This window comes from Ochotona curzoniae, unplaced genomic scaffold (assembly GCF_017591425.1).
Source record: "Ochotona curzoniae isolate NIBS_2020 unplaced genomic scaffold, NIBS_Ocur_1.0 contig_1014, whole genome shotgun sequence".
Taxonomy (NCBI): domain Eukaryota; kingdom Metazoa; phylum Chordata; class Mammalia; order Lagomorpha; family Ochotonidae; genus Ochotona; species Ochotona curzoniae.
Genome location: NW_024464920.1, coordinates 40933114 through 41058222, shown reverse-complemented (window position 1 = coordinate 41058222; position 125109 = coordinate 40933114). Strand labels below are relative to the sequence as shown.

At 41.0% G+C, this 125109-nt stretch overlaps 1 protein-coding gene across 1 annotated transcript; it reads left to right on the top strand.

Moving 5' to 3' along the window:
• The first annotated feature begins 38542 nt into the window (after positions 1 to 38542).
• On the top strand, positions 38543 to 119636 carry SLC41A2 (solute carrier family 41 member 2). The gene is made up of 10 exons (XM_040984748.1): positions 38543 to 39210; positions 48234 to 48341; positions 60208 to 60279; positions 62862 to 63006; positions 66401 to 66547; positions 80272 to 80419; positions 83081 to 83160; positions 95078 to 95209; positions 97082 to 97230; positions 118741 to 119636. The coding sequence occupies exons 1-10, from the start codon at positions 38581 to 38583 to the stop codon at positions 118924 to 118926; spliced, it is 1797 nt and encodes a 598-aa protein (XP_040840682.1). The 5' UTR covers positions 38543 to 38580; the 3' UTR covers positions 118927 to 119636.
• The last annotated feature ends 5473 nt before the right edge of the window (positions 119637 to 125109 follow it).

Below are 125109 nucleotides of genomic sequence, written 5' to 3'. Positions count from 1 at the left end.
GGGTAGGGTGGGGAGTGACAGCTACCACTGTGACTATATTTATGCACTTCAGTTCATTACATTCACATCCTTGTGCGAGAGAGCTCCAAAACATCTTTTATGTTGAAGAACTGTAAGTCTACACGGATTGAAGGACTCTCTGTCTCTCCATCGTCCCTGGTAACCACCATTCTCCTTTGTGCTTCTAAGAATTAAACATTTTTTCCCCCATCTATTAGATACACGGGTTCCACCTGCTGACCCACTCTCTAGGTGCACGCTGTGTCCCTCAGCTGAATCAAGTGCTGAAGCCAGGAGCTACCCAGTTTCCTGTCAACGCCCCTGGAAGGCAACAGATAATGAATGGCTCATACTCGAGTCCCTGCCATTCATGAGGGAGACTTGGATGGAGTTTCAGGCTCCTGAGTTGGACCCGACCCAGCTCTGGCTTTTGGTGGCCACTTGGAAGTGAACCGCAGATGGAAGACCTCCCACTCTGTCTTTGAAGTAAGATAAAACGAGTTTTAAATGTTCAGTTAATTGTTTTTAAAGATCTTCAATCCATTGGTTCACTTCTCAAATGGTTGCAATGGCCAAGCTAAGCTGATCCAAAGCCAGGACCCAGGAGCTTCTTCCAGGTCTCCCACGTGGATGCAAAGTCCCAAGAGTTTGGGCCATTTTCTACTGCTTTTCCAGGGCACAAGCAGGGAGTTGGATGGGAAGTGGAGCAGTCAGGACTTGAACTGGTGCCCATATGGGATCCTGGTGCTTGCGGGGGGAGAATCAGCCAATTGAGCCATTGTGTCAGACCCACATTCATATATTTTATTAGAAAGGCAGTGTTATAGAGAAAGGGAAAGCCAGAGAAAGATACCTCCCATCTACTGACTCACTTTCTACGTGCCAAAGCCAGGAGCTTGAAACCATCTGGGTCTCCCACATGGGTACAGGAGCCCAGGTACTTGGGCCACCTTCTGATCCTTTCCAAGGTATGTTGGCATGAAGTCAGATAGGACGTGGAGCAGCAAGCTCTCACTGCTCATATGGGATGCTGGCAGTCCAGACATCAGTTTAACCTGTCATGTGCACAACCCTGGCTCTTAAATCAATATTTTTTTCTAAAAGCAATTGGAAATGAAAGAATTAAGAATGACATCTAAAAGTTGAAATGTAAAACTAATCTCAACTTAGGGGCCTGGCACAATAGCCTAGTGGTTAAACTCTTTGCCTTACATGTGCTGCCAGGATCCTATACGGACACTGGCTCATCTCCCGGCTGCTTCACTTTCCATTCAGCTCCTTGCTTGTGGCCTGGGAAGGCATTAGAGCATGGGCCAAAGCCTTGGGATCTGGCATCCCCGGGGGGACTCAGAAGAAGCTCCTGGCTCTTGATTTCAGATTGGCTCAATTCTGACCATTGCAGTCACTTGGGGATTGAATCAACAGACAGAACATCTTCGTCTTTGTATCTCCTTCTCTCTGTATATCTGACTTTCCAATTAAAATGCATGAATCTTAAAGAAAACCTGATCAACTTAGATCAAAGGTCTACCCTTGAACAAACTGAGATAAGGAGAATAAAATTATTCTAAATGGCTTAATACAATCAGGCCTTATTCCTGTAGCTGAAAGTGGTTGGAATTGACCTTTCCAGAAGATTGATATGGCTCGTTAGGAAGAGGATGCAGAGGATATGGCTGGTACCCACAAGCCCTATCACACTCAACAATACTTGACATTTATCATTCTGAGATTTTCCTGAAAGTTTTATTCTGTGTCTTCAGGGGGACTAAGCAAGGTGATAATTTATGTTGGTAAGTTTTCAACTTGCTATTACCTGCTTCCGGGTCCTTGGGAACAATTATCTACTTAATTTAATTACTTGATTTTTGCAAATCAAAACTATTTTAGCTCTAGAGACACACATAATTAATGATGAAAATTATAGTCTAATTATATCGCAAATGGCTTATTTTGGCTAACTCATGATTTATTTTCATTCTGTGGATTAAAAGTTGAACATTTGTATCAAAGAAATTCCTTGTTTGCCACAGAGGAGTTTGGCCCGAGATAGGGAAAGGGTTTTTATTTCTGGTAGACTCAGTGTCATCAAGACCAACTAATTAAAACCAGAGCTACCTTGATTCTCTGCCTTCTTTGATAGAATTTAAAATTACTGTTTTGGGGCCTGGCATGATGGCCTAGTGGGTAAATCTGTGGCTTGCATGCACCAGGATCTCATTTGGGTGCTAGTTCATGTCCCGGCTGTTCCACTTCCCATCCAGCTCCCTGCCTGTGGCTTGGGAAGGCAGTTGAGGATGGCCCAAAGCTTTGGTTCCCAGTACCTGCATGGGAGACCCAGAAGAGGTTCTAGGTTGCTGGCTCTTGTCTCTGAATCAGCTCAGCTTCAGCTGCTGTGACCAGCTAGCTGGGAAGTGAACCAGTGGATAGAAGAACTTTCTCTGTTTCTCTTTCTCTCTGTATATTTGCCTTTCCAATAAAAATAAATAAACAAATAAATAAATCCTTAAGAAAAGTAAAATTACTGTTTTTTTAAGTGTTGAATTTTGTACATAGTATAAACATCGTATCTTCTTCAATGTTACATGACAAAAATAAAATCTGGATTAAATTCTGCTAAATGACAGTGAATTAGATATGATGATTAACATTTTATGAAGGGTAAAAAAAATATGCATGGGAATGGCAGGTGTCTCACCCATTTGAGCAACTCTGACAAAATGCCTTCTCTGGGATCATTCATCTGCAACGTACATTTCTTGCCGGATTTTGAAGTCTGAATCCACAACCCAGGCCCTCGAGGATCTGGCCCATGGTAGCACCCCCTTTCTGCTGAGTACACCCCAACACTGAAGGTAGGATCCAAGTTGCTTGGGTCTCTTTGGAAGGGATGCTAACCGCCTTCTGGTTGGTTGAGCACTCATCATCTGCTTGCCTTCCCAAGGTCCTGCCCCTTCCTGCTCTCATTGTGGGCCCATGGGACACATGGGAATTCCCGGGACACATGGGAATTTTCAGGACAAAGAAACACCCAGATTGACCCGGTATGGGAAGGAGGGGAGAGCATTTTTTATTATATACTTCATTGATTTTTTTGATCAAAAGTATTTTTTCCATCTTAATCCAATTTACTTTTGTCATGCCCTTTAATTCTTCTCTTGGGTCAACTTTCCAGGCTATTATTCTACAAAAAAGGTTGTCTAAAGCTGGGCCATCAGTCCCTCCTCAAAAAATATTGAAAAGATATGCACCTAGTTAGGCCAATGTCTGTGCACTCTGATAATACCGTTTCCTACAGTGCATGGCATACAATCTGATACAGTCAGATGAGGGTCTTCATATCGGATTAAATCATAAGATAACTACAAACACTAGATTTCTTCTTCATTTTTTTTAAGTTAGCAAATGGTGTACAGTTTGTGTTGTTCCCTTCCCCCATCCCGCATGACTTATTTTTCTGTTTCATGTTAAGAATGTTTTGTATGTTTACTCTGATTACAACCTGTTGCAGGATCTCTCAGTTGCCCTCCAGAACAAAGAGAGCTCAATTGTGTTAAAATGAATCCATCCATGTGGTTACAATGGCTGTGTTCTCTTTAAAGCTGCCCCCAGATAGACCACCTACATATTGGCTACTGGTCTCTATTTCTTTTAGCCAAGAAAACAGGAGGTGGCGGAAGGAGGAGGCTACAGATGACCGCAGTACAAGGAGTACATCTTTGAATGTCCTTCCCTCTAGGTTGATAAGATTCTGCCCAAGTAGCTTGGGATGTACATTATTGCTCTATCCTGATTAGTTGTAACTTTTTATTTTGATATAATTTTAAATTTGCAGACAAGTTTTCAACTGTACAAGAGTACTACAAAAAGTTTGTGGAAAGCAGAATTAAAAGATAAGGTGAGGATTTAAAAAAAAATTTTAAATTTATGCATATGAGCCTGGCGCAGGGGCTCAACTGGGTAATCCTCCCCTTGCAAAATGTCAGGGTCCCATACAGGTGCCTGTTTGTGTCCCGGCTGCTCCACTTTCCATCCAGTTTCCTGCTTGTGGTATGGGTAAAGCAGAGGAGAATGGCTCAAAGCCTTGGGACTCTGCACCCATGTGGGAGACCTGGAAGCAGTCCCTGGCTCTTGGCTTCGGATCGACTCAGCTCTGGCTTTTGAGGACATTAGGGGAATGAACCAGTGGCTGGAAGATCTCTCTGTATTTCTTTCTCTCTGTAAATCTGTCTTTTAAATAAAAAAAAGAATAAATCGAAAGAAAGAAAGAAAGAAAGAAAGAAAGAAAGAAAGAAAGAAAGAAAGAAAGAAAGAAAGAAAGAAAGAGAAAAATGTATGTATGTGAGGAATTTTGAGATCTGCTGGTTCACTCTGCAAATGCCTGCAATAGCCAGAGCTGGGTCAGGCCAAAGCTGGGAGCCAGGAATTCAGTCTGAGCATCCCTGGTGTTTGCAAGGTCCCAAGCATTCAGGCCATCATCCACTGCTCCCAGAATGCACATTAACAGGAAGCTGGAATTGGAAGTCTTGCTGGGACCTACATCCAGACACTCCCATGCAGTGTCCTGAGTAGCATTTTTGCCACTACGCAAAATGCCTGTCCCTAATTTAAATTTTGACACATGAATTTTAATGTTATTGATTTTAATCCCTTACTATTATGACTTATTTTGACACTAAGTCAAAATAGGATCCCAATAACATTTAAAAAAAAGGGGGGGGGGTGCTGTTCTAATGAGTGCTCCTTCAGTCAGCAAATGTCCCCATCGTTTTCTGATCATTACTTCATTTCTGGCACAGCTGGTTACTTCAGGTGCATCTTGCACTGTTCCTGCCCCAGCCTTGGAACTGTTTTCTTCAAGGTGCACTGTTCCTTTTACCGGTGGAGAATGATGTTGAGAAAGTAAGATCTGGATGCTTGCTGTGCACCTGCTCCCACTGTGTCCCAACTCTCAGGTCCTCTCACAGGAGACAGTAAGGACACACACACACACTTTTGTCATTTCTCTGTATTTCAAAACTTCAATACTGAAAAACCTGAAGTAGCTTACCGGCTTAAACAGCTCACAAAACCAATGACTAAATATTTGTAATTTTGTGGGTTGGTTCTAGCTTGAAATCAACACTTGGCAAATATTATAAGCCTAGGCTTATTTTCTCCTCCAGAAACCTAGTTTAGCAGCGCACTGCTGGAAATATGCTTCCATTTTCCTTGATATAATTACTCAGAATACTCGGAAGCTATGATCAGGACTGCTCATATTCACGCCTAACATTGTGAAAAGAAAATACAGAGGTCAATATTCATTAACAATTTGTCTCTCTCTCTTTTTATTTGATAAGCAAAGACACAAGGGAGAGGGGATGAGGGAGACAGAACAACAAAAGAACTTAGAAAAGAGAGAGAGAAAAAATATATCTTCTAGTTACTGGTTTATTCCCCATATGTTGGCAACAGTTGGAGCTGGACCAGAATTGGGAACTCAATCCAGGTCTGCCATGTGGTTGAAAGGGCCTTGATTACTGAAAACGCCAGCACTGCGAGGGATAGTCTATGTTGGCATGAAGCTGTAGTCCGGAGCCAGAGTTAGGAATGTAAGCCATACAATCTGATATAAAGCAGGACGTCTGAATGATCAGGCTAAAGGCCCACTCCCTACAGTTTTCGTCGCTTCTGCAGATAAAATTTACATATAGTCAGTTACACGGACCTTCCACGTACAGTTGTTAAGAGTTTTACAGTTAAATCACATACCTACTAAGGTACAGACTATTTCCAACCCCAGAGTTCCCTCCACCTTCTTCCTAGTGATCTCCCTCCATCTAAAGGCACTCACTTATTCTTCCTTCCCCTCTTTCTCCTTCCTGTTTGTGTTTGTTCTTCCAGCTCCCGGCTTCTGAGCACCGCAGCTCTGGCCATTGCAGCCATTTGGAGAGTGAAGCAACAGATGAAAGATCTTTCTCTCTGTCTCTCATTCTCTCTGTAAATCTGATCTGCCTTTCTAATATAAATAAATAAATCTTTTTAAAAAGGAAAAGAAAGTGTAAGAAGGATCCACTAGCCAAGAACTATGGCAGCGTCTAGGAGCTGTGGCAGGGCTTGCCCCTGGTGCCACATTAAGTCCCAAAGACTCTAATAGAAAACTACAAAATAACAAATCCATGTGATGCTAAGCTACCAGATTTGTGGTAATTTGTCACAGAGGGCAGTATCTCCATTTTTTTTTCTTTCCTATCAGAGCTCAGCATAAGGCCAGTGACATTCACCATTTTATGGAGAATATCCACAAGTGGTTTCACTTTATTGCTGAGTAGTGTCTGTTTGATGAACCTACTCATGTCACATTTTGTTTTTCCCTATTAGGCTTGTGGAATCTTCCCAATTTTGGATAAAAACTATAGCAGTATGAACAATCTTACACTTAGCTTTTCTGTGGGTAAATGTGTATTCATTTAGAGGAAGTTATAAATTTGGGGTTGCTTGGAACTTAGGGCTTCACCTCTATCCACAGAAGAGCAATCGCTGCCCAGCTGACAGTTAAGGGTATCTCAGCCACGAGCATCCCAGTGTTGTAGGAAGCTGCTTCCCAGCAAAACCGGACCAAACCAACCAACAAAAGTCCAGCCAGTTAGGTTGAGGAATCCAGAATAATGTAGCATAGTTAAAAATTAAAAATAAATAATTCTGCTACGACTGCAATCAGAATGGAAAACAAAAACGGTATTAGGGTGCCTCCAGGAATCAGGGAAGGTACAGGTAAATGCATTCATGTATGTATTTCTGGGGGTCAATGATTGAGCATTCACTTCGGGCTAGAGCAACAATTGTCCTAGTCTGACATGCAAAGACGCAGCAGGTGGGCAGATAAGCAAACCTTTATGCCTAAGCACTTTGAAGTGCTGTGGTCATGTTACTCAATGACTCTCGGGAAAGCTAAGTGCAAAGACCTGGGAGTGCACCGTGTGGGTGTGGGTCCAGGAAGGATTCTGGGAGAATGCAGCATCCTTGTCACAGAGAACAGCAGGTTCAAAGGCTGGAGGCAGGAACTGGTGGGCATAGCTGGAGAACAACGGGGACACCGTGAGCAGGTTAGGACAGTGACAGCGGCTTTCTCAGAACAACATCCTAGGGACATTAGGGATAGAGAACCTTTGTAGCCAGACCACACAATTGCAGAGGAAAGCAATTCATGGTGGCTAGCCAACGCAGTGCTCAAGAGGTCACAAACATCACATTGAAATTCTCTTAATTAATGAACCTTTCAGTGTAAGTTATTTCCCCCCCTTGAATATGCTTTCCTTCCTTTTCAAACCGCCTTCCCAATAGACAATGTGGTGGTATAGAGTTTATTATTTCTACTTCACAAATGTGGAATCTTTGTCAAATAGGAATGCACTTGCCTTACAGAGCTGTTACGAAGACTGGATGAGTTCACACAGACAAAGCACTTAGAAAAGTAAGGCCTTGGGACTGGTACTGTGCACTCAGCATTAATTTGCCGCTATCTACAATGCCAGCAGCCAATATGGCTGCCAGATCATATCCTAGCTGCTGTACTTCCCATCCAGCTCTCTGCTAATGTGCCTGGGAAAGCACTGGAAGAAGGCCCAAGTGTTGGGCGTCTACCACTCACATGTGAGACCTGGATGAAGCTTCTGGCTCCAGCCTGGCCTAGCCCTCGTTATTGCAGTCATCTTGGGAGTGAACTAGTGGATGGAAAATCCCTCTATCTCTCCTTCTCTCTCTGTAACTTTTTCAAATAAACAGATACATCTTTTAAGAAGTGAGGCTTTACTAGGTGATCATATCTGCCTTGTGATTTATTTGCATAATCTTTTTCATGACAGTCATGGCAGCTCCATTTTTCCAACTGCTGGAGCAAAAAATCTTGGAGATTCCCTAAAATCCTCTCTCACATCCCACATTAACTCCATTAGCAAGCTCCTTCTTTCTGGACTCCTTTCAAATGTGTGACCCAGAGCCTAGCCCCTTCTCACTGCTTCCCCTCTGCCCCCTGGGAAGAGACTGCTGGGCTACCAGCCCTCTCAGTTGTATCATCCTGCTTCTGCCTTGCACCCCGGCAGCGATCTCACTGAAACCTATGTTGGACTGAACCACTTCTGCTCAGATAATTTCAATGGCTTCCATCTCAGGCAAAGCCAGAGCTCCTGCCATGGTCTGCTAGCCTCCCGCGTTGTGCCCAGCCGTCTCTGACCACATCAGCTACCATTCTGCCCTGGGATCCTTTGCAGCAGACATGCAGCAACTCTGTGCTGTGCCATGAGCATAACCATACGCTTCTGTTTTGGGCCCGTAGTGCTTACTGTGTGCATCCCCGGATGTCCTAGCTGCTCCAACCTGTTTCTGCTCAGCTCACCCAGGCCTCTCTGGATTTCTCTAGTGGACAGTCCCCTCCTTTTCTCCAAACCTTCCTTACCCTGTTCTGCAGCTCTCCATCCTAAATTCTGTCTTCTGAATAATGATCACCAGATGGCTGGCATGGGCTGTACTCTTCTGAATGACAGTTTTTCTCTAATCCTCGTTCTTTGTGGACATATATGGTTTGTGGGTCTATTTTTTAATAGTCTACATGGTTTTTAAAATAACATTTTATTTGAAAAGTGGCATTATAGAGGAGTGGACACACATACACACACACATACACAAACACCTTCCCTCTGTTGGTTGATCCTCAAATGGCTACAATAGCCAGAGCTGTATTAGGACTGAGCCAGGAGCCTAGAACTCCAGCTTGATCTCCTATGTGATGGGTCTCAAGCACTTGGGCCATCCTCTGCTGGTTTCCCAGGCACATTAGTAGGGAGCTGAACTGAAAATTGAGCAGCTGGGACAAGAACAAGCCCTATATGGAATGTCAGCATTAGCGGGGCAGCTTAATCCACTTTACCACAACATTAGCCCTTACACAGTGGTTCTTAAATATTGATCATCAGAGCTATCCAAGATTTTTCAAAAACAATTTTGTTTTCTTGTATTTTTGAGGGAGACAGAGAGAGACACATAGAAATGTCTCCTATTGCTAGTTCACTCTCTTTTTAAAAAAAAGATTTAGTTATTTATTATTGGAAAGTCAGATATACAGAGAGGAGGAGAGACAGAGAGGAAGATCTTTCATCCACTGATTCACTCCCCAAGTGGCCGCAATGGCCGGAGCTGAGCCTGTCCAAAGCCAGGAGCCAGGAGCTCTTCCAGGTTATATAAGGATATAAGGGATATAAGTGCAGTATCCCAAGGCCTTGTATCATCCTTGACTGCTTTTCCAGGTCACAAGCAGGGAGCTGGATGGGAAGCAGAGCTGCCGAGATTAGAACCCAGGCCCATTTGGGATCCTGGCGCGTGCAAAGCGAGGACTTCAGCCATTGGGCTACTTCATTGGGCCTGCTAGTTCACTCTTTAACACCTTCAATGGCTGAGCTGGAAGCCAAGAACCCAACCTGGACCTGCTACACGAGTAGCAGAAACCCAGCCACATGAGCTGTCGCCTTCTGCTGCCCAGACTCCAGACTGGGAAGGAGCTCGAATTGGGAACAGAATCAGGGCTTGAACCCAGATGATCTAATATCTGCCCTGACCATCTGAAGCCTCGTCCTAACCACTGTACCAGATGTCCAACACACTTCCTCGCAAAATTTAGTGTTACTTTTCCCTCAGTACAAATTTCTATTTTGAGTTCTAGGTTTCTTTTCCTAATAAATATGCTTCAGTTTCTCTTGGATGGCTCATCCAAGAAACATCAAGCTGAAAATGTATAACATCAAGAAACATCAAGCTCAAAATGTATAAAGCAACTCAAAACTGATCTCTTCCAGCCTCCCCTAACTTTTGCATGTCCAGGAACGGCATAAACTCAGTCTAGAAAGGTAGGAGTTGCTTGGGGTCCTGTCTTCTCTCTCTTTCCACAGGCAGTTGGCCAAATCCTATTTCTTGCAACACCATTAACTCCTTATGTTTGCAGCGTGCAAGCTGGGCTTAGCTTCCCTCTGATTCACTCTCCACACTCTAGTTAGACTAGTTACTAGTGTCTGGACGGGCTCTGTTCAACTCTTCAGTAGCTTTCTTTTGCCTTTAGGATTGAGTCCAAAGTTCTCAGTATGGTCTTCCAGGGTTGCAAGCCTCCCCCAACCCCCCTCCCCCCCGCTTTTTTTTAGAATGGCCATCTCATTTGAGCCATAGTGGAGGTCTTTCCTGTCCAAGGGCTTTTAAACCTGTGAATCTTACAGCCGTGTGCCCTCTCCACCCACTTCTGCTTGTTGCTTGACCTCCTCCTTGTTCTTGGAGGCTCAGATTAAATGTCACTTCCTCATGGGGATCTTTCCTATCCCCCTAGCCAACAAGTCCCTTTGTTCCAGACACTTTGATTAACTCCCAGGCTTTCCTTCCCTCTTTCTTTCTTTTCCTAGTGATTATTACAACAGTGTGTACTCCACAGCCTCAACTTTAAGCCACCTGTTCCCCATTAAGGTGCCAGCTGTCAGGTAGACAGTAACTCTGTAGTCACTGTTTCCTGTACACACCAGGACCTGACTTTTCAGAAAAGGATATTTCTTCACCCCATTCCAATTGGAGTTATTCTCAGTAACTTATATTTGAAGTGAAACATATCTCAAATGTACAGATTACAATGTGTAGCGGATGCAGGATGTAATGAGATTGCTTGCTACAAGCCAAATAATGAAACCAATGGACAGCCAAAACTATTCTGAAAAGAAGTGAGAGCAGAGTTGTTCACATTGGGAAAGATTGGATTCTCCGATACATGTCTGGTGTAAAATAAAAATTTACAATTCATCATTTGAAAGAGTTAGAGAAAGAGACAGATCTTCTGCCCACTGGCTCACACCCCAAACAAATGCAATGGCCAGTGCTGGACCAGGCCAAAGCCAGGAGCCAGGAGCCTCCTCCAGGTCTCTTACATAGAATGCAGGAGCTCATCTACTAGGGCCACCATCCACTACCACTGAACTGGATAGGAAGTTGAGCAGCCATGGCAGTATGGGATGCTGGTGGTGCAGGCAGTGGCTTTACCTGCTACACCTCAATGCTACTCTTGAAAGACTACCTGACCCAGGGGAGAAACATCTGTTACTTGGAACTTTTGGCAAACTTTCAAGAGAGGCGTAGTAATTTTCTGATGGTATAGTTCCAAAGCACAACAGGAACAAAAACCAGCTGGAACTGAGGTTAAAATAATGTTTTTTCATATAAGGACAAAAATGCCAAATTAATTATCTTAATTAGCTTTTTTTTTCTGGAATGAGGCAAGCATTTCCATAAAATAGAATGCGTATTCCAATGCTCCGAGAAGGGAAAGTGGTATTATAGATGGAAAAAGGCTGAAGGAAGCACAGATATGGGATTGGTGTGGTGGCTCAACCAGCTAATCCTCCACCTTCAAGTGCCAGCATCCCATATGGGCACCAGTTTGTGTCCTAGCTGCTCCACTTCCAATCCAGATTCTTGCTTAAGCACTGGGAGATGACCCAAGTGCTTGGGACCTAGCACCCACGTGGGAAACCCTGAAGAAGCTCTTGGCTCCCAGCTTCGGATCAGCTCAGCTTCAGCCAGTGTGACCATTTGGGGAGTGAATCAGCAGATAGAAGATCACTGTCTCTCCTTGATTCTGTACATTCGTCTTTCAAGTAAAAAGCAAAAAAAAAAAAAAAAAAAAAAAAGCAGAGGCAAAGAGCAAGAAGTGGGCTGCTCATTTCCAAGCTAGTTTTCTTGTGGGGTGGCATGATGCTCAACTGGCTGATCTTCCACTTCCAAGTGTGGCACCCCATAGGAGTCCTGGTTCTCGTCCCTGCTGCTCCACTTCCCATTTGATTCCCTGCTTATGGCCTGGGAAAGGAGAGAAGATAACCCAAAGCCTTGGGACCCTGCACCCACGTGGGAGACCTGGAAGAAGTTCCTGGCTTAGGTTTCTGAGTTCAGATCAGCTCAGCTCTGGCCACTGTGACCACTGGGGAGTGAACCAGTGAATGGACGATCTTTCTTTGTGTCTCCTGCTCCCTGTAATTCTATCTTTCCAATAAAAATAAACCCTTTCATTTGTTTACAGTTAGTTTTCCTGTAAGGCTGGGATAGGGAGGTCAAAAGGAACATAGTTGGTTATCCTTAGCTTACTCCAGGCCGCCTGTCTGAGTAAGGCTTACAGCACAAAGAACATTGTCATAATGCCAACAGAAGCTGGCCAGCCTAGGAAGTTTGGCTGTTCTCTCACCAATCCTGATTCCCCCAAAGGTCAGATAAACAGGTTAGTGTCAGCTGGTGATGGGAAACTTGAACATGACTGACTCCATGGATATCAAAAACAGGAGGGTAGGTATTTTAAAAAATTAACTGCAGGGATAGGCAGTTGGCCTAGCTAGCGGTAATGATGCTGGCTGGGATAGTCACATCCCATATTTGAATGAGTGGGCTCGGGTCCCGTCTCGGCTTCTGATCCAGCACCTGCTAATGTGTCCCCTGTAGGCAGCAGGAGATGGCTCAAGTGAGATGGTCTCTGTCAGTTTTGGGCTTCCGGTTTCAGCCTGAACTGATCCCGGATGTTCCTGGCATTTGCAGAGTGAGCCCGTGGATGGAAAGACCTCTGTCTCCCTGTCTCTCAAATAAATGAAAAAAATGCATAACTTAAAAAGTCATTATTGGCCAAGAGTAATACAGTCACCCTAAAGATGAAGGCTAAAGGTCCATGTTTTATTGCCAAGCAGAAGAAACAAAACTGGATTTCTGTCTGCTGGTGTCTGTAAAACTGCTGCTCGATCATGGTGGCGACTTACAATGTGTGATGCAAGTTTTGTGGAAAAGGATTTTCAATTACATCACATTTATTTCAATTGGAAAGTCAGATTTACAGAGAGAAGGAGATGCGGAAAGATCTTCCATCTGCTGGGTCACTCCACAAGTGGCCACAACAGGCAGAACTGAGCCCATCTGAAGCCAGAAGCCAGGAGCTTCTTCCAGGTCTGTCACGTGGTTGCAGGGTCCCAAGGTCTTGGGCCTCCTCAGGCCACAAGCAAGGAGCTGGAAGGGGAGTGAAGCAGCTGGGATGCGAACTGGTGCTCATATGGGATTCTGGTGTATGCAAGGTGAGGACTCCAGCTACTAAACTATTGTGCCAGGCCCACCTTCCTTTTGTTCGCTGGAGTACCTCCAAGGTGTGTCCCACTACGGAACCATTCAGAACAGGTGCTTACCAAACAGCTGTTATATAGAGGAGTTCTCAGGCTCGCTTTCAGCTAGATGTAAAAGTCAAGTAGGAGCGTATTTGAAGATCCTCGCGCTGCAGGTTGCTCCATCTGTCTCGATTGCTTCTTGCGAGGGGCAATGGGGCGGCCTTGAACTTCACAGTCCTCCTGGTCCATCATCCCCTACACTCTCAGCGCTGCTCGCCGGAAAACCCTGCCCAGAGTCTCAGATGCTTTAGTTTGGATCCCAGCAACCTGCGAGAAAAGGACGCAGCCAGAAGTGGCCTTGAGCCTGAGCACAGAAGCCGCGAGTCCGGCATTTGGGGCAGTCTGGACCTTGAAGGGTGTGTTTGGACTGTTCCGGGGGGTGCAGAGTGTGGTAAAGGCAGGCCACGGTCCTTCTCTCCCGGGCCGGCTTCCCTGAAAGCCACCCACTCACTCCCTGTCCTCAAGGCCAGCGAGACGTTTCTTGGGGCGAAGCCGAGGGGTCCGGGAAGGGCCGCCCGGGCGGTCACGGTCACCGCCGGGAGGGCCACATCAGCAGCGGCCGTTGGCTTTCCCCTCAGGCGGCGGCGGCGGCGCCTGCGCTGGGCGGCCGCACGGGGGCGGGGCGGCGGGGAAGGAGCCAGCCGGCGGGCGGCGGGCGGCGGGCGGCCGAGGCGAGCGCCGGGCTCGTCAGCTCAGGGCCGCGGCGGCGCGAGGAGGCGCTGGAGCAGGAAGGAGCCGCAGGCCGGCAGCCGCCGTCCCGAGACGAGGTGAGAGGGCCCCTCCCAGCCCCGCCTCGGGCGTCTCGCTTATGGTCCGAGGAGACGGCTCTCCTCACGCCGCCCGGCTCCGTGGCAGGTGATCTAGCCGAGGGCGGGGGAAGGTCTCGGGGGTTGCTTCTGGCGCATCCTGGTGAGGGAGGTGCGGCCGGGAACCTGGCTCGTGGGGGCTCCCCGGTAGGAAGGTGGCCGGCGGTGGGGGCCCGCCCGAGGCTCGCGGTCCTCGCCGGCGGGCAGCAGTCGAGCCCGGCAGGCGCCCCGAGCTTGTGCCTCGGGCAGGGCTTGGAGAGCGGAGTCGGCTCCCCCCCCCCCCCCCCGAGGACGGCTGGTCTCGGGCCCCCGAACCAGGCCGGAGTGCGGGCGGCGGCCGAGGGATGCGTGGGAAGGCGGGCTGGGATGGAGGGGCTGCGAGGAGCTCGGGCACCCCCCAGATGCCTGCCTGGGGCCGGCGATCCCCTCGTCCCCGCGTGCGTTGCTTCTTGCTCTGGGTGCCTATGCACCAACCCCCGGGTGCCGGAATCTAGACAGAGATGACACACAGACATGTGCAATCCGTAAGACTCGGCACAGAGACACGTAAGCGTGTGTATCGCATCTCTGTGTCTGCTGCATAGATGTGTCATCGCATTTTGCAAATGAACCCCCCTCTCTTCCTCTCTTTTGACTGGAATAACCCCAAACATATTACGAATCTCGTCCTTCTGAAGTGTGACTTTAAGGATAGTGCAAAGTTTCACGGCTGTCACCGCTATCCAGGACATTTTCAGGACTTTCCAGAGAAACCCTTTAACCACGCGCAGTAACTCTTGCTTCCCCCTGAGCCCCACCCCCTGGGAACCCCAGATCTGTTTTGTCTTGCCAAGTTGGGGAAGTTGCATCTGTGGGGAGTCGTGCACTGTGTGCCATTTTGTTTGGCCACTCTCACATCTCATAAGGTTTCCAAGGTGCGTTGGTGTCTGTTTTTTGCTGGCCCTGAGTTCGTGTACGTCACCTTTGTTCATCTCCTAATCCGCGAATGTTTTTTTTTTTTCCGCTTTGGTCATTGTATATAGTTTGCTTGTACGGATTTTGGTTATGAACCTTTGCTTGCAGTGTTTTTTTGGGGGTGGGGGTGGGTAAAGTCAAGGACTTCGAATCGTTCTCGCAAAATTGACATGATCGTTTGGTTCAGTGTTGCCTTGACCGCGCTGAGGCCCCTCTTGCCCCTAGAGCTGCTGTGTGCTTCACCTTCTCAGCACCTGCTCGGGAGTTTGCAGATCAGCTGCCCCAGTTCACCTTCCTGCAGGGCAGCCGCTTCCCGTCCTCTCCAACTGCTGGTTATCTTTAATTATAGCCAGGCTGGTGGGCGTGGGGTTTCTCTGTGGCTTTGATTTGCATTTCCCTACCCACTAGGAGTGTGGAGCAGCTTTTCCTGTGCCAACTGGCCATTTATATCATCTTTTCTAGAGAAGTGTTTGTTCAGCTCCTTTGCCACTATTTAAACTGAGTTATTTGACTTTTTGTTGTTGTTGTTGAACTGTTTGTTTATCTGTAGAAAAAAAAATCCAAGTTTTGGAGCCTGACATTGACTAGGACAAATCAACTGACTTAATACCGAAGAATTCAGTGTTTCTGTAGGTGCTTGATTTAGCGGCGCTTAACTCTTACAGCACACCCTGCCTGTTCATTCCTTGGCATCTTCCTACCTGTTAGCATTTCCCAGTAATTAAAAAAAAATTCTGTATTTATTTGAGAGGGAGGAATGAGAGAGAGAAACAGAGAAATCCCCCGTCTGTTGGTTCATTCCTCACATGTCCACAACAGCTGAAGCTGTGCTGGGACTGGGCTTGCCCGACGCTGGAAGCCAGGGACTGGGAGACAGGTGCCTTACATGAGTGATGGTGACCAACACCTGCTGCCCCCGCCCCTGCAAATTAGCAGGAACCTGGAACCAGGGAGCCCCAGGCTCGCCAGTTGTGGACACAGCTAAGCTGAATGCTTGCCCCCACTTTCTGGTGTCTGGAGAAGAGTCACAGAATGTGCTACTGACCAGGGCAGGCATTTTCATGTACTCTATGCTTCGTTTGAAAAGTTCCAATGATCATTTCAATTATAAATAATTTAGGTGGTGGTTAGCTAAGCAAACTAATGATAAATGACAGGCACAAATTACTGACTTAAGGTTTCATATGCTTCTTAGCAAGGTCAAATAAGCAAATCTTATTTTCTAAAGTTTGTATGGTTTGTATTATAATTGAGCCATATGTGGATAGTAAATATTTCATGGTGCTGTGCTGAAGAATCGCTTGCACCTGAATGAATACTGTTATGCTCTTTTCATGGTTAATTTTCAAGTGCACACACATTTGGTGTAAAATCTTTCATTATAAAGATCACTTAAAAAGACATAGCATGGGCCCTCCAGGAGGGCTCAATGATTAAATCCTCACGCTGGAATCCCATAAGGGTGCCAGCTCGTGTCCCAGATGCTCCACTTCTCATCCAGCTCCCTGCTTTGGGCCTGGGAAGGCAGTAAAGGACGGCCCAAAGCCTTGGGACCCTGCACTCACTTGGGAGACCCAGAAGAAGCTCTTGGCTCCTGGCTTGGGATCAGCTTAGCTCTGGCTGTTGCAGCCATTTGGGGAGTAAAGCAGATGGTGGAAGATCTTTCTCTCTGTCTTTCCATAAATCTGTTCTGCCTTTCCAATAAAAATTAATAAATCTTTTTCTAAAGAAGACATAGTGCTTCATTCCTGGAATCCAACCTCATTTGGCCACTGATCTAATTTTGACTCTTTTAGAGAAAAAATGGGATGGTGATCTATTTGTTATAGCCTTTACTCAGGACCCTCATAGCAGGTGGGGGGACCACAGCAATGGGATTTTGCTGTGAGAGAAGATTCAATTCAGAATAGGGCACTGAACAAGTGGAACGAATAGCCACTAGGTGAAAAGAACTGAGGAATAGCACAATTAAGGGGGTTCTGGTTAAACCAAGCTACCAGCATTTCTGTTGAAAGATGGACCGGAGTGTTGGTAGATATCACCCCGAATGTTGGTAGAGGATGAACCTGAATAGATAATGAGGGTGGACGATTCTAGCTAAACTGACCTAGCAGAGTTTCTTGCTAAGCGTGGATTTTGTAAAGAAATACGCAGATAAGCCTAGGAGAAGGTTCAAAACCCTGACTGAAGGTTGATCAAGCAAAGAATCTGTCACAGTTGAAGAGTATGCTGCTTGAGACTAGTGTGGTGACTCAACAGATTGTACTCTGCCTGGCAGTGCCGGCATCCCATATGGGCACTGGTTCTAGTCTTGCTGCTTTGCTTCCAATCCAGCTCCTTGTTTGTGGCCTAAGAGAGCAGTGAAGAACAGTGCAAGTCCTTGGGGGCAGGGGCGGGGGTCCCTGCACCAAGTGGAAGACCCAGAAGAAACTCCTTGCTCCTGGTTTTGGATCAGCTCAGCTCTGGCCATCTACAAAGTGAACCAGTAGATGGAAGATCCTTTTTCTCTCCTTCTCTGTGATTTTTTTTGTTTTTAAGTATACCACCAAACTGTATGTAGAACATACCGTTAAAGATTTCCAAACAGAAATAATGGATAATCAAATGTTGAAGTGCTTGATGTAGCTCCTAATGCAGATAAAGCATGATAGAACAGTGCAAACGTTATTGAACCCTTTTATGCCTCAAAGCACTGCCTTTATTACAACAATGAGGCTGATGATTTCAGTGTATAACCCAAATGTATGTTTTTGCAATTATGAAACCTATTGAAAATATAGTTTGTACAGCCTAATATTGATTGCCAAATGACTGTATGCAGGTACACATACCTTCTAGCTGTGTGTAACTTCTCAAGTTGTCTTTCTCCCTGAAATTCCTAGGGATATTGTTTGATAAAGACTGGAAGTAGCTGGCAGTCAAGGTTGACAACAGTTTTGGGAGCATGATCCCGGGGAGATGATGGGCCAGGCTGACTGGTTTCCTTTGTGGCAGGCTTCTGGCGACCTCTCATCTTATCTCTGCAGTTACTGTGGTTTGATTTATCTAGCTTAAAATGTACATGCAAGTAAATAATATGGAAATGTGTCGCTCCCACGTGTCTTACCGCCCAGCAATAAGACGCAGACGCGAGTAAAGCCTCCTGCGGTAAAATTTATTGTGCACACCAACATGAAGAGGAGGGACGCGCGGATCCCGGGAGGCTTTCTACTCTTATGTGCTGTCTGGCCCCGCCTCCGCCGATGATAGGTCGGCGTCATGATTACGCAGGGTTCTGGGCGACTGGATTCGTCAGTCCCAGTGTTTACGTGCCTGCCGCGCCGCAGCTCACTGCGCATGCGATAGGCGCCTGCGCAGTACAGTGAATGCTACGTGACTCTGCACCAAACACCAAGATGTGGCTTTTCTGGCCGGCGCCATTTTGGGTACGGCATGTAGCTAGTACATACAGATATGGCTGGCAACAGAAATGTATGGAAAGAATGAGTGCAATTGTCAATCATCATGAGTAGATTTAATCAAATTGTGTTTTCTTTGCTCAGCTACGTGAAGGCAATGGGAGTTTTGACTTGAGTGGTAGGATGAGTGCCTGTCTAGGAAAAGTGGAAGGATGCGTCTTCATTGAGTTCCTCCTCCGTTTTGTTCCAGTAACGTCCTGCCTCCTGACTCTTCTCCTGGGACCCAGAAATCTAACAACTGAAGCTTTTCAGTGTGTTCCTCAGGCTCCTCTTTTCAGATGTGTAGTCAAATTCAGATGAGATTCAAGAAGTCAGAGGATGATTAAAATGGTGATAAGGGTCCAACATTGTGCAGAGGGGTCAGCGCGCACTTGTGATGCTAGTGTCCTGTGTCAGAGGGCCAGTTCAAGTCCTGACGAGCCTGAGAAGGCACTGTAAGATGGCCCAAGTGCTTGACTTCCTGCCAGCTTCCCAGGTGCAATTCTAGATTCCTGGCTTTGGCCTGGCCCTGACCTATTGTGGTCATTTGGGGTCATGAGCCAGTGCACAGATCTCTTTTACAGCCATCCCCCTCCCATTGCCTGATGATTCTGCCTTTCAAATTAATATTTTAAAAAACTTTTTACTTATAAAAAGGAAACAACCTTCATGTATTTCATAAATACAATTCTAAGGGCACAATGATACGCCCTATCCTCATACCTACTCTCTCTCTTTTCTTCTTATTTTTTTAAAAAAATTGTTACCATGACATACTTTGAACTTTATCTTAACAAGCTTAACCCTCCACTAAATACACAAATTCACTGAATAGTAAGTAGAAAAACCACTGTTCCTCAAGAGGATATCAGCAATAACCAGATCTCTAAGTATTTATTCATTTACATTGCTTTTTTTTTTTTTTTTGTACTCTGTAAATTCGTTGTCACAAATCGGGGAAAATCTGATATTTTTCTTCTGGGGACCGGCTTATTTCACACCCCCCAAAATTTATTAAGGTAGTAGTTAGCATTTTATTTCTAGTAAAGCTAGATAGAGCAACTCAGTTTAGACTCCCGCTTCCTCTGTTCTTGCTTAATGCATCTGTGCGGATGAATAAGGCAAGAACGCACAGTCTCCTTGGCAGGAAGCAAAGGCCTGCCTTCAGGCGCTGGCCTGGAGCTAGGGTGATAAGGAAACTTTCTCTTCTGGAAGGCCAGCAAGTCCTCCAGCGATAGTGAGAGCTGGTGCGGGGAGAGGGAAGGTGGAAAAGAAGTGTCCCTTTAATCCTGATTTCTTGTGTTCAGAGGAGTGAAAGTCAGAAGAAAGCTGCCAGCCGCCCTCTGTTAAGTGTGTGTGGGTAACAGCATTTTATAGGCTAGGTTAGGAACGTCAGTCACCATTTATTAAAAAGAAAAATGACAGTGTATTTTCCTAGGAGACAACTTCTTGAGAAGTTTTCAAAGCGTGATCATTTTGTTGTGTGACTAAGAACTCAGATTATGTGAATCCATTTCCTGATTTCATTTTACTCCTCAAATATTTATCGAGTGTCTAATAAGTAACAAATACTGGGCTGCTAGCTGTGGGGATTCAGTGGCGACAAGACTGAGGCCTTGAGCTGATGGCATTTACAGCCCAGAAAGACAATGAGTGTCCGTGCAGTATCTGAAGTCTGTTAAGTATTGAAAGGTGTGGAGTGCTTTAGGGGAACGAATTGAAGAGGGCCAGGGAAGTCATGTCTACAGGCTGAGATCTTGTGTAGCGTAGGGAGAAGGAGGGGGAGAAAGAGCATTTGAACCAGAAGAATGTCTAGAAAGACCAAGAAGCGCAAGAGTGTCCACAAAAAATGGTGTTTTTCTAATTTCAGGGACCAACTAACAGTAAATTGTGAAATCAGTGTAGTCGGTTGTGACTAACAAGTTTTTAAAAAGAAAAAAATAATAATCTCATAAAAAGTCTATCATGTAAAACTTAGATTGTGTGGGCAAGTGGAGATACTTATGCAGATTTAATTAACATTAAGAACTTGTGTTTTTCTTAGAAGATATCACAAAAAAATTTTTTAAAGAAGATTTGTTTTTATTGGAAAGGCAGATTTACAGAGAGGAGAAGAGACAGAAAGATCTTCCATCTGCTGGTTCACTCCCCAAATGACTGCAACAGCTAGAGCCGAGTCGATCCGAAGCTGGGAGCTAGGAGCCTCTTCTGGGTCTCCTAGGTGGGTGCAAGGTCCCAAGGTTGTACACCTCCTCTGCTGCTTTCCCAGGCCATAAGCAGGGAGCTGGAGGGAAAAAAGAGCAGCTGGACACAAACTGGTATCCATATGGGATGGAAGATTAACCAATTGAGCCATCATGCTGGCCCCATTGAAAAGTTTTAATCAGAATATGCTTAGATTCGTATTTTCTAATCATCATTTTGGGAGCCAAACCTTAACTCAGACATAATGGGCCCAGCCCAGTATTGCTGGTATTTCAACACCTGCTTCCAGTCTTTCTTCTGACGAATCTGCTACTGTTTTATTATTAGCATCTCCCATTTAATAAAAAATTTTTTTTGCCCAAATGTCTTGTGCTTTAAGACCAAAAGGTCTGTGAGAACAGACTTACTGTTCTGTCTTTCCATATTGGATTTGTGGCGGTTGGCGTGTTATGCCTGGTACACAGTAAAGAGTAAGCATGTATAAGTATCTTTAATGTTATAAATGTGTCACAGTGGGACTTGGAGTCAGTGAGTGGCAGCAGCCCATCAATTTTTTAGTCATTGGAAAAAGTTGGCCTTTTCAGACTGTGTCTTTTGGGTTGCTTTTAGTGTGGAGTTTGGGGGGAGTTTAGGGTCTTTGTTCACAATAGCTGTATTGCCGCATAAATATGAGATCTTGAAATTTTCTCTGTGGTGATGCATCGGAGATGTATGAACTGTGTGTGTCATGGGAGCAGAAGGCTGTACCACCCACCCCGGGGTCAGCGGATTGGGCTGCCCAGCAGACGTTCGGTTTTGGAACCCGATCCCAGCCCTTGTTCCATAAAGGAATACTCTGGCCAGACCCACTGGGTTTCATTCTTACCAGTTTTGTCCTACTTAAGGTTGTTTTTTGCAAATGGACGCTAAAATTTAAAGATTACCTGCTTAGTCCCCTTAATGCTCCCGCCTCTCCCACCCCAGGGAACTTCATTTAACAGGCTACTTTGTTTTTCTGAGCGACTCTTGTTTCTTTGTATAAGAAGTGTGTTTAGTGATTTGCTGTTGTACTCAGTAAAATAGTGTACTCATCCAATAAAATTTATTTATGGGAAAAAATTACTAGTGAAAATGGCTTTGCTGTATTTAGGATTACTTGGCTTTGGTAAAGAAAAACAATTTATTAGAATGCTTACTCAGTTGAAATATGTTAGTGGTAGAACCATGTTCACATACTGAAAAGGTAATTCAACAGAAAGTTCAATATATAGTGAAATAGTACAAAGGTAAGAGAAAGAACATGCATTATTGGTGTTAGTGTTTCTTCTACCAAGAAATACTGGGCAATGACACAAGTTGTTCCCAATGAGAAATCCAGACATCACTTATAGTTGGCTTGAACCTGCTAATAAATAGGCATTCTCGGAGCACTCACCAAAGACAGCTTTGAAAAGATGGTGAAGGATAAAGAGAATAAATCAGATTAAGGTGTATCAATCATATGAGCTAATTGGAGAATCAACAGAAAATAGATCTTGCTTACAACAAGCAAACATAGACCATCCAAATACTCCAAAGAGCTCACAAATAAGAATTTGATGACTTCAGTTTGTTTCTGACGAATGATTATGCTGTCACGGTGGTATGACATCACAGAAGTAAATTGTGAAACCCAGCCATGAAGGAAAGATTCAGAGTGTGGTTCTGATCAGTGGCAAGCGAAGTTATGAAAGATTCACGAAAGGTAGAAATATTTCATTTCTGATTTAAATTCATCTTAGTAATTTTTTTTGAAAGATAAAACTTTGCTCATTCTGTAAGGTAGACTGCTACAAGTTTTGCTGTTACAGGATGATTTTTCAAACATATTTATTGAACTTTATGTTTTTGTGTTCTATAGTTCTATTTTAGGCAGTGGGTCATAAATTCAAACATGTGTACATTTATCGTAAGGAAATAATTGTGAATATGAGAAACTTCATGAAATTGTTCATTTTCTTTGCACTGTAACTCAAAGAAATGTCTTGCTGTGCGGAAGAGATTCATTAAAATATAACAGTCCATGTTGGAGGAATTTGGCCACTACATGTATTTTTAGACAAGTCTTTTTCTTCTAAATAGGGGAACTTTAACTTTTTAAGGTAGAGAATACTTAAAATAATATAAGAGAAAAACCTGCAGTATTTTAAAAATTGAGCATAGGATTCTTTAGGTAAACTCACTTCTTGTGAAGTAAATATGTTAGGTACTTTGGTATCAATTTTTCCAGATCTTTCCTTACCCACTGTATTTTAGACAGAGGAGAGGATTAATTATCTTCTCAAGTTGGGTAGGGTGGAGGCTGGATGGATGGGAACCAGGCTACTTCAACTGGTAGTGTTTTGCTTTTACAAAAATGTTCTGTGTTTCACATACAGCTTAGTTTGAACAGTGTCTCTCTGTATTTACAATACTTAGGCGGCAAGCATTTGACACAGCTGTTGAGATGTTACTTGGGATGCCTACATTCATTTTTACTGTGCCTGGGTTTGAGCCCTGGCTTCTCCCTCAATTCTAACTTCCTGCAATTCTGCACTCTGGGAAACAGCACGTGTGGCTCAAGCCATCCATGTGGGAGACCTGCATTGGACTTCTAGCTTCAGCCTGGCCCAGTTCTGGCTCTTACAGGTGTCTGATGAGTAAACCTGCAGATGGAAGCTGGCTTTCTCTTTGTCTCTCTGCCATGAAAATTAAACAAACAAGTGGCCTAATACAGAAAATCAAGTCAGAATTCCTTTAGTCAGGATATGGCTTCCCCTGATTATCATTTTGCAGCATGGTTGTGTAAATCTTATGACTATTTTCTTCTGTTTGTTGCCTGGTTGCCATTCACCTTTTCCAAATGTACTTCCCCTTCTCTGCTGTACTTAATCCCTGTTCTTAAGGGGGCTTAAGGTTCATTTGTTCATCATCATTTTATTCATTTTTTTTCTTGCAGCATTATTTTATGAATACTTTCATTTTATCTAAAATACCACATGGAGAATATGCAGAACCTTGAAACAGAAGTTCACAGGCTAGTTAAGGACAACTTTCATGTACATAAATTCAATAATATTTTACAAAATAAGATTATTATGGGAGCAGGCACTAAAATCATAAGTGATACTGTTGGCTATTTTATATGGCACATATAAACGAGACTGTGTGTGATATGGTTATATTTTCCAGTCTCCAGAAAATACTTGTGCAATTCTTAATTGAGTAAATAGAAAGCAAGATGCGGGGGAAGTTCACCTATGAGTCATTACATAGATGTATTTTTTTTAATTTGAAAAGCAAAATGACAGAAACTGAGAGGATCTCCCATCTATGAGTCATCTGTATTCACGATTTATTTCTCTGAGCTCAAGAGCTTAGTACTCAGAGTCTTGTGTTAATTGTATTAGGAGGGTGGAATTCTAATCTGCTTAAAGTGCTTCGAGGTGGGGTTTTTAGGAAGTGATTAGATTGGATCTTGGTGGGGTTCCGAGAGACCTCCCGGAAACAGACATGTGCCTCCCTGTCTCTTACATACCGTGGCCTATGCCTTCTCATGAAGCAAGAAGCCACTCACTAAAGCTCAGTCAGCGGGACCCACCTGCTCTTGGACTGGGAGCTTCAGAATGGTGAGCCAGATTACATCTCTTACAAAATGTATTTGAAAGGCAAAAGACAGGAAAACGCACACACCCCCACACACGCACGCACACTCACACACACACACACACACACACACACGTGAAGGAGGGAGGGAGAGAGCAAGGGAGATAGAGAAATGTTTTGTTTGCTGTTTGACTCCCTGAATACCAGAAGCAGCCAGTGTTTGGACTGGGGTAGAGCCCCGGATGCTGTTCAGATTTCCTTGTGGCTTCAGGAACCTTATTCCTTGAACGTCACCACTGGCTGTTAGGGCCTGCATTGGCAGGAGGCTGGAGGCAGGAACTGGCATCAGGACCTCAAGCCAGGTGCTCTGATTTGGAACTCAGACATCTTTTTTTTTTTCTTTTTTTTTTTTAATTTCTTTTGATGACACAGTTTCATAGGCTCTGGGAGTCCCCCAAGCCCTCCCCCATCATATTGAATTCCTCCATATTGTTACAGGTTATAACCAGTCATGGTTTCTTCATTGAGGGCATTGACCATGCTGAGAGTTTGGCATCTCTTTGTCCAGATAAATTTAACAGTTTCATTGGGAGACTGTCCTTGATCTAAAAGTAGAGCTGGTAGGATATCATCCCCTCCAATGAGATGCAACTACACAACTTCAACAACAGGAAGAAACATGGAAATTAACAACATCATGAAGTTAATTAACATGGTGTTGAATGACCAATATGTTAGAAAATGGAAGTTCTTAACCACATCCTGTGACTACTTCATTGACATTGCAGTTTTAGTTTATACATGACTGGTTGCTATAAACCTAAAAATGGTTATAGGTTATTACTCAGCTGTCCTATGTTTATTTTCACTTTTACATTTAGCAGCTTATAGAATTCAAGCATGATTTTTACTGAACTTTGTGAATTTTAGGATGGTCCAAACAGGACTGAGTTAGGTAAAGTATGGTTTGTTATAACTTTAACAAGCCATGTGTAAACAATTGAGGAGCAGAAGTTTTAGGAGGGGTATGCAGAGACATCTTCAATACCTTAGTGAGAAGTAACTGATCTTTGTGCCCTACTTAGTAAGGTATATGGTGGTCCAAGCTGACTTTTTCCTGTCCTAAGCTTTCCTTATTGCTCTTTGTCTATCTGATCTAATTTTGGGGGCTCCAGAGTGACCCTGATGGTCATTGCAAGAGAGGGTGGAGAGCCAAAGTTGGAACTAAGTAAGGACCAGAGAAAGCTCCTCTCCTGAGTCCCGAAGGAAGTTTACTGTTCTTCTGTTTTTGAGGACTACTCAGGACTCCCGGCTGTTGTTCCAAAGACATTAGATACTATGAAGAAGGGTCTGGGCTTCTCCCATCCCATGTGGGAGATCTGATAGGGAACAGTTGACCTGAGTTCTTGGCCTGCAAGGACACTCCAATTCCCTGTGATCTCCTTGGCAGTTGGGATATAGTCCTTGGTGCCCATACTGATAGTCCTTGGTGAGGATCTGGGAGTCTCCAAGGTTAGGATACAAGTCTCCTCCTCTCCTCCTGTTCCACTCTGGGGTCCCCGCCCCCCTGCTCTGTGCATATGACCTCCTGTTAAGAGGCTGGGACTCAGACATCTTAACTATTGGGATAAACCCTTGCTCCATAAACTTCTGCTCTTGGTTCTTCCTTTCTGCTGATGCACTTCCTGGGAGGCAGCACATGATGGATGACTCAGTCAGGTCCCTGTCATCCATATGAGAGACCCAGAGCAAGTTCCTGGCTCTTGGTTCTGACCTGGCCCATACCTGATTGTTGTAAATATGTGAGGAGTGAACTAATGGATCGAAGATTGTTGCTTCTTTCTGCTTGTCAAATACAAAGAAAAAATCAACATTAGTGAAAGAAGGGTAGTCAGGACATTTTTTTTTGAGTGAAGACCCCTATATAGCAGCTGAATTGTTCTTTGGATAGCTTTGAGTTGTGCTTGAGAGATATATGTGTGTGTGTGTGTGTGTGTGTGTGTGTGTGTGTGTGTTGATGCCTGAACAGAAAAAGTATTCAGCCTTGACCATTAGATCATTGTTTCCGTTTGATGCCAAGATAATTGAGTAACAGGAAGTGTAATTTACCTAACCAGTGTATGATCTGTTCTAGTGAATTTGTACACTTGACTGAGTTAGGTAAAGTATGGTTTGAGGAGGGTGGAAGATCTGGCTTCACTGGCCCGGTGGTGGTGTCACGGTGAAGCTGTCCCGGGGAGGGAGGCCGATGTTGGACCTCTGCCTCAGGGAGACCTCAGTGCAGGAGCTGCCATAGTGCCTCACCTGAGAGAAGGTCATGTCCTTCGCGGGGCCGGCTGCGAGGAGTCAAGGGATCACGTCACGGCTGAACTGCAAAGAGAAGGCTGCTTGATTCAAGTAGGAGTGTGCTAAGTAACACTTGGAATGGGAGATCGGTGAACATTTTGCAAATTTCTTGGTCTTAGAATACATAGTAAAAATGATAATCTTGCATGTGGCAACCTGCTTTTTGTTTTCATAAAAGTGAAAAGTTTTGTTTTTCTTTTAAACATAGGCACTTTAGCTCCTTTTTTTCTTCCTTAGATTTGTTTTCCTTGAAACTTCGACTCAGTGGCCTCTTCACATTAAAATCCTGGAAGCTTTTCTTTAAAACGTTCAGTTTAATTATACAGAAACTCAGGTGTATAAGTTGGTTTCAGAAATGGGCTTATATTTTTAGAATTGAGTTCTTAAGAGTCGAAGGATGTGTGAAGGGCCAAGTATGGAAGTGTGCTTTACTTTGAGTTCTGAATAGCAAAGTCCTGTCACTGAACCTGCTGGTGATGCAGTTACTTAGCATCTAACTATAACTGTTTCAAATCTATAACCACAAGAGGAAAAGGTAAGGAAACATACTATTTGTTTTATTCCCAAGTTCTGAGTCAGCTTCTAAAAGAACACTTAGAAGGACTGATATCAGAAAATAGTAAGTATAAAATTGGTACTAGAGAGAAACTGATTATAGCAGTATGTGAATAAATGGATTATAAGGTTTGATTTTTAATTGCAGCTATGTTTCTCTGCTATTGAAGTTAAAAGTTGACTCAGTTGTTGGAGAAGGAAACTAAAAGTATCAGGTTTTTTTTTTTTTTGTAGCAAGGCTTTTTAAACAAAGCAAAATAACAAGCATATTTCTAAACAAACTTTCTTGTGACTTTGTGTAGAGGAAGTTTTGCTAAGTTTTAAGAGGTGATGGTCTCAAGTTGTTTGCAAGAAATTAATTTTATTTTCAAGAGAGCATTTAACCGATAACTTTGAGGTACATACATAAAATATTTAAAAGTAAGGTAAAAACATGTTTTCTGTTATTTAAAAACTCATTTTTCAACTTCAGTTTTCTGACTTAGCTTCTTTTCTGTCCCCCCGAATGATTTATTTGTTCCAAACAGTGGCACCAGTGTTTGTGGCTCTTGTCTGCTTCCAAAATTTAGAAACTGCTGATGCATTGCTATCCATTCATTCAGAATTCCCCATTAAATTACTGTGTTATTTTCCACTTTTTAGTTGGTTGTTTCCAAAGGGGATAGATAAAATCTAACTGGCAGTATTCGGTCAAATAAAATGTGCTCTGTTTTGCAATCTGTTCTTTGAACACACACCATATTTATTCTGTCAACATTTTCTGGTAAGTAGAATTGGTTTAACAAGATTATGTTTTAGTTGGTCCATTGGCTTTTTATTGTTGAAAACGGTAAAATTTCATTCTTTTTTTTTCTAGCTGATTATTAATCCTTTGGGTGCATAAACCCCATTTTATTTTTGTGTTCATCTGTTGGTTACCTTAGTTGGTTTTACACTTTGGCTGTTGTGCACAGTGCTACTGTGAACACAGTCACCTCTGATGCAGCACGCTTCTGTTTCATGTATTTTTTTCAGTGGTGAAACTACTGGATCATTTGGCAAATCCACTTCTAGTTTTTGAAGACATCGCCACGCTGTTTTCCGTAGTAGCTGCCTAATTTCCATCCCCACAAGCAGTGTGTACATGTTCCCCTTCATCCACTTTCTCGCTAGCATTTGTTATTGTCTAGGCTTTGAATTTTAGCCATTCTGACGGGCGTGAAGTGATATTTCATTGTGGTTTTGATTTGCACTTCCCCAATGGTTAGTAATATTGAGCATTTTTTTGGTGTGTATTTGTTGAACATTTGTCCTTATTTTTAGAACAGTCTATTGAAGTCTTTTCCCCATTTCATAACTGGATTGGTTGTTTTTTGTGGTTGAGTTTTTTTTTTTTTTTAACATGTGTTTATTTATTTGAAAGAGTTGGGGGGAGACAGAGAGAGAAAGAGAGAGAAATTGAGAGAGAAATTAAGAGTTTGAGATTGATTTGCCATCCACTGGTTCACTCCCCAGTGGCTGCAACGGCCAGAGCTGAGTCAGGCTTAAGCCAGGAATCAGGAGCTTCTTCCGGGTTTCTCATGTGGGTGCAGGGGCCCAAGACCTTGGCCCATCCTCTGCTTCTTTCCCAGGCACATGAGCAGAGACTTGGATCAGAGGTAGAGCAGCTAGGACTAAAATTGCGTCCATATAGGATACTGGCATTGCAGGTTGTGGCTTAAATCACTATGCTGAAACTCCAACCTCACCGTTGTTGAGTTTTTAGTTACTGACATATTTAGGGTATTAATCCTTTGCCTCAAATTGTATTTTTAAAGCTTGTGCCAGATGGTTGCCCATCTGGCTTACTTTTGATGTATTCTTTGGAAGATTCTTTAAAAAAAAGTTCTCATTCATTATTTTGAGGGAAGGAGGTGATAGGTTGTGACTTTGAGTGTAAAATCAATTGCTCTGGATCTGGTTACATTTGAAGAATTATTTGACATGGATTGAGGATTTATTACACGGAGACTTTATTATCTCCACTCTTAGTTTTAAAGAAATTCTATTTAAAAGATTTTTTTTTTTATTGGAGAGGCATATTTATAAAGAGGAGAGGCAAAGATCTTCCATCTGCTGGTTAACTTCCTAAAAGGCTGCAACTTCCGGATCTGAGCTGACCCAAAGCCAGGAATCAGGACCTTCCTCCAGGTCTCCCACACAGGTGCAGGGGTCCCAAGGACTTGAGCCATCTTCTGCTGCTTTCCCAGGCCACAAGCAGGAATCTAGATGGGGAGTAGAGCGGCCGGGACATAAACTGGTACCCACGTGGAGGAATGCAGCACTTGGAGTTGGAACATTGGCCTGTTGAACCCACGCGCCATCCCCTAAAATATTCTTAACGTGTCCAGATGTGTTAGCAGAATGCATAAACGTTAGGATTGGGAAGCTGGGCGACTCTGCTCTTCAGTCAGTGGAAGCCTTGGCATTGAGTGTTCTGCCTAGCCAGTTCTGTTAATTGGTAGCTGAATCCCGTCCGTGTCGTTTCCAGCTCATGTTTGCACAGAGGATTTTACAGCAGTTTCTAGCAGTTTCTGACATGCAGCCACTTGCCCTCTCGCCCTTCTCACACTTTTTTTTTCTAACTTGTTCAAAAAATGTGACATCATTGCTTTTACCTAAATGAAACACCCATGAGTTCATGAATTCAGTTTAGGTCAGTGAGGGGTGATGCTTCTGAGGATTAACTACTTCAGCCAAAAGAAGAGGAATACTTTCATTCCATATTGGGAGTGAGTCCTTTGAGTCAAGGAGATCGGTGTTTGTGAAGTGATGTTAGGGTATTTCAAAAAGTTTTTTTTTTTTTTTGAAGAACTTGTGCATTTTCTGGGACCTTTTTGAAGTATCCTGGCTTTTCTGTTTCTTTTTTTCTTTGAATTCATTTATTTATTTGAAAGGTAGAGTGTGTGTGAGAGAGAGAGTTACAGAGGCAGATTCATCTTTCATTTGCTCTTCAGTCCCCATTGCTCAAAGGCGAGGCCGAAGCCAGGAGCCAGGAACTCTACCCAGTTTTCCCTTGTGGCAGGAACTCATGCTCTTGGGCTCTCCTCTGCTTCCTCCCAGGCACACTGGCAGGAAGCTGAATCAGAAGCCTGGAGTAGCAGAGTGTGGGAATCCCGAGCAGTGACATGGCCTGCTGTACCACAATGCCTGCTTTCCTTACTGCTTTAGTTTCCATATACTTTTAAATGAGGCGAACAGTAAGATCAGGGGATAATGTTTGTGCCAATCTGAGACTTAAACCATAGGGAGTTCATGGAGCAGTTGCTGACAGAGCTCACCCTTTGCAGCACCATGTGAGACAGCTCCTTTTCTTGCTATGCTCAAGGACTTTCCCCAAGTTTTACATTTTAAAAAGATATTTTATTTTAGGGAAAGGCAGAATTACAGATACAGGAGATACAGAGAGATCCTCTACCCACTGGTCCACTCCCCAAGTTGGGCTAATCTGAAGGCAGGAGCCAGTAGACCAGCCTGAACTCCTGGCTTTCAGATTCAGCCTCTTCCGGGTCTCCCACGTGAGTGCAGGGTCCCAAGGCTTTGGGCTGTCCTCTGCTGCTTTCTCAGGCCACAAGCAGGGAGCTGGATGGGAAGTGGAGCCGTCAGGGTAAAACTGCACCCATATGGCATGCTGGTGCGTGCAAGGCAAGGATTTAGTCACTAGGCTATGGTGCTGTGCCCAAGTTTTACATTCTTAATTGAATGATTCTCCAGTCACACAGTGACAGTACACATGTAATCCTGGAAATTTCTTTTACACTTCCAAATGGAATTATAACTATTTGGAACCAAATATGATAAATACTCAGAAAACATGATATCATGTATAATATGGCAATTGCTAGTGGGATCAAATGAATATTTTTAACATTAAAGAATTAGTTTTTTACAATGTTAAGTGGTAGGAAAGTTTCTGACTTTAGCCACTAGGCCACGCTGCCGGGCCCCCAGTAGGAAAGTTTCTGATTATGTTTGGGCATTTAATTTGACTGTTCTTTCCTCTTAGAATTCTTTAAAAAATTTTTAAATATAGTATGCCTGCTGTGGTAGCCTAGTGGCTAATGTCTTCATCTTGCAAGTGCCGGGATCCCATATGAGTGTTGGTTCTAATCCCAGTGGCCCCGCTTTCCATCCAGCTCCCTGCTTGTGGCCTGGGAAAGCAGTCGAGGACAGCCCAAAGCCTTGGGACCCTGCACCTGCTTGGGAGACCCGGAAGAGGCTCTTGGTTCCTGACTTCAGACCAGAGCAGCTCCAGTCATTGAGGCCGCTTGGGGAGTGAATCAATGAATGGAAAATCCTTCTCTCTGTATATCTAACTTTCCAATAAAAACAAACCTTCAAAAAAAAAAAAGGAGAGATTTATTTTTATTGGAAAGGCAGATTTATAGAGAGGAGAAACAGAGAAAGATCTTGCCTCTACTAATTGTGCCCAGATGAGCACAATGGCGGAGCTGAGCTGATTCAGAGCCAGGAGCTTCTTCCGGGTCTCCCGCATGAGTAGAGTTCTAAGGATTTGGGCCTTCCTATGCTGCTTTCCCAGACCGTAAGTAGTGAGCTGGATTGGAAGTGTAGCAACTGGCACATGAACTGGCACTATATGGAATGGGGTGCTGGCTCTTGCAGATGGAGGATTAGCCTGTTGAGCTCCCATGTCACCCTTCTCTCCCCCACCCATCGTCTTTTTTCTCTAGTCCTAATTTCAGTAATTTTGTGTAATTCCTTCTAAGTGGCATAATTTTATGATTAATTTTTGAATGAGATGAAAACTTGTTGAGTATTAGAAACAAAGTATGGAAGGGGAGAAAGGTGAATAAGATTGATTGGAATAATAGAAATTCTGGTTTGTTAATCTTAAGCGATGATACTGAATCCATGTGATTCAATGTGGAACCAAAATGAACAATATAGGGAGAGGTAAAATGAGAAATGATTTTAGCAATAGCTTGAGCATTAATTCAACTGGAGACAAGAGCTCTTCAATATGATTCAGTAATCAAAAACTGTGCTCTGCACGAACAAGACAGTGGTGTTCTCCAGTGATTTCTGTGGAAAAGTCGATTTGAGAGGCAGGGAGTTAGGCAGAGAACAGTCCGTCTGATAGTTCATCCCTCAGATACCCACAACAGCCAGAGCTGAGCCAGGAGTTCAGGCTGGGTCTACAGGTCTGCTGTGCAGGTGACACGAGCTTGAGCCATCAGCCCCCTCCCACCCGTTCATCCCTGTGTCTGCATCAGCAGGAAGTCAAGTTCAGGTGCTCTGAGATGGGACATGGACATCTCTATTTTAGGTTTACCTATTGTATTTTTGTTTATTTGAAAGCAAAGTGATGAGCGTTAGCTCCCATCTACTGGTCCACTCCCTGTACGCCTGCAGTGGCGGAGGCTGGACCAGGCTGAATCTAGACGCCAGGAACTCCACCCGCATCTCCCATGTGGGTGTCAGAGCCCCGAGAACTTAGGCCACTGTCTGCTGACTCACAACATGTGTGTTAGTAGGAAGCTGGAATTAGAAGCAGAGGCGAGATTTCATCCTGGGCTCTCTATGGAAGTTGAGCATCCCAAGTGATTTAACCTGTTGTGCCCTAGGATTTAGACTCATAATTGTCTTCATAGCTTAGGTAAGCATGTGTTCACTTCCTCCACGTTCTCATGAGCTGTTACCGGCAAAGGGTTTGGCAGTGAGTTGACAGTAGGATAGAAGGAATTGGTGTCAGAGTGAATACAAGAAAAGCAAACAATTGTTCAAGAAGCATGTGGGTTACGTGCTGAGAAAGATGATCTGGTGGTCAGTTTTTCAGGAAAAGGGATTTTTTTGCTAAGAAATGGAGAAACTAAGCAGTTCAGATAATAAAACTGTTACCTAACAGGCTACTTATTGAGGCATTTAAAAATGTTTTTCTTAAAATGGGAGAAGTAAGTAACTTAGGGAAATTGAAAGAGACTTTAAAATAGGGATGACAGTTGAATGGCTATAGAGAGACATTCTGCTATTGGGCACTACAAAAAACAAATAGGCATCATTGTTACACTTGTGCATCAGTTATAGAATGAAACAATTAAGTACTTGCTGAGTGAAAATATCAGCATTTTTAATAAAATAAAATAATTTGTATAGTATCAGTCAACTATGGCTAGGATCTCTGGGAATTAATGTAACTGACTACCTACTACATCATGTTTTGTCACTGCGTGTATTTTATTTATTCCTTTAAAGATACTTATCAAGTGGGGTCAGCATGGTGGCTCAACAGGCTAATTCATCTTGTAGTGCCGGCATTGTGTATGGACACCGGTTCTGGTACTGGCTGTTCTAGTTCCTGTTCAGTTCTGGGAAAGGAGTGGAGGAAGGCCCAAAGCCTTGGAATCCTACACTCGCATGGGAGACTCAGAGAAGGCTTCTGGCTCCTGTGTTTGGATCCAGCTCAGCTTTGGTCATTGTGGCCATTTGGAGAGCAAAGCAGTGGACAGAAGGTTGATGTCTTTCTCTGTCTCTCTGTGAATCTGCCTTCCAAAAATAACTAATAAATAAACAAACAAATAAATATTTTTAAAAGCCTATTTATTTTATGCAAAAAAACCCAGAGTGACACAGAGAGAGGGAGGGACAGCTCTTCCAATCTCCTGGATTATTCCCCAAGTGGCCACAACAACCAGGACTGGGCTGAGCTGCAATGAGGAGCCAGGAACTCCATCCAGGTCTGCAAGTGTGTTGCGTGGGTCCAAACAATTGAACCACCTGCTGTTGCCTTCCCAGGTGCATTGGCAGGGAGCTGGATTTCTGAAGTGGAGCAGCTGGGGCTCGAACTAGTGCTCCATTGTGAGATGTCAGCACGGCAGGCAATGCCCTAACCCACTGAACTACAGTGCAGGCCCCTCAATTACATACATTTTTTTTCCCTAAAAATTTATTTATTTATTGGAAAGGCATATATACAGAGAGAAGGGGAAACAGAGAAAAAGATCCTTCATGTACTGGTTTACCCCCCAAGTAGCCGCAATAGCCAGAGCTGAGCTGATCTGAATCTAGGAGCCAGGAGCTTCTTCTGGGTCTCCCAGATGGGTCCAGGGTCCCAAGGCTTTGGGTCATCCTCTACTATTTTCCAGCCACAAGCAGTGAGCTGGGTGGAAAGTGGAGCATCAGGGACATGAACCGGCACCCATATGGGATCTTGGCAGATATAAGGCAAGGATTTAGCCACTAGGCTATTGAGCTAGGCCCAACTATTTACATTTTAATAACAAACAATGACCAAGACATATACTTAAGGAGAATATGAAAGGAGCCGAATATATACTCGTGGAGTTGCAAAAGTAATTAAAAATGTAAAAAAAAATAATTAAAAATTTATAAAGCGATGAAATGTAATATATAATATTATAAGCTTTGATTTTTTTGGTTGTTTTGTGTGTATGTGCGTGATAGTACTGTGGTTTTTAGTGTGCCTATATAAATATAAACTACCTGCTGAACCAGTTTTAAGATTTATGACTAAATGTTATAATTACGTATGATAGATTACATAAAGCTTTTTATTGTTATGCAAAGATAACAAAGTGTTAAACTCCTAGTCAGTGTCTTTCTGAATAGCTAAGCATGATCTATGCTTGTTCACTTACAGTTCTGTTGGCTTTTCCAAGTATTATTCATTTTGTTTAAAAAGAGGTTTATCTACTTATTGATTTGAAAGGCAGAGTGATGAAGGGGGAGGGACAGACAGAGATGTTCCATTTGCTTAGTTCATCTTCCAAATGACCTCAACAGCCAGATCTGGGGCAGTCCTAAGCCAGAAGCCAAGAACTCCATCCTTGTCTCCCAGGTGGGTGGCAGGGACCTGCGTACTTGGGCTGGCCGTTGCTGCTTTCCTGTGTGTGTTACAGGATCTGGCTTGATAGTGTGGAGTAGCTGCCACTGGAAACGGCACTCTGAAGTGGGTTGTGGCAGTCTTGACTTTACCTTGCAATGGATTACTGTATTACCTTGCAGTGGAATAAAGTAACTCCTTCAATACTTGGAGCGGGTTTTCCACAAGATTTTTATTTAGCAAATGGACACACGCATACTTCTTTTTCTTGACATTTAAAAATAAGCATTTGTAAAAAAAGATTAATATTTTTGCTTGAAAGTTAGAGGTGCAGAGATCTGTTCATTGGTTCATTTCCCAAATGGCTGCAATGGCTGCAACAGCCCGAGTTTCTGAAGCCAGAAACCAAGAGCTTCTTCTGGGTTTCCTGTGTGGGTGCAGGGGCAGAAGAACTTGGGTCATCCTCCACTGCTTTCCCAGACCACCAGCAGGGAGCTGGATGGGAAATGGAGCATCCAGTACACAAACTGGGGTCCATATGGGATGCTGGTGATACAGGCAGAGGGTTAGTTTTTTATGCCACCATGTCAGTGCAAGAACAGGCATTTTTATCATTTTTTTGTAGCTAAAATTTAACTCATAAGGGATATCTAGTATTTTTTTTAAATCAATAATTTCCTAACATGACTGTTAAACTGTGCTGAACAAAGCTTTCACAGAGAATGTGAAGTGCTTCCATAAATGCAAATATGTTCAATGGAAAGATCTGTCCTTTTCTCTAAGCGCAACCTGATTTTTGTCCTTTCTACATTATTGGTATTTGAATGTTTAAATTTGGGGTGGATGGGCTCAGCATGGTGGCCTAGTGGTTAAGTCCTTGCTTTGCACGTGTTGGGATCTCATATGGGTGCCAGTTCATATCCCGGCTGCTCCACTTCCCACCCAGCTCCCTGCTTGTGGCCTGGGAAAGCAGTCGAGGACACTCCAAAATCTGTGTGAGAGACCTGGAAGCAGCTCCTGGCTCCTGGCTTCGGATAGGCTCAGCTCTGGCCATTGCAGCCATTTGGGGAATGAACCAGTGGGCAGAAGATCTTTCTTTCTGTATTTCTTCTTTGTAAATCTGCCTTTGCAATAAAAACAAGTAAATCTTTACAAAAGTAAAATTTGGGGGATAAATATTGTTTTTAACTTAGTAAAATTTGGGAGAAAAATTTACTGGTTGTTGAGATCCAAATATTTAGAAGCCACTGTTGACATTCTCTGAGGCTGGCTTAGCAGGTACAATGATTGTGTCCCATATTGGAGTGTCTGGGCTCAAGACCCGATTCCTCTCTTGATTCCAGTTTCCTGCTGAGACCCAGCTGGAAAGGTAGCAGATGATGACTAGAGTGTCCCTGCAACCCTTGTGGGAGACCTGGCTTGAGTGCCCAGGTGCTGGCCTCAGCCTGGCGCAGGCTGGAGTTTACAGGTATTTGGGCAGTGAACCAGGGAATGGAGCTCTTCTGTCTCTCTGCGCCTCTTCTGTAAACAGATAAAATGTAGAAAAGCCCAACTCCTTGACCACAGACTGGCAGCTTTCAGGGATGGGGAAACTTTTTTTTCTGGCAAGATTCTTTTGGGTATTTATCACATATTCACAGGCCATACAAAAGCATCAACTTAAAAAAAATATAACTGTCTATACATAGATTTACTGAATTTGCAGTCCTACCTTCAGTTGTCTTGGCAGGGTCAGACCACATGATTTTTTGGGCCGTTGTGTGGCTCATGAGCTGGGCCTTCTGTTCCCCTTCAAAGTGCTTAACGTGCCTGGGATACTCCCTTGAACTGAGATGGATAGGAATTTGTGGTTCAGGTTCCTTTTTCAAACATACACTTTTCGGTTAGCTTTTTTTAGATTATGTTGTGGTAATAAGCAGTTCCAAACTCTGAATGGCTTTTGGTGACAAAGCTTTCTTCCTCATGCTATGTGCTGCAGCCCATGAGCGGCTGTTGGCAAAACAGGAACAGACATGTAATTGCTCACTTCCAAGCTTAGAAAAATAAGCAGTACCTTCTCTGTGAATTCAACCACTCTCTTGAAATTAATATTTTCCTTATATATTGGACTACTCAGATATGCCACAATTTATACTTTCTCATGAATTAATTCTGTTTTTTTTTTGTTAGTGTGAACTATGCTATTAGGAACATTTCTTTTTTGTCATCTGGTGTGTTTTGATGCTTAAATTTGAAATTCATAGGTAGATTTCAAATTTTTATTTTTTTCTTATGCATATTTTAGAGTATGCATTTTCCATGAACTTCTTAGATTCCTTATGTGTGTGGACTTTTTTGCACCAGCTAGTTATATTTCCTGTGAATGTTTTCAAGTATCCTCATATGCACTTTATTTTTATCATTATCTTGACTTCAGTACCCATCATTATCTTCATTGGCTAAAGTATGTGTGTGTGTGTGTCTTAGTTAGAGGCTTTTAGAGTGAATCCAGTTACTGGCCAGGTAGTCATGGGCCTGCCCTGGGATTATGGCCCAGAGCAGATTTGAGAAGTGTAAATGGACAGAGTACAATGTTCAGTAGTGCGTTGCCAGCTTCCTTTTGCTTGGCTTGTATAATGCAGGACTACATACATATATGGAATCTCTTTGCCCTTTGGTTATTTCATAAATAACAGTAAGAGCTATAGTCATGAGTATATTATAGTGAATTTTTTGGTGTGTCAGAACTGCAAATGTATCACTTCAGTCTAATTTTGTCTCAGATAAATGCTCTGTACAGTATTAAGGACATCTGCAAGTTTTTCATTAAGCAGAAACAGCACAATTATCTCTTCATATCTTAATAGCAAGAGGTATCAAGTTGTAGATAAAGTGACAGGGTTTATTATTTAATATTTCAAGTAAGATGTTGTATGTTTTAACAGTTTTCTGTGTACTAACAGGGGTAAAGTGTCTTACTCTATAGGAATAGAAGCGACTACTTTTTGAAATAAATTTGTCCACAATAGAAGATTAGTTGCAGACCTTTTGGTATGTGGTAGTTATATAAAGTACGCAAAGATAAGCAATTTTTAAAATCCAAACTGAGTCCAAGAAGTAGCTTAGTCATCTGTGAACACAGAGCGATAGTATGGCACAAGGAAGTTTTGTTCTGAGCCATTGCAGTATAGTATCAATACCTTTGGGTACCGACTTTAAATGTCTTTTCTACATTTAAATCTTTTCTACATTCAAAGTTAATTTTTTTTGAGAAGCAGAGAGGAAGAAAGGGAAGTAGAGACAGAGTTCTCATCTGGTGATTGATTCCTCAGATTGGCTCAATAGCTAGGATTGGGCAAGCAGCTGAGAACTTCATCCAGATCTTCCAAACTCGTAACCGAAACTCGTGAGCCATCACCTGCTGCCTGCCATAGTTAGTACTGGTGGAACCTGGCATCGTAAACCAGAGCTTGCAATGAACCTAGGCACTTTCGTGTGGGACCTGATTGTTTTCATTGGTGTTCTAACCCTAGGACCAAATGCCTATTGCCGATAATTGGAGTTTTACATTTTATTTTTTCTTTCCAGATCCAGCCCCTCTGTGGAACCTCTGAACATCTTTTACTAACGAAAACTTGTTCTACACAATGAGGCCAACAACTTAATTTGCAGAAGTGTTTATGTGCTTCTGCTTCATCTGCTGCTGTTCACAGTACTTGGAATCTAAGCAGTACAGGGTCTTTTGCGATGACAATATGACTAATAGTAAAGGAAGATCTCTGACCAGTAAAACAAGTGATGGTTCAGCTAGTGGAGGAAGTTTTGTAGACTGGACTTTAAATTTAAATACAATTCAGTCTGACAAGTTTTTAAACTTACTGTTGAGTATGGTTCCAGTGATTTACCAGAAAAATCAAGAAGATAGACACAAAAAAGGGAATGGCCTCTGGCAAGATGGACTGTCAGCAGCAGCACAGACTTTGAGTAACAGAGCTGAGCAGCACATGGAGTATCACAGTTTCTCAGAGCAGTCTTTCCATGGCAGTAACGGGCACATACCATCAGGCTGTAGCCAAAAGTATGATGACTATGCCAACTACAACTACTGTGACGTGCGAGAGGCTTCAGAAACCACTGCCATGCTACAGGACGGAGACGCGTCCAGCGATGGCGATGAGGATGCCATTGTGGAAGCCAACCATAAGTTACCAAAGGAGTCCAGTGGCATCATGGCCCTGCAGATACTTGTGCCGTTTTTGCTAGCTGGCTTTGGGACAGTTTCAGCTGGCATGGTTTTGGATGTAGTACAGGTGAGTTTCCTCTTTTTTTGTTCCTGCATTTTGTTTAAAATGTACATGTATAAGTTACTAATCTCAAACATTTCTTTGGGTTTTATTCATTCCTTAGTAAAGTGAATGGATGCTGACTTTGGTAGAGATCCTTCTTTTTCTGCTTGGAGTTCAGCCCTCCACCCCCTTTGGAAGTTATGATCATTCTGATCACAAAATAGTGCTTTTGTATGTATCCAAAAATGTATCGGGAGTCTCTTGCAGTTGGAGAGTTAGCAAGTTGAGGCATCCTGCCAGCCCCAAGATTTATTTGAAAGTCAGACAGACAGACAGACACAGAGAGAATATTTTCCATCTGCTGATTCACTCCACAGTGGCCACAGTGGTAGGTGTTAGGCCAAGCCAAACTGTGATGCTGGGATTCTGCTGGAATTGGAGATGCCAGGACTCAAACCAGTACTCAGATGACATGATGGCATCACAGGTGGTGACTTAGTCCACTGAGCTACAGGGCTAGCCCCCTGGAAATGCTGATTCTTTCTGTATTTAGCCAAGTAATAAGAAAATGTTATCATGTTTTACTCAATACTTTTTTCATTATTATTATTTAAAAATTTTAAATAATATATATTTAATCCATATATATGTTTAAATCATATATTTAAATCACACCTATATTATATATATTTAAATATATTTTTCATTATTAAAAATTTAAATAATATGTATTTAAATCATATAGAGAGACAAATTAACTGTCCATCTGCTGGTTCACTCCCTGGAAGCTTGCAGCAGCCAGGGCTGGGCTAGGTGAGAGCCAGCAGCCCAGCTCAGATCTGAGTCTCCCATACGGGTGGCAAGGCCTCAGCCATGTGAGCCATATCCTGCTATCTCCTGGGTTATTCATTAATGTGGAGCTGTGTTCGGGAGCAGTGCTGGAGTTCAAACTCAAGGACTCGGATATGAGATGTAGGTGCCTCCAGCAGCATCTTCACCGTTGTGCAAACCTCAAATCCCACATGCTAGCACTTCACTTCTCCTTTGGATTAATTTTGGTATCTTTCATCCATCTAAACATGTATGTGCTACTTACTGATTTGAAAGAGTTCTTAATGTATTATAGTCAGAAAACTACCTACTATATCTTTTAAAAGTATTAAAAAAAAAGAGTAGTAAATTGCCCAAATGCAGCATTCTGTTATTGTCAGTTTTCGTTTTTTAATCAGAGAAAGTTGGCGTCAGATCCACCATTCTGTTAATGTGCCTTCGTCTTTCATTGTTTGTTTCCGAAGAGTCTCGGGTCATTGTGACTCTAAGACACTATTCAACAGATAGCATTTTTATCTAAGTGGAAAATATGAATTAATGGAGACATTTCTGACCATCAGTTGGAGAAATTATACAAAAGTTATGAGGAGTTTTAACATAGGTAATAATACCAATGGGGAATTAAATTATCTATCCATTTAAAATTTGTCATGGAGATAGCACAGCTGTACCGCAAATAAGTTGGTTTCTGTGTATTTCTCGTATAAAAATTTTATTTATGTATTTAATTTGAAAGCCACAGAGGTAAAAAAAAGAAAGGGGGGGGGGGGAGGAGAGAGAGAGAGCCAGCGAGCAAGTGAGCAAGCCAGCCGGCCAGAGCAAGAGAGAGCTCACATCTTTAAATGTCTGTAATAGGCAGGACTGGGCCAGGCCAAAGCCAGAAGCTATCTCCTTGTGTATCTCCTGTGAGTGACAGGTCCCCAACTGCTTGAGCAGGTCCTGCTGCCTCCTAGGGTGCATTCGGAAGAAGCTGGGAGTGGCAGTGGAGCCAGGACTTGAACCGAAGCACTGTGTTGTGAGCATCCTAAGAGGCATCTTGGCTGTTGCATCAAACACCTGACCGTTGCTTTTATATCTTGCTATACCAGTTATTCTGAGGAAACACTCACTGTTTAGCTATGGAATGATAGCATCTGTACAATGATGTACATATTGATAGGTTATTTACATAGCTCATTTTGTGTATTCTTGTGGTATGTTTAGTTTTGATGCTGTTGAGATAATGTCACACAGATAATTTGAGAAGGTTCCTTTTATAATTTTATCTAAGTCTAAGGTCTCTATAGTATTAAACTTTAGTTTTAAAAATAAAAAAAAGTGTGAATATTTTTAAAGATTTTATTTAAATACACTTTTAAATTGTGAATTTTAATAATCCAGAGCTTAAAAAGCAAAAACAGCTCAGTGAATTTCATGATAGAAACAATCATTTAACCATATACGTTGGGAGTATGTAATCTGTATTCTCTTGCATCTGACTTGTTGTTGTCACTGTTAATCAACATTGTATATGTTTTATGAAACTATAGTTTATTTCTTTTCATTGCTGCGTTGTGATCTATTCTATGAATATAATCCAATCTGCTCTTGATGGACGTTGGAAGGACTGCTGCTTAGTGTACATTGCATAGGTATCTGTTGGATACATAGGTGCAAATGGAATTTGCATGTCCTAGGATAGGCAGGTTCTCAAAGTTAGTAGATGCCAAGTTACTTTCTAAAGTATTGAGACATATGAGAGATTCTTCCTGCTTACATGTTTACTAAAAGTATATGGTTTAAAAAGATTTGAGTAAGACCAAACTATGGTATTTAGTGATGTTTGTTTAATAAGCAAGCCAGTGGTTTATGATAAAATCAGGTGAGTGAGTATCTTTCGTGATCAAAGGAGAAAAATGACAGCAACAAAAAGGAGGTGCAAGATTACTCATGAAATAGTGACAAAAGATACTTTTTTTTTAGTTTCTTGATAGTTAAATGATTGTTCCTATCATGAAATATTACTGAGATATCTTTATTTACTTGAATGGCAGAGAGAGGGGAGAGACACAGAGAGGTCTTCCATCTGCTGGTTCACTTCACAAATGGCTGCAGTGGCTAGAGCTGGGCCTGTCTGAAGCCAGGAGCATCTTCCAAATCTTCCACATGGTTGCAAAGTCCCAAGGGGCTGTTTTCCAGAGCTTCGCCAGATGCGTTAGCAGAGAGCTGGATTGCAAGTGGAATAGTCTGGCCTCAAACCGGTGTCCATATAGGATGCCAGTACTATAGGCGGCAGCTTTACCCACTGTCCCACACTGCCAGCCCCAGTCTAGTTTACTCTCATTGTTAACTTGGAGCTGTTTTCTCCCCCCACCAGAATTCCCTTTCTGTCTGGCTCCAAGTCCCTTTGTCAGGACCTGTATTCCCACTTTCACAGGCATCACAAGTAGTTGTTCCTTCAGTCTCGTGGTGCCTTTTTGGAATCGGCATGCCCAAAACAAAGGCTCACTTCTGGTTTTCTCTGTGATTTGTTTTCCCCCCTAGTTTTTGGTCTGGTATTTGTTTACTCTTTAGTTAGCTCTCCAGGGTCTCCAAGCAGGTATTGTTTCTGTCTGTCAACTAAAATGGACTGTTGGTGGTCTACTGTCAATCAACCATGAACCTTTTTGTACAATTGGTATTTCAGGCAGGATAGATCTGTGTTCAGGAGGTCAGTATTTCCTTTAGATTTATCTCTGTAATCATTGCAGCCATAGTCATCATTGATGGTAAATGGCAATTTTTAACGTATCACTTGTCAAAACAAAGAGCTGGCAACTCCCAAATCAGGAATGCTATTTGGAGATTTTGTTTGTTCATAAAGTATGGCATTCTGGGAGCCTGTGGCTTAGCATTCTAATTTTTCTGATTTTTGCCAACACTTGTTTGTAAGTATTTGGTGTTATTTTAAATTCTGAGTCTACTCAATTTATTTTTTTCTTGTTTTTTTTTTTTTTTCTTATTTTCAGAGGTGGAGAAAGCTAGGAAACCATTCTGATGTCAACAGTGAGCGTTGAGAGTCTTCTCACTAGCAGTGGGCTGCTACTCAGTAGCATTTTCATTCAAACCAGTGGCTATGGAGAGTCTTAGGCCTTTGAATCTTAATCGTTCAACTTAAGTCATTTGGGAGAACTTGCTTAATTATTTTTTTGGATTTGCTTTCTAATTTGTATACCAACCTTGCATACTTTTAAAAAATGTATTTCTTCTTATTTTCCATGCTACAGTTTTGCAGGTATAGGGATTCCTCCTTTTCTCCCCTCCCAACATTCTTCTCCCGCCCAATGCGTACTATTACAGCAGTATAGACCTCTAGCAACAGTTACAAGTTCAACAATGTTGTGTACCTACTGTAATTGTGTACGTGTGTGTTCTGTGCCTAACATATAACAGATACTTGATAAATACCTATGTGCTATTATTAAACATACTTTACTGTTTTACATCATTTTTCCAATTGTAAGAAGATTCTACACCCATGCCACCCTGACATTTGAGTATATTTTCCAACCTTATCAGACTTGGCCATATAACTTGCTTACGCCAAGTAAATGTGAGGAGATAACATATTTGAACATAATCTTTAATTATGGTTCTTTGGTTTGATTTGACCCTTGGATCCTGCCTTCGACCTTGAGACCATGATCACTTCTTTAGTCTGATATCCAGGAAGATACATGGAACACAGTCTACCGGAGAGCTGCAGATGACTCATAGCCTTTGGTTATGAGAAGTACATTATTGTTGCTGGCCATTAAGTATTATACAATATAGTGTAATGAAGTGTGCTTTCTGCTTGAACTCTGCTCCTTGAAATGACATGTTCTTTGAAGATTTTGTGCCTTATGACTACTCTTTCATTTCTGTTTATTGGTTTGCTTACCTTTTTCTTCTTAAGATTTTTTTTTTTTTTGGATGTTAAATTTAGAGAGAGCGTGCATACGTGAGTATGAGTGAGAGAGACTCTTTTATCCATTAGTTCACTCCCCAGATAATCACAACAGCCAGTACCGGGCCAGGCCAATGCAGCAGTAGCTTCTTGCAGGTCTTCCACATGGGTGGCAGGGGCCTAAACACTATCAGCAGTGAGCTGCATCAGAAGTGGAGCAGCTGGGCATGAACTGGCACCCGTGCGGGATGTCCAAACTGGTGGCCCTATAGGATGTAGACATTGGCAAGTGGTGGCTTAGCAGCTCTGCCACCACGCCACTCTCGACTTCCTTTTTGTGTTTCTAGAAGAGTGGACGTCTCCATGATTCTGCCCCCAGGCTTTACCATTTCTCTAGCTATCTTCTCCTTGTCAACAACATCCACTTATTTTCTTTGAGTTATATCATTAGTGCAGACTGCATACCTAGCACTGCCCTGGTTTTGAATTCTGGGTATGTATTTTCTAGTTTTGAATTCTTGGGTATTTTCTGAACACGCTTCAGATTCATCTTGCTTAAGATGGAATTTAAAATTTTTTCCTCATCTCTTAATTTAATGACTTCCTCTTTCTTTCTGCTTTTCTTCTTCAGTTATCTGCCAGCTTTAGGTGCTAATTAGTGTTTACTGAGGAAAATTGCCACAGATTTCCTGCTTTTAGTTGGAAATATAATGGAAAGATTGAATCACAAAAAAATCAGGATATTTCATAAAATTTATGGAAAATGAAATTAAAACCAAGTCTATTTTGGTGCAAATATATTTTGAATTTTTGTTTTGTTTAAAAACAATTGAGCAGTGAGAGAGCAAGAAAGTGAGAGAGCAGGAATGGGTGCTGGTTTACCCCTCTAGTGCCCGTGGAGTTGGGCTGGGGCCAAAGCCAGGAGCTAGGGGGACAGAGTGTCTCCCACACGGGGAGCAGGAGCCCCATCACTTGAGCTGTCATCACTGCCTACCAGGGTCGACGTTAGCAGGAAGCTGACGTTAGCAGGTGGAGCCAAGAACCAAACCTTGTTACTCCAACTTGGGACCTCAGTGTCTTAATCTACATTTTCACCAACTGCCTACCTGTGGTGCAAAAGAAGTTTCGAAAAGAGAAGCAAAACTTCTCCATGTGAAAAGTACGTCTTTAAAAAAGTGATAAAATCTTTTGCCAATTACTTAAAAAATAATTTCTGTTTTAAGCTAGAACTCTAATAACTGTGTTTTGCAAATGTTTCAAATTTTAAAAAAAATTTATGTTTGTCATTGTGGCCATCAGATTTTTGGGTTTGGATTTAGTCTGCGGTTTTGTTTGACTAGACTTGCTTCCCTCAACTGTTGCACTGTTGGCAGCAGTGTAAGATCAGGCACTGAGGGACTCCGGGACAGGATCATGGAAAGGTTGGTAGTTATAATCCTGGTCTTGGCCTCAGGGATTGTGTGTGTATCTTGCTCAGAACACTGTGTCAGTATGGCACTGTCCAAGCACAGTTTAAGAAAAGTAGCAGTTCTGTCTGTTTTGAATGGGGGCAATTAGAGGGTTTATTATTTTTTGCTCCAAAGAAATAGTCCAGAGTAGAGGAAGCCTTTGACCCTAATATGCTGATTGCAGAGCCCTTCCATTTAAATGTGAAACTGTACTACTTCTCACTCTTGCCAAATTTCCTAAACTATGTCAAGATAGTCCAGGGTTGCTGCGAGACACCATGTGGAGGCAAGTACCATGGCACTGCTTGACACTGTACTTACTAATACAGCATATATGCCGAAATAGTTCAGCATAACCTGAGATCCACTTCATTCTTTTTGTGATGGATCAGCAGAGCTGGGACAAAAAGCATGTGTCACATTGAAAGCAGTGAAAAGCAGGAAATGAAAGTGATAGTTGTTACTTTCTAGGTTTGAGAAACTGTATTGCTCAAGAACTGTACATATCTCATCAATAAGTAGATATAGCCATAAAAGAATGACACCGGGGGCAGGCATTGTGGTACAGCAGGTTGAGCTGCTATTTGCAGTGTTGACAGCCCATATGAACACTGGACCCAGTCTTGGCTGTTTTGTTTCTGATCTAACTCCCTGTTAATTCACTTGAGAAAACAGCCAAAGATCACCCAGTTCTTGGGCCTCTGCCAAGATGTGCCTGGAGTTCCTGGCTAGACCTGGGTCAGACTCAATTGTTGCAGGTTTGGGATATTTGGGGAGTGAACCAGAGGATGGAAGGTTTTTCTCTCTCCTCTATCTGGCTTTCAAACATATAAATCTTTTTTTAAAAATGAGACAGTTTTTTCCTTCATTATGCTTATTCATTTACATTGCTGATACATTATGAGGAAATATCTACAAAGTTTGTTTGAACCCAACTACTTAATCAGCAGGACTATCTGCACCTGTTGTTCTAGGGGTGCCATGAAATGTTTCTGAGATACTAAGAGTGCAGTGAGCTAAGAAAGTTTGGGAACTTCACATGCACAGACATGGAGAAAGGAATGTAGATTTTTTTTTGAATGAGACAAGAAATCAGTAGTTAATAGTTATTAGTATTACACTATGCTTAAGGTGCTAGGGATTTTGTAGTAATTCTCACATGAGCCTCTGATTCGAGGTGAAATTAGGAAGAATAGTCACATCCCAGCCATTGTCAAGTGTTAAAGGTTGTGACTGATGCATCTATGCATTATTATTCTGTGGCTCCCAGAATGAAATCATTAGTAGGTTCGTAAGTATCTTAAAGAGATACCTAGGTGAAATACTTTCCTGTCTGTTAAAAATAAAATCACAGACTTCCTGTGAAGATTGAGTGAGCCTCAAGAGTGGTGCCTGGAACAGGCCCAAGTGGTCAGTGAAGACAGCTTTTGGTACTGCTGGCTGCTGTGATCCACGCCGTTATCTCGTCCATCATGCCATCATCATCATCTCTGAGGATAGTTGAGTCACACCAGAACCTTGAAAATCACGAACCAGACAAGACTATGGCTTACTAATTTCTATGACTATGAACTTGGGGTGCTGCTGGACCCAGTGCTCTTTTAGGACCCTCTATAATTGGCATGTACTTTAAATGGATTTTTTTGAGTTCTTTAAGCCAATAATTTGAAGAAGATTGGTCATTTCCTAAACTCTATGTAATCCCCAGTTCTACAGCTTATATGGAATCATTTGGTTTGGCCCTACGAAGGCAACTACAGATGGGAGCTGAAATTCAATGAATCTGTAGCAGCAAAATTTTCAAGTTGACAATTTTGTATGACCTGTGAATGATGATATAAATGTCTAAAGTGGTTTCCCCACTCGTCATATTTATCTGATGGATTTATGCTTTACTTTTTTTTTGCCAGTCCTGGCATCAGTGACAAGATGTGTGCTGCTGATATATATATTTTTAAGATATGTTTTTATTATTTTTGTTTGAAAGTCAGATGTACAGAAAGGAGGAGAAACAGAAAGGAAGATCTTTAGTCTGTTGATTCAGTCTCCAAGTGGCCGCAACGGCTGAAGCTAAGCCAATCTGGAGCCTGGAGCCTCTTCTGGGTCTCCCACATGGATGCAGGGTCCCTAGGCTTTAGACTGTCCTCGACTGTTTTCCCAGGCCACAAACAGGGAGCTGGATAGGAAGATGGGCCACTTAGATTAAAACTGGCACCTATATGAGATCCTGGTGCATTCATTGCAAGGCCTTTAGCTGCTAGGCTACTGTGTCAGGCCCCTGTTGGTATTTTTTTTTTTTTACATAAAGTTAATGTGTGAAGTTCATGAAGTCTCTTGCTGGGGCACGAACCTCTTAATAGCGTTTGTAAAATCTCACTTTATGTTATTAAACATTTTATGAGATCTTTAAGATTTAGAAAGCACCTTAAGTGTTCTGCTTTTCCCTTTATGTTGTTCCTCCAAAGGCTAGACAGGATTGATGTGTTTTTCTTTTTTAGGGATGAAGAAATTGAAATCGCAAAGATATGGGACTCATCTAGGACCACACAGCTAGTTAATAATAAACCCAGGATTTGTTTTTAGAATCTTGTCTCTGCCTCTCATGCTACAATGGAACTGAATGAAGATTGTGTAGCAAGCTGGATGTAGAGTGAGGAGTATTAACTATCAGACTTCGTTGCCAATGCTGTCTGCTAAAGTTACTCAGAGCTTCACGGCTCCGGAGGATGAGGTTAAGCCCAGTGTTCACTGATAACCTATGCAGTCGTTCAAAAATGTAAATACAAACTTGAAAAAAATGGCTGAGGCTTTTAGTAATGTGTTTGTTCTAAAGTATCAAAATTTTATTTTATTTCTTACAGCATTGGGAGGTGTTCAAAAAAGTTACAGAAGTCTTCATTTTAGTTCCTGCACTCCTCGGTCTCAAAGGGAACTTGGAAATGACATTGGCATCCAGATTATCCACTGCAGTAAGTTTGTTTTTCTACCTCAGGGTGTGTATGCTGGCCATACTGTTCCTGTGTATTAAAGAGGACCTGTAGCGGGTTTCTTTGTCCAGTAGATTTCTAAACCTCAGGGTTATGCTTAGTGAGTTATGCCTAATATCATTTCCTGCAGTCTCGCTGATGTGTTATCTCCTCCGAGGCCAGGACGTTCCAGCCCTGACGTTCAGTTCCCACGACAGGAAGGAAGTCAGTACCGAGGTTCTTCATGGCTTAGTGGCTGGTTGATTGACGCTGCAATTTTTTATGGTCATAAAAATGATACACAGTTACTGTAAAACCATCAGCCCTTTGCTCTGGGCATGATCACTATTATTAATATTTTGGCATAGCTCTCTCTATTCCTGCGTATCTGTACTTGTACTTCATTGGGTGTTTCATAATGCACATACACGCTATGTGTCATAAAGAATTGAAATCTCATGTATTTTATAATTTGAGATTTAAAACCATCATGACTATCTTCATGTCAGTAAATGTTGATCAGTATCATTGTTTTTATAAACTGTGTGTTTTCTGCTGGATATCTTTCTCACAATATATTAAACTGTCACAGGGTTATTGAATGTATCAACTTTGTCTCATGTTCCACTACTATAAACAATGTTGTGATAAATATTTTTTGCATTCTTATTTTTTAGGAATAGTTTTAGCCTTATAGTTTTTGTTCAGAAAAAAAATCTATTTTGATGTCATTAACTTATGCAATATTAATTTGTCATCTAGAAAGATTAAAGATGTTTGAAAATACTGCCACTACTAGAGTCATGAATATTTTCAAAGCCCAGGAGAACATTATCTCTCACATTTTTTTAGAATTCACCATTGCAGAACTAAATGATTGTTAAAACCTCAGAGTTGGGTGTACACTTCAGTGAAGCCATCTGTTCACTGAATATTAGCCCAAAATGAACCAAGCCATCTAGATAGTATTGCTATTTGCAATGCCTTTAGAATATAAAGGGTTTTAAAAAAAATGTTTATTTAAAGAAGCTGATGCAAATGAGTTCATCTATGAAGCAGGTTAAAAAAAAAATCTTATTTATAAGAAGGCAACCAAGAAGAAGCAGCTGAGTAACTTCTGTTGATGAAAACACTGTCCGCCTCCCACTTCCCACTTCACCTCAGGTAGCTGTGAGCTCCCTGACGTTTTTAGGGTAACAGATGCGTGGAAAGGGAATACATTAAATCACATTTTACTAGGATTGTTAGTTTCCTAGCTGAAGGGAAGTGCTTCATGTGCCCTGTGGAATGTTCTAAGCCTCTTCCTCATATACAGTTCAGGCAGCCATGTCCTGCACAGGACAGTAATGAAACATCTATTTGTGAGTTCTCCTGACATGCTTTACAGGGGTATCTCACATAGCCCTTTGACATAAACACTGCTCTTGTCTCACAGAGAAGCAACTGAGACTTAGAAGTTGAACAGCTTCTCTTTGGTCATGGAGCTGGTATGCATTAGTGGAAGTCACATTAAAAATTTTTTTAAAGATACATTTATTTTTATTGGAAAGGCAGATTTACAGAGAGAAGGGGAGACAAAGAGAGAAAGGTCCTCTATGTACTTGTTCACTCCCTAAATGGTTGCAGGGGCGGGAGCTGAACCAATCTGAAGCCGGGAGCCAAGAACTTCTTCCTGGTCTCCTGCATGGGTGTGGGCCATCTTCAACTGCTTTCTCAGGTCACGAACAGGAAGCTGGATCAGAAGTGAAGTAGCTGGGGACCTGATGTGATGGCTTAGTGGCTAAATACTCACCTTGAATATACCAGAATTCCATATGGGCACTGGTTCCTGTTCTAGCTGCTCCACTTCCAATCCAGCTCCCTGCTTGTGGCCTGGGAAAGCAGTAGAGGATGACTCAAAGTGTTGGGACCCTGTGTGCACTTTAAGATCTGGACGACGCTCCTGGTTCCTGGCTTCAGATAGGCTCAGCTCTGGCCATTGAGGCCACTTGGGGAGTGAACCAGTGGACGGAAGATCTTCCTCTCCGTATCTGTAACTCTCTATAAATCTGCATTTCCAATAAAAATGAAATAAAATTTAAAAAGAAGAAAAAGAAGTAGAGCAGCTAGGATATGAATGGCACCCAAATGGGGTACCCATACCTACAGGTGGATGAGTAGCCAGTTGAGCCATCTCTCTGGCCCATATAAACCACATTCTAAAACATTCCTTCTTTACCTACAGAGAATAACTGTGTCAGAGCTTATTAAGTCAATGAATAAGTGATAACAAAACTCCATAGCCTCTTTATAAGAATAGCCTACTGATGTGTTAGACTGGCGCATTAATATGTAGTATTTTTTAGGACTTGAAACTTAAGAAATTTTAAATATGTTATTTTGAAACCACCACTTACAGATATAATCCAGTTGCTTTTCCCTGCATTTAGTTGGTGGACTAGAAGTGTGCCTGGGAGTATCAGCCATCTAGGTGGGGCTAAAACTCACAAGGTAGAATTATTGTGGCACATTTCTGTAGTGTAGTCTACAATCTAGAGTGTAATCATGGTAATTACTGAATACTAGACAGATTGGAGAATAATGAAAACTGTTTGCACTGCAGCCAAAAAGTATAATGTGAACCTAGGTTGTCTTCCATTGTGGAATGTAAAGAGATGCTAGCAAACATACAAACAGCAGAGAGCTGGGGATATGACAAAAGGATGCAGGGACAACCCAATGCATAAAACAAATAAAGACAGTTCCAGATTTGTGTATATATCATCTGGAGTAAAATAGAAATCTGTTTGTTTAAGAATAGATAACAAAGCAGGCAAAGTCTCTGTTTTGATGGAATTTAGAGAAAGAGTCAGTCTGATAATGCCAACTACTTACAAGTGTATTTCTAGACAGGTCCACTTTAAGAGCTTGAAATGGGAATACGAATGAAGACCAATATAACATTTATCTACACTTCTGATTCAGCTCTGCTGATGTGCCTGTGAAAGCGACCCAAGTGTTGGGGTCCCTGCACCCATGTGCTTTGGCCTTGCCCAGCCCTTGCTGTTGTGGTCATGTGGGGAGTGAACTAGTGGATGAAAGATCTCCCTCTCTGTCTCTTTGTAACTTTGCCTTATGCAGATCTGGTAGCTCCAAGATCAAATTGAGAATTCCTCGGACTTCCTTGGTTCTGTTTCGGAACCTGACTCCTGATGGAGAGCTTGCCCCTGACTGCTGTATGCAGTGCGCTCTGCGAGCCTGCTGCGAGTCTCGGGCTCTATGTCCAGGCTTCAGCTCTACCTCCCTCTGTAGACACACCTTGGGACCTTGTGTACCCAGTGCTTTATCATGAGGAATACTGACTTGAGAAAGAGACCCTGCCATTGGCACCATGCCATTTGGGTAGGGAACTTCATGGTCTCAGGTATCTGGAGAATGTACTAGGAGATTAGGTTGGGCTGGTGTTGTACTTTTGTGGGTAAAGCTGCCACCTGTACTGCCAGCATCCCAAATAGGTGCTGGTTCATATTCTGGCTGCTCCACTTACTAACCCTACCAACGGTCTGGGAAAAGCAGTGCAAGTTGGCCCAATTATTTGGACCCCCTGCAACCTGGTGTCATGAAGTTCCTGGTGTCATTGTACCCATTTTGGGAATGAACCAGCAGAGTATTAAGGTAGACTCAGGAGTGGGGATTCGACAGAAATCTAACCTATGGACACTGGTTTGGGAGATGGGTGTCCTAAACAGGGTGTTAATTGCTGGGCCAAAGGTCTACTCATGTCTTATTCATTATGTAAGGGAGGAGTTTAGAAGCTCAGTATATGGGAGGAGCTTATCAACCATGCACCCTGTTGTCTAACTGTAGTTATCTTTCTGTCGCAAGGGTGGATTTGCTGTCTTCCATAGGCCAAGACTTACATCACTGATAAGATTTATTAGTCATAAACCTGAGGAAATAAGAAAGTGAAGCCTTGAGGCGATTTGAGGTAGGAATGTCCCATGCAGTGCCAAGGGCCAAGGACAGGACTGTTGTGCTAGGACAACGTTCTCAAATTTTCTGATGAGCAACTTCTTAGAAATATGCATTCTCAGACTCTCTCCAGAGCTGCTGACTCAGAAACCCTGGGGATGTGACTCAGCTGTCTGTATTGTAGCAGATTCCGACTTGTGGCCATAAACTTGCTGTGTAGTTGTCCCGGGTCTGACCCTCAGCTAGTGGAGCCTTATTCCTGGCCGGAAGCTTTCCCTTCAGTGTCTGTAACTGTGGCTGTGTCCCTGCGTCACCTTGATTGCTCTAGGATGTTGTTGGCTTTATCATGTAAGAGGTGACCTCTTCCTTCTGCCATCACAGGGGCTCTTCATTGCTCTCTCTGTGTAAGTTCCAAGGCCTGCTGGTTGGTCACATCTACCTCAGAGTGTCCACAGGCCTAGGTGCTTTGTGTAGAACTTGATCTGAAGTGCTGTGGCTCTTGCTTTTCTTTCCACCATTTGCAGAAGTACTTGAGAGCCTCTGTTGGATTGGAGGAGCTGGCTGTCTTGTCTCTCGTGTGCAGCTGGGTGTGTTCTTTATCCTTGAATGGGAGTGAGCAATGGAGGTGGCCCAGGTGTGTAACATGGGCAGGTTTTGCAATGGTGGGACACATGTCCATGGGATGCTCCCGGAGATCAAGTGTCCTGTTCGTCTGGGGTACCATGTGATTCAGGGAACCCACCCCTGCCACAGCAGCCCTATCTGGTCTGTCCCTGTTCCCAGGTCCTGTGCGTCCAGGCTGCTGCTATAAGTTAGTCTGATGTTACAGGCCAGCCAGCCCAGTGTCCTGTATGTATTTGAGAGGCTGTCCATTTGTTGGGGGGGGGGGGGGTTGGCAGGGACCCTCCAGAACTCCTACCAGGCTGCCCCCCAGTGCCAGTTCCTACGAGTGCAGGGCGGGTGCAGTAGCCTGCCCTGGCATGCCTTAGCCCTTTCTTTCGCTTGACCAGTGGTTATGGCGGCCTGGCTTGGTGTGCCTCAGGCCTGGCTCTGACAAGCACCTGTGAGGGCACTAGCCTGTCAGGGAGATGGGTAATGCCTTCTCCATGGCAGAGTTCCCAAGCATCACCCTGTCTGTTGATTTCCCTCCACCTGAAATTTGCATAACCCTGGGCTGGGAGACTCTGCTCTCACTTTCCTACTCCTTTCGTCTTTTCTTCCTGTGCTACTTGTGGGCTCTTTCATTTGAGACTTTCTTGAGTCTTAGTGCCTTGCTCTCCATGCTGAATCTCAGTCATTTCGTGTATTCTTCTGCTGTATCCACATTGCAGACACTCAGTCTCTTTCTTGAACCTCCTAACTGAATTTATCAAGTAGGCATCACTCACTATGTTCAAAACAAAACTATTATTTTCTCTTATTCTGGCCACATTCTGTTTTTTTTTTTTCTCATCAGTTTATTTATATCAGCAAGCACTTGTCCCTTTCTATCCTGGATTCAGTTACTTTCCAGATATTTTCTTCTATGAAAGTATTCTTCTAGGGTCCAGTGCAGTAACCTAGCAGCTAAAGTCTTCACCTTACAAACGCACCAGGATCCCATATGGGCACCAGTTCTAATCCCGGCAGCCCCACTTCCCATCCAGCTCCCTGCTTGTGGCCTGGGAAAGCAGTTGAGGGTGGCCCAAAGCCTTGGGACCCTGCACCCATGTGGGAGACCCAGTAGAGGCTGCTGGTTCCTGGCGTCTGCTTGGTGCAGCACCAACCGTTGCAGCCACTGGGGAGTGAATCAATGGACGGAAGATCTTCCTCTCTGTCTCTCCTCCTCTCTGTATATCTGACTTTGTAATAAAAATAAATAAATCTTTAAAAAATTATTTACTCATTTATTTGAAAGGCAGAGTGGCAGAAGACAGAATACCCATCCACTTGTTTACTCCCCAATAGCCTTTAGTAGCTCCTAGGACAGGGTGCATATTAGCAGGAAGCTGGAGTTGGGAGCAGAGCACGGACTTAAAATACTTCAGGGATGGCTGTGGGCATCTTAACTACTACACCAATAGATTACTCCTTTTTAACTTAAAACACATGTTCTTTGAAAACTAACCTTTTCATTATGTGCCAGAAATATCTTTAAAAATTTTTATGATTTCCCTGTGTAGTATTTATTTTCAGTTGTAAAACCAGGAGTAAAATAGCTTCTAGCTATAGAAGACTGATCTGTGACTATATTAGCATTTTTGCTTTATTAAAGATTTTTTTCTCATTTTTATGATTACAGGAGAATTAAGATACATAAGATTTAAGGAAAGCCTTCAGAAAATAGAGAATGTTAAACATATGACATCAGATATAGCCTCTCGGTGTGTTTGTGTATACATGTGTGAATATGCATATACACCCATTTTATAGATCTGTTTTTGTTTGAAAGGCAGAATTAAACAGAGAGAAGGAGAGATACAGAGAGATCTGTCATCTGCCACTTTCCTCCTCAGCTGACTGCGGGGGCTGGGCTGTCTGCCGCCGGAAGCCAGGTGCTTCCTTTGGGGCCAGGTCTCCCTCACGAGTAGCAGGAGCTCAAGTCATCCTTTGCTCTTCTTCCCAGGCCATGGGCAGAGAGCTAGGTCACAGGTAGGACAGCTGAGCAGGAATCAGGGCCCATGTGGAATACCAGCATTGAGACTTTACAATGTGCTAAACATGCCCTGTGTGTTAGGAAGTCAGTACTAAACAGAAGGAGAGGGTGTTTGGCACACCCCATTTTGGAGTGCCTGGGTTTGAGTTCCGCTCTTGGTTCCCACCCAACTTCCTGGTAAGACACACTGGGAAGTGACAGGTGATGAGCCAGGTGACCTAAGTGGGAAAGCTGAATAGAGTTCCCAGCTCCCGATAGTGGCCTGGCCTGTTGTGGGCACGTGGGGAGTGAGCCAACAGGTCTCTCTCCTTTTCATTCTGTGTGTGTGTGTGTGTGTGTGTGTGTGTGTGTGTGTGTGTGTGTGTGTGTTACTTTGCTTTACAGAACAAAAATAAAAACAAAAAGTTCCTGCCTTTGTTGAACTTGGATTCTATTGGGGGAATATGAAGAGGCTGAAAAATGTTTTCCCCTAATAATTTAAATAAGACTTCCGATTAACATCGTGAATCTTCCAAAATAAAAAAATATTAAAACTCAGGTAAAAATATCTGTAGCTAATGCATAATTTTGACATAAACTCAGTATTTTTCCTAATCGTGGCCTAAGTTTCATGTTATTATTGTACAATCAAATTGTTAGATACAAATGGGATTACATATTCCTATTAGTTCTTTAAGTTTTTTTCCTTAAACAATAAGTTAATCTTTTTAAAAAACTATTAATCTTAGGTGTAGCTTTGTGAAATAAGACTATATTTAAAACTGTTCTAGTCAAGTAGATTTTTAGCTTCCTCTCTTTTTTGAAGTTTTTTTGGTTAAATTTTTATTTTGAATTTTTGAATTTTATGGTACAGTGCAGCTTTTCAGTTGTACAATAAACTGCATAAATTTGAAGTCTGTAATTCAGGGAGTTTCAATATTTCACATATATCTATGAATCTGTCACCAAAATCAAGGCAGTGAACATGAGTATTATGCCTTTATGTTGGAAAATATTAGTTTGCATTTGTTTTAGTGTGCAGTGTTTGATCAGGAAGTGTTTTGGTGACTTGGAAGTAAATGTTGGGGACCAGCATTGTGGCATAGCAGGTTAAGCCTCTGCCTTCAGTGGAAGAGTCCAGCGGGTGGATGATTCTCGTCTGTCTCTCTCCTGCCTTTCTCTAACTCTGCTTTTCAAATAAACAACAAAACAAAAACAAGTATCAGGATTTCTGATTTCAGTTAGTAGCAGAATGAATTATTTGGGGTGAATTTTCTCAAAGATGAATAATGATAGTATTCGGAGGAGCTATGTAAAGGTAGTGGAAACTGGTAAAAAGCAGGGAAACACTGCATTTGGCCCTCACTAGACTACAGCTACGACCGAGTTCTTAGTGAATTTGTCGGTGAAAGTTCCTTAAACTCTGGTCTCATGTGGCAGAAACTCCACAGGCTTGGCAGTTGGTGACAGAAAACATAGTTCAGGGCTGTCAAAGTAGCTCGAAACTTAAGGGGAAAAATTCTAGAAATGAAGGGGCAAGGCTTCAATCTGAGGATGAGATTTGCTCAAACCTCTTGGTAAGCACTAAAACACCTATGCATGGGATACTTAGTCCAGCCTAAATGCTTTTAAAATGCAGGCAGAATGTAATGTGAGCTGGGCCAAAATCTAAAATACCAATATACTAATACACTGGTTAAGTTTGTATCTTACTTTTTTTTGCTGAATGCCTTCAGTGACCTAAGCATAGCTGTGCTGGCAGAAAGTTCATGTTTTCCTGGCTTAAATAATCAAATAGCAAAGCTTATGGGTGACGAAGCAAGTGAAAATTCCTAGGGGTATCCTGGAGGTGGAGGATTGCAGAGCCAGCGAGGCCCCAGATGAGCAGGTGAACGCAGCCAGGGCCTTGACCGTTGAACTGCACAGATGCAGAAGAGATCTCCAAGCAGCTAGGCTCAATAGAGAACCCAGCAGAGATGAGCTGCTCCACACTGTGAGAGAGGAGAGGCAAGAATCAGCAGTTGGAGTCTAGGCAATCAGCTGCCCATTGGGAAGACCCACTAGCTGCAGAATAAGGTAACAGTATCCAGAGTCATTATTATTATCTGTGTTGTACAGCTTTTAGCCCAAAATTACTAGATATGAAAATAAATGAAAAAAAAATACTGATCCATCTTCAAGAAAAGTATAATTCGTGTTTAGTGAATGGAAAGTGAATCCATGTGGGTTCAGGTGTGCGACATAAGTCTTTCAAAGAAATTAGTATAAATATATTCAAAAGGAGTAAAGGAAAATGTGTTAGAAAAATCAATTGTACAACTAGCCGGTGCATGTGAAAAATTGGCCCCTTTTCTGATACTATAAGACAAATATAATTTAAATTTAAATAAATTTGGGTTGGGGCCAGTGTGATGGTTTAATTGGCTAATCCTCTGCTATATGGGGACTGGTTCATGTTCTGGCTGCTCCACTTCCCATCCAGCTCCCTGCCTGTGGCCTGGGAAGCAGCAGAGAATGGCCCAAAGTCTTGGGACCCCATACCTGCATGGGAAACCCAGAAGAAGCTCCCATCTCATGGCTCTGATTGGCTCAACTCTGACCATTGAGGCCTTTTGTAAAGTGAGCCAGGGGAGGGAAGAGCTTTCTTTTTGTCTCTCTTCTCTATAAATCTGCTTTTCCAATAAAAAGAAATAAATCTTTAAAACAATAAATTTGGGTTACACAATTTTTTTTTTTTCATTTGAAAGGCAGATTTTGCAGAGAGAATGAGAGCTATAGAAAGGTTCCCCATCTGCTGGCTCACTGCCCAAATGACCTCAAATCCAGAGCTGAATATATCCTTTTGCTTTATATCTTACATCATATATGATTTTAGGTTGTTATTTATTATTTTATCTGAGACCAAAATAATTGCAGATTCATAAACTTACAGATTTGAAGGGATGAAGAGTATGCTCTCCTTCGTTTTGTAGAACAGGAATTGGGCGAGGTCCTATCAGTCTGGGTTTGGTGAGAAGGAACAGAACCCTGGTGTGTGTTGTGACAGTGAGAATGTAACGGAGGACGCTGGGCTTATGAAGACACAGGGGAGGTTGGAGAAGAGCTCTGTGGTGGGAGAATCAGGAAATAACCCGTGACCCCAGAGCAGGAGGAGCCACCCGGGCTCTGCACCATCCGGAAATGACGTGCCTTCCAAATCTTAGCACATTTCACTCACTGGCAGATTGTGGCCCAAAGCTGCAGGGAAGAGGATTTTGAGAAACCTAGTTCCAGAATTTCGAAAGTACTACCAGTGATGGTACCAGGTGAATTTGTGCAGTTATGTTTGGGTAGTTTCACTTTTATTTATTTTTTTCTACACTATAATGTATGAATATCTAAATTGGCCATTAAGCAGCCCTGCAGTCTGATGTCTTATATTTTTTCATGGAATCATTTTAGATTACTCCCTTTTTCTGTATATACTGTTATTAAGGGTTATTTTTTTTTTATTTGAAAGATAGTTACGGAGAAAGGAGGAGAGATGGAGAGAGATTCCATCCGCTCGTTCATCCTAGTGATCTCAATGACCAGAGTTGGACCAGGCTGAAATCACGAGTCTGCAACTCTATCCAGGTCTCTCATGGAGGTGGCACAAGTACCTGGGTGGTTTCCTGCTACTTTCCCAGGCTCATTAGCAGGTAGCTGGATGAGAGGCAGTGAGGCCAGGTCTCCAGCCAGTGCTGCAGTGTGGTATGCCGGCATTGCAGGCTGTGGCTTAACATGCTGTGCTACACTGCTAGGCACAACAGCATTGCTCATAGCTACTGACTCACTTGAGGAAAGGCCTAGATTGTCAGAGCTGCAAACTGGAATTTCTAAAATAATTTAGATTCCAAGGCTTGGAGAGAAAATACAGAAATAAAGACTGCATTAAGAACTGCTCAGAGGCACTAAGAAAGTTCAATATTTGCCTTTTCTGAATACTTTTGAGACTGAAATCCAGAGTGGTGTTAGAGAACAGTCTGTTTTCTCCCCTGACAGAGGAAGGGTTGACAGAGCACTTACGTTGATGGGTTGAACTCTATGAGGGTTTTTTAGTTTGCGCATGGTTAAAATTACTGGTAATGAACAACTACTATGTATCTTTTTACCTGTTCACCTAGAATTTTCTTTTTGTATATATTTGAAACTCTTCCATGACTGACTGTAGGAATATTTGAAACCAAGTCAGTATTTTTTTTAACCTGTTATTGTTTATTGCTTCCCAAGTGAGTGTATTAGAAAAGCTTGGCAGATTTGCATATATATGTTCTGAATCCTGAGGTGTTGAGAAATATGATGTAGCATAGAGAAGAATTGAATATGTGAATAGTAATGTCATTTTGGAGGGTATTCTTCCATTTAGCAGAGGGACATTTGAATTTTGATGTTGAAATACATAATCAAATCTGTAAAATGAATATATTTTATTGATAAGTTTTAGTGATGATTCAAGAAAAAATTATGAGATTTGCTTGTATATTATTTTTAAAATAATAATTGTTCAAATTATGTTACTACTGCATGTGAGATTAAGTTTTAGAAGCTTAGAATGATATGGTTGTTTTTATTGCGACTCAATACACAAAATTTGGCATGTTAGGATGATACCTGATAATGTTAGTTATAAAGCAACATTAGTGAGTAGTTGATAATACTAACTGGTATCTTAATTCTTACATGATCCATCCCTTCCTATCCAGCTCCCTGCTTGTCTGCTTGTGGCCTGGGAAAGTAATAGAGGATGGCCTAAAGCCTTGGGACCCTGCACCCATGTGGGAGATCTGAAGGAGACTCCTGGCTTCAGCCTGGCTCAGCTCTGGCCATTGTTGCTTGGGGAGTAACCGTGGATGGCTGATCTTTCTTTTTGTATCTCCTTTTCTGCATAAATCTGATCGCATTTCCAATAAAGATAAATAAATCTTTTATTTTTAAAGATAACTAAAAAAATATTTTTCTAAGTTCTCAGGCAAGCCAAATGTTTGTTGTGTGACTATTAGTGCAGTCTGTGCTCTGCTGTGTGAAGACCCAGTGGGAAGGCAGCTGGCTGAAAGCCAGGGAGAGGTTCCTTAGTAGAACCTAGGCTCCATCTGAACTTAGTCTTGAATGCTTCAGCCTCTAAAACCATGAGAACATAAATTTGTTTTTTAAGCTACACACAAAGTACAATGTGAGGCCATCAGATTTATGAAAAGAATAACTTGACCTTTAAGACCTAATATGCTGTTTAAACGGGGCAGACAGCATTTATTCAGTAATATATGAAAATATCCACCCTAACAGGTAAATATTGGGAAGATGGATTCACCCATTGAAAAGTGGAATCTAATAATTGGCAACTTGGCTTTAAAGCAGGTAAGTGGTTTATATATGCATTTACAGATCCTGAGCTTAGGAATCTGGCTGTTGCCTGTAAGAATGATAGAAGTTGAATACAATGAAGTTTGCCATTATTTCAGTATCTTGAAAAAATGATGAAATAATAACTATGACCTCCTAAAGTTATTCTTTCTCAAGAAATTGAGTTTATCTAAATGTGAAAAATAGAAAACATATAGAAAAATCAAATGTTTTCTATCATAAATTACAATAGAGGCAGAATTTGCATTAGTGTCTAAATGTTTGACTCTTTGGGTGTTGGTTTTCCTCCTTTGAATTTTTGTAAATACACTTTTTGCTTAGTAACATTCAACCTCTTCCTCTATATTATGATTGGCCATTTGAAATTTTCTTAATTTTTTAATGTTGTTAGTCATAATGTAAGGAAATACATTCAATTACCAATTTTGTATGCAGCAAACCCATGGATTATGTATAATCTGTTTTTTTTTCTAATCTGAAGTCAATATCTGTCTTCATTTTTACCTACTCTTAATATCTTTAAGACAGACAACTGCAGTTATCCTAGTCTTTTCTAGTAATATGAGATTGAAGAATACACACTAATCTTAATGTTGGTCAGGATGGAAGCCAGAGATGACTGTAGCATTGCTTTGCCTTATTCCATCAAGGATGTTTGAAGAACAGGGAACCACAGCAGGCCCATCAGGACACAGCTATGCCAGCTAGTGAGGCAGCGTTGGTTAGAGCCCAGGTATCAGTTACCAATTACCAGTTGACAAAAGCAAGAGGGAAAGAAGGTGGCAAGGCATGACCAGGGTGGAGGGGAGAGCGTATTCTTTCCGAGTCTTCCCCTGCTGAAACTTGTGAGGTGGTAGAAGACTGTGGAAGGGGGAAAGGATTGGGCTGGCATAAGGCTTTTTCTGCCTGGAGACTGGCTGTGAGGTTGGAGGTAGGAGCGCACCAAGGACAGATCACACGCTCTCACTTGTTGGAGGGTGTGCTCTTCCATCTGTTATATGGGGTCCCGAGCTGGTGACCTGTCACGGATTCCTGCACGATTTTACAGAATAGCTGCTGGGGCCAGTGCATCATTTTTCAAGTAAAGCAAAGTGCCCAGTTCCATTTGAGGAACTGTGCTTCACCACGAGGGATAGCTCCTGCACCAGTGTCCCCTAGCAGCTCCCCAGCTACCGTGTGAAGCCAGATTTTGCTTTTTCTTGGGTACAGTTAGTTAGTGTTCAAGCAGTCATTCCCTTCCAGCTGAGATCTTCATCGCAGCTCTGGGCTTCTGTTGCCTTAGAAGCATAAACACTGGCATGTCTGCAACATGTCCCCAGCCCTGTGTGCCAGTGTCCAACTAGAAAAGACTTGGAATCATGATGTTAGAATTTACATTATTAAATAATTTTATTGCTGTAAAGTGTTAACTTTATGTTATTTTACAAGCCAATATGAAAATTCTGTACTACTTTAACAACCACTCCAGTTACACTGGTGGTTAAGTCTCAAATCTGTGTGTGACATCGACAAGAACTGTAATGTGTAGTTAAGAAATATGATTTAGCATAGGAAACAACTGCATGTGAGAATCCAGGTGATCTGGACTCTGTGGTTTGGTCTCTTGCTTTGCTATACCACATGGCAGGTCAGACTTCCTCAGGAGTTTTTCACTTGCAGCCCCTCGAATCTAGTTTGTGGGTTGGCTTCTGTGAGTCTGATTCTCCAGAAATTCTACTCAACCATTGAGTGCTTCTGCTTCTCTGGAGAACTAAATCTGTAGTTTTCACCAGGTTGATGAAGAGGTCCTCGTGGCAAACGGTTGAGTCAGCAGAACAGACTGTTCCCTCATGGATTCTGGTAGTGCTGACATTCTGTTAATCTGCTTCCAAGAGGTCACAGTCTGTTTCTGTTTTTTTGAGTGTTGCAGTGGGAAATGCTTGATATGTTTATTTAAGAATTTAAATCTCAAAGTTTGTTAATGCCACTGTCATCTTACACATAACACTGATCATAGTAATAATTGCTTGTGAGGTTATTTTTAAATATTTGTCTTTCCTGGTGACCAAGAACTTTGTGAGAGTTAACTAAGTCTGTTCCGAGTGCTGTTGTAGCCCAACACAACGCCTAGCGTGTTTTCTGTTAGAGTTAACATAAGCACTGGTTGAACGAATAGATTTAAGTAACTTTCCACGAGATTAAGTGGTAGAACTTGTGATTTGACTATAAAACCCAATCTCCTGTTCTATACATGTCTTTAGGTCAAATTTCAGACGTGTGGGTTGGGCACTTTTCAGGCTGAAGGTGGTGTTTTCTTAGGTGTGAATTACACCATCGAAATCACACAGGCTGCTTATTAAAAACAGACGCCTGGACTGCATCCTGTGCCTCTTGCCACCAGATCAAGGTAGTTTGAGGACCAACTGTCTTAGGAAATATTAAAACTAAAACATAGCAACTTCTTTCAAAGATATTGCAGCTCAGTTACCATGGCATTATATCTTCTGAGTTCTTGTACGTAATATTTATATAATCAAAAACCTTCCAAATATGTTTTTAAATTAATAATTCATTTGGATTTTATACCAAAAATTTAGGTGCAGGCCACCGTCGTTGGCTTTCTAGCAGCTGTGGCGGCAATTATACTGGGCTGGATTCCAGAGGGCAAGTATTACCTGGATCATTCCATCCTTCTGTGCTCCAGCAGTGTGGCAACTGCCTTCATCGCGTCTCTGCTACAGGGTGAGCTCGTTGGTTAATTTCTGCAGTCTTGTACTTCTAAGGGATTTGTCAGGATGATGACTTAAAAGAAAACTTGTTCATTATGAAAAGAATAGAAAACACCTACAAACATTAAGTGTAACTTAGTAATTTCAGATATTTCTAATACTCACAAACCTGAGTATAACAGGCTTTCTGATGAGTTCTGCTTGTCTGAGACTCACTCGTGTAGTTGCCAAATAAGATGTGGAAAGTAGTTTAGAGTTCATTTCTGTGAGTTAATTTAATGGAAAACTTCTTTTTGGAAATTACATGGGGAAATTCCTGATGTGTCACTTAACTATGAGTGTTCCAGGAATTCTGAGTTTCAAAAGCAGTGTCTCAGTTACATGCTAAGCTCAGATTTTGAAAATTTCTTTACTTTTCGTTGGCAAAACAAGTATTGTCGCTTTTTTTAATACTCTAAAAGAATTTTTTTGGCGATGTCTATCTATGCTGTTGATCAGGGTAGGAAGAATCGAGGTTTAGGGAAAAGTGGGTGTCTTCATTGTTTCCAAATCTTCTATTTTTTTTTCCTGTATCTGGGGGAAAAGGGGAGATAAGGGAAGAAGCCACATCTAGCCTCCCAACTGCCCCAGTTCCCAGGTATGGGAAACGGCCACCTGATATCAACACTGGGTCCCAAACGTAGCGCATCAGAGTGTGCTGCCCAAATGGTTTCAGTAGTTCTGAAATGATTTTGATCTCACCGATCCAAGGATGAGGAAGCTCTTGCAGTGTCCATTGGCTGACACAGTCGACCTTAGAGTCTCCATTCACCCAGATTTTTCTGTCATCTTTGGCTGGGGCACTTGTCCAATTTGTTCTGTTCTCCTTCCTCTGCTGTGATACTAAATGTTCTCTGTAGGCTCCTTCATGTACATCAGGGCCGGTTGTCCACTGATCTTTCCTTTCCACTGAGGACAAGTTTTCTCAGGTGGGCCCAAGGACTCAGGCTAGGAAGCCTGGGCCCCACCGGATCCCCTGTCCCCAGGGCTCATGCATCTGGCATCCTCTGCTCAGGCACAAATGACTGCAACAGCCAGAAATGGGCCAGGAGCTTCTTCCAGGTCTCTCTCTCTCAGATCTTCCATTCTCTGCTGTGCTCCTAAGCATAGTGGCTGGGAGCAGATAGAAAATAGAGCAACCTGGTCTTAAACCAGTACCTATATGTGGTTGGTGAGAGGCTTAGCTTGCTAAGCCACAATGCTGCCCTGCCCCCTTTAATTTTCTAATTGCTGTCTTTCACTCTTATATCACCAGCAAGGTTAAAAATGGCAAATTTTCATATCAGGTGATCATACAATGGATGGAACTTTTTTTTTAACCTAGGTTCTGGGAATTCAAAGAGATTTAATAAAATTAAGACTTGATTCCCAAAATATTTCCAAGCATTCATTTAAATACTTAAATATTATGAGGGATAGTTTTTTTTGTCTTTATATAAAATTACTAGAATTGAGTGGAATGACATTGCGTAAAATTAATATATTGGAAGATTGTATTTCTGGTTTAATTTTCTGTCCTTCCTTCCCTCACCTCTGCCCCAGTTGGGTCCTTTGGTATTTGTGTCCAGATTTTGTTTGACTTAGAAAATGTTATTTAATGTTTTGCATTTTAAGAACTATTTGAAATGGCTTGGATTTTTAAAACTCAGCAATTCAAAAAGCTTAGATTTAAAAACATTTATTCATTGCTTCTTGTTTTGGATAAAGTGTGTTCTAGTTTTATGAAAACTTGACATTACCATGCAAAGCAGATACTGTCAACCACATTTTGTAGATGAAAACAATACCTTAGATACTTAAAGTAACTTGTCCAGTTTCAACATTTTATCAACCATAGAATCAGAATTAAAACCCAGGTTTTGTGACTCCTCACGCTTTCTATTGCACCATAAAGTATGCAAAACATTAAAAAATATTTATTTATTTGAAAGACAAAATTACAAAGAGAGAGAAGAAAATTCTATAAAAGACTTCAACATCCAAGGCTAGGCTAGACCAAAGTCAGGAACTTGAAACTCCGCCTGGGTCTCAAACATGAGTTAATGGTCAAAGGACCTGGAATGAGACTTGCTGCCTTCCCAGGTGCATTAGTGCTGAACTGGATGGGAAGATACCCTGTTTTTTTTTTTTTCTGTTGAAAACACAGTGATGGCACTGTGTCATGAGAAAATTTCCCATGTGGATATTTAAAAGTTTTGATTTTTGGGAAAAGAATTCAATAAATCACAACCTGTTTGATTGCTGAATCATAAATTCTTAAAATTTTTCTGCTATTGCTTTTTTTCCTTTTTACATATTTAGTATGCAAAAGTACAATGGTGGAAAAGTTCTGCAGAATATTAGATACATGGCATAATTTAATGCAAAACAGAAATTCTGTTTTTTGAATTTTGGCTTCATGGGGGAAATGAGAATACTGGTTAGGGTCATATAAGCTTTGAATGTGGCAAACATTTAAACCCGACATCCTATGACCTTGCTTTTTATTATCCATAAAACAAGCATACAAGGATAAAAGTCATTTTTGCTCCAAAAAATCAGTGATATTCCATTTAAATTTTCTGTAGCCATATTTAAACTTCGCAAATAATTAAACATTTTGTTTTTCTGTACTGACCCTTTTAGGGTGTTTGCATAGCATAATCTATTGAATTGCATTGCTAATACAAATGCTATTTATAAGATTCAAGAAAATAAGTTGTTCAGCTACACAGTTACATTTTATTTCTACTTTTTGTCATTTTATAAATAGAAGCTTGTGTTAAAAGAATATCTTTAACAGACTGTTTCTTGTGTACTAGCCTCTAGTGTTCAAAATTTAATTACATCCTGCTTCTAAACATCTCAACACTTTTGAATAGTAAAACAAGGCAAGCTTTTCAATCTACCATATGTGAACAAATCTGTTTTTGTTGGTGTTCTTCCCAGTCGCTATGCATACAAATATGACTCACCTTTATTTGACATTTTCATTCTTCATTGAAGGCTTAAAGTTGAAATCTTTGGGCTTCACACACATAAATTTGATTATATTTGATTCATTTGATTACACACATAAATTTGAGACATCTATGCTACAGACAATTGTAATTTTAGCTGTAACAAATTTTTTGGGTAGTTTTCAGATCTATTATAAAAACAACATTAAAGTTCTCAGATGTCTTATGAGTACCACTGTAGTTTGAAAGGCATTTTGGCCAGGCATGGGTGAAATGTTGTGTTTGTTTTTGTCAACTTACCAAAACATTGTAGCTAGAACTGATATGCTGTTTGTCCTGTGTATTTAAGGAATTTTCTGTCCTTTAGTATTTAGGGAGTTGCTTCTTTAAATAACAGCACAAAAAGTAACATACATTCTTTTTTTCTAGGAATAATAATGGTTGGGGTCATTGTTGGTTCTAAGAAGACTGGCATCAATCCCGATAATGTTGCCACACCTATTGCTGCTAGCTTTGGTGACCTGATAACTCTGGCCATTTTAGCTTGGATAAGTCAGGGTTTGTACTCCTGTCTCGGTAAGTTGGCTTGAAACCAATTATAGTGTTTTACTGAGAGTATCTTTAAATATATATCGTTGTAGCAATGCTAAAAATCATGGTGACGTTCATCTGTATTAACACTGCTCCTAAGGCTGATGAGGAGAGTAACTTGTTATACACATACTCTGTTGTGGTTCTTACATGTTTCTCTTCTTACAGATTTTAAAACCATAAAATCTTTAATTCTAGTTGTTTGCTCTCCAAGATTACATAACTCATTTTAAAGAGTGGAACATAGATCAGTCATGTTCTAGGACTTCTGCCCTTGGTTCTAAGCATACAGCTAGCTCCTGTTGCATTGAACTACTGTCCCAAGACGCAGAGTCAGAGTGGTGCTTGATGTTTACCAGTATGATGATTGCCTGTATCAGAAATCCGTACCAACAGTTCTCCCCCGGCACTTAACAGAGAAGGAGGAAAAAAGAAGGTCACCAGGAAATTTCATCTAAACACTTTACGAACTATAAATATATTCCTAATTAATAAGACAGAGTAAAAAGAAAATTAAAAAAATCAGACAATGATAGATGAAGATGATTTGTGAGCATGTGTTAAGTAGTAAATATTGGTTGTGGCTTTTTGTTAAGGTGTCAGTTCAAGAAATGGAAAGAAAGCAAAGTGACATTATTATAAGAAAAAAAGTTTATAAGGCAAGCCAGAAGCAAACATTTATTCACACATTCTCGTATTTTTGCTTCTTCAAACTAATTGTACTCCTGTTTTATTTTAAAATACAAGTTCTTGAACAGAGGAAAGGATTCTAACTTACCAACAGTAATAATTTTCTATGATTTTTGGAGATGTGAAAGGGTGCTGCATTTAACTGATAAAATTAAAAACAATATTCAGCTAAGCTTAATGCGTATATTCAAGAAAGACTTTTCTCCTTTAAAAGACACCGTTGCATCCACTTGAAGTATTAAGAATGACAGTAAATGATCAATGGCCTACATGTGTGCTCTCGTTTACATCTGTTAGCTTTGCTGTGCAGTACGTGAGGAAGAATATATGTTCAAGTGTACTCAGGGTAACGTTGAAGTCTTTTCTCTTCCACCCAAAAGATGCACAGAAAATGTGATGATATTAAAGGGATGATATTATAGGGATGGTGGCAATCTAATTTATATTGTTGGGGTTACAAATCGGTCATACTTTTTTCTGAATTATAATGAATTAGATGCTGAAGTTGAGGGTTGAAACGCTAGTATCTCCTGTAAGAGAATGTGGCTTGATATTCTCCTCTTACTCTATGAAGATACTAAACTCACACACTCATAGAAAGGCAGCTGGCCACGTTGTCCCCAGAGGAATGACCTGAGTAAGAGAAAGGAGTCTGGTATCAGTAGGATTTTAGGATACTCAGAGAACGCTTACTTGAAGGGCCTGAGATAGGCATGTTTGTGCACCTACTGTAGACATGCCAGTTTGATAAATGTTTCCTACTTCACGAGGGAGGTAAGAGAGAACAGAGGAGTGGAAGAGGATGTACCGTTCCTTCTCAACACAAGAAAGACAGCAATCCCGTAGGACTGTCCAGCAGCATTGAGAGTGGGGTGGGAATAGGGGATTGGCAGTAGCTGTGGGATGAGTTCCCTAAGTGCCACACCTGAAAAATAAAAGTAGTGTTAACAGATTTTTATTACTTCTAAGTAATTACTAATCAGTAACATATTACTATTAAGTAGTTTATAATTTATTTTTCAGCTGGCTGCTAAGTATCAGGTGTCTCCTCTCTTGAAGACACCATGGTAGCAAAGATTCTTTGCTTGACCAAAATTTGGCTGCTGAACCTTCTCCTAGGCTCCTCTGTGCCCTTTCTTGTAAAATTCAGTTTTAATAAAACAGCTCTTCTGAGTGAGTTCAGCAGGAACAGCATTCTTGACCCCATACCCACCCGACTGTCTTTGATATTTAATCAGCTAACTTCTTAAATTCATTTTTTTCAATGATATAATTGATCAACTCTCCATATAAGAGATTTAACCATAATGCATTGCCATCTAAAGATGTATTTTTACTGTGATGTGGTGAATAATTTAACTGGATCAAGAAATGAAAAAAGCTGGCACTGTGGCACAATGGGTATGTTACAAACTGACCAATTTTATCCCCCAAATGAGTCAGAAGCAGACTCTTAGAAGCTTCAGAGTCTTTATTGACCAGCCGGTGGACTGTCCTGCACCACTCTTAGTGGAAGGGAGCAGCCCTGATAGGCTGCTGTTATGGGCTTTTAAGCTCACACTGGCCTGGAAAAGTATCCAATCTGCTAAACTGGGGTTGGTGCGATGTGATGAAGGGAGAACTGTCAGGAATGCTTGTCGTCTCAAGGCTGGGCGCTCTTTCCTATAAGGATTTTGAAAGACCTGTATTTTGGCCTGAGCTATAGGGGAAACTTGATGGTTGAGTGCTAATCTGAGGATAAGGGTAAGGTTGACCAACTGCCAAGCACCTTTAGGGGAAGCAATAACATTGTGAATTATGTTAGTGTGTCTCTGTCTAAACATTAACATCTCTTTGTCTGGCGTGATCTCTGATCAAGCTTGTGACGTTCCTTGGAGGTCAGTTAGTATAAGTGTCGTGTACTTTAAAACTGTCCATTGGGCAAGTGTTTATACAGACTAAGAGCTACATCCTGCTTGGCAGTGAGGAGCTGAAGCAAGCAAGCAAGCAAGCAAGCAAGCAAGCATGGTTTACAGAAGCCAGTTTTGCAGTTCACCAAGTTTAAGTAGACAGTAGATTTCTTTCTGATATTCTGGCTCCTTGTATGTGTCCCTAACTGAACACTTGTTTTCTACTCACCCTGAGACCCTGTAGACTGAGAGGGTCTGACAAAACTGACACCATTTTGAATTTTCAGGCTATCACAGGTAAAGTTGCCACCTGCAGTGCCAGCATTCCATATAGCTGTCAGTTCAAGATCTGTGTGCTCCACTTCCAATCCAGCTCCCTGATAATTGCCTGGGATAGCAGCAAAAGATGGCCCAAATCTTTGCGCCCCTGCACCCACATGGAAGACCTTGAGGAGGCTTCTGGCTTCAGATCAGTCCTACTCTAGGCCTTGTGGCCATTTGAAAGAGTGAACCAATGGCTGGAAGATTGATCTCTCTCTCTCTTTTTCCCTCCCTCTCTGTAACTCTATATTTCAAACAAATCTTTTTTAAGAAGACCTAGATAATTCTAAGCAATGTTCAATGATATTTTTCAAAATTTTGTTCAGTTAGGCAACATTTCGTCTTATTTTTAAATTTCCTTTAAAAATATTTATTTATTTGAAAGGCATAGTGACAGAAAGAGAGAGAGGGAGATAGTGAGAAAAAGACATCCTCCATTCACTGATTCATTGCCTCCACCTCCCGCCCAAATGGCTGTAATGGTTGGAGCTGTGTAGTTCTGAAGCCAGGAGCCAGGAACCAGGAGCTGCTTCTGCATTTCCCTGTGGCTGCAGGGGTTCCAAGACTGGGGCCATCTCTGCTACTCTCCCTGACATGTTATCAGGGAACTAGATCAGAAATGGAACAGCCAAGACTGAACCAGCACCCACATGGAATACTGGCGCTGTAGGCAGTAACTTTACCTGCTATGTCATACCATCAGCTCCATCTAGGTTTTACTTACCTTCTAAAAATTGGCTTAAAGTAACTAAAAATGACTTCTTAAAATAGTGTCTTATTTCTCATCTGTATTATTTTTCCTCTAAAGATATATCTAGTGTTTAAGGGACACCATTGCAGAGTGAGTCCATGGTGTAATAGTGGCAGGTGTTTCGGAAGGGTCCCAGTGTTTGGGTTGCAAAAGCATCTGCCTCGTGAGCACTAGGGGGCCACCTAAGACCGGCAGAGGGATGCCTCATAGCGATTCTGAATACAGACTAGGAGCAGGCACATTGGAATTTCACAGCCACATTCATCCTGCAGAGAAGCTTGGCTCTTAGAAACAAAGTGTAATTCCTGAACTATAGAAAGTATTTAACAAGCTTCAGAGATAAACAAGAAAAAAAGATTTCATGGCACCTGTAGGGGTTACAGAGGTCAAGGCTCTCAAAGAACTAGGCAGGAAGACAAATCTCAAAGGCCATTCATCAAGAGGATATTGTAAATATGTCTGTAGCCAAAATCAGTGCAGTCGAAGTAATTATTAATAGATCAGAAAGGAGAGATAGAACAATAGTAGAGGATTTCGGTGCACCACTTTGAAAAAACTGGTTTGTCATCTTAGAAAAGTCAATAAGAAAACATTGAACTCAGCCATACTTGAAACCAAATGGTAATAATAGACATTCATAAAACTTTGTAACCACAGAAGAACATACATTCTTCTCAAGATCACTTGGTGTATTCTCTAGGATAGCTCTTACAGTTAGTCACAAACCAAGCCTTAACAAATTAAGATTGAAAAAATATCAAGTATATTTTCTGACTGCAAAGATGAAATGATAATAACAGAAGCAAGACTGAAAGTTCACAAATCTCTGGTAATTTAAAAAACCAGTTCTGGGCTGGCAACATGGCTTTGTGGGCTAATCATTTGCCTGTGGTGTCGGCATCCCATATGGGCACCAGTTCATGTCTCTGCTCCAATTCCTATGAGGAGTGAACTTTGTGAAACTTTGCCTTTCAAGTAAAATAAATAAAATCTTTTAGAAAACTACAAATAGACCTATTCCTGAACAATCAACGAGTCAAAGAATGAATGAAAGGCAAACTAAACTTAAAGCTAGCAGAAGATTAGAGAATAGAAGAAGTACAAAGCTAAGAGGTTTTTCAATTTATTCTAAAAATAGACAAATGCTTAACTAGGAAAAAAATAAGCAATACTCCAAGAAAATTAGAAATGAAAGTGGCTTATAATGGATGCTTTAGTAATTAAAAACTTGTAAGGATCTATTATGAACAATTATATGCGATCAAATTTGATAACCTAAAGGAAATGGGTAAATTCCTAGAAATATATAACAAGATTGAATCAGGAAGAAGCAGAAAGCCTGGAGAGGCATAACAAATAGAGATTAAAATAATAATTAAAATGCCTGGGACCATATGGCCAAATCCTACCAGACATTTGGCAAATCAATACCAATCTTTCTTTTTAAAAAAATGTGAGGGAAGACTTCCAAACTCATTTTATGAAGCCAAAAATCATCCTGAGACCCTTGTTAAACAAAGACAATAAAAGGAAATAAATCTGGTGTTTCTGATGAATATAGCTAACAGCTCACGTTCAACAATGCAGTAAAAAGGTTAGACATGAAGACCAAATGAAGTCTGCCACTGGGATGTAAGGTTGGCTTAGCAAATGCAGATGTATTAGCGCATGACAACAGAATGAAAAAGATGAAAATTACATGATACATGTAGCAGAATTTAACATCATTTTAAAAAATAGTGCAAAACTTTTCATTTGTGTGTGTGTGTGTGTGTGTGTGTGTGTGTGTGTGTGTGTGTGTGTGTCTATGTGAGAGAGAGAGAGAAGTGACGAGATCTTCTGTTCTTTGGTTTATCTTCAAATACCTACAATGTCTGCAATGCCCGGATTGGACCTGTCAAAGCTAGCACTTGGGAACTTAATACAACTGTTGTTTTTTCCCACATGAGTGGCAGGAAAGCTGTCATCTCTGCTTTCCAAAATTCAAGTTAACAGTGATTTTGAGTCAGAAACTAGAAACTTAAGGGTCATAACTCGGTATTGAAACCAGGCACTTTGATCTAAAGTGGAGCTGTCTTAACCACTAGGTCTTTTTATTTTTTCTGAATTTTTTTTTTTTACATTGGAAAATCAGAATTACAGAGAGAAACAGAGACAGAGAGAAGGATCTTCCGTCAGCTGGTTCACCTCCCAAGTGGCTGGAGCTGAGATGAATGGAAGCCAGAAGCCAGGAGCTTCTTCAAGGTCTTCCATATGGGTGCAGGGTCCCAGGGTTGGGTCATCCTCAATTGCTTTCCCAGGCCACAAGCAGGGAGCTGGATGGGAGGTGGAGCAGCCAGGACATGAACCGGTGCCCATATGAAATCCTGGCGTGTGCAAGATGAGAACCAATAGGCTACCACACTGGGCCCCTTAACCACTAGGTCTTTAACCACTATGCCAAAGGCACACCCAACATTATTTGTCACTGCAAGCTCTCATCAGTTTAAGTATAAACAGACATATCTTCAAAATAATATAGGTCATTTAGTGGACATCTACAGCTAACATATTCAATGCAGAAATGCTGAAAACTTTTCTTCTAAGATCTGAAACAACTTAAGGACTCCTACCTTCACCATTTCCATCCAGCATACTACTGGAAGACTAACAAAAGCAGTCAGACAGAAAGTGGGATATCAATTTGTGAGATGATGAGTGGGCATTTGCTCAACTGTAGTATCCATTTCACTATGCGTGACTGTATCAAAGCTTGACTTTGTACACTTTCAAGATGTAACATGGAAGGAAAGGCTTACTGACTCCTGCCTCAGAATCTTGGATTTTCTGGAATGACTTTGAACCACACTGTGCTGTCCTGTGAATGTTCAAACATGCCCATCCACATCATCGTTCAATGTGCTACCTTTCTTTTGTTCCTGGTAAAGTTTGTTGATTTCTGGTAAATGAAATAAACACAAAATGTTATCTCTGCATGTCTTATAAACAGCAAAAAACAAAGCTTCATTTATTTCTCTCTCTCTCTCTCTCTCTCTCTCTCTCTCTCTCTCTGTGTGTGTGTGTGTAGTCTCCCTGTACAACTTTATTGCTTAGCGGACCAAATTTAAGTTTGTAGCTTGGTTTTTAGAGTTCCTGGAGAAATCGATCTTCTCACCTTGCTGTTTTTCCCTTTTTATGTCTTTTGCTCCAAGAAAACTCGCCTGTTTTAAGCACAGCGTGCACAGCTATGGGTTCTTCTCCTTGTTACGTCATTGTCTTCTATCCTCTCCTTTGCATCGAGGTCAGCCGGAGACCTTTTGCTTAAGCTGATTTCATAGATTTTTCTATTCTTACATGATGTTTTTCTCCTCCAAAATATTTTATTGCTACTCATGTCATTCTTTAATTTTGGCCAATCATTACATTTTTTTTTTTTTTTGTGAATGTAGTACCCGTGCAGCACTTTCTTGAGAACAGAACTGTACGTTTTCTTCCCCTTTATTTAAAAAAATTTCCGTATAGTAATCCAGTGCCATTTATACAGGTTGTGTTTAATAATTCACACTTTATCTAATGCTTTATTTCTTCTTAAAGTGAACTAATGAATATGATTAGGAGTTATTCAGGACATGTTATATGTGTGTACAGAAAACGGAAGGTTAGATAACCTTCTGACTGATTTTGGCATAAAGTTTTCCAGTGATAGATTATAGTGACAAAAAAAAGGCCTTTTGATAAGAATGTAGTATTGAGGGAAGAACTACCTCGAAAGTATCTAGAGATTAGTACTATTCTAGAAAAAATAAGAAATGGCAAAGTACACCTGCAAAAGATCTATTACAAATTGAAATAGAAGAGGAAATAGGAGGAGAATGACTAAAGACCTGGATTATGACATTATGATTTGCTTTTGTGTGGCTTTTAGAAAAAATACAAGGTTTTTATTCATCATACAGTGATCTTTAACCAGAATCTCCAAGCTATTATATTCCAGCATTGGGCCAGTAACTGAAATCTCTGAATACAATGTGTGTTGCCTTTTCTTTCTTGTTTGCATACATTTAAGAAAATTCTTATTTTAAAGACTTATTTATTTGAGAGGCAGTGTTAGAGAGGAGAAATAGTGATCTTCCAGCTGCTGGTTCACACTTCAGATGGCCTTAACAGCCAGTACTGAGCCAGGTTAAAGCAAGGAGCCAGGACCGTTTTCTGGGTCTCCTCCCTGTGTGGCAGGGGCTCAAACTCCTCCCTGAGTTTCATAGGCCATTAGAAGAGAACTGGGTAGGAAGTGGTGGCAGCTAGGATTCACAGGGTCCACGTGGGCTTCAGGCATTGTAGGTGGTAGCTTAAACCACAATGCCGGGACACCACCAGCCCCCAGGAGGATTTTAAAATACTCTTTTTGGGCTTGACGTGATAGCCTGGTGGCTAAATCCTCGCCTTGCATGAGCCAGGATCCCATAAGAGCACCAGTTCACATCCTGGATACTCCAAATTCCCATCCAGGTTCCTGCTTGTGGCCTGGGAAAGCAATTGAGGATAGCCAAATGCCTTGGAACCCTGCACCCGCATGGGAGACCTGAAAGAAGCTCCCGGCTTCGGATCGGCTTAGCTCTGGCCATTGTGGCCACTAGATGAGTGAACCAGTGGGTGGAAGATCTTTCTCTTTGTATCTCCTTCTCTCTATGAATGTCCCATTCCAATAAAAATAAATAAATCTTAAGAAAATACTCTTTTTCAAGTAACTACATGGCTATTTTCAAGTATTTATTTATTTATTACTGCATGGCTATCTGTGTGGTACTTACTGATTGGAAGCAGTTATCAGCAAAATTTGAGAAGTGAAATGGTGACTGATTTCTCGTTCTCTAAGGTTAACTGTAAAAGGGTGACTTAGGTGAAGCTCTCCGTAATCACAGTCAGTCAGGTTACTGCAAATCTACCGAGACTGACAGGAAGCCACCAGGTCATTCACAGGGCATTCTAGAATATCACTGTCTCAACATGGTTATGTGACTAGAATCTAAATTTATCTTAAATGTCACTCGAGAGATCCTCTTAGCCCTGGACCATCTTCGTTCAGAGTGATTTCTAGAATATTGGTATCCTGAGAAAATATTATTGCTTTTATGGGCATTTAGTGAAAAATGTTTGCAACTTACAATGTCCATCACTTTGTTTACACACAGAAATGATAGCATAAAAATGGTGACTCAGAACAGCTACATATTTCAGAAGAAATTTGAATGATAATAGGGCATGCTGTTAATGAAATGATGCAGTAGCAGTTGGAAAATGCCACAAAGAGCAACAAAAGGTGACGGCCGTGAGTCACCCAGGGGCGGTTATGTTTGTGAGTTCAGTGGAGTCAGAGCAATGTGAAACACTGTGTTCCTTTTTTCCTGCGATTTTTCAGTATCACAGAGTATGATACTAATCTACAGAGACATTTTTTTAAACTTAATGTTCCAAAAAGTGTTCTACATACTTTTATTGATTTTATATTCTTCTGTGCTGCTGTCATGAATTTCCACAAATGTTGTGTCTTAAAATGGTAAGAGTTTATTTCTTTATAGTTCTGGAGGCCAGAAAGCCAACATGAGTTAGGTATTACAAACATCGAAGTTCTGCCAAGGCTGATTCCTTCTGGCAGTTTCAAGGAGGAATCTGTCCTGCCTCTTCCCTGTTCCGTGGTTCCTGACTCCTCATGGCATTCCGGCATTCCTGCAGTCTCTGCATCCGTGACCCCACTGTCTTCTCCTTTTCTGCAGTGAAGGCCCTTTCACCTTGCTCGTGCTGTCATCCACATGGTCAAGGATAATAGTCACATCTCCATAACCTTGACTTAATCACACCTGGGAAGCACCTTCTGCCATGTAAGATGACAATTATACGTTCTAGCGTAGTCCTTCAAAAATAGTCATAAATCCATCATTCTGCTATAAGTGTATCCTGACATTGTAGACAGTGGCAGAGAGTCCAGCATCCTATCGTCAATAGTTTCATTGGGAGACCATTTTTGATTTGGAAGTAGAGATGCATACTTCATGTATCTTCATTTCTTGATATGAAGTCTGTTTCTCTGGATGACTATGTGTACACACATGTTTATCTATGTACCTACCGATGTTGAATTTTGTGTGAAGGTTGCCTTATATCAAAGAGAATACATGATATTTTGGGATTGGCTTATTTCACTGAGCATAATGGTCTGTAGTAGGGACCATTCTGTTGCGCATGGTAGAATTTCATGCTTTTTAATGGCTGTGTAGTATTCCATAGAGTATTTTCGTTATCCACTCCTCTTTTGACAGGCATCTGGGTTGTTTCCATGTCTTTGCTTGTAGATTGTGCTGCTGTAAGTATAGGATTACAGGTCACTTTCTCACATGCAGATTTCATTTTCTTTGGACATATTCCCAGAAATGGATAGGTAGGTCATATGGATCGATGATCCATATTGACTTCCTTAGTGATTGTACTAACCTGTACTCCCACCAAGAGTGTAGGAAGCATGTTGCAATTTCAAACCTATTTTCTGTCTCTTTGGATATGCCTATTCTGGACATCTCACAGAATTGGATTTGTATGGTATACGACAGCTTATGTTTGGCTTCTTTCACTGGGCATGCTGTCTTCACGATTCACCTACGTCACAGCATGAATCAGTACTGGGTTATATATGGGTTATATATATAGTGCTGAATAACAGTCTGTCATCTAGACATAGCACATTTGTTTATGTATTCACCATTTGATACATGTTAAGTTGCCCTCTCTCTTTTTTTTTGCTATTATAGACTATACTGTGATGATGATTCACTTAAAAATTTTACGTGAGCGTAGTTTTCTGCTTTTCTCAGGTGTTTTTTAGGCATAGAATTTCTGGTTCAAATTAAATTCTGTTTAACTTTTTTAGGAACTTCCAACTCACTATTTTTAGCTTCCTATGAATTTTTCCTCCTTCTGTGAAAACGTAGGGCACTGAGTCAGGGATTGGGGCAGTGGGTGCTGGTGTTCAGCTTCCGGTGTCTTTCCCAGAATTAATGTGAAGGATGTCTTCTTGAAAGCTCCTAACTTGGCATGAGAATGGAGGTGATCTAACCTGCAGAATACTTCATTTCAATTGTGTTTAGTAGATTTCAACGCTTTTCCTGTTTGGTCTTACAAAGAAATTGTGGAAAACTTTAGTTTTAGGAGACAGGAATAATTCCTCACTGGGATGTTATTTATATTTTGCTGTGCTAGTGGAACTATGAAGCTATTCAACAAACAAATACTTCCTTTACCGCTTAAAAAAAATCATAGAGAAATTGACACTAAATGTAGCACTAGTCATATATCCTTAAATAGAGGAAAGTATAAAAGTGATTTTTTTGCTAGCATAATTATTTTGAAAATGTGATGGCAAATGCAGACAAAGCTTCAGGAATGACATTTGCTTAGAAATTATAATTTTCTCTGTGAGAGTTGCTGACTCCTACCTGATGCAAACAAAAGAAAAGTTTGAATTTCTGTCTTATTGAAACATCTTCAGTCATATGTAAGAAGATCTTTTTAAAATGTATTTATTTGACAGACAGAGCAAAGGAGAGAGGGAGAAGGAGAGAGCAAGGGAGATCTTTCATCTGCTGGTTCACTCCCCAAATGCCCTAATGACTGAGGGCAGGCCAGGCCATTGCCAGAAGCCAGAAACTGCCCCAGCTCTCCAGGGTGCACATTGGGAGAAAGCTGTGTCCCAAACAGACGTGGCACGCGATCCCAGGCACTCCGATATGGGGTGCAGATGTTATCACACCTTAATATGCGGTCACAGTACCAGCTCCCTTTAGCTGAAATATTGATAATAAAACTCTAATTAGCTAAAATGATATCAGCAAAAATGGTTTAGCATGATATATCTGTCTCAAGTGATATACAATGTGTAATTATAGGGAGGTTTAGAATTAAAATATTTGAGAACTAAACTTGGGATTAATAGTTTTGGGGCTTAAGAATCAGTACATATTTATTTTATATACTCAGAATGTAGCCTGTTAAAATAATATATCAGTCTTATACTCTCATTTTTAAATTTGTAATTAACTTGTTATTGTGATTGTTAAATAGAAATCTTACCAAATTTGTGTATATTATGAATATTTATTCAAAATCTTTAGTTACCATATTCATACATTTAGCTTATATAATTTGTAAAGATTATTTTTAAGCACTTGAGAACTTTTGTGATATATGTGAACTGTCTAAAGTAAACAAATGTCTCAGGGTGTTAACTAAGTCTATAAATGGAGCCAAATACTCCAGACTCTTAAAAATAATTTTTGGTTGAATACTAGACATTATAAATATGATGTTAAGTGCTTGATTGTTTTTTCTTTACAGAATGCTGGATTTTGTTCTTGTAGGCAGTTGTGTGGGGGTTAGTTTGAGCTTTATAAATCTGCTTTAAAGTTTCATTGGGATAGATCTTAGTGCAGACATGACTCTAGGGCTAGCCCTGCTGCTACGATGTGACTCTTCTGGGGTCTCTACTGAATGCTCTCAGTGTTCCAAACGACTTCTCTGTAGAGGGTTGGATCTTGCTCCAATGACTTCCAGCCTTTTGTAAACCTGGGGAATTTTTCAGTTTATAAGTCCTTGATTATTCTTGGCCTAGACTTGTGGAACTTACCCTATGCTTACATAGGTTAGCATTCAGCTCTCAAACTCTTTCTCTGATGGATTCTTTTCCAATATTTTACCCTGTAAATTCCTGTTGCTTTAGCCTACGGACCTGCCAGTTTTCCATCCCTGAGCAAATGATCTCTGTGTGCCTTTTGTTACAAACCTGGGGCTGCTGTAAGGCTTATCTCATTTATTTTCCTTTTCCTAGGAATCATGGTCTTGCATTGTCAGTTTTCTAGTATCTGAAAATAGAGATACAAACACACTCATGTAAATCTTCTAGTCATTTCTGAAAGCACATTTAAAAATTTGCTATAATATTGTATACATCATTTGTATAAGCAAGACAAATGGCAGAGACCAAAATCAGTGAGGCATAGAAGTATATGAATGCTCTGTCTAGAGGACAGCATAATGAAAATAGGAAAGGAATATGGAATTATCAAAATAGACCATCTGCCACAGAGAAGTGCAACAGAGTCCTGACAGTCTGTTACCCAACTGGTTCCCAAATTGCAAGGTGTTATTAATACTAATAGCAATAATGATGATGAAGCCAGGGGTGGTGATAACTATGTTACCAGTGCACTATCTTAGCTGATCTACATGTTTGCATATTTAATTTACATAAAATTTGTACTGTTATGAATGCATTTCATGGATGGAGAAAGTGAAGATGAGCAAAGTAAAATGTCTTGTCCAAGATAAGTTGTAACACTCAGATAATAACACTAGGTATTGTAGCCAAATTATAGTTGGCACGCTGTTCTATGTTCCCTCTTAGTGCATTAAGGATTCAGAGTAGTAGTTATGTAGTGAAGAAATAAGTTTTTTTGAGCCTCGTTTTTCACCTTCTCTTTGGTGCTTGGGTAGTTATTATCAGTCCATAGGCCAGTGTTGTAGGAATGTCAGGACCGGAAGATCCCTGGGACTCGATTGCTGATGCCACGCAGTTCTGTTTGACTGTGGAGCTGAGCATTTCTGTCATCATCCAACTCTTCCTGCTTCTTCACTGTGTTCCAAAGCAAGCTTCAGTTTCTTCATAAAGTGGAAATGACGGTATTTGTTTTATGGATAATGAAGTGAGATGACAAATTCAAAGCATCCAGTCTGGTGCTTGATAAATAGGGGACGAATGTGAGCTTATGTTTACTGTTGTTGTTCTTGCTACTGCTATTCCAGTGAAAGTCACATATAGCAAATATTTGTTGAATTAACTTGCTGGTTTTTAATCAGAATATTTAATATTCTCTCCTTATTTACATTTCTCAACGTCTTTGAACTTTATAGAAAAAATGGAGCATGCCTCCATGTCTGATGGCATCATTTCATCTGATAACTGTTACTTGTGGTAATTTACATGTCCCACAAGGAATGATGAGCAATTAAAATGTTGTTTCTTCTTTTCATTTTAGAGAACTATTACTTCGTTTCTCCGTTAGTTGGTGTGTTTTTCTTAGCGCTCACTCCTATCTGGATTATAATAGCTGCCAAGCATCCAGCCACAAGGACAGTTCTCCATTCAGGCTGGGAGCCTGTCATCACGGCGATGGTTATCAGCAGGTTGGTATTGAAGTGTATGAGCATTCCATATATGTGCGTAGTTGTATTCCTTGGTTTAATCATTTTATGAGGCCATGTGCTGCTCACTGCAGTGGTAAGGAATGTGACAGCAGTTACTGAAATCAATGCAAGCAGAAATTCTTTGGAGATACCCAGTCTCAGAATTCTCTCCAACCAAAGCCTCACAACCCTGATGAATGAAATTCAGTTGTGTTGTGTGTATGTATAGTCTATGATAACATTCCATATTTTTAATAATCTGTTGTCCAGATAAGCATAAGCCTTTTATCTATTTTCATGTCAGTATTCTGACAGACTTTTTAAAAATACACATGTTAAAAAATTTCTGGGATGGAACTGAGAAGGTATTGGACAAAGGATATGGATTTTTAAAATCAATTTTCCATCACAATTTTATTAACAGTAAGCAATCAACCAGTCTCACAATTTTATTTAGAATGCAGGTGCAAATATCTGGCTGAGATTTTTTTTTTCGGTCCAAATAAAAATTTGTAAACCAGCCATGCTTCTAATAGGTTTTTGAATTGATGAGCTGATTTACTTGTGAGATAAGTCTCCGAAAATTTTCTTTCTTTTCCCCTCTGTACATTCATTTAAAAAATTTTTTATTTGAAATTTTGAATTTTATGGTACAAGGGTATGAAATTTCATCTAGACAAGAAAAATAAGTCCTGGAGGTATGTTGTACAATATAGTAGCTATAATTAATACCTTCTTGAAAATTACTGAGAAGGGCATAGCATGATGGCTCAATGGCTAAATCCTCACTTTGCAAGCACTGAGATCCCATATGGGTGCTGGTTCATGACCCAGCTGCTCCACTTCCCATCCAGCTCCTGCTTGTGGCCTGGGAAAGCAAAGCCTGGGGACCTGCAGCCATGTGAGAGACCTGGAAGAAGCTCCTGGCTCCTGCCTGTTGTGGCCATTTGGGGAGTGAATCAGAGGATGGGAGATCTTTCTCCATCTCTCCTTTGTTCTGTAAATATGATCTGCCTTTCCAATAAAAATAAATAAAATCTCTTAAAAAAAAGAAAGACGGGCCCAGTGCGATAGCATAGTGGTTAAAGTCCTCGCCTTCAATGCACCGAGATCCCATATGGGCGCTGGTTCTAATCCCAGCGGCCCCGCTTCCCATCCAGCTCCCTGCTTGTGGCCTGGGAAAGCAATGGAGGATGGCCTAAAGCCTTGTGACCCTGCACCCACGTGGGAGACCCAGTTGCTGCCGCTTGGGGAGTGAACCAATGGGTGGAAGATATTCCTCTCTGTTTCTCCTCCTCTCTGTATATCCACCTTTCCAATAAATAAATAAATATTTTTTTAAAAAAGAAAGAAAGAAAACTACTGAGAAGTATTCTCACCACAGTGGGAAAAATATCAAGTAATGTACATGCTAACTAGCTTAGTTAATCATTTCATTGTGTATTACATATACATATGCAATTTGCCAATTTAAATAAATGAATTATGTATAAGTAAAAGGATATCAAGCTTCATTGAGACATTGAGAATGTATGGTTTGCCACGGCATGAGTTAGTTGCCTTTTTATAGATACATGCATGTATGTATTTGAAAGGCAGAATTACAGAGAGAGGAGGGAAGATACACATACACACACACACGGGACACAGAGAGAGAGAGAGATACAGAGAGAGAGAGAGAGAGATTGATTTCATCTGTTGGCCTCCTTGCCAGGGCTCAGACAAAGCAGGAGTCAGAAGGTGGCAGGGAACTAAGCACTTGGGGTCTTCTCTTGCCTTTCCAGGGGTTTTAGCAGTGATACGGACTGGAAATGGAGGAGCCAGGACTCAAACCAGCGTCCAGATGGGATGGTAGTATTGCAGGTGTTGACAACCCATTGTGCCACAAGATCAGCTCCTTTTGTGACTATAGCTAATTATTTTAATTTGCCAGTGGCAAGACACACCCTAGTTGTATCTTGTTGTAGCACATCAGTCATCCTTCTAATGCTTTTACTTCAAATATGAAAAGATACTCTTTTAAAAATTATATTTAAAAGTATAAGAATACTGGATGACATAGTTCTAAAAATCCATAAATTCTGAATAATGTAAAATGACTTTCAAACCCCTGTATTTTCAAACTTACATGGTGAGTAATTTACTGTATGTTCTTCTGACCCTTATAAAGATTTATTTTTATTGGAAAAGCAGATTTAGAGAGAGAAGGAAAGACAGAGATCTTCTGTCCACTGGTTCACTCCCCAAATGGCCACAAGGACCAGAGCTGAGCTAGGCTGAAGTCAGGAGCCGGGAGCCTCCTCTGGGTCTCTCACATGGGTGCAGGATCCCAAGGCCTTGGACCATCGTCTACTGCTTTCACAACCCGCAAGGAGGGACCTGGACTCAAAGTGAAGCAACTGGAACTAGAACTGGCACCCATATGGAATGCTGGCACTGCAGGTGGAGGACTAACTTCTTTCCAGATATTTTAATGCGTTTAAAACATATTTTCTCTTACTTTTACAAAGATCATATCTTGGGGATTAAAGTCCTGGAATCTGGAGCTGTTGCTTAAGCCATGTGTTATTTTTCTGTAAAGTAAGGATATCTGTATGTCCAGAAGAACTCCAAGTGCATTCTCTTTCCTCTTTTGAAATGATCTCATTTTGTATCTTTCAGCATTGGGGGCCTTATTCTGGATACAACTGTATCTGATCCAAACTTGGTTGGAATTGTTGTTTACACACCTGTTATTAATGGTAAGAGTTAGATGCAGCTTTCATGATGATATCCAATGTGCCCAGTGCTTGTGACGATTTAAGGAGTAAATCAACAGATGGACAATCTATCTCTCTTTCTCCCCAGATGTGTGTGCATATATGTAAATGTATATATGCACACATGTACATATATGTATATACCTATGTAGATATCTATATAGACCTCTATATCTGTAGCTAACTAGCTACGTAGAGATAGATACAGTTACGTAAGAGTTCAAACTTTCAAATAAAAACATGTTAAAAAAAAGAGGTGGTGGTGGGGATTTTTGAGCCTGAATTAGAGGCCCTGATGTGGTACCCAGCAGTTGCTTCTGAAACAATTGTCGCTCAATATCTGAGGGGAATTGTATCCAGGACCCTCTGCATATTTAAAAAAAAATTGTGTACATGTTGAAGTACCTTGTTGAAACTGTGCTGTTTCTATTTAATGTGCCCATGTGCTCATGTACTTATCATCTGTAGATTATTTATGATGCCCCAGCTCATGTAAAGACAATGTAAAGTCTATATAGAAGTTATTACACTGTGTTGTTTAGGGAAAAAGGACAAGAACAAAAAATTCCATGTTCAGTACAGGAATAATTTTTTCTTTCCAAGTAGTTGTTTTTAAAAAGATTTATTCATGTATTTGAAAGGAAGAGTTACACATATAGAAGGATAAGCACACACACATGAAGACCAAAGCCAAGATCCTGGAACCCGAGTTTGATTCTCATGTGAGTGGCAATGACCTGAACACTAGAGGCATCTGCTTCTTTCCCAGGCACATTAGCAGGGAGCTCCATCAAAAGAGGAGTATCCAGGGCTTAAACCAGTGTTCACATGAATGCCAGTGTCACAGACAGTGGCTTAAGCTGTTGTGCCACCATGCTAGCCCTTTACCAAGTATTTTTGATCTGCAGAAAGCATGGGTAAGCAGGATTGAATATGCATACAACGTTTGAGAACCACTTCTTGCCATCTGGCTTCAGCTTTCTAACTCTCTAGACTTGACACATGCATTTCTTTCCTGATCCATACTTGGAATTGAATATTTGCATGTGAAAGACTACACTCCTGGGTGAACTCATTGTCTTCTCTTAAATGTCTTTCTCCTCCTGTGTCAGTTAATCGTATTATCTACCCAGGATCCCAAACAAGACATCCCAAAGCCACACACTCCCTCTCTCTTATAATCTCTACTCTGATTCTTGAAGTAACTTGTGAATTAGTCTCAACACTTTGTCACTCCTGGTTGTGTTTATCATCTCTCCTGATACAACTCCATAAATTTGCCTCCCTGCCCCATTTCTTACCCTTTACTTCTCTGTCCTGCATAAGGCCAACAGTTATTTTTTATCCTAACAAAGCAGATTCTACCCCCGGTTGCTTAAAAATCACAGTTAGCTTTTAATTTCCTAGTGGATAGGTATAAATTATTTACCATCATGTATTGAACCCAACCTGCTCTAAAGTCTGCTTCTTTTAGTCTCATTTCCCCAACACTCCATTAATTTCAAAGTTCTCATTTTGAATTTTTTATGATTTCTCAAATACATTGTGTTGTTCTGTGCCCCATGTCTTTGCACCTGCTGTTCTCTCTGCTGTCTTATTTCCCTTTTCTTGCTTACAAAATTCTGCTCATTTATCCAGACCCAATTAAAATGTCACCTCTTTTGCAAAGTAGATACTTAGGCAGAATACTTTGAGCAGTTTTATTATAATATGTATTGAGTTTGTATGATAATTTTCTTTCTCTTTTGACTCTGAATAGTGCCTGCCACATTTCAAGATGTCGTAATTGTCAGATGAATAAATGCATAACTTAAGCTACATACTTAGTATTACTGCAAACTAGGTGTCACAGAGTCTGAGAAATTGTCTTTAAATAACACTTCCTAGACTGTAAACAAAAATGTTCATATACTTCAGTGAGTACTGGTGAGGTTCATTTAAAAAGCAAAAATAGAAAATGGGTTTCTCCTGTTTGTATAAAAAAAATTGACTCTGGTGGCAACATTTACTACTTTTCTTAATGATTTATCCTTCTTGTAGCTAGAGATTGGAATTAATTTCTCATTATTTTCACCTCTGTGGCTGTATCCGCAAAGCCCATTTGCTAGGAGCAAGTATTTGCATGAGAGTTCTGATGTTAAAGGAGAGTTAGGAACAGCCCATGAGATGCCACTTGGAGCACCACGTTGCCTGTCCTGGTGCCTGGGTTCTTGTCCAGGCTCCACTCTGTTTCCAGCTTCCTGCCATTGCTCACCCTGAAAGCGGTGGAATCGCTCAAGGGCTTTGTCCCCAACACCAGGTGGGAGACTTGGATTGAGTTCAGGGTTCGGGCTTAACCTGGCCCTGTCCCAGCTGTTGACAGCAAATGCGGGATGATCAGAGAACGAAGGATTCATCTCCATTTTTCTCTTTCTCTCTGCCTTTCAGATAACTAAAAGTAAATAATGTTTATTTTAAGAGAATGATTGATATGGGTTCATTAAAGTAAAAATATGTTTATAAAAAAAACCAGAGAAGGTTAAAGAAAAGATCCATGAAGTAAATATTTTGTAGGCAAAAGGATAATTCAAGAGGGACCATTTACTCAGTAATTAGGAAATCATGTTATTGTTCAATTGAGCTGCAGGCTAAGTAAATAAGGATATAATGTTAGAATACTATGAACAATAAAACGAATGAATTATTTATCACACAGATGATAGCCAGGATGACTCTTAAGAAAGCAATATATGATAAAGTATTTCAATGGAGTACAAAAGCATGAAAGTTGCCATGATACTTAAGAATGCAAATGTGTGCTGTAGTAAGCCAGAGGAAAGTGAGGGAAATGAACACAGAGAAGGGGAAGCAGGTGGAAGGGTTTGGGGTTGAGGAGGAGCACATGGAGCACTTCAGATGTTAATGTGATATTCTTCTCCTTAAACGGAAGCAGGAATACACACGTTTATTCGCATGCAACAAAAATTGGAATTGGTGCATACAAGCATTGAAAATGTTTGTGAAAAGCAGGTAGTATGAAGAAACTGACGGCAGCTGATGTGGTGCGGAGAGCTAAGCTGTTGCTGGGTAGACTGACAGTCCACGTGGGAACATTGCTTCCAGTCCTGGCTACTCTGCTTCCAGCCCTGTGCTGATGGGTCTGGGAAGCAGCAGACAAGCATTCAATGCCTGAGTCCCGTCAAGTGGGAGCCCTGGGTGGAGTTCCTAGGTCCTCACTTCAGCCTAGTCCAGTCCCAACTTAAAGTCAGCCAGCAGATGAAAAAGCTCATTCTTTGTCTCTCCCTGTCTGTCTGTTTCTTTCTGTCACTGTGCTTTACAAATAAATAGGTACATATTTTAAATGTTTATTTATTTTTTTTAACTTTTATTTTTGAAATTTATCGTACAATTCTGTATAGTCTGGGATTCCCCTACCCCCAACTTCCACCCCCCGTTTGATTTTTCCCATAATGTCATAACTCTTCATAAGGAATTACAATTCCATCAGTCTGCTATTTAAATGTGCCCTGACATTGCTGGTACAGACAGTGTCAGTCCATCATCCCATTGTCTAGATATGTCCAACACTTTCATTAGGAGTCCATCTTTTGTTTGGAAACGGAGATTTGTGTTGCATTTGATATATCTTTTTTTTTTTAATGAAGAAATGTTTGAATTCATAGTATGCATTTTCCAATGAACTTTTTGAAAACATTTTATATACATAGATTCTAAATCTTTTTTGCACCAAAATGAACATACCTTTTTTTTTTAAATTAATTTTTTTTTTTATTGTTGCTTACATTGTATTATGTAGTACAGTTTTATAGGCGCTGGGGATTCCCCCCACCCCTCCCATACCCCTCCCCCCATGGTGGATTCCTCCACCTGAACATACCTTTTAATTCTACTTTTCCACAAACTTTTAGAAGTACCCTTATATTTTTCTATCTACTAAATACTTAGTATAACAACTAAAATCTTAAAGGAGCACTTTTAGAGTCCTTATGAAGTGACTGATAGTGAAGATAAATTAATGTTGGAAGTTCTGAGGCCAGAAGTGCAAATGAGAAACCTTTTCTAAGATGAGAGATGTGAATATGTATGCTGGCAAGGAGGCAAAGGAAGAACAGAGAGAAAGACTAAGGATGTGTAAAAGATGGGGAATTATGATGGAGCAAGGTCCTTGAAATGATGGGTTGCAAAATATCCTGGGGAAGAAAGGATCCACCTTACTTCAATGTGCCGAGGAATCCTGAAGAGCAAGAAGTATAAATACAGAGATCTGAGGATGGGGGGATGAGAACAAAATGAAGGGGCATGCAACTGACAGCTTCAGTCCTCTCAGAAAGGCAGATAGAGTCATAGCTCTAGGGCAGTGTTTCCCAACCTTCTTCAAGTTGGCAATAAATGACACAGTAGACAGAAGAAAGCAGCCACTTGTCACCAGAGGCAACCAGCTTCGAGTTGCAGTCATGCCAAGTTCTTAGATCACGGCCTCGACACCACAGTAACTCATCTGAAACTTTCTAGTTTTGAAGTTCTTGTCTAGGTCACTCACTTGCAACCTTTTTTCTTTCCATTATCACCTTCTCAAGGAGCCATTTTAAACAGTTTTCTCACTGCCCATGCCCATCCATGAAGCTTAATATCATGGATACACTATTTAACTCCACATACTGGGTAAATCTGTGTTTTATACATAAAACAATTGTGAGCCCCCTCAGCCCCCCAAAACCAGTTTTTGCCTCTATTAAGAATACATGATCAAGGGGAAGGGGAATTTGGAGGCTTGGAGTCGTTCACCGTCTTATCTGCCAGTGCAGAGGAAGGAAGAGGTGGAGCTGATGGGTAGGGCCTTGCTTAGACGAAAGAGTCTTGGTTAAAGGGGTTCTACGTATTGCTCTGAAAATATGGAAATACGGAAGACAGATCTCTTCCATCATTTTGTGTTTCTTGAGACTGAAAGAGTAATTACTGCGTGTGAGTTCTGAGGAAGGTGGGGTCTTGAAGGGAAAAACAGATGAAATACACAGCTTTGTGAAGAGGCTGCAATATGTAGCATTTATGGAAAGTGATGGATCTTTTGTGCTGTTGACTATAAGGATTTATGTTTCATGAAAATGAGCTTTTATTTTTATCTCCCTTGGGAATGTACAAAGGAATCTTAATAGAATTTGAAAGATACTCTATGATTTGACTGCTGATTATTTACTGGAAACATGTATTTCTAAATTTAACAAAACACTGATTTAAATTTTAAAGCAGTCCCTAGGTGAAGCCTCTGATAATTTCCTCTTATTACCAAACTTATCGGCTGAGTTTGTTCTAACTTAAGACACCTAAAATTAGGTCTTGTGGATACTGAGGAGTCTCTCTAATTATTTAGTATGTTGACAAGATCTTTTTTACTCATTTTCTTAATTTATGTAAGACTATCCTTAGATACTCTTCACTTGCTTTAATAATGCAATTACTCTCTGAAGAATTTGAATAATTTAAAAGAAATGCTAATAGACCAGCTCTTGGTAGAAACACAGTGCACATCGTGACAGCAAGAAAGTCTTTCTTGACATTGAAGAAAGCTCTTCTAAAGTAAGAATTGTGCTGCAGTTTAAAAATATAACTACAGATGATGATGAGACCATGAGAAGTTAAAACTGTCATTAGTCCCTTCATTAATTATATTGTTTATTTTTAAGTTGTATTCACCTTATCTGATATCTTTCTAAAGTCTAATTTCATTTTGTTTTTCATTTGGTGAAAGTGTAATATTGGTGTCTGTTTCCTGGACTGCAGCGTGGTGCCAGTGAGGATACAGAGAAAAAGATGATAAAGTGTTTCTAGCAGTTTATTTGACTTATTATCATATTTGTTTATCTGTTATGTGGTAATACAAGTAATGAAAGTAGTTGTATAAAGTTTTACCAACGAATGTTTTATGAAATTCTACCAACAAATTTGTGGGGTTTTTTTTTTAGAAGAGAACTACAGCAAATCAACTAGTTGTTCTAAAAAAAAAAAGGTTTTACTTTATTTTTAAGGCGGAGGTAGAGAGGGAGAGATCCTCTGTGTGCTGGTTTACTCCTCAAGTGGTCCCAGCTGCTGGAGTTGGGCTAGGCCAAGCTGAAGCCAGGAGTAGGAATTCCATCTAGTTCTCCCACATGGGTGGCAGGGGCCCAGATGCTTGTGCCACCTTCCACTGCTTTCCCAGGCACATCAGCAGAGTGTTGGATCTGAAGTGCATCAGCCAAGACTCACATGAGATATTGATGTCATAGGCAGCAGCTTAACCCACTGTGCCCTAATGCTGGTTCCCAGTTAGTCACTTGTTTTTTTTCTTCAACCTCAGTCAGTCCAGTGGAATCCATGGGGCATAAGTGAATACTCTCAAGCGTAGCAGTGAATGCTTTCTGCATTGAAGCATTCTGTAGTCTCTACTTATTTAGTATATTGACAAGATCTAGGCAGAATGTTAGAGAACCCCCAAAGTAAAAGAAGAAAAGCACCTCTAAATGCAAGCATTTTCTTTGTATGTATATTCAGTATAATTTAGATCCTCCTTTTAGAGTACAATGGACAAAGTCTGTGGTTGGCTACTAAGAGTTATTTTGTTTTTAACTAGCTTACTGGTTCACCCTCTTTGCAGAAGTTGTTGTATTGTGTAGTGTACCTGCTCTTGCCTCTTTATTTCTAAGGTTTATTGTTTACTTTCAGTTTGTGGTACAAGTTACTGGCCCTGTCAGATGAGCATCGGTCCCTGCCAATTATTCACTATTCTTTTTTATTTATAAAATTTATTTTAAAGGTGAGGAAATCACAGCCACACGTGGGCCATGTGCTAGGATGGAGTGGGTTGGGAGGGGAAAGATGAGAGAGAAATGTTTCTGCCTTCCATCCTGTGACCGTGGGAAGAGAGAGCACTGAGCCTGGATGATAGGACTCCTGGGTCCCCAGAGAGGGGAAAGTGCATCCTAGGGAAGAGATCATTGGACTGGCAGGCAGATAGTATTACATAGGGTAGAGGAAGTGTGGCTTCCAACTCGTGACCCTAAGGCAGCTGCATGCCTGTCCCATTGCATGTCCCTCCTCTCAGGGAGTTCTGACCTCCATCTTAAGGGCTGAAGGAGGATACAGATGTATCACATCTTCTGTAGTTTCATCATGCTGTTTAGGAGTGTAGGCCTTGAGTATGTTAGATTTGGAAACATCTATCTGTCTCAGCTAGTGGGTCCACCTCAAAGCCTGGAGAATGTCCATTTAGTGCTAATGGCCGTGTCTCTCCCTCCCCCGTTGTTGTCATTACTCTGAGAAGTTGTTGGCTTTTTGGACAGATTTGTCAGTCAGCATGAACAAAATTAAATAGAAAGCAATTGCTGGTAGAATGCTATTTAAAAAGGGAAGATTGTATTTTATCATTTCTCAAACACTGGGTGATGATTGTCCCTGTGTAGATCGTAAAGTCATCTAGCTTGGGTGTAAAGACGTTCGAATGTTGCTTTCAGAGAACACACTATTGTTAGAGTAGAGATGATAGATTCCATTAATCACCAAACAGGCTCCTCCTTGTTCTGTGAGTGTGGAATCTAGGGCCAGGAGGAGGTCCTTGACTGCCTCAGGCAGAGTGTCCACAGCCTTAGTACTTGCTGTAGAATTTGTTCTGAAGTGCATGTCAAATTCCCTGAAACAACAGTCTGGCTTTTAAAGTTCATGTGACAATCATAAATCTTCTAAGGAGTGCTATCAATAGCAGCTTCCAGAGAGAATCAAGAAGAGGCAGGAAAACACATGTCTGCCTAAGATACAATAGTCTCAATATGGCAGTAGCAATTTTTTACTTACTTTTTTGCCTTTTGAAGAGGTATTTGAGGTCTGAGTTTGGTCTACTGGAATAAGCAGTGTGTAGGTTCCTCTTCATTGTGCAGGAGTCAGGAGATTAGGTGGCCTAACGTGCAATGTGTATGTCAAAGCCAGGGCACGTACCCCAGGGCTTTGGTCCCTCAGATCAGAGATCCTGATGTGTCTGATGCTAAAAGGATGGGAAAGCATAGGCTGCTTGCCAACGCCAAAGGCCTTCAGGAGAACCCCCGCTCCTACTCCAGCTCAGACCCCTGGCCTACCTCTAGCTGGCACAGATACTGTGGGTACAGCTTAATACCTCAATACTCTTGTCTAAAACTTTAGTTCAGAAAAGGAGCTTAGACTGAGAAAATTCAAACTTCTTTTTAAAGATTCATGTTTTATTTGTATTTGGAAGGCAGAGTTACAGAGAGAAGGAGGGACAGATCTTCATCTGCTGGTTCATTCCCCAAATGGAGGCAACAGCTGGAGCGTGGCTGATTTGAAGCCAGGAGCCAGGAGCCTCCTCTGGGTCTCCTATGTGAATATAGGGGCCCAAGAACTTGAGCCATCCTTTGCTGCTTTTCCAGGTCATTAGCAGAGAGTTGGATCAAAAGTGGAACCGCCCCGACTTGAACCAGTAACCATATGGGATGCTGGCGTGCTGGCAGAGGTTTAAACAATCATCACTAAATTCTGGTAGAAAATTTATTAACAGAAGGCAAATTAAATGATGATTTAAAATATGGGTCCCAGATTATCTAGTCTTCTCTATTCTTTTTCTTGCCATTTATTTTTATTGGAAAGGCAGATTCTCTTTTCTTCCTTATTTGTTTTTTTTAAATAAGACAACATGAGAGGAAGAATAATACCGTTCCTAGACTTTGTCTTACCTACAGTTAAGATAACACCAAGTCAAAATTATAATATTTGTGTGAATGGTTTGTTATTAATAATAATAGTTGACATTTGTTGAGCCTTTTCTGTGTCCAGAAACTGTGCTAACTGTCCTTGTGTAGGCAATTTATTTAATTCCCCCAACATCCTTATGAAGTAAACGTTAGATGATCTTTTTTTTTTCAGAGTAGAAAAAGAGCTCCAGGAATTTAAATGCCACTGCAGGATTTGTAAGTGGTGAGTAGCTTTCAAATTCATGTGGCATGAGCCGGCATCAGATTTCCCAGAAAGCAGCGTGGCCTTCATGTGCCTTAATTATTCCACCTCGTCAACATGACTTAAATATATATTTTTAAAGAAATTTATTTTCGTCTAGAAAATTTTTTAAAACTCCCTGGGATATACTGCATTTATCATGAACTGCATTTTAAATTAACTTTAGCACTTGCTTTTAATAAATTTTTTACTTAGTAAATGAGATGTGATGAGAAAATCATGAAGTTACTTTTTGCTTAAAATCAAGTCATTATTATTTTTCAAAAGAGGTATTTATTCTTATTAGAGAGGCAGCTTTCCAGAGAGAAGGAGAGGCAAAGATCTTCCATCTGCTGGTTCACTCCCCAAGTGGCTGCAAGTGAGCCAATCCAAAGCTAGGAGCCGGGTGCTTCCTCTGGGTGTTCAACACAGGTGCAGGCTCCCAAGACTTTGGGCCGTCCTCTACTGCTTTCCCAGGCCACATGCAGGGAGCTAGAAGGGAAGTGGAGCAGCCAGGACACAAACCGGTGCCCCTATGGGATCCTGGCTCACGCAAGGCAAGGATCAAGCCACTGATCCTATGCGCTGGACCCGAGTCATTATTATTTGTTTTAAAATGTATCAAATTTGTTGGCTTTTGGTGTGTTGTCACAAAAATCTATCTGAAAATGTGTATGGGGGTAATAGCTTATACTTCCCTGTTTTCCTACTTATATTTCTTCCTGTGGTTAAAAAAATAGTAAAATTTTATTCCTGCAGTAGCAAATCAGGATTATTAGGATGAAATAAATATCATTACTTCATTGTGTATCAGGTATTATGCAGGTCATATAAACCAATGAGCTGCTTAGATTTGGCTTAGCAGGGTTAGGCTTCTGCATAGTAACTTACTTATTGCTGGTTCATAAAAAACATCCTAAGTTATCACGCAAAGTTATCCTAACAACAACCAGATAGGGCTATTTAAGAAAAGCCAAGATAATCTCACCTTTGTTGTTGAGGGGAATCTGTTTACTGCCAAACAGGTTGGATCAGCAGTGGGTGATGTTCTCAGTAGAGGATGGCTGTATTTGGATTCTCTGTGATGTCATTAAAATTTTTGGATTTTGGCATCTGACTCAGACAGCCTGTTAGATTTTCTCTTTTAGTACAAAAATATCCCTTGCTGCCAGTATATTCAGAAAGATGGAATCCTGCAGGAGTTTATTTTAACATTTTCAGACCCTTTGATTGCGTGCTTCTTTGAGAGCTCATTCATGCAGTTGGTGCAATACAAGCAAGCATTTCTCTGTTTATTTGAGAATGGAATTGCTAGATTATAGGTTCTGCACATCAGCAGTGCCAACGAGTTTTCCAAAGAGATGATAACAATTTACACTCTTTCTAGCTTCTCAGTTCTCACCCATATACTGCCATGTGTTGTGTTCCATCTAACAATGTGTCAGTCCAGATAAGTATGCGCTGATACTGATGGGGCTTTCCTGCTCGTTCTGGATGCCCACTGGTGTTGAATGTCGCCTCCTCTCCCTGCTAGCAGTCTGCATTAGCCTTGTCTGTGATCCATCTGACTCTCTTGTTTTCTATGTATAAGGATTCCTTGTATATTATGGATGCTAGCCTTTTAGAGATATCAGAATGATCGTGGAAAACGGAATTTAAAGATAAATTTATTTTGCTATAAAGGATTACATCCATTTTGTTAAATTCTCCTCCCTGCCAGATTTTTTTGTAACAAAATACTTAATTTTTAATTCCATTTTTCCCCTGTATGTTTCAAGTTATTCTCATACCTTTGTGGCTTGTCTTTTCACTTTGTCTACAGTGCCTTTTTTTTTTTTTAAAGATTTATTTATTTATTGGAAAGTCAGATATACAGAGAGGAGGAGAGACAGAGAGGAAGATCTTCCATCCGATGATTCACTCCCTAAGTGAGCGCAACAGCTGATGCTATGCCTATCTGAAGCCAGGAACCAGGAACTTCTTCCAGGGATCCCACAGGGGTGTAGGGTCCCAAGGCTATGGGCCATTCTCGACTGCTTTCCCAGGCCACAAGCAGACAGCTGGATGGGAAGTGGGGCTGCCGGGATTAGAACCGGCGCCCATATGGGATCCTGGGGTGTTCAAGGTGACGACTTTAGCCGCTAGGCCACGCTGTCGGGCCCTACGGTGCATTTTAATGAATGGATTTTATTTGTCATCAACCTCCCCACCTTAGTATGTGAGAGCATAATCCAGGTAATTTTTTTTTCAGTGCCTGAAGTCATTTTGAGAAGCAAAGCATCAATCTTACCTATTTGAATGCATTCATCTTGTTTTTCCTCTCGATAAGGTAACAGATGTGGAACATCTGGTTACCTAGTTTTAGATCTAGTTGTGATGGTGGTTTTCTATAAATTATATGCTCTGGTCTGCTTTTGTATCAGTCATGTTTGAAAAACTAATGAATCTGTCATAACAATGATTTGATGCCTTTGGAATACCTAACTTGTCATGGCAAGCAACCAAATGAGGCTAAGAATTCACCAGAACAGTCAGATTGAGTGAGCTTAGATACACTGAATTTGCTGCGAGAGAGAGAGAGAGAGAGAGAGAGAGAGAGAGAGAGAGCGCACGACAGGCATCGTGCAGCACACACTGTGCCCTGAGGGCTGTCTCTCTTTAGGGGGAGTTTTCTTGTGGTCCAATGGGTTTCCCCAGTGAAGTGATTTGTCCGTCTGTGCGGCTGGAGCTTGGCCCTAACTAGGGGCTTTCCCAGTCCATCACATCCGGGAGACCTTCCACACACCTCAACTTTAAATAAGTGAGAATAAGCATGTCAGAAGAACCATATTCTCATGGCCTGGAATATGACAGAAAGAGACTTGGTTTTGGTTGAATTTATACAAGTTTAAAATACGGGGATAACTACTTTTTTCCCCTTTCCTTTTAGGTATTGGTGGCAATTTGGTGGCCATTCAGGCTAGCAGGATTTCAACCTACCTGCATTTACATAGCATTCCAGGAGAATTGCCTGATGAACCCAAAGGTTGTTACTACCCATTCAGAACGTTTTTTGGTCCAGGTATGTGCTTGTGGATTGTTGTATATTTTATTCCAGAGACTATTGCTCTTTAAAACTATAGGCAGGCAATATTTGTTTGTGTGAATATATGCAAGTTGCATAGCTGTTTGGTTTCAGATAGCTTATTTCCATGAACAAAGATCAGTTTCTAAAGGTCCTTTCTGTAATTTTCTATTCCTCACTCAGGACTATCTCGTTTATTTCTCAGGAAAAAAGTGCACGACAAAGCCTTGCTGAGTGATGTAGGGAGATCGATCTGTTCTGTTTTTCTGATGTTAATCTTTTTGGCCCTTCTGAATTTAGCCATTTGATTCTAAAACACGAAAACGGATAATCTTAGTTGCAAGAAACAGTGTGTTATTGCTGTCAGGCAGACACTGAAAAACTAAGGCCACAATGTAGAACCTTACAGTGTAGAACGTCCTTCTCATTCCCCTCCCCTTGCCAGTGAAAGTAAGTGTGATTATTGGCATTGAATAAAGATCAGAACTGTCCAGCCAAACCAGTTAAGACACCATTGACATTCCCTGTCTTAGATCAAAGTGCCTGGGTAAAGTCCCAGCTGCACTTCTGATTCCAGCCTCCTGCTACTGTGCACCTTGGGAGACAGCAGTGATGGCTCAAGTACTTGGATCCTTCCATCTTTGTCAGAGACCCAGGATGAATGCCAGGCTCTTAGCTTTCAACCTGGTCCAGGCTTGGCTGTTAGAGGCATTTCCAGATAGAACCAACAGAGGGCAAATCTCTTGTTGTTTCGTCTTTCCCATCCCAATAAAATGAAAATTAAAAATATTGAGGGCCCACATTGTTATAGATCAACAACCCCATGCTAGGTGGAGGTATTGCTGTAGAACTCTGCTCCAGGTCTGCTCACTAAATGCGCAGAAAGCCAATCACTGACATTGCTGTAATGAAAGAAAGTGAGTGCAGGCAGGGCTCGAACTGACACCCATAAGAGGGGTCAGTGCTGCTGGCAGGATCCTTTGTGCTGTGCCACAGCGCTAGCACTGCAAATGACGTCTTGAATATCGTGGTTAGAATCTTGTGGGTTCAGCACCATCATTCTCCCAATCCAGTGAATTTTGATAAAGGACAGACAAGGACAGTTTGGGCTAAGAGACAGGCTGGGTTCTGCCTTAATGACAGGAGTTCAGGCTCGTGCTGCATACAGCTTGTGATGGTGGCATCCCATAACAAAGTGCCAGTTGGAGTCCTAGCTGCTCTGCTTCCAATCTGACTCCTGCTGATGCACCTGGGAAAGCAGCAGATGATGACCCACGTGCTTAGATCACTGTCAGCCATGTGGAGCACCAAGATGAAGTTACTGCTCCCAGCTTCACCTTGTCCCAGTTTTGGCTGTTGGTGGTGATTTGGAGAGTAATCCAGCAATGGAAGATTCTCTCTCTTTCCTGTTTCCCCTTTTCTGTTGCCCTGCTTCGCACATATCACTTCTCTCTTGCCTCCTATCTCTTTTACTCTGCCTTTCAAATAAATAAAAAGTCTTTAAAATATTTTTAAAAAGAAATGCCTAACCCAGCAATATCAGTGACAGAACTTTAAAGGAATAAAGTTAAAATGTCACAGAACTTTAAGCATTTTGTGTTTTCTCTTTTATCGTCTCTTTATTTTTATGAAAGATGTTAAACTCTGACCAGTATTCTTCATAGCAAATTTTAAACAGCCAGCTGTAATTAGTATATAACAAATAATGGGAAATTCAAATGAAGTGCATTGTAAATAGTTGAAATTTATTACAATTGAATTTTAATTCTATGTAGTAATAAGAAAGTAATTCTCAAATTATAATAACTAAGATCTACTACTAGCCAAAATACGATTTTATTTGAATGACTTTTACATTTTCTGTTACAGGAGTAAATAATAAGTCTGCCCAAGTTCTACTGCTTTTGGTAATTCCTGGACATTTAATATTCCTCTATACTATTCATTTGATGAAAAGTGGCCATACTTCTTTGACTGTAATCTTCGTAGTCGTGTACTTATTTGCTGCTGTGTTACAGGTAAGGTTGAAAACCTCTTGAAATCTCTTTTTTTGTCAGATAGCCATAAAAATATAGCTATGTAAACCTAGATGCATGTGACATATTTCACTGTTTCAAAAAATCGAGTGAATGCCTTTGTAATGTTTTCATTGTCTTTCAAAACTTCTTTATTTGAAGGCAGAGTTAGAGAGGAGGACAGATATCTTCTGTTGAGTGGCCACATCAACTGGGGCTGGGCCAGGCCAGAACCAGGAGCCAGGAGCTAGGAGCCAGGAACTTCATCTGGGTCTCCTATGGGGGTTCAGGGGCTCAAGAACAAGCCATTTTTCACTGCTTTCCCAGGTAAATCAGCAGGGAGCTGAATTGGAAGTGGAGCAGCTGGGACTCAAGCCAGTGTCTATATGAGATGCTGGCACTGCAGACAGAAGCTTAACTTGTTGTACCATAGCACCAGCCCCTGATTTGAATTTTCTTCTTCTTCTTTAAGATTTAAGTAGATTTTACAGAAGAGAAGAGGTCTTCTTTTGACTGGTTCATTCCCCTAATGGCTGTAATTGCCAGAGCAAGCTAGGCTGACTTGAAGCTGGGGGCTAGGACTCCTTAAAGGTCTCCCACATAGGTGCAGGGTCCCAAGAATTTGAACCATCCTCCATTGCCTTCCCAGGCCATAAACTAACAGCTGGATTGGAAGTGGAGCAGCCAGGGCATGAACTGGCTCCCACATGGGTGACTGGTGCTATAGGGTGAAAAATTAGCCTGCTGTGCCACCATGCTGGCACTTGATTTGACTTTCTTAAAATAAGCTGAGGGCCAGGTGTTTCCATTTTTAATAAGAGGTGGAGAAGGAAGTCAAGACTGGACTGGGCAAAAACAAGGAATTCAATCCAGGGCTCTGTGGTTGGCAAGAAGCCAGTGACTTGAGCTATCACAGCTGCCTTCTGAGATCTAGAACCTGGAACCAGAAGCCAGAGCCAGGAACTGAAATCTTGTACCCTGGTAAGAGACTCCGTCTTAACCAAGCACCTCCTTCAGGGCTGTTTTTAAGACAGAATGTTTGGAAGTCGTGTTTTCTCAGTTCCCTGTCCTCCCTCTCTTGCTTTCTCTGTTTTGTATGAACAGCTCTTCTGATAGATTCCTGAGGAAGGGCATGGGAGTAAATTCCTTAAGCTCTTGCATATTATAAAATTCTATATTCTACTCTTCTCAGCTAATGCATTCACTGGATGTAAGATTCTGTTTATTTTAGTATTTTGAAGCATTGTTTCACTGTCTTTTGACTTGTTATATTGCCATGGAGGTCAGATTGCAATCTTTCCTGATCTCATTGTGCAAAGTAATTTATCTTTCCGAAGCTTGCAAGAATTTCTCTTCTCACTGTTGCTTTTAATAAACCCCAGATGCTCATAGTTCTTAAACTCCAAGCTGATGTATGGTGGTATGGGCATACGTGGTCCATTTTGTTTATTTACTTTCAGTTAACTGTAGTACAGTGAGGGTTTGTAATGTACATTTCCTTTTTCCTGATGCGGTTTCTTACCACCTTGAGAGTGGAGATCAGGCCCCTTTCTCTTCAGTATTCCTCACCAAGTATGCGGTAGTGGCTGTTTTCAGAATTCTTGATGTTATGTTAGCTTTTCAGACAATATTCATTGAGAAGTCTCCTCCCTGATTCCCTGGTCACTTAAATAGAGGAAGTCTGTTTGAAAGGACCTTGATTTTTAGGTTTATTTATTGGATATATATATATATTGCAGTGTTTCTCATTTGTCTTCTCTTTCCAGAATCCTGTCTTGGCTATCGAATGTAGTTTGAGTGGCCTTGTTCTCTATTTCCCACCCCATACATACACAACACCATTGTCCTAATCTCTTCTTTATCATATTAACGCCTCCGGTTTATATGTCAGTCTCACATATTCCAGAGAAAGGTTGTTTGTTTTACTCATTTTTGTATATCCAGCACCTAGCTCCAGCTTTAGTGGCCAATGAATGTTTGTTGAACTAAGTGACTACTGTCATGTCAGATCCATCTCCTCTGTCAGCGGTGCCCATTGTCTAGATATGAGAAATATGGAATTTCTCATTAAAAATGCAGATTTTCTTTGCCTTCAATAACCACCAATTTTCTCTTTCATCAGCATAGATATTTAAAAGACAATGAGATAAAACCTCAAAATCTAACAATGATTGATTAAAAGGATAAGGTTTTGCTTTAGAAATGGCATAATTTGATACCTAGAAAAAGGGAAGGGTCAGGGTAAAATTGAGATTATAGTAGGTGAAGCCACATGAGAGTAAAATTTGTGGAATTAATACTCTAAACTTTAGGGTTTTTTCTATATATTGTACTTTTTTGGTATGTACTGTAGAATTTTTCCATAATAATGAATTTTAAGAACTAAAGTTTTAAATTCCAGATTTTGGGGCTGGCATTGTGGCTTATCAAGTTTAGCTGCTGCCTTCAACATTTTACATGGGTGCCAGCTCAAGTACCCACTGCTCTACTTCCAGTTCATCTCCTTGCTAAGGTGTCGGGAAAGGTGGAAGGGGAGGGTGTTAGTACTTGGACTCTTGCCACCACGTGGAGACCCAGAAGGAATTCCAGGCTCCTGGCTTTGGTTTTGGCCCAGCCATGGTCATTGTCATTTGGGGCATGAACCAACAAATGTAAGATAGCTCTCTATCTGTCCCTTTCTCTCTCTCTCTATACTCTGCCCTTCAAATAAATAAAATTTTTTCAAATGCTTCCACAGAATTATTTTTTGAACATATTATGGCTCTAGTTTTAGTCCTACACCTGCTTGGACTTCAAGTGAGGCATGAAATGGTTAAGTTGTTTCTTATTTTGCTTTTGGCATATAATGTCATTTTTGAAACTCTAAAAAGTTAATCCAATTATATGTCTATGATTATATGCTTGGGATATTAAGTGTCTTTCTGTTAGAAGGAACCTGTTGAATTTCACTTTGCTATGTGATATTTAGGCCACTGAAGCCAGTCAGAGGATGTCATAGGCTATACCATTACTCATTTTCTTGCCCTGTTCCTAAGAACATATTACTTTGAACCTGTCAAATTCAGGAGTAGTGTGCCAGGGTACAAACTGGTGCCCAAAAGGGATCCCAGTGGATGCAGGGCAAGCATTGAGCCACTAGGCTATTGCGCCAGGCCCCAAAACACTTTAAAGCCATTGTTTGAGCAAAGAAAAAAATAGCAGTACATCTTGATTCATTTCTCTGCTTAGTTTGATGCCACTACCATTTCCTCTTTGTATTGTAAATCCTAAATATACATATATGTTTTTTGGAAATACAGAAGTATAGATTTGGATGACAAAAACCTCAACAGTGATAAAAAGATTGCCTTTATGGGCCAAGTGTTTGGCTTAATTGGTGCAGATACCTTGGTCTTCGAGTACCTGGGTTGAGTGTCACGCGGGGTCTCATCCCAGGGGCCTCCTGATACCAAACCTGGGGGCACAAGGGCCATCTTAAGCAGTTAGGTCCTTGCCAATCACATGAGAGACCTACACCCAGTTCCCATCTCACAGGTCGGCCCAGTTCTGTCATTGTGGGTGTGTGGGCAGTGAACTAGTGCATGGAAGGTCTCTGTCTCTCTGCCTCTTAAAGAAATGAAACAAGATTGCCCAAAGACAAACTGAAAGAGGAAAAATAAATGAGTAAAACTAATTTTGGGTGAACTCAAACATGAATAAATCTATTACCATTGAAGTGTCACTGTTTCTGAAATCCATTATTTTGCTCATTTGATTAAAAACAAAACTCCTTTTTGTTTTACTATTAAATTTTTTCTTTTTATTCTGTGAAGCATCTCAGTGAGAAAAGAAAAAATAAAGAATTTTCTAGCTTTTGGTGCCTATTGAAGTCCAACAAAATGCTTGTTAATATAATTGACCAACAGTGTATTAAAACTGTTTCTAAATGAAATCCTAATTATTTTAGGCACTGATTGTTTAATGCAAAATTAGATTAGTAAGAATCCCACTAAGATTTTTAACAGCACCAAATCTCATGAGAGGTGGATTGCGTTGGTTTGGTTATAGTCCGTCTTTGCCCTTGACTGTGATCTGTGCTTTCCCGTGGGACAAAGAAAAATTTATCTTTTCAACAGTTCTTATGCATTATCACCTAAGCTATTCCTTCTGAAGTATCATTTCTTTACCAGTACCCTTATCTAGGCTTAGTGACTTGAATCACTTTTCAAGTCTGTATAAGTTGCAGAAATAATATTAGCAGGAGTGGGCATTAGGTACAGCATTGAGCAGACCAGTTTGGAAACCCATAACGCATATGGAGAGCCACTTCAGATTTCAGCTTCTTGCTTGTGCCCTCTCTGGAAAGCAGCAGGCGAGGGTTCAAATTTGTGTGTCATTGCCATTCTCACAGGAGACCCAGGTTGTGTTCCTGGCTCCCAACTTTGACCTGGTCCAGCCCTGGCCATTGCAGGGGGGTGGGACATAAACAGGCAGATAGACTCTCCCTTTCTCTCTCTCTTTCTTCCTTTTTAGTAAATATGGATTTTCTTTTTAGATTTTTTAATATAATAAGAAAAATTCCTTCTATTTTATAGGTCCCATTCTAAAAAGATAACCATGCTTTCCTTCTTCCTTCCCGCTGTCCCCTCTCCTTTTCTTTTCCGTTTAATTTTTGCAGTAACTTACTTTCAGTTTATTTTATATTCACAGGCCTAATGCACCACTAATCATAAAGTTCCTCAAGTAAAAACCAGGAAGACCACTGTTCCACAGGGATAATAGCAGTCACTTTATGTAGTATTTACTATGAGCCATGTACTGTTCAGGCTTCAGGCATGCTACATACGTGAACTCACTGAGTTCTTGAAACAACCCACTGAGATCAATTTTGTTATCATTTCCTGAGAAAAGACAATGACATGGAAGTTAAGTAACTTGTATAATGCTACACAGCAGAAAAGAGTTTGATTCTAGAATCTATTCTCCTAGCCACTGTGTTTCATAGTAAGTTTTGGCACAGGCATTGTGGCCACTGCCTACAATGCTGGCATCCTGTATGGGTGCCTGTTTGAGCCCTGGAGGCTCCAGTTCTGATCCTGCTCCCTGTTAATTTACCTAGGAAAGCAGTGGAAGATTGTTTGGATGCAAGGGGCTCCTGTGTCCATGTCGGAGACCCACATGAAGTTCCTGGCTCCTGGCTTCAGCCTGGCCCACTCCCAGTCATTATTCTTTGCATTTCTGGTTATACTTTTTGCCTTATTGGAGTGTTCATTCTATAGATTGTATGCCTATTGGTCAACTAGGTTCCAGTCAATAGAAAAAATAAGTCAGGAGTATTCTGAAAGAGACAGTGCTATGGAAGTTTATTATTTTGTTCTATATGAGAAGGAAGTTTTATGGTGGATAAAATGTTGCTTTGTGGAATTCACATAAGATACCATTTTAGCACAAGAGAATAGTGTTAGATAAATAAGAAGACAGCGTATTTATGGAATATCACCAGAAATTTTCTGGAACATTGGGTTCATGAAAATGGTGGTAGGTTAAAAAATTACAGGCTACAGCCCAAATATGAAGGAACTTGAAAAGCAAACAGAATTTTATTTGTCCTAAAGAATGGTGATTTTTCAACTTGTTTTTCCATTCCCAATAAACTATTGGCATAAAGTAGGCCCTTATCAAATGGTGTGGTTATGGGTTTTATTTTCATTATTATTCTAACTCAGATCCTATTCCCAGATGAGTTATGAAGGAAAGGAACTCAGCAATCAAGGTGTTTTCATAGGTTGCTTGATCTCATCCACATTCTCTTCTTTTTTTCTCTGAATTTTAATCTACCAGCTGGAAAGTGAGGATCACTTCATTCTTTCTATGTGACAGTTCTGCCTCTGTCTTGTAATTGTCTGTCTGTCTGTCAGCCTGGGTTGACAGAGAAGTAGGAAGAAAATGATAAAGGAGATATGAGAGGAGGATGTACTGTTCCAGGAGGGCGTTTTTTTCCCCTCTGCTGTAAAAATATCTAACTTCGAGAGTTGATTAATGTAGTTATCTTAAGGTAGACAGTTGGAGCAGATGAATTTTTGAGATTCCTTTTTGAGAAGCCCTGTAATGTTTGTGATACAGTGGTGTGATTATGCTACCATTGCTTGGTTTGCTGGGTCCTAACATCAAGATGCTTTCCTAAACCCTTATTTGTTTCTGTGCTATGCATGGGCTCAATGCCACGATCACACACAAGGTGATGTGATTGCTGCCTTGGAGGCACAGTGCTGGTCCCTGTGTGAGAAGGCACTGGGAGAGGGAACTGACTGCAGTCTTGTGAAGCCTCATGAAGTCAAGGAGAAGCAGGGGAGCTGAGCTCCTTCTCACCTCTTGTCCACTGTTCGGTGCTCTAGATCCTGCTGCGACTGTCGACCTCAGCTGGAGAAACTTTGTCATCATCTTAAAAAAAAAATTACAACATAGCTTAATTGAAAAGCATAAAAATTCAGGAAATTGCCAGAATAAAGTCTTGGTTGATAAGTGATCTCAGAGCATTCACTCCAAAATGTTTATTCAAATGATTCTGTGATTTTTAGAAAGAAGTATTTAGCGCCATATTACTTCTTAAATTTTAAAGCTAGGTGTCCATGTTGGTTTACCTAGTAGATATCATCTATTTTTTTTTCTATCAAGTAGGAATTTATGTTAAAGCAGAAAGTTCTTAAAGGTTTACGCATCTATTAAAAGAGCAACTTAGACATTGCTATTAGACTAGTGGTTAAAACATCCGTTAAGCACCAGCATGAGAGTGTTTTTTTTCACTACCCAGCTATAACTCCTGATTCCAGTTTTCTCAACCATGATGGCTCAAGTACTTGGGTTTCCGTCCCACACTTGGGAGACTTGGATTAAATTCCCAGCTCAGCCCAGCCAAAGTTTCTCCAGCTGAGGTGCAGGTGTTTGGAAGGTGAGCCAGTGATAAGAGCTTTCTTTCTCTCTTCGTCTCAAAGGAAGGCAAGAGAGAAGGGAGGACAAGAGGAAGGGCAGGAGGAAAGCATACTGAAAAGGCCGTCACTTAGTATCTGAAACACAGAGATAGGTAGGCAGTTGTAAGATGCCAGCCAAGATGCCTGTATCTCAGAGTGCCTGGGCTCAAGTCTTGGTTGTGGTTTCCAGTTCTAGCTTCTGCTGATGCAGACACTAAAAGACATTGGATAATGCTCAAGTGGCTGGCTCTTTGCCCCTCATGTGGGAAACCTGCATTGAATTCCTAGCTCCCCGCTCCACCCTTGGCCAGCCCCAGCTGATGTGAGCACTCAGGGAATGAACCAGTAAATGGCAGCTTTCAGTTTGTGTATGGAGGAGAGGATGTTTATTGATTGAATGAATTTAAAATGAGTCTCGTGGCTACTTGTGATTCTGGCAAAGTACATCTTGATTTTTGTTAGGAGTGGGAGGATTTATTTTATTCTCAGTTCACCTCTGTTCTTTACTCAACCAAAGCTGCAAGAGAAATGATTAGGAATTGTCAGACTTTCACCTCTGATGCTGATTGTCCTTGTGGTTGAGTTTTCCTTCGCGAAGACCTGTTTTTCAATTTAAGTGAAAATCAACATAATTCCTCTCTCTCGCTCGCTCTCATTTGTTGAAACAACTTCTAGCACAGTGTCTGTGCAAAAGTATTTGAGAGCCTGGAAAGTAAACACTAAGTAATGGTGAGACAACCGAGAGTAATTAGAAATATTTTAACAAGAGTCTAGAATGCACCTCTTTAACAAGACTTCAGATGTTTTGGCTCTAACCAAAAAACACATCTCAGTTATTCTTCAGTAGCCAAGCTACCTTTTCCCCTAGCTTAGGAGAGTGGTTTAGGTTGCCCAAAAGAAAATCCAAAGCCATTCTGTTAACTGTTAATTGTTATCTGTAACTATTTAGATTAAAGAAATTAAACTGTTCCTCCAGAGCCTAGGCTGTGTTGTTTGCTACATCTGGCAAAGTGGAGGACAGATTTTTGTTGACAACCTATATGTATCCAACTCCTGTTGGTGGGGTGGTGTCTTTAGAAATCTCTTCTATCAGTTATTACTTCCCCAGAAAGGAATGTTAATGCTATATGGTCCGCCAAGGGTCCTAGGGAGATACATCCTTCAACTGACTATGTAGAACAATTAGCCTTGCTTTGAAAAACCCCAAATCCCATATAATAAGAAAGAACTAGGTGTTGAACAAAAGATATATCCAAAAGATATATCCAATAAAGACAGAATGTTCTGATGGCTTTGGGTGAAGCCGTCTACTTTAAGCAGTCATCACTTGGAGAATCTTGAGTTAATAAATGTCGTGGATCACCTGCTTCCAGAAGTTCTCTGTAGACTTCCTGGCTTAGGTTCTATAATGAATGTTACTTTCTAGTTCTTCTAAGGATCACTCCCATTTTTCCAGAGGTTGTTAGAGGATGGGATCAGCTCAAATTCATCTAGGGATTAAATTTCAATCATTACTTTGGCCTGACATAGTAGATATTTTTAAAGTAAATCTTTAGTCTTATTTTACTCTTGGATTGTTTTTTGGTATTTTATTATTAGCTATGTTTTTTCATTTGACTTTTGATTTCACTGAAAGCATTGACTGTGTCTTATTCCTCTGTGAATGTGCCAGCAATCTTATCACTGGAGCTTTTTCTATGCTAGATATAAATAAGTATTTGTTAAATTAGATTCAAGATATTCTGAGTGTTCTTTGATTAACAGGGCAAACACTTGGTGTAAATAACAGATCAATTGGAGAGTGGGGAGCAATTTGAAAATATTTATTTGAGAGGCAGAATGAGATTCAGAGATAGAAGAATCTTCCATTTGCTGCTTCACCAGCCAGATGTCTGCACTGACTGCGCCTGGACCATGCCAAAGCTGAGAGCTAGAAGCTAAAATCCAGGTCTGCCCTGCAAGAAAACAGAGCTCCAACTGCACAAGTCTACCTGCTGCCTTCCAGGGTGTGCACTAGCAGGAAGCCAGACTTGAGAATGGAATCAACATTCCAAATGAGGCACCCCAGTAAGGGAAGCAGGGGGCTCAACTGGAATCTAAATCATCACATCAGCCACCCACCCTGAAACTACATTTTTTAAAAAGTAGAATTCCATGCTCAGTAAGTACAAATAAAGTAGTCTGTAAATGATGACTTACATGCTATAACAATATAGGTGTTTTATGATCTTAGCCACTTAAATAGAATACTAAACTTAAAGCTATTTTTGAAAGTAAAGTTTTCATAATGAAATCACACACAGAGGGTTATAGAGTGATCTGCAACTGTTCCCAACATTTTCAGAGTGATATTTTGATTTTCACAGATGTAATGCCAAACAAAAGAAGTCAGATGTAAAAAGAAATTAAGTGCGGATATGGGCATAAAAATTAGGGGGAAAAATAAATGGAGTTTGATAAATCATTTTTTCTAACATAGTAACTTGAGATAAAGTGAATAACAGAAAATAGATTGTGGTAAATCAGGCTCATTTATTTTTCTCCCTATTTCATAAGCCACTGGTCTTAAAAACTTAGCTTATAGAATATAACTAATGTTTATGTTGATGTAATAATTAGACCATTTGTATTTACTTATTGTTACTAATCCTCTCAGCAGTCCTCTGAAAGGCATATAATCTTCCCTAATAGAGAGTGACAAAACTGAGAATATGAAAACATAAAAATCTTGCCCAAAGTCATATATACAGTTAAGTGGTAAATAAGGTGAATTTTGATTTGTATCGCCGCAAAGTTTATGTTCCATCCCCTCATGACACAATGAAAGGTGAGGGTTTGAAAACTTAGCCCAATTGGTGCTATTATTTGTTAACAGAAGGTGCTATGAGGAAGGTCCTTCCCTAGGATAGAGGTCTGCATACATGTTCTGTAACAAGGCGGACAGTAAACATTCCAGGCTCTGCAGCCCTTATGATACATGTCGCAGGTACTCAGCTTTGCCATTGCATTGTAAAAGTAGCCATAGGCTGTATGCAAATGGTGAATGTGAAAGCTTTATCTATGGCCTTCATTAATAAGAAACTGTGTTTCATATAATGCTCACATCTCTCAAAAATAATATTCTTCTCATGTGTTTATGTAAAAAAAAAAAGAGCAAAAAGAAAGCAGAATCTTTCTTAGATTGTGACGTACAGTCAGTTTTTTCCTTCAAGAACTCATTTGGTGACTCCCCAGTGTGGGCTGTTACTGGGAAGGTTGCACACTGCTGCCCAATAGACAAAGACAAAATCTCCAACCAAAATAATCTTAAAACTCAATGTTAAGGTGTAATGTATATACAGTGGAGTATACCCACGTAGAGTAGAACTCGATGAGTTTTGGCATGCATGTATACCCATACAGCTACCTCCATCATCAACATACGGGGCACCATCTTCATTTCCAAAAGCTTTTCTCATGCTCCCTTGCAGTCTGTTTGCTTCCATCCCTGGCTCCAGGCAGCCACTGGTCTGTTCTTTGTCACTGTAAATTGTATTTCTCTATTCTAGAATTTCATACAAATAACTTTAAATATTTTACTCTTTGTTGACTCCCTCTTTTATGCAACATAATATATTTGAAACTGTAACATTACTAATTTGTTTCTTTTTTATTGTTGAGTTAGTATTCATTATAGGCATAAATTATAGTTGATTTACCCGTATACCTGCTAATGAAAATTTGGTTTATTTCCAGTTTGGGGCTGCTAGGCATGACATAAGTCTTTGTGCTCATCTATTTGATCATTTCTCTGAGAGTTCGAATTGTCCTACGTGCTGACATCACTTCTGTTGTCACTGTTTTTACAAATGGAAGCCATTCCAGTATTTGTACTGGTGATGGCATGGAGATCAAAATTTGCATTTTCCTGATGACTAATGGTAAATAAGTATCTTTTCTTGGTTTTATTGGTCATTCATGTTTGTTTTTTTTTTTTTTTTGGTCTACTTAGGGCTGTAATTTTAAAAATGGGTTGACATGAATGAGTTGTAAGATTTCTTTGTTTCCTATTTAGGATCTTTGTCAAATGCATATATTGGAACTATTTTCTCCCAGTCCCATGGTTTGCCTTTTTATCTCTTTACTATGTATTTTGAGAACAAAGATTTTAGTTTAAAAATTTATCTATTTATTTGAAAAGCAGAATGACGGGAAGAAAGAGAGAGAAAGGGAGAGTCAGAGAAAGAGAAATCCGTTTGCTGGCTGCAGTGGCTCAGGAATGGGCCAGGCAGATGCCAGTGGTCTGAAACTCCATCCAGAGCTCCACATGGATGGCAGAGGACCCACAGGCTTGCTCATCTTCCACTGCCTTCCCACGCACAGTAGCAAGCTGCCGGATTGGAAGTAAAGCTGTCAGAACTGTAACCTGTGCTCATCTGGGATGCGGGGGCTGCAGGCAGCAGCTTTAAAAGCTTCAATGAGGTTCACTTCATCAGTGTTTTAAAGACCCAGGGAGTGCTTTTTGCATCCTAAGTAATCTTAGCCTATCTCTTGACCATGAGAAGTTCCTCTTTTAAATTTTTTACAAGTTTTCTACTCTTGTCTCGTATTTGTGTGTATGACCATTTTGAGTTAATTTTTATGTGTGATATGAGGTTAAGATTGAGGTTTGTATTTCACAGTCCAGATATCCAGTTGTTCCAGCACCATTTACTAGAAAGATGATCTTTTTTCCTGTCCAATTACCTTGGCGTCCTTGGCAGAAATCAATCTACTATATCCGTGTGTGGATCTATTCCTAGACTCTATTCTGTTCCATTGATTTATATGTCTTATGGCAACTGTTGTTTTCTTTTGACTATAACATGTTCTGGATTTTTAGTTTCAACAAGAAAGCATCTATCATTCTTTCTAAAGCAAAAATGCTCTTTTTCATGTGTATCTGGGTCCACTGCTGAGTGTTTCTGTGTTCACAGATGTAGATAGACTGAATAGCCAAATTGAATGTAGGCGTTTTTGTCACTGCAGTTCCCGAGAAATCAGAACTCCCTCCCCTCCCACTCCCTGCTTTTTGGCTACTCTCAACATGGTGAGTAGCGTGCTGGCATTTTAGCAGCAGTAATTATGTCTCCAGACCCTTATGTGATGTGTGTGTAAATCCTCTGGAAATCCAAGTTGATTATATCTTGGCTTTCACACTTGTCACTGCTCATAGTTGTTTCCCAAGACGTTAATTAGATTAATTAAACATTTTCCTTGCCTTTGTACATCAGGCCCTGTTTTCTGCTTCTCTTGGCATTCTATTGCTAACCAGTGACTTTAGGTCCTTCTTCCACTGGGAGAGGATCTGTTTTTTCTTTCATATTCTTTAATTATTTCTTTGCCTTTTCCCTTTATCCCTTCCCACTAAAATGCATTCTTTTCAGGGTCTTGGTTGTTGTTTCTTTGTAAAAAAAATATTTCTTACAAATTTATTTTGAAAGTCAGAGTTACAGACAGAGAGGGACTGGACATGCAGAGAACTTTGATCCATCGGCCTACTTCCCAGATAGCCAGAAGAGCCAATGCTACGTTAGACTGAAGCCAGCATCCTGGAGCTTCATGCAGGTCTCTCTTATAGGTGACAGGGACCCATATACTTGGGACATCTTCCACTGCTTTTCCCAGACCATTGGCAGGGAGCTGGATGGGAAATGGAGCAGCCAGAACACAAACTAGCTTCCATGTGGAATGCAGTGTCACAAGCAGTGATTTTACCTACTGTGCCACAATGCTGTCTCTAGTTTTTCTTTCATATGTTGAAGACTCTCAGAGCTGTACTACTGATTGTTTTTTATTTTACCTGCAATTAAGATGTTTTTCATGTAGTTCCATTTTCTAAAACTATTAACCAATCCCTAGGGATTTTGAAATTTCTAACACTATCCTGAGACCACGTGTTACCTATGTAATTGAAGAAACAGCTCTTCACGGTGAGCGTCAAGGAAGTGGTTTCTTGTCATTGTTTTATGAGGCCTTTTAAAAAACTGATTGGTTTTTCTTCTTATTTATTTGTTTTAAGGAATAATTTGTTTTTATTTAGAAGGCAGATTCTATAGAGAGTAGAGATAGGATCTTCCATCCACTGGTTCTCTCCCTAAATGGCCTCATTAGCCAGAGCTGAGCTGACCTGAAAACAGGAGCCAGGAATTTCTTTCAGGTCTCTCATGTGGTTGCAGAGTCCCAAGGACTTTGGACAGCTTCTGGTGCTTTCCTAGGCCATAAGCAGGGAGCTGGATGGGAAGTGACACAGCTGGGACACGAACTAGTGCCCATCTGGGATGCCAGTGCCACAGGCAAAGAATTAGCCCGATGCACCATTGCACCTGTCTCAATTTGTGTTTCTTATTAAGACAACCCACTGGACACATCATTGTCAAAATTTCTTATAATCCCCACACTCAAAGACCCAATACCCACAAATATTTGGAGGCTAAATGCCACTAAAACCTAAGATTTTTTTTTAGAAGATTATTTCTGAAATTAGCAATTCATTGGAAAGCCACTTAGTAAATATTTATAAATGAATGAAGATTCTTCTTCCCAGTGACTATTTTGCTGGACAGTTTGCATGGGTTTGGTATTAGTGTCAGGGCCATCTTTGGGCTGTGGGCAGAGCATGATGAAGAGCAGCTGAGTCGTTCACTGAGCCCGGCCTTTGCTCGCTGCGTCTGTGTCTAGTATTCTCCAATAGAAGCAATGTTTCAATAATTCTCCTTAGCATGTAGCAGAAAATTGACACACATTAATTTCTTGTAGTTATTTGTGCATGATTTTCATCATTTTTCTTTTTAAGATTGTTATTTGAAAGGCAGATGTATATGAATATATATAAAGAGAGAGAGGCATCTTCTCTGGTCTACTGATTTAGATTTCAAATGGCTACGACAGTCAAGGCTGGATCAGCCAAAGCCAGGAGTTGGGAATTTCTTCCAAGTCTCCCACGTGGGTGCAGGGACCCAACAACTTCGGCATTCTTTGGCTGCTTTCCCAGATGCATTCACAAGGAGCTGGATTTGAAATGGAGCAGCCAGGACTCAGATGGACACACATACAGAATGTTGCAGGTTGTTGCTTAAGCCATTGCGCCATAAAACAAACCTTCTTGTTTCTTCTGAAGCTAAGAGACAATTTATTTAATTAGACTAGTCCTTGATTTTTAGGTTGTCATGTTCTAATATCACGTAATTAGGTATCACTGGTTCTTTTCATTATTCCTTCAGAATGAAATGACAAAGTTAGGGAATGCCCAGTTAAAGATAATTTTAAAAGATTTCTAGTTTTAAAGATTTTTAAAGATTATATGGAATAATGATAAATTATACATTATTATACATGCTCCTCCATCTGCATTAAAAAATGTAACACTCCGTCTTCCTGCTTTTCCTCCGTCTTCCTGCTTTCCCAGTTGCATTAGCAGGAAGCTGGATTGGAAGTAGGGCAGCCGGGACTTGAACCAGCATCCTTATGGGATGCAGGCACCCCAGGCAGTGGGTTTACAGTGCATAGCTCTATTCTGACATAGCTGTATGTGATTGTTACTTGTGCTATCCTCATGTTACTGGCATCTTTTCCTCATATTTCCCAATGTTTTAAAAAAATTGTTAAGATTTATTTGTTATTATCATTGGAAGGGCAGATATACAGAGAGAAGGCAATAGAAGAAGGAAGATATTCCATCTGCTGGTTAATTCCCTAAGTGGCCATAACAGCCAGAGCTGAACCAATCTGAAGCCAGCAGCCAGGAGCTTCTTCCAGGTCTCCTGTGCAGGTGCAGGGTTCCAAGGCTTTAGGCCATCCCTTGCTGCTGTTCTCGACTGCTTTTCCTGGCCATAAGCAGGGAGCTGGATGGGAAGTGGAGCAGCTGGGACATGAACCATTGCCCATATGAGATCCTGGTACTTTCAAGGCTAGGATTTAAATCACTAAGCTATTGTGCTGGGTCCATATTTCCCAATTCTTTATAATTTTGTGACACTTTTTATTCCTCAATGTTTATCTTTTCCTTACTTCCGTTTTCAGCTGTAATGAATGTTATTAATCTCTATTATTTACTACTTAATTTCAACAATTAAAGTTTTATTTCTAGAAATTTAAAAAATTTTTATTTAAAAAGTTTTAAAAAATATGACACAGACTGATTTTATAAAGGACATTCTATGTCAGATTTTTTCTCTCTGAAATCCTTCTAACTCTTCTATTGTGATTTTTCCTATTAGTGTCTTATTTCCTATGTTTTATTGATTTTGAGCTCATATTTGTTAAGAACATTAATGCTCTTAATTCTTAGAATTAATTTATTTTAAAGTGATAGTCATTTCACATACAACATGTTTAATATATGTATACATTATAAAATGGCTGAATCAAGATAATTAATATATATCTGTTACTTCATAATATTTATCTGTGTGTGTGCCTAGATCTGTGTTGCAAGAGAATTTAAAATCTATTCTCTTAGCAATGATCAAATCTACAATGCACTGTTACTGACCAGGTTCTACTGCAGATCTTCTGAACTTGGTCCTTTTGTTTAGCAGAAGGTTTCTTGGCTCCAGCATCCCTGTGGCCCTAACACACCCTACCCCCGACCACCATCCAGCTGTGTTCCAGAGGTTTTTTATTTGCTCTTTTCATGCACCTTGGGTTACTACCAACCTGAGAACAATTTATAATAAATGCTCATTGGAGGTTGTCCAGACTGCAGAGCTAGTTTGACACTGGCCTGAGATTCATGTAGCAGCTTCTCGAACCATGCAGAACCACAGCCAGGTGTGTCTCCTTCCTATTCCTTTGAGGAGCAGGTTTCTTTCTTTTTGAAGAGTAATCCTCTTTAGGTTATCTGAAAAACAAAACAAAACAAAACACACAAAAAAACCAGGAAAGCCTTTTCTGGTAGACTCCCTACGTCAGGCCACATGCGTTTGTGTCCTATCTACCGTATATGCCCTGTGTTGCTGTCAGCACCGGCAGGGGATGCCTCAGTGCCTTGGACAGGGAGAAGAGACTGAGGCTCAGTGGGGCTGGCTCCCAGGGAGTCCTCCCACTGGAGCTCCTCGGAGACTTCTAGATGCTTCTGGCACTGAAGCCTGCCTTGCTCTTTGCCTACCCCATGCATGCCAGTTTGACCTCAGGATTTTTACTTTTCTGCTATCTCAGTGATGCATTTAAAAAGATAGATTTCATATTTTGCTGGACATTTTAGGTTATTACTACAGGTGAGTCCTTGGTAATGCTGCCAAAATTAGAAATTATAGTTTTATTTCCCCTCCATGTACTGCTGGTTAGCTTTTAGTACCTGCAGGTAGAAACACTGTTCTCTGGCTGCCCTTTTTCTCTGCCTGACAGAAATGACCTGCCACGAGGGAAGATAACATGGGGTTTGGAGTTAAACCCACCTCCTTTGGACTCTGCTACTCACCAGTTATGCAGCTGGGCAAATGACTTCGTATTTCTGCATCCTAATTGCTCCTCTGAGAACAGGAATAACAGTGCTCCCCACACTGCTGGAGAAGGCAGAAAGGAATCAGATGGTAGTTTTTTTTTCTCAGAAGCACCACTCATTTTTTTCTCCCCCTACTTTACAAAAATAGTTTGGGCCAAAGAAAGGATGCACAGGTAGACTTTGTTACTGTTGGCTGATAATGTTAAATCAGTCTTAGCAGACATTTGAATATTAGATTTTAACAAGTGTGTGTTCCAGCCTGGAGCCTGGATTGGTGGACTGGGGAAGCGTATTTTTGTATGGGTTATGAATTCAGCCTTTATGAAGTTAGGGGTTATGAAGCACTGTACTAATTTACTAATCTGGGGTTTACTTGTATCCTGTTTCTAAGCATTCCTCTCCTAAACAAATCACCTTTCTTCACTCAACACACAAGAGTGTTGTTGCCGGTCCAGGTATCACGGGTGCTGATGCTGGGGAATGTTAACTCCAGCTCCAAGAAGCAGCTGGGCTTGACAATCAATGTCATCCAAAGCAAATATAGATTCTAGTACTTTACATATTTATTTAAATTCTAAGAAGTACATTTAGAACATGCATAATTAGCAGGGGCTACAGAGTTAGGTTTTCAGAAGGCATATTTACCTAGAGAAATTGCGCATATTTCATAAAAAGCAAACACCAAGTAAAAAGAACAGTCTATCTCTGGCTTGATGTTTGATGTGCTTTTCCAGTGAAAAGAATGCATTCCTTCAGTAATCATCTAGTTTTAAATTAAAACATGGTATCTTCAGAAGTATATGATGTTTATTATTAACAAATATTGTACATGGAGTTCTAAGGAAAACAGATATCTTTTTCTAATGTGCAAAAATTGAAGTTTGTAAATTGAAACAGTAAATTAAAGTTTGCTTTTTAAGTCATTACACTAACTCTAAAGTGAAACTGTACAAGGCGGGAACTTGATCCTGTGCATAGTTTGTAAATAAATACAATGAAATGGACAAAAATATGGGAGGGAGAGGGACAAGCAGGGCAAGCTGAGCCCTGTGTAGTTGGTGACAGCAGACTTCTTACCTCTCTTACTTAGAGCTGGAGAACTGTGAAGACAAGTTTGTTCATTCTAAAGTGGAACCAAAGTCCGAAGAGGTGACAGGTCACGTAGCTGACTAGTGTTAGAAACCAGAGTTTACACTTCTGTCTCACTAGCCTTTTAAATAAAGGTCATAAATTCTGAGACAACATGATAACTGATATATGACCCTGATATTGCACAGTTACCACAAAATAGGAATAGGGGTTGGTTTAGCTCTTTATATATGTTCTCTCTTTTTCATTTCTATAGCAATTTGAGAAAACCAAGGCTTAGAGACTTTCTCACTGGCTGACAGTAACATAGTTACCCAGTGGTAGAGCCATTTCAATGAAAAGCATTTGTTTCTGGTTTATCATAAGAATTTTACAGGAAGCTCAGAATAGAGAGGACACGGTTATCCCCTCCCAAGGATTTACATATTAGATCCTTAGAAGCTAGCATTCAAGATGGCCATGTTGGAAAATGTTTTTGATTACAGCACTTAGTAAGAAATACAGTTGTACTGAAACACATGCATAATTATTTAAATATGTTAATTATAGATGAAACAAGTTTTATGAAATCACTTCATAATTTTTCATTGTTTTTTTCCCATTAACTTTTGGCAATTCCACATATTTATAAATTTTGAACTCTTTTTGCACAAAAATGTACTTTTAGAATTTCATTTTCCATGGCCCTTTAGAAGTACCTGTTACCAGAAATGCCCAGTGGGTTCTTTCCTCAGCTGAGTATAGAAATAAAAAGCCGGGAATCTGTTGCAAACAGAAAAGTTTATTTGCGAAGGGACCAGGGGAGCAGGGAAAGGAGAGGAAAGGGAAGCACCTCCGGAAAGGAAGCCAGGAGGTGGGGCGCCTCTCGAAAGAGGAGGGAGAGAGAGACACCAAAGGTTTGAGGAAGGGTCTAGGAGTTTTAAGCCTTCCTTGACCGCTCCTTGTTGGGCGGGAAACCTACAGGTGAGATGTTCCCCATTGGTGGTTTCTTAATTAGGAAATGGGTGGGCAATGCTGGTGCCGCCCACTTGAAGGTGTGGCCAAGACCTCAGCAGGCCTGGATGGTCTCAGTACCCATGTGTGCTGATACTTTCTTTTCTAGATTGTTCTGTTTTTTAATTTATTTATTTGCTGAGATTTATTTATTTGAAATTCAAAGTTACTGAGAGGGACATACACACACACATACACATCACGCACACACAGAGATCAGTATTGTATCTGTAAGGAGTTATTAGAATAGCCCACGCTGGACCCAGTGCCATTTCTTCTTACTCACAGCTCATGAAGTTCGTGCCAGTCTAGCCATCCACCAATCAGATGTAACCTGGCATTCCACCTGAGAATCCCACCCCCAATCTCCCATCCCCATCCCCAACCCCGCCCACTCACCAATCATCCTAGGCATTCACCTACAGTTGCCAATCCCCTGGGGCCTGCCCTCAATCCCTCCCAATCCCCACCGCGGACACCTGGCAGACAAAAAGGCCCCCAGGTGCGGCTCTGTCTCTCTTCTTTGCTCTTCCCCTTTCTCCTCCTCCTGGCCTCCCTTCCCCTTTTCCTTTTCCTGCCCCACTGGAATAAACCTCCTAAGATACTTCGTTGCATCTGGTGTTTTCAGCTCACAGTAAAGAACCAGGTTGTGGGAATTAGCTGCGCGTAAAATATTGTAATATTATATGAACTAGAACTAGAAGTCTAACCCTTTTAAGATAATTAACAGTATCTAGTGGTTCACTCCCTAGATGGACTGAGTCAAAGCCAGCAGGAGGGAGCTTCAGCTGAGTCTCCCATGTGGGTAGTAGGGATCCAAGTGCTTGGGCCATTTTCTGCTGCCTTTTCAGGCTACTGTGGGAATAATCTAGTGTCCAAATGGGGTGCCAACACTTCAGGCAGCACTTCATACGCTACACCACAACCCTGGCCCTGGTATGCCTTTTAACCTTCCTCTTGATCCCCCTAAACAGAGACTCTTGCTGCTTTCTGAATCAGTCATCTGTGTTGCTTCTGGGTTCTATTGTTAATGTGGTTCATTTCTTCAAATGAGGAAACTTAAATTGAGAGTGGGGAGGAACTTGCCCAATGACAGTGCTGAGAATCAAATCCAGAGACTGGAAGCTTTCAAGTCCAAGAGTCTAATATTACAGAGCTTCTTCTACACCCAAAAGATTGTTCTGATATATTTCCAAAATACTTTTGCCAGTGAAACACTAAGGGAAGTTTAACCACACAGGAGACAGGAGGACTTAAGTACAACCTCTCCCTGACCAACACTGAAAGCTAACTCAGGTTTGCTCTTGTGGAGTGTTTACCTCCCAGGGTTTGGAGAAGCTGTTCTCCATGGCGAAGGTATCAGAGTTAAGACATCAGTGGGCAGGGACTTGGCCCTAGAAAAATGCTTCTCCCCCTTCAGCTGCATGACCAGGCAGTGAAACAAGACTGGCTCTGATCCTGGGCCCAGGAGCAATTTCTTCCTGCAGAAACCAAGAGTTGCCGGAACCCAGGGAGCCACAACTGGCAGGCACAGCGATGCTGTTAAACTCTAGTAGTATGGAGTGGACAGCTAGTTCAGATGCTTTGTCCCACACTGGAGTGCCTGGGTTGTGTTCCCAGCGCTGGCTCCTGACTCCAGCTTCCTGCGGATGTAAGACCTGGGAGGCAACAGCTCAGGCAGACGGGTCCCTATCACCAGCCTGGGAAACCTGGGTTGTGTTCCTGACTCTCAGCTTCGGCTCCAGTTCAGTCCCAGACATTCCTTGCATTTGGAGAGCTGGGATCTCCTAACAGCACACATTTACTGCAAGTTTAATACGTGTCAGGCACTGTGTTGTTTTGTCTGTGATGTAATCTTCACAGCATTCTCATGAGGTGTGTGCTATTACTATCCCTAATGTCCATCTGGAGAAATAGGATCGGAAAGGTTGACTTGGCTGTAGCCAGCTAATAGGTGATAGAAAAAGAACTCTTAGCCAATATCCTGTACTTGTAACCCTGTCCAAAACTAGTGAATATTAATGTATACAATCCCAAGTTCCTTTCATTGTTTTAGGAATTTAAAAACTAGAGAAAGCTTTCTTATGATTTAATATTTTATTAATATAAAGAGAGCAGATTTTATATATTTCATAGATCTAATTCTAAGAAAACGACCATACTTCCCTCTCACCCTCCCTCCCCAATATTCTCACCTTCCCTCTTTTTCCCTCCGTTAATTTTTGCAACAATGTAATTTCAATTTGCTACATAATTACAGGTTTACTATAAACATCTAAAAAAATCTGCTCTTTAAATTCAAAGCCCTGCAAGATTTTACATGTATTATTCTAAAAGTATTTTGATTCTTTATTATCTGTTGCTATATCTGTATTATAATGTAGAACATAAAGGTGAATGAAGCATGATGTACTAACAGTTTGTTAGGAAACTGCAATGCTATTAAAACAAGGATTATTGTGATTTTGGGGGAACCTAGATTAGAAGATGTATGTGAAAATTTGAAGAAAAAATTTAAGAACTACAAACATACATGCTATTTTTTTCTTTTAAAATGAAAATGTTCCTATTAATTAGTATTTTTTTTTAGCATGGCTCTTGATTTAGATACATACTATTTCTTCCAGGAATCAAAGATTTGGGCCCATGGGCACGTTTTTAACATTTTTTGAAGTTTTTATTTACTTATATGAGGAAGGGGGAGGACTCCTCCCATCCACTGTTGGCTTGCCTGATGCCTACAGTGGCTTGACTGGACTGGACCCACTGCAGCAGCACGGGGCTCAGTCCAGGGCTCCCACACGGGTCTGAGCCTTCATCTGCTGCCTCCTGCAGGGGACATGAGCAGGAAACTGGAATCGAAAGCAGAGCCAGTACTCAAATCCAGGCACTCCAGCAGGGATGTGGACATCCCAGCTGGCGTCCTAACTGCTAGGCCAAATATCTGTGCTGCTTGTGGCCCTGTTTGATGGACAAGCAAGTGTCCGTGTCACAGAAGTAATCTCTGATATTCTCTCCTAGGTGTTCACCTTGCTGTGGATCGCCGACTGGATGGTCCACCACTTCTGGAGGAAAGGAAAGGACCCCGATAGCTTCTCCATCCCGTATCTGACAGCGCTGGGGGATCTGCTTGGGACAGCCTTGCTGGCCTTAAGTTTTCATTTTCTTTGGCTTATTGGAGATCGAGATGGAGATGTGGGAGACTAATAAATCCTACAAATGGCTCTCAGATTGCGAAGGAGGAAAACACAAAACAACCACTTCTGGCTCTTTTTCAAACCTCTTAAATCAGTACCTTGATTTCTGCCAGGGAGGGCTTCAGTTGGCCCTGAGATTCAATTAAATGGCCTTAAGGAATTTGTGTTAAAAACAGACTGAATAGTATTTGTGGTACTTTTGGTAGAATAGATGATCATTTGACATAGATATAAAAACAAGCTCCAACTTTGAAATTAAACAGGAAAGATTTAGAATGCTGACAATGAATAATTTTGAAACCACATATATAGCAGAAATAGATTTGCTTATTGTTGAATTGACAATGCAAGTTTAGAGGAACTATCTCTGAGTGACTCACAAATGTATGTTGCTGTAAATACCAGACAAGATTTCTGGTATTTTTAATTATGCCTACTTCTGCACTCCCTGAGAATAAATTCACCATTATTTGTTCCTAAACTGATCTAAATAATCCTGACGAGCACAAGATTAACTCACTTTTGCCTGTGTCTAACATTACCCTGTGCCAATGCTAACTTAATTTCAATTCTGCAAAGTTCTTGGTAGGCTACCCTTTACTTAAGCATAAAACAATCTTGAAATAGCTTAAATAGAAATCAGTGAACCACTTTTTAATTATTGATTTGTTGAAGAAGGTGGATATTTTTCAAACAACCTTGATAGTCAAAAGCAGGAGATAACCTGAGAAGCGTTTGTAGAGACAAGATGACTTGAGGAATTATATGTGTTTTGATACAAATCTAAGTCTTGGATGATTGATAGTGAAGATGATGACACATCACTGTTGGAACATCAGCATTATAGAGCAGGTCTTAAACACATGTCTTTGGTATGCTGTTATCATTTGGCATGAAAATTTTACCACCAACCAAAACACATCTATTACCTACTTTATACTTAACAGCTTCTTCTTATTTAAAAAAAATGTACTATTTAAAATAATTAAGTTACAAGATTTAGAATGAGCAAATGATTCATATGCCTTTTTTATATGCCCTTTTTAAGGAATCCTGCTATTTACCCTTTTCAAAGAGAAATTGGTGAGTTCCCTCACTTGTTATTCACATGTACACCTATCTGTTTGCAAAGGCTTATCTCTCCATGGGACCCTAGCATATACCCTGCTCTACTTCTCTGTTATTTTTCATGAACTCTAGCTCAATGTGCTAAATATCCAGTACGTTAGTTATTCAATAAATGAGCATTTCCACACCACACGTAGCTCATTACTTAAAATGCAGTGCAATCTCTAAAAGACCTTTATATATTTAATAACTTAAACTGGCAAGGAAATAATAAAACATGCACATTAACTTTGGTTGCTACGGTTCTAGCTGTGGATTAGTGTTATGTAAATGGTGGGTTGTAACATATTGGGAAAGTATTAAGCTCTTTAAATGGGCTATGGTTTAGAGTTATATATATTTGCTTACTTTGGGAACTTTAATTATTCCATTATTCTGCCTGATAATTAAGCTTTTAAGGCAGAGAACTGAGCTAATTATACAATTTCTCCTTTGGAGAGTTATAATGTTATATAGTAAACATTCTTATAAAAGAAAGAATGGTTAAATTTCAGTTGATGACTATTTAGTTGCAAAAATTTTTTATATTTTTAAATCCACGAGTGAGATCTTTGATTTTACTATAAAGCACTTGTAGATTGTTTACATTTGATCTGTATGACTCACAATCATCTACATTTTTTTCAGTGATTTGTTATGATTTGTTTTAGCATCAGAGTGAGTTACATCATTAAAGCGTTAAGCAACAATTGGTGCAGTACATACACGTTCAATGCATTGCATCGCTTATCACTCAAACAGCCTAGTATTCTTGTATGTGTTTCATAGCACATAAAACTGACACTCAGAGGAGTTATATTTCTGAAATGCATAGCTGCAGTGTCACCAAGTTGTGACATCCTTGGAGTCCAGTCTTCTAGGCTAGACTTCTTATAATATCCACCTGTGATCCTCCGAATTCACTGAGGGAAACCGACTGAGGAAACAAGTTTTCTAAAGGAGTACCACTATGTCTTTTAGATTTCAGGTAGGGAAACCTCCCTTGAACATGTCTTCATAGCAAGGATAACCAACTGTCAATTATTGTGTTCCTAGGAGCTAGGAAAACAAAAGAGTATTATTTTATTTTGTAAAATAGTTTCCATTTTTATAAATTAAAACTTTAGAGTAAAAAATAATACCTTATTTCACAGAATATATTATATTCATCACTGTGTATCTTGTCATTTGCCCAAAGTAACAGCAAGCATATTACGACATATCCAAGTTTTGTCCTTTCTCTTTTGCTATTCAACCTTGTGGTTACAGCAACAAAAAATCTAAAAGACATGCAAGGGAAAAGGGGGAAATTTATGCCTGATTAGGTCAGTTAATTATGAAAGGCATGTTGATTCATTTTTTAAAAGTATTTTTTGAAAGCCTTTCCATATGCATGTAACCATAAGATGAGCTCTTTTATTTGCCCACAACATAATTTATTATCAGCCCTGTTTGTAATTTACAGTATTTATTTTTATGCACCATAAAAACTCTGGCTCTATGGACTTCCTCCCTATGCTAATTTATGAGGCACTTTATTCATAGACAAATAACCTTTTTAGCACATTTTTCATTCTTGCCCACCAGCTACTTTTTTTTCTTTCAGAAATAAAATTTTGTAGGACTTGAGATAATGGAGACTTAAGCTAATGTGTCTTCTTGGAGACATCAAGAAGTTCCACACCACAGACCATCAGTGACTTAACTAAATGAGATAGAGGTTTAATCGTCTTTCAATAATTGGACTTTCTTGCTTTATTCTGTGTCTGTTGTATAGTATACCCATTTATGATGGGTTCCTGTCACCTTCGAATCATTGTAAACTCAAAAATAAACTTTGAGAAAAATTGACCCCGGCCTTGTCCTGCTTGCTTCTTGATGAACCAGCCAACATGGCTTCTGTAGGAAACCTCCCAGCACAAATTAGGCTGACCGGTGGTTCATGTTTTATTTAGGAAGTGGAATAAACTGGACTTTTGCTGGACCTGAACCTCTACTCCATTGCTTTACCGCTTTTTGATAATTAAATAGTCTCTTCATTCCCTCACTCTACCTTTCATTCTCTGACTTAAGATCCATGGTCCATCAGTGCATTCGCCTGCAACTGACTCCTTCATACTGGCCAGACAGCACCAGCTCTGGTTGAGCACAGCTTGCCATCAATGCCTTGTCTGTTCCTAAGCAGCTATACATGCCTCGTGAAAAGCACCGTGCTAGCAGTGTTTTAAGTTTATACCTTCAGACACAGTAGGTGAAACTGTTGTTTGGGAGACCCACATCCAAGTGCTTGATAAAATCCTGTCTCCTCTGCTTTTGATCCAGCTCCCTGCTACTGTGGCTGGGAATGCAGCAAGCACTGTGCCAAATGCTTGGGTCCTTGTTACCCATGAGATGCTGGGATGGAGTTCCTAGCTCCTGGCTTCAGCCTGGCCCACACCTGGCTGTTGCAGCCATTTGGGGAGTAAATCAGTTGGTGGACAATCTGTTCCTTTTTCTGACGCTCCTTCTCAGTTTCTATATTTTAAATAAATCTTTGGGGGAAAATTTATAAAATATTTTTAAATGTTCTCACATAAGGACAGGGGTCCTTTTTAAGGGGCACCAATAAGTGGCTGCTAAAGTTATTCTATTTTGATTTTTACATAGTTGGCAAGAATGGGAAGGGTTGAGGACTTAGGGGAGTGAGGGTGAGATCATTGTTTCCAAATCTTGCTTTGCTTCCTCCTGTACCTGGGGAAAAAAGGGGAATTAGGGGAGAAACCATGCCTAGCCTTCCTGCTGCCAACCAATGCCGCCCCAGAGTTCTCCAAGGGTTCTGCTCAAGCGGTTTCAATAGCTGTGAGATGCTGTCGATTTCTGATTTAAGGATGAAGAAATCCTTCCAACGTCCATCTGCTGACACAGTCTACCCCAGAGTCTCCATTTGCACAGATATTTGTTATCAATGCATGGCTGGGGGCAGTTAAACAATGCATGTCCTTAAATATGTTTGTATGTAACCATCTATATATTGAGGTGGACACGAATTCATGCTGTCTCCAGCTCTCCTCTATCACTACATGGATTGTTCTAGGCTCTTGCTTTTTTTTTTTTTATTGTTATGTTTTTATTGGAAAGGCGGATATACAGAGAGGAGAGACAGAGAGGAAGATCTTCCGTCCGATGAGTCACTCCCCAAGTGAGCCGCAACGGCCGATGCTATGCCAATCCGAAGCCAGGAGCCTCTTCCGGGTCTCCCACGCGGGTGCAGGGTCCCAAAGCTTTGGGCCATCCTCGACTGCTTTCCCGGGCCACTGGCAGGGAGCTGGATGGGAAGCGGGGCTGCCGGGATAGAACCGGCGCCCATATGGGATCCTGGGCGTGCAAGGCGAGGACCTTAACCACTGCGCCACCGCGCTGGGCCCTAGGCTCTTGCTTATCTGTAATCTCTCCAACAGTAAGCAGTCTGGCTGGTTCTCTCCATCCACCATCCACTTAACGATTGAATTCTAGTATGTATGTATAGAGTATCAGCGTTCTTCTACACTCCTGTGGGATATCCACAAAATTCTATTTGTGTAATGGTCAGATATTTCAGTTCGTAAGAAACACATAAATATAGGTATTATTGGGGTACAGTGTGTACAGATTTAGGATAATTAGCATGTTCCTTATCATTTCTTTATGTGTGCACCCTGTAAGCCTCTTCTGTCGAGTGTGCATTGTGATGTAGCAAATGCAGCTACTACAGCCTGTACCAGGGTGCCAGTTTGAGTCCGAATCCTTTACCTTTGATCCAGCTCTCTGTGAAGGCACCTGGGAAAGCAGCTGATGATGGCCAAAGGACTGAGCTCCCACATGGGAGACCCAGATGGCGTTCCAGGTTCCTGGCCTCAGCCGGGTCCAGCCCCAGCTCTTATGGATGTTGGGAAGTGAATAAGTGCATCAAAGACCTTCCCCTACCACTCCAAGTCTCCCTCTGTCACTCTGCCTTTAAGTAGATAAATCTTATTAAATTGTCTCTTGTTTATGTGATATCGTCTTGCTGTGTTGTCTCATAGTTTGCAGTGAAAAGACTTATGAAGGAACAGTTTACAGAGGAAAAAGAAAGCTTACACAGCACAAGGGGAGAGGGGCCTGGGGAACCAGAGCAGCAGCAGCAAAAGCTATCCACAATTAAGTGGGAATAGGAAGAGAGAGAAGTGCCTGAGTTGGAGCACTCACACTAGGTTGGGGGGAAGCTTGTGTTCACTAAGATAGGATGGGCTGATTCTCCCAGATCTCTGGCTTCACTGTACCCCAACGTGGGTCAGGGTGTTCCCTCCACCCCACAGTGGCCGTCACGAACTTAGAGCCTCTTGTGTGACTGCAGAAAGGAAAGAAAAGGCGTGGAGAATTGTGCCTTTTTAGGTACCAAGTATAAAAATGACTTCTTCCTGTGGTCCAACTGATGTGCAAGGGAAGCTGGGAAATGTGGTCTTCCTGTCTGGTAAGAAGAGGAGAAGGAAATGAAGTAGTGTTGAATGGGAACATTTGTCTTGCCACAGGATTTAAGGCACTGTATTCACATATTCAAGGAAGACATGACACAGAGACTCAGAAGGCTGAAGGGTATGAAACTGGCTGAGAACTCAAGAAACAGAAAAATACAGGCACAATTACTCAGCTATCCATTGTAACTCCTCAGCACAGGAAACCTACTCGACTTCTTTGGGCTCTGCTGTGCCATCAGCTGCGGTCACGGGACAGGCAGGATCTCTGGGCCCAGGGTTGGTTCTGCCAGTGCTGTAAGTGCTCTGGTAAGCAGGAGCCATGGAATGGCTGGCATCCCTGGAGCACATGCCAGGCTGACCCGCAGGTCCCAGGGAAGGCAACCTTCTGAAAGATCAGGGAATGACCCACCCAGAATAGATCAGAAGCAACCCTGGCCTTGCACTTGACACATGACTCTATTCAGTTCCTTTTAGCAGAAGGAGAATGTGCAAAGTTACAGATTGTAAGATGAGAAAAATATGTGGAAAGTGAATCCTCCAACCATGGATGGCTCTCAAGACAGTAAATTTTCAGATTGTTTAGAAAAGAGGATATTCTTGGCCTTTGACCAAAT

Bases quoted from the DNA above. Each gene is read 5' to 3' on its own strand.
- SLC41A2 (XM_040984748.1), top strand. From the start codon at position 38,581: ATGTGCTTCTGCTTCATCTGCTGCTGTTCACAGTACTTGGAATCTAAG. The intron at 66,548-80,271 runs GTAAGTTGGCTT...TTTTCATTTTAG, and splicing joins GGGTTTGTACTCCTGTCTCG to AGAACTATTACTTCGTTTCT. The intron at 80,420-83,080 runs GTTGGTATTGAA...TGTATCTTTCAG, and splicing joins ACGGCGATGGTTATCAGCAG to CATTGGGGGCCTTATTCTGG.